The sequence below is a fragment of the Zalophus californianus genome, chromosome 5, assembly GCF_009762305.2.
Source record: "Zalophus californianus isolate mZalCal1 chromosome 5, mZalCal1.pri.v2, whole genome shotgun sequence".
NCBI classification, from domain to species: domain Eukaryota; kingdom Metazoa; phylum Chordata; class Mammalia; order Carnivora; family Otariidae; genus Zalophus; species Zalophus californianus.
The window spans coordinates 119331444-119475622 of record NC_045599.1 but is presented as its reverse complement, the minus strand read 5'-3'; the positions used below and the strand labels follow the sequence as shown (position 1 = coordinate 119475622).

The 144179-nt window shown below is 37.0% G+C and overlaps 1 protein-coding gene and 1 long non-coding RNA gene across 2 annotated transcripts; both read right to left on the bottom strand.

Annotated features, from left to right (window-relative positions):
- Positions 1–28680: 28680 nt before the first annotated feature.
- On the bottom strand, positions 28681–112124 carry FGF10 (fibroblast growth factor 10). The gene is made up of 3 exons (XM_027607113.2): positions 110710–112124; positions 35479–35582; positions 28681–31605 (listed from the first exon to the last, which is right to left on the bottom strand). Exons 1-3 carry the CDS (start codon positions 111062–111064, stop codon positions 31408–31410), a joined length of 657 nt encoding a protein of 218 aa, XP_027462914.1. The 5' UTR covers positions 111065–112124; the 3' UTR covers positions 28681–31407.
- A 13003-nt stretch (positions 112125–125127) lies between these two features.
- On the bottom strand, positions 125128–138097 carry LOC113929890. Its single transcript, XR_003522356.1, has 3 exons — positions 137966–138097; positions 130770–130851; positions 125128–125355 (listed from the first exon to the last, which is right to left on the bottom strand). It is a non-coding gene; the product is annotated as an uncharacterized LOC113929890 (long non-coding RNA).
- Between the last annotated feature and the right edge of the window lie 6082 nt (positions 138098–144179).

Below are 144179 nucleotides of genomic sequence, written 5' to 3'. Positions count from 1 at the left end.
TTTGGTGGCTAATTCTTTGTAAGCAAATTCTCATGTTTTTCCAGCCACAGTAGCCACACCATTCTTCAGAGAAGTACACTTTCTGTATTATGATATTAATAACTAGGAGTGAATCGTTACCACAAATGTGGAAAAGAGGGAAAAACTTAAACATATTTCTTTTATATGAATGATGCCATTGGAAAAAGAATTTTATAAAATCAGAGGCAAGACTTAGGACACATAAAAGGCATCTATTAGTTTTTACAAGCTTGTTTTGAACTCACAATTTAAGTTTGGGGGTCTAGTTAGCAGAGTGCATTTTTTAAAACCTGCAATCTGGTGATCTCCATTCAGATGAAACCAATAGAAATATATGTAAGTTCGTACAGGTTTTTACAGATGAATTTAAGTATTTGAACCATCTAGCAGATTTAAGGGAAAATATCACTTTGATATTATTTCTTTAGACTGAGGGCTCTGTATGGCCAAAGGGGATGCATCTAAACTCCCCGAAGCCTTGTAACAGTTATGGGAACATATTCCTGTTGAGTTCATTGCATCTTCAGTAAAACAGTATTTGAATCAGCTTGAGTGGTGCCTTAGATTTCCCATAACCCAACAGCAGTTCTGCATTTCTTAAAACACAGAATATGAGGTCACTGTATCAAATTATATGGTTTCATTGATAATGAGAAGAAATTTTAGGACTCTAAAAACATCTTACCTAAGCTTATCTAAGCTTAGATAATTATATATTTCTTTTACCTCATGCCAGAGGACACACCAGGGGATCAGAGAAGGAGGGGTAGCAAAGAGACAAATGGAAGAGGCAACACACTATGGGGTAATCAGTATGATGGAGTATAATGGGAGTTGAGGAGTGAGGTACAACTTGTAGTACAGAGTAGTCAGCACAATGAAGTATGGATCTCAGGAGCACAGTTCTTGTTTTGGGAAGATATTCTGTCTCTGAACACAGAATCCTCAGATTTAACATTAGATATTATAGGATCTAACTTGCAAGATCATGTAAAGTCATAGAATATTGCTTGATCCTAAACTTGGAACACAGCTGGTTCCCAATAATATCTGGCTTCTCTGCTTCCTACTATAGCATTTATTATTCAGTATGGGAATTATATTTTAAGCATAGTGGATTTTGAGGTCCTTGAGGAACGAACCATTTGTCATTCATATTTATACTAATCTCAGCACCTTATCACACCTGGTGATGATGGAATTCAAAAATATTCAGTGGAAATAATAGAATTTTTTTTTAATGATGAGGCCAAAACCTTTCCCCCCCCTTTTTTTTAAATTTTATTTATTTATTCATGAGAGACAGAGAGAGACAGGGAAGCAGAGGGAGAAGCAGGCTTCCCCACTGAGCAGGGAGCCTGATGCGGGACTCGATCCCAGGACCCTGGGATCATGACCTGAGCCCAAGGCAGATGCTTAACCATCTGAGCCACCCAGGTGCCCAGAAATAATAGAATTTTTGTGTACAGGAAGCTCATGAGGGGAAATATTTCAAAAATAAACATGTTAAAAGTTACCTAACTATTAGTGGTAGCACTACAATGGTAGTCGTGCTGGTAGAAGAAGAAATGGTTTTCAAATGTGGTGTAGGATTTGGAAGTCAGGGGAATGTGGTTCAGGAGAGTTCCTTATCTGTTTCTACAGATGTTCATTAGTTCCCAGTTAATGGCTCTGTAAGAGTTAAAGACGCACTTGATTCTTCAGATTCTGCTTGCTCCAAGGAGCCTCTCCAAGCACTCCAGGTCAAATAAACTCTCTCTTTTTTTTTTTCACATGCTGCCATCTTCACAGTCAAGGTGATGGTCAGTGACAGTCCAGATCACAGAGTTGGTTGTTGCTGTGTACCAGGCACTGTCTCAGGCCCTGAGGATAGAGCTGGGTAAGACAGCCAATGTCCTTATTGCCATGCCACGTGTATTCTAGTTGGGGTACCAACATTGGGGTGAGACCCGATTCACTTTTAAATTTCTGTTTCACATGTATAAATCTTGTCTCCATTTCTTTTGTTCCCAGCAAGACCACTAGTTCCATTAAAGTAGAAAATTGTCATATACTTCCCTCACAGCATTACCCTTGCTAGGAACAAATGTCTAAAAAGCAAACCAGACAGAAACTAGTGGCTGGGATGAGATGGCAGGTTCTCCATTTGCTGCTCTCAGTCCTACCACTCTTTGTGCCCCTTAAATCAATTTTGGGAAATAGAAGTGGATTATTTAAGCATATTCCTAAATAGAAATGGTTTGAGAACCTCTTAAAAGAGAAGTGGTTAATCATCAGACAAAAATACTTACTGTCAAATCCACAATAGGTGCTCACCTGACACTTGCCCCAAAATAGTGGGTTGTCTTAATTTTGGTCAAAGGTGGACTGTCTTGTATTCACCTCATATCACAGTGTGAGAGAGGTTACAAGAAAAATAACATTTTTGAATTCTAAATAGTGAATGGAATTGATTAGATGATATTCCAAACCTGTGGGTCCTAATTATTCTGCAAGCTATTGAGATGCACCTGAATTATGTTTTCCCATGGGATTCACAGGCCCAAGTTATGATGGGATGGCTTATAGCTGGATTTCTGAATTCATTTTATAGACTACTCATCTATGGTAAGAATGTTGTCCAGTACAAACATAAAAACACATATGCTAACCATCAAAGTTATTTGGTAACAAACTTGAAATAATAAAATTAGTAAAATTCTTTACAGAATTTGGAAAAAACACCAGCATTATAAAATAAAATCTTAAAAATCCAAGAAGTATTTAAAATTAATTAAATTACTTCAGTGGGAATTATTATAGAACATGCAGAAGATTAGATTTGGTCCAACTCATAGGATTTGCTTCCTTATGCAGGTGTGTGTGTGTAAATTGCTTTAATTGACACACAAAGGAAGATCACAGGGTGAAGTAACAAAACATGTTCTTTAACAAGATGTATTGACATGAGAAAGTACAAAGAATATTGTTTCTTCTTCAGTATCTATACTCATATTATCAAATATTAAATAAAATCAATAACTAATTCCATATCTAGCTTTAATTGGTAGTTTTCAGTAATTTGGAGTAAAATACAAAACATTCAAAAATTTGAAAAAAATGACTAGAATCAGACTTAAAAAGAACTGTTTCACAAAATTAAACATAAGGAAGATATCAAATGGGTTAGTGTTTTGGAAAGAGGACATAAGGATGGCCAGTTTGAAGAACCTTCAATGCAACACATAAACACATCACATTAAGTCCTCCAGGCAAGGGAGAGCTAGATCTCTAGTCTCTATTTCCTTATAATATCCCTTTACTCATGGGATAACGTACTGTGTTTTTAAAATACCCAAGTTATTCATTAGGGAAGGAACTCTGGAGAGTGAGGGTAAAGCTTGATGTTCTTGCAACAGAACTGAAATGCTAGTTCAATTCCTTGTATAGAATGACTACTGTCTTAGAGAAGGCAAACCCAATAATTCCTCAAAATAACAGGAAACGTTCCCTGCAAAAGGAAGCAGGCGATGAAGTACCCAGAGGTTTTCCAGCCTTCCTTATAGCCTAGGGGAAGAATTTGAATGTTGGGAGTAGGAGGATAGAATTTGAAACATTTCTGTCTCTCATGTGCAGAAAACTAATCTTTTATGTCTAGAGAAATGTATAGAGCATAAAGTTGAAAATGCTATATACATACCCTTCCAAAATAGTATGTTTCTATTATTAAACTTTACATACATAGATGAATAAAAATGTCTAAAACTTGGGAAATGGCGCACTCTTTCAAGGGGAAGCAAAAAGAAAATTGAAACAAAATGGGAAGTTCTAAGAAATAATCTTATATTCTGCATTTTATGGAGGGGAAGGGCTCACCAAGAAAGTTGCTTTGGCTTCAGGAAAATTCCTGATATGATCATACTTGGGTAAGTAAAAGTACTTAATTTTGTGTCTGCATAATACTATTGACTTGATTCTTTTATTTCTTTTCTGGAAATTATTTATTTTTTACTACCCTTATTGGAATGGTGAATTAAACATTTTCTTCTTTATTCAAACTATTAAGTGGAAAAACCCAAATGGGATTATCTCAAATAGTTAATATATATTTATGAAAATAGTCATCCTAAAAATATATATAAAATTTAAACTGGCAAAAATATAACTGTTCACAAATGTTAAAGGTGTAAAGAACAAACAAAGGAGTCTGTTGACTACACCATTCATTTTATATTATTTTATTTTTTTCTTTAAATTTTTTTAGTTATGTTAATCACCATATATTACATCATTAGTTTGTGATGTAGTGTTCCATGATTCATTGTTTGTGCATAACACCCAGTGCTCCACGCAGAATGTGCCCCCTTTAATACCCATTACCATGTTAACCCATCCCCCCAACCCCCTCCCCTCTAGAACCCTCAGTTTGTTTTTCAGGGTCCATCATCTCTCATGGTTCATCTCCCCCTCCGATTTCCCCCCCTTCATTCTTCCCCTCCTATCTTCTTCTTCTTTTTTTTTTTCTTAACATATATTGCATTATTTGTTTCAGAGGTACAGATCTGTGATTCAACAGTCTTGCACAATTCACAGCGCTCACCATAGCACATACCCTCCCCAATGTCTATCACCCAGCCATCCCATCCCTCCCACCACACCCCCACTCCAGCAACCCTCAGTTTATTTCCTGAGATTAAGAATTCCTCATATCAGTGATGTCATATGATACATATCTTTCTCTGATTGACTTATTTTACTCAGCATAACACCCTCCAGTTCCATCCACGTCATTGCAAATGGTAAGATCTCATTCCTTTTGATGGCTGCATAATATTCCATTGTATGTATATACCACATCTTCTTTATCCATTCATCTGTTGATGGACATCTTGGCTCTTTCCACAGTTTGGCTATTGTGGACGTTGCTGCTATAAACATTGGGGTGCACATACCCCTTTGGACCCCTACATTTGTATCTTTGGGGTAAATACCCAGTAGTGCAATTGCTGGATCAATTGGTAGCTCTATTTTAAACTTTTTGAGGAACCTCCCTACTGTTTTCCAGAGGGGTTGCACCAGCTTGCATTCCCACCAACGGTGTAGGAGGGTTCCCCTTTCTCCACATCCCCACCAACATCTGTTGTTTCCTGAATTGTTAATTTTAGCCATTCTGACTGGTGTGAGGTGGTATGTCATTGAGGTGTTGATTTGGATTTCCCTTATGCCAAGCGATGTTGAGCACTTTTTCATGTGTCTGTTGGCCATTTGGATGTCTTCTTTAGAAAATTGTCTGTTCATGTCTTCTGCCCATTTCTTGATTGGATTATTTGTTCTTTGGGCGTTGGGTTTGATAAGTTCTTTATAGATTTTGAATACTATCCTTTGTCTGATATGTCATTTGCAAATATCTTCTCTCATCCTGTCAGTTGTCTTTTGGTTTTGTGGACTGTTTCTTTTGCTGTGCAAAAGCTTTTTATCTTGATGAAATCCCAAGAGTTCATTTTTGCCCTGGCTTCCCTTGCCTTTGGCGATGTGTCTAGGAAGAAGTTGCTGCGGCTAAGGTCGAAGAAGTTGCTGCCTGTGTTATCCTTTAGGATTTTGATGGATTCCTGTCCATCCTGTCTTTCATCCATTTTGAGTCTATTTTTGTGTGTGGTGTAAGGAAATGGTCCAGTTTCGTTCTTCTGCATGTGGCTGTCCAATTTTCCCAACACCATTTGTTGAAGAGACCATCTTTTTTCCACTGGACATTCTTTCCTGCTTTGTCAAAGATGAGTTGACCATAGAGTTGAGGGTCCATTTCTGGGCTCTCTATTCTGTTCCACTGATCTATGTGTCTGTTTTTGTGCCAGTACCATACTGTCGTGATGATGAGAGCTTTGTAATAGAGCTTGAAGTCCGGAATTGTGATGCCGCCAGCTTTGCTTTTCTTTTTCAACATTCCTCTGGCTATTCGGGGTCTTTTCTGGTTCCATATGAATTTTAAGATTATTTGTTCCATTTCTTTGAAAAAAGTGGATGGTATTTTGATGGGGATTGCATTGAATGTGTAGATTGCTTTAGGTAGCATTGACATCTTCACAATATTTGTTCTTCCAGTCCATGAGCATGGAACGTTTTTCCATTTCTTTGTGTCTTCCTCAATTTCTTTCATGAGTATTTTATAGTTTTCTGAGTACAGATCCTTTGCCTCTTTGGTTAAATTTATTCCTAGGTATCTTATGGTTTTGGGTGCAATTGTAAATGGGATCAACTCCTTAATTTCTTTTTCTTCTGTCTTGTTGTTGGTGTATAGGAATGCCACTGATTTCTGTGTATTGATTTTATATCCTGCCACTTTACTGAATTCCTGTATGAGTTCTAGCAGTTTTGGGGTGGAGTCTTTTGGGTTTTCCACATAAAGTAACGTATCATCTGCAAACAGTGAGAGTTTGACTTCCTCTTTGCCAATTTGGATGCCTTTGATTTCTTTTTGTTGTCTGATTGCTGTGGCTAGAACTTCTAATACTATGTTGAATAGCAGTGGTGATAGTGGACATCCCTGCTGTGTTCCTGACCTTAGGGGGAAAGCTCTCAGTTTTTCCCCATTGAGAATGATATTCGCTGTAGGTTTTTCATAGACAGCTTTTATAATATTGAGGTATGTACCCTCTATCCCTATACTCTGAAGAGTTTTGATCAAGAAAGGATGCTGTACTTTGTCAAATGCTTCTCTGCATCTATTGAGAGCATCATATGATTCTTGTTCTTTCTTTTGTTAATGTATTGTATCACGTTGATTGATTTGCAGATGGTGAACCAACCTTGCAGCCCAGGGATAAATCCCACTTGGTCGTGGTGAATAATCCTTTTAATGTACTGTTGGATCCTATTGGCTAGTATTTTGGTGAGAATTTTTGCATCCATGTTCATCGAGGATATTGGTCTGTAATTCTCCTTTTTGATGGGGTCTTTGTATGGTTTGGGGATCAAGGTAATGGTGGCCTCATAAAACGAGTTTGGAAGTTTTCCTTCCATTTCTATTTTTTGGAACAGTTTCAGAAGAATAGGTATTCTTTAAATGTTTGGTAGAACTCCGCTGGGAAGCCATCTGGCCCTGGGCTTTTGTTTGTTGGGAGATTTTTGATGACTGCTTCAATTTCCTTAGTGGTTATAGGTCTGTTCAGGTTTTCTATTTCTTCCTGGTTCAGTTTTGGTAGTTGATACATCTCTAGGAATGCATCCATTTCTTCCAGGTTATCTAATTTGCTGGCATATAGTTGCTCATAATATGTTCTTATAATTGTTTTTATTTCCTTGGTGTTGGTTGTGATCTCTCCTCTTTCATACATGATTTTGTTGATTTGGGTCATTTCTCTTTTCTTTTTGATACGTCTGGCCAGGGGTTTATCAGTCTTATTAATACTTTCAAAGAACCAGCTCCTAGTTTCGTTGATCTGTTCTGTTCTTTTGGTTTCTATTTCATTGATTTCTGCTCTGATCTTTATTATTTCTCTTCTCCAGCTGGGTTTAGGCTTTATTTGCTGTTTTTTCTCCAGCTCCTTTAGGTGTAGGGTTAGGTTGTATATTTGAGAACTTTCTTGTTTCTTGAGAAAGGCTTGTATTGCTATATACTTTCCTCTTAGGACCGCCTTTGCTGCATCCCGAAGATTTTGAACACTTGTGTTTTCATTTTCATTTGTTTCCATGAATTTTTTTAAATTCTTCTTTAATTTCCTGATTGACCCATTCATTCTTTAATAGGATGCTCTTTAGCCTCCATGTATTTGAGTTCTTTCCGACTTTCCTCTTGTGATTGAGTTCTAGTTTGAAAGCATTGTGGTCTGAAAATATGCAGGGAATAATCCCAATCTTTTGGTACCGGTTGAGACCTGATTTGTGACCTAGGATGTGATCTATTCTGGAGAATGTTCCATGGGCACTAGAGAAGAATGTGTATTCCATTGCTTTGGGATGGAATGTTCTGAATACATCTGTGAAGTCCATTTGGTCTAGTGTGTAATTTAAAGTCTTTATTTGCTTGTTGATCTTTTGCTTAGATGATCTGTCCATTTCAGTCAGGGGGGTGTTAAAGTCCCCCCCATTATTGTATTGTTGTCAATGTGTTTCTTTGGTTTTGTTATTAATTGCCTTATATAATTGGCTGCTCCCACGTTAGGGACATAGATATTTACAATTGTTAGATCTTCTTGTTGGATAGACCCTTTAAGTAGGATATAGTATCCTTCCTCATCTCTTATTACAGTCTTTGTTTTAAAATCTAATTTGTCTGATATAAGGATTGCCACCCCAGCTTTCTTTTGGTGTCCATTAGCATGGTAAATGGTTTTTCACCCCCTCACTTTCAATCTGGGGGTGTCTTTGGGTCTAAAATTAGTCTCTTGCAGACAGCATATGGATGGGTCTTGTTTTTTAATCCAATCTGATAGCCTGTGTCTTTTGATTGGGGCATTGAGCCCATTTACATTCAGGGTAACTATTGAAAGATATGAATTTAGTGCCATTGTATTGCCTGTAAGGTGACCGTTACTGTATATTGTCTGTGTTCCTTTCTGATCTATGCTGCTTTTAGGCTCTCTCTTTGCTTTAGGACTCCTTTCAATATTTCTTGTAGGGCTGGTTTGGTGTTTGCAAATTCTTTTAGTTTTTGTTTGTCCTAGAAGCTTTTTATCTCTCTTTCTATTTTCAATGACAGCGTAGCTGGATATAGTATTCTTGGCTGCATATTTTTCTCATTTAGTGCTCTGAATATATCATGCCAGTCCTTTCTGGCCTGCCAGGTCTCTGTGGATAGGTCTGTTGCCAATCTAATGTTTCTACCATTGTAGGTTACATATCTCTTCTCCCGAGCTGCTTTCAGGATTTTCTCTTTGTTTCTGAGACTCGTAAGTTTTACTATTAGATGTCGGGGTGTTGACCTATTATTATTGATTTTGAGAGAGGTTCTCTGTGCCTCCTGGATTTTGATGCCTGTTTCCTTCCCCAGATTAGGGACGGTCTCTGCTATAATTTGCTCCAATATACCTTCTGCCCCTCTTTCTCTTTCTTCTTCTTCTGGAATCCCAATTATTCTAATGTTTCATCTTATGGTATCACTTATCTCTCAAATTCTGCCCTCATGAGCCAGGAGTTGTTTATCTCTTTTTCTCAGCTTCTTTATTTTCCATCATTTGATCTTCTATATCGCTGATTCTCTCTTCTTCATCATTTATCCTAGCAGTTAGTACCCCCATTTTTTATTGCACCTCCTTAATATCCTTTTGGATTTTGACTTGGTTAGATTTTAGTTCCTTTGTTTCTCCAGAAAGCGTTTCCCTAATAACTTCCATGTGTTTTTCAAGCCCAGCTATTATCTTTAAAATGATTCTCAACTCTACGTCCGACATCGTACTAATGTCCGTTTTGAGTAGGTCCCTGGCAGACGGTACTACCTCTTGTTCTTTTTGTTGAGGTGATTTTTTCCGTCTTGTCATTTTATCCAGAGGAGAATAGATGAATGAGAGAACAAAATGCTAACAGGGTAACAACGTCCCCAGAAAATATACTCTAAATAAATTGGAAAAGACCTGAAACCAGGGAAAAAGAAAGGGAAAGAAAGAAAAAAGAAAGAGGAAAAAAAAGAAAAAGAAAAAGATAAAAACAAAAAAAATAGAACAAAAAAAAAAACCACAATATGATCAAATATGATCAGGCTGTTGCATAGATCAGTGCCACACACTAGATTTTGGGTGTATTTTGGTCTGTTAGAAGAAAGCGCCTCCCCAAATTTTAAAGAAAGAAAGACATATATGTACAAAATAAGGCTTGATACAATGAAGGGATAGAATATAACTGTAAAGATGAAAATTATAAAAAATTTTATAAAAGGAATTGATAAGTTGTTTGAAAAAAGAAAGAGGATTTAAAAAAAAGAAAGAAAGAAAAAAAGGGAGAGAATGTGATCAGGCAGGAGACTAGAACAAAGCCATACACTATAGAGATTTAGGGTACATTTTGATCTGTTAGAAGAAACTGTATCTCATAATTTTAAAGAGGGGACAACTTATATACATATATATATATATGCCAAAAATAAGGGTAACTAATTTGAAGGGATAGAATATGCCTCTAAAAATGAAAAATAAAAATGTTTTTTAAAAAAGGGACTGCTAAGATGTTGGTTGAAAAAGGGAAAAAGAAAAATTAAAAAAAAACTTAAAAAAATTAACTTTGAAAGACTAAAGAATCATGGTAAAAAAGTCATGAATTCTATGTGTAGTATTCCCCTAGCGCTGGAGTTCTGCCCTTCTCATTTATCGGTAAACTTGGTCTTGGCTGGCTGGCTGTTCGTGCTGATCTTCTGGGGGCGGGGCCTGTTGCCGTGGTTCTCAAATGTCTTTGCCGGAGGCGGAATTGCCCCGCCTTTGCTGGTCCCGGCTAAGCAATCTGCTCGGGTTTGCTCTCAGGAGCTGTTGTTCCTCGCAAGCTCTCGGTACAGCTTTGGAGGACGAGAGTGAAAATGGCGGCCTCCCAATCTCCACCTGGAAGAGCCGAGAACTCGGGCCCCGCTCCTCAGTTCGCCCCCAGGGAAAAGCAGTCACTTCCCTCTCCCTGGTCTCCGGCCGCACTCCGCGCTCACCCGGCCTGTGACCGAGCGTTTCTATCTCTGGCTCCCGACCCCATGTGGAGTCTCCAAACCCAGCAGATCCCTGCGGTGCACTCCCGCGCCGCTCCTCCCCGGGAAGGAAGGGGAGTCTCCCCGGATCTGCCGCTTGTTGGGTCCCTGCTGGAGGAGCAGTGGCCTGACTGGGCTGCGGATCTCAGTTTTTGGCAACCCTGTGCTGAGAGCCCGTGCCTTGGCTCCGTCTCTGCAGCCGGCTTCGCTGCTCTGATACCCAGGAGCTCTGCTGCACTCAGGCACCCCCCGTTTTTCTGTGACCCTGAGGGTCCTGAGACCACACTGTCCGGCGAGGGTTCCAACCCCCTCTTAGCCACTGGAGCGACGTCCCTCAGCGGAGCCGACTTCTAAAAGTTCCGATTTTGTGCTCCGCGGCTCTATCACTTGCCAGAAGCAGTCGACGGAGGCCCCCTCCCCAGCCGTCTATCCTCCCGAATATCGCCTCGGATTCACTTCCCTGCACGTCCTACCTTCCAGTAAGTGGTCGCTTCTCTGTTCAGAGAGTTGTTGCTATTCTTTTCTTCGATCTCCTGTTGAGTTCGTAGGTGTTCAGAATGGTTTGATCCCTATTCAGCTGACCATTAATTTTATTTTAACATATGTCTTTAATAAGAAAAAATCCATTGGCTTCTTGACTCTGTGGATATTATTAAAACATATAAAGATTATCTGAAAATATTACCTTTTTTTATCTGCATTTTTTGTTTTTATTTTTTATTTTTTTAATTTTATTATGTTAATCACCATACATTACATCATTAGTTTTTGATGTAGTGTTCCATGATTCATTGTTTGCGTTTAACACCCAGTGCTCCATTCAATACATGCCCTCTTTTAATACTCATCACCAGGCTAACCCATCCTCCCCCCCAGAACCCTCAGTTTGTTTCTCAGTGTCCATAGTCTCTCATGGTTCATCTCCCCCTCTGATTTCCCCCTTCATTTTTCCCTTCCTACTATTTTTTTTAACATATAATATATTATTTGTTTCAAAATATTACTTTTAAATAAAAGCTTTCTACATGATTTTTATCTGTTCAAAGAATAATGAGGAAGAGTGATAAAGTGGAATATGATTGTGTGAAAAGGGGAAGGAGGAAATGATTGTAAGCATCTGCTATAATGGGTTAATGTCTATATGAGAAAAGATGATTTTTTGATATGTAGAGTCAAGAAATCATGGACCCAGAAACTGGTGGAGGAATTAATAACAGAACTGCATATTTAAAGACCTGGGGGCACAAACATCATGGCACATTCATAAACCTGAAATAAGTTCACCATGGCTGGAACCTATGTTTAATTTAACAAAACATTAGGGGTGCTTCTATAGTGGATGTAGAGCAGACAATTACAACTGATCTGTGGTCATGATTTTTAAATATTCCTGTGATCTGTAACTACAGAGCTGTTAAATAATGATTGGTAAATCTAATTTTAAATTGCCTATCAAACAATTCAAGAAATTTAAGAGCAAGCTAATGTTATGGGAGCATTACTCTAATTAGAAGCAAATAATCTTATAGATTCAGCTCAAATGATAAGAAAAATTGGAGTTAAATAAGAAACATACCATTCTACTTTGTTTCTAAAGAATCAGCTACAACCCTAAAAGATACATAGCAACACTTTCCAAACAACATGGGTTTGGTTTTCAAAATTCTTGGTACCTTCAGAAAAAAAGTATAATCTTGCTATAATACTATTCATGATATGATAGAATTCACATAATGCTATTTAATTATTCTTTATTCATTTATTTAAGAAACAGTTACTGAGGACATACCTTATGCCAAGAATGACCTACAAACCTATGAAATACTCATCTTTATTAACTAACTTTTACTTTCATGAGTATTAATGGTAACGGTGAGTTACCATTTCACACCACCAGGTCACTAAAATATTTTTTTAAAGTTTTAAAATACAATGTGTTGGTGAGGATATGTTGGAATGGGAACATTGTGCAAGTGTAAAGATTACCATTACTGTGAAAAACCATTTCATATTACCTGGTAAGGTAATAAATGCACACATACCATCAATCCTGCTCCTAGGGTAGGCATGTATACTAGACAATATGTTATAGCAGCAAAAACTACAAAACAAAATAAGCAAACAAAACCTAGATTCCTCAATACTAGAATAATTAATTACTGATACCTTTATAAAACTACAAAAATAGGGGCGCCTGGGTGGCTCAGATGGTTAAGCGTCTGCCTTTGGTTCAGGTCATGATCCCAGGGTTCTGGGATCGAGTTCTGCATCAGGCTTCCTGCTCAATGCAGAGCCTGCTTCTCCCTCTCCCGCTCCCACTGCTTGTGTTCCCTCTCTCGCTGTCTCTCTCTCTCTCTGTCAAATAAATAAATAAAATCTTTAAAAAATAGAATAAAATAAAACTACAAAAATAAATATGAATTAACTGTAGCCAGTTTTTCAATATGGATGAGTCTCAAACCCACATTTGGGAAAAATTTACAAAATACGTACAGTTTGGTTTCTTTCATATAAGGTTCAAAAGTAAGTTAAACTAAACAGTAAGTTGCTTAGGAGTACATCCATATGTGATAAAACTTTTAATGTAAAACGAGGCATTGATCATCCCAGCACTGTCTTCCCTTAGTACCCTTCTTCTCCCTTTGATGGTACTATTTATTTGGCTTTCTGCTTCTCTTTCTCTTTACCTAATATCACCTGTTTAAATCTTACCCTGTTTTGAATAGCCAAATTTGAATACCTTTTCTCCACAATCCAGAATTTACTGTCTTTTCTGTAATATATTACAATATTATCACATTATATTTTGTACAAGATTATTTATCTACTTGTCCATGATTCCCTTTATATTGCTACCATCTCAGAGATTGTAAGTCCTTAACTTTTTACAACCTCACAGCCTTTAGTAAAGCACCTAGAATATGTACAATTACACTTTTTTATGGAATTGTATATTTTGACTAAAATTCACTTCATTATAAAACCCTTAAGGCCCTATAATGAGGTTAAAGGAAGGAAGAACACTTTGCTCTGTATTCTCAAATTTTAAACCAACGATAAGGAAGAGGATTGTTTTAGGGGCAAAGCTATGAAAATGGAATTAGGAAAAATGGTTCACAGTGCATGTGTGTCTGTGCATGTGTGCACATGTGTGTGCACAGGCAAAAATACTTGAGTTTTTGAAGTAATAAGTGTATCTAATTTTCAGTATAAAACCATGTAACAATAGAAACATGTCCAAGCCTCTGTTTCCAAACTACTCTCACCACTCAATAAGTGTACTTTTTAACAAAGCTTTATTTTCAAACTCATTGATGAAATTTTACTTTGGAAAAATAGACTTTATATTTTACTTTGGAGAAATGGACTTTTTCTTTTCTTTTTTTTTTTAAGATTTTATTTATTTATTTGAGAGAGAGAATGAGAGAGAGCGAGCGAGCGAGCATGAGAGGGCGGAGGGTCAGAGGGAGAAGCAGACTCCCTGCTGAGCAGGGAGCCTGATGCGGGACTTGATCCCGGGACTCCAGGATCATGACCTGAGCCGAAGGCAGTCGCCTAACCAACTGAGCCACCCAGGCGCCCTGGACTTTTTATTTTCAACAACTGTATGCCATCTTTCCGTGTCAAGTTGGGTTGCACAGTTACTGTTTTGAACCTTGTGATAAAGCTAAAGCTTGGTCTAGGAAAAGAAGTACTTCTATTATTGTTTGCTTGTGCTTCTATGAGTAAGGTTATCTTTATTCTGAATATTTATGGAAATCTTTTAAAGTCTGTTGTCCAGCTCATCTTGTTAGGGCTAGTTGAATTACAACTGGCTAATATAACCTAATAAATCTGCTTAGTTGGCCACATGTAAAGTCCACTATATGCTAACATGCGGAAAGCAAACAAGTCTGGAGGGTCTCACTGTCTGCCTTGCTCTTTGCTCAAGGTATCTCACCTAGTGAGTGATCACAGCCAAAAGGACTCCAAGGTCAACAGTGTCCATGCATTTGTTGGATTTTATGAAAGTTTAGTTTTTGTTTACTTTTTCACTTAAAATATCTAACAGTTTTTCACGCATCACACAGATAATTTTGTACATTCCACTTTTGAGATCCTATGAATTAATCTACTGATTGTTAATGCAGCATGAAGAGATGAAGAATTCACAAACTTTTTCACAGTTGATGCATACATACAATTTTCCTCTCCACTATCCCAGGTTGAGGACCGTGGTATTAGATCACAGTGGTCATTTGCTTAGAAAGAAAAAGAAAATTCCAACTGAGTGTGAGTATAAATGTGAAGATACTTGGCCAACCAGACTTTGAGACCATCAAACAACAGTAACTCCCCCAAAGGGATTTTCTTTTCCTGTGTTTCTTCGTTTCTTCTTCTCCTACTTCTTAAATCATAGGCTTTAAAAAAAAACTATAAAATTATATTTAGGCTGTAATTCCAACACAGGAGAAGAAATAGCCATATGAAAAGAGGTGAGAGGGAAAACCTCAGAAAAATGAGTGATCAGTCATGGAATTGTGAATTTCATTTTTTTTAAATGAATTTTTGTCATTACTCTGAAGCCAGGCTTGAGAAATTTAGGGGTCACGTCAGTTGGTTTTGCATTTCTTGAGCATTTTCTGGAAGCCAGAAGCTGTGCTAGGAGCTTTGTATGCATTGTTTCAGATCTTTATAATAACCTTCCAGGGGAGAATTACAATCCCTATTTTATCATAAGTAAATTTCCTTTAAATTCAGCTAAATGACTAAGTCAAAATTTGAATGCAGGTTATGTCAGATCCAATACCCATATAGTCTCAACTACACTGAGATTGTTCAGGCCAGTTCTTTAATAAACCTGTGAAATAGTTTATGAAAAAATTTGTTGTTACTTTACCTTGGGCATGGAGGGGTTCAATAATGAGATGAGGCAAGACATGATAATGATTTTCATCATTGTACAGTGAATGTACTTTTATATTACTGGAAAGAATGGAAGGTAGTTCTTTCTCAAACTTGGTAAGTTTGGTTTTAGGCTGACCTGTATAACAACACATGTAAAATATTTTCTACAAGTGTTTATTTTTTATTTTCCTGTATCTTTGAAAACTGTTGTATATGTATGTATACACTATCACATATACTTATTGAATATGCAATTCTACATATGTGACAACAGATTTGTTGCATATTTCATGCTCAATTAAAAAGAAATCTTACAACTTTTCTATGTATTATGGAAAGATCGACATCTGTCCTCCATTTAATTAGGTCCATCCTGATTGTGTTAAATGTGTTCTGGCTCCTGTTAAGAAAATTATCTAAATATATATGAAGGAGGACCTTGTTAAAAATGAATTGTCAGCAAGACACCAGGGAGATTTAAACAAAGAAACTCCAAGTAAACTTAACAAAAAAAAAAAAATTATCTCAAACCTGAATGCTCAGACTGAATAATAACCCTTCCCCTTCATTTCTCATGACTGATCCATACAAAAATGCAAATGCAACTTGAAACCACTAGTTTTGGAGCTTCAAGAGTTTGGTTAATTTTTCCTTCCTGTTACTTTTCACTTTGGAACACCTTTTGGCTTCTGGGATCTGACTGGAGCCAGGAGGGGAAATGCCAAAATACTATGGGGAAAGGCTTGTTCTTGGGGTAATTTAGACCTGATTTGAGGAAGCCAACTCCTGCTATAAATTTTATGTTAAAAAAAGTTCTGTCTGTGAAATTTCTAGTGGGCTGAACAGATGCAAGAATTTCAGATAATAACATTTAGATAATAATGTAAAAGTAGAGAAGTGTCAGAATTCATGGAGAGCTTGAGTTTAAGCTTTGGATCCTGAAGCTTGGGTTCTCTTCTTTGCTTTGCTGTTAATTCTGTGATTTTTTTCCAAACTTTTTCTCTGAATTCCTACCTTAAAAATACGCAGGAGTAAGATCTCCCTGGGCCCCATCACTAGGGATATACAGGAATCCGAAGGGGTGAAAATTCCTTTTATCATTTATTTGTTAATTTGCCCAACGAATGTTTGCTTGCTAACTATATGCCAGGAGCTAGTCTAAGTTTTGGGGATATAACTGTAAACAAAAGGAATCTGTTCTTATGGACTTTAAATGCCAGTGGAGAATAAACACACAAATATACAATATGTTCGATTGTATTAAGTGCCATGCATAAAAGTGAATCCATGTACAAAAATATTTTATGTAGAATAGTTAGGAGTGGCCTTTCTGAAAAGTAACATTTAAGCAGAGACCTGATTGAAATGAGCGAGTTAGCCATATAGGTACCTTGCACAAAGAGTCCCACAAAGGAGGACCAGCAAGCACAAAGGTCCTGAAGTGCCCTCATGCCTGTGTATTTGAGAAGCAGTGAGAACAATGTGGTGGAGATGAGTGAGCGTGGAGGAAATGGTAAAAGGCATGTTCAGAGTTTGAGCAAGAAAGAAATTCTCAGTTACTGAGTCTAGATCACAAGGTGGCAAGTGAAAGAAATAGTAACCAGCACATTCATTGAAATAGTGGTTATTTCACCATTTAGATTTAGGAGTACACCTGGAAGGGCTCTGCTACTTGAGTTTAGAATATCAGACTGTTCCCTTCACAAATTTGTCAGAACAGTTGGCAGGGATGCAATTACAAAGGAGGAAACCTAAATGCACGAGAAGAGGTAGAAACCTGTTGAAACAAGAGGAGACAATTGATGAAAAATAAATTCCCCCTAATTAGGCTATGCATTTTTAGCAGTTCAGTCAAAATCCCAAAATGATCCTTCCTATTTCTCTTCTCCTTCCCTACCCCCTCTCTTGCTTTTCCTTGCTTCCAAAAGGTTACATGCTATATGATTTCATTATATCACATTCTTGAAATGACAAAACCACAGAAATAGAAAACAGATTAATGGTTGCCAGATGTTAAGGGCAGGGGGTGAGAAGGAAGTGGGTGTGGCTATAAACAACATTATAAGGGAGGCTTGTGGTAATGAGAATGTCTTATATGTTGACTCTCTTCATCCCACTATCCTGGTTGTGATATTGCATTACAGTTTTGCAAGATGTTACCATTGGGAGAAATTAGTTCAAAGATTCACAGGCTCTTGCTCTATTATTTTTTACAACTGCATGTGAAATCTTAAGTATCTCAAAATATAAGTTTAAGGGTTTCAAAAATAATGACCACCATGATCCTAAAGGACAGCTTGAGGCACCTGAACTCTGTCACTCACATCACAGTTCCCCCCACATCTTTCTACCACGGCAGTCATGGTGCCGTATCTGTATTTCTTAGTGTAGTAAAGCACATGTATCCCTTGGTGCAATAAAGCAACATTGTCAATAATTTAAATTCACTGGTACTCTCCTCAGCAATAAACTGTGATGTGGCCAGTTGAGAGCAGAAAAACTACTCAGATGAAACCTGTTTTCAGAGGAACAAGATGAGTTGATTTGAAAACTCACGTAAAATAAAAAGGGCCATGAAACATTTTGGAACATTTCTGATGAAGAAGGTGAGGAGATTGTTCTCCTTTTTTCCTCTATTATCCGTTTCACCAAATCTTCTCCAACACTTAGTGTAACCAGAATTTCCAATTTTTCCTAATTTGATGGATGTGAAGTGGTTTCTTTATTTTCATAGAAATTTGTAGGAGTTCTTGATATATTCTACATATTAATCTTTCTCAGGGTTATGTGCTGAAAATAACCATTCCCAATCTGAACTTTATTTTTTTTAAGACTTTATTTATTTATTTGAGATAGAGAGAGAGAAAGAGCACACATAAGCAGAGGGAGGGGCAGAGTGAGAAGTAGACTCCCTGCTGATCAGGGAGCCCAATTTGGGGCTCGATCTCAGGATCCCAAGAACATGACCTGAGCTGAAGGTAGACACTTAACGAACTGACCCACCCAGGCGCCCCCCACCCCATCTGAACTTTATATGAAATAGTTTTATACTGTAAGATCATGTCTTTCTTAACATTTTGTTAAAACTGGCCTGAAACTAACTGGCATTATAAACTCATCCCTAAAATTGTATGTTGCAGCTGTAGGAATAGATAAGATTTAACAGAGGAAACCAAGTAGTCAAAAAATAGACCCACACACATATTTGAATTTGGTTTATGAGTAAAATAACTGTATGTCCCAGTTTGCCTGGGACAATTTTTGCTTATGCTTGTTGTCTGAGCATTATTAGTTAGCAATTCCCCCTTTAATTTCGAAAACTTTTTGGTTTGGATGAAAAAATATATATGTATATATATATATATATATATATGTATATATATATATGACAAGGGTGGACCTGAAAATAAATAGGGATACCAATTGCTGTCCATATAAAATTTTATCCATATCCTACACTATAACAAATATAAATTTCACATGAATTGAAAATCTAAATATGAAAGAAATCTTCAAAACCTTTAGAAAAAATTATAAGAAAAGCTTTATAACATTAAGATGGGGAAGAATCTCTTGAAAATGACATGAAAACACGAACCATGTTAAAATGAAAAGTTTTTCTTCTAGAGAGCAACTTGACAATATGTGGGAAAGTTCAAAGGTGATAAAACCCTAGAGTCCATCTCTAATTACACACTGAAGAGGCCTTTTGACCTTGGACAGCAAGGGACGTGTATGAGATGTTTCACTGCATCAGTGGTTATAAAAATTTAGAAACAACCTTATATGTGCATTGGTTTGAGGATAGATGAATAAATGAATAATATTATTTTCATAAAATGGAATGCCATCCAGCAGTTAAAACAAATGTACCAAGTTAAAATTTGTATGAAATCACAGAAAAATCTGGGCCTTTTTCTCTCCAAATTGATGGAGTCACCTGTTTCTTGAGTTTTGCATACCAAGACTGCTGAAGACAAATGCAAATTTCATCAAAGATTATTTTTGTGAAAGTAGACAAAGAGGGACGCTATATACTTTTATATTTTAAGGCTTGCTAACAAACTCAGAATTAAAAAAAAAGAACACCCAATATATACTGTATTGTGTTTTAGCTGCCCAGGAATATCTTAGATATAATGAAGAGTGAGGTTTTTGAAAAAGTTTTTAAGGATACATTTTAGAATTTGAACACTTCCAAAGTTGTTATCCTGCCCTGTGTTAAACTCATACATATTAATACAAATATACTAGTTTATATAATCCTTGAGAACCTCCAGAAAAGAAACATTGCACATATAAGGTGAATTAAATATATTTTATGTTTTCTTGGGTAAAATTGTTATACCGTATGACTATCTCTAAGACTTGTTTTAATCTAAGTTTGTTTTTACATCCAATGCTTTGTGTTCCCTATATCCTATTTCTGACTTGGGTTATTGAAATATTTTCTCGAATCCATTAAACTAATAAATCCCTTAAACTAATATTTACCCTTGTCTCATGGAGGTTTAGGTATCTATCTCCATTGGACTTGAAGAATGTTTCTGCTTTTCATCTTTGGTTTCACTACTGGCCACCACTTTCCCACAGTGTTAAAACTGTATATCAAGAGGCTAGAGGGATATCATTCCTAAAACAAATCACTTGCTCCCTGAAACTTGCAATTTTATGTTAATGTTGAGGCCAGTCCAAGGACTGAGACTCAGGATCTGGACATAAATAGTATCCAAGGTGGAGGGCAGCACGTTCTTTGGTCTGCTCTAATTTTGTTTCTTCATCTCTGAGCTGAACATATGTCTCCTAAATCCCACTTCTTTTTGCTTTTTCTCATGCCTCACCAATGGCAAAGTAGTTAATGGGAGAGTGTTTAGGGCAGGGATGATGGTGAGAAGGATTTTAGTTGAATGATTAGGAACCTATTTCTGTTTGCTTCATATTTTAATGAGAACCTGGATTTTATTGTCCATACTATGAGTTGCCCTGTTTGAGACTTTTTTGAGTAATTTCTTTGAAAAAGTCTTTCACAGAAATAACCACATTTTATATTCTGTATTTCTTCAGAGGCATCCAGGGTGTGCTCATCAGAATATAAACTGGCAAATACCAGCATGCCACATAACAATGTGGAAGCCCGCTGACTTGTGAGAAGCATTGTACCTCATTTCTTTGACTGGCTTTTGCTATGTGGTAATTGTTAGGGAAACATCTGGTTACTGTCACATATTTGAGTATCCAATCTCATCGCGTGACATTTTGTTCTGTGACATTTAGTTCCCACTTAGGACTTGGAATTGAAAACCTAAAATTAAGTTCCATTTCCAACATAATAATAGGGAATTGTCCTGCATAATGATGTTTGAGGCTCTCTGTAATGGAATTTCAACATAGCACATTGGGGAAAAAATAATAGCAAATTGTTATCAGTGATTTTCCTTACCAAAATACAAATACTTAGAAACTGTTTGGAGGGGCTGATCTGGAACTTTTCTTAGTTTTGAAAATAGTATCCTTTGCTTTCTGGACTCATGGTAAACTGAAATGAACTCTCTTATAGTGAAGTTCATATACTTACACATCTCTCATTTTATCCTGACTTTTTTTTTTTTTCCTGTAAGGAACCATTAAGGAATATTCCTTTAAAAATGTCTGAGTATACTTTTCTAACCTTTCGGTTTTCCACAACAGAACTGTATCTATCATAGGTTGTCTGTGCTGGCTCTTTCATAAAATAAAAAAGGAAGGATTTTTAGACAATTGTCATTTTGCCTCTGCATGATTTTGGCACTTAGCTTAGTGCCCATGGGCCTCTAGTTCATATCCTGGAACTATATTGGCAAACCCATTCTTAATTGCTTATGCTGTTGGCACTGTCCCAGCTAGTCCTAAAAATTGCTGCTTTCCTCATCAGTTTGCTCCTAGGAAGTGTTGTATGTGTGTGTCCTTAGGTTTCTCCAGTGGACTTATTAAACTCACATGTTATTTAAGTTAAAAACAGAGGCAACCATCATTCAGAAGAAGGGCTAGTTGTTTTGCTACAGTTTTATCAAATAGTCCCTACCTTAAAAACAAACAAACTATACTTGACAGGAAGTCTTAGAACTAGTTCCAAAGGAAACAGACTCTGTGATGGAGATTTGCATGTAGGAAGTTTATGGGGGAGTGCTCTTAGAATGAACACCTGTGAGAGGTGAAGTAAACAGCTCTAGGCAAAGGGAAGAAAAGTTGATCTGAGATGAAGTCACAACAGATGTCTCAGCTGATCCCACAGGGATGACCCGTCAAATAAGGGATGACCCTTATTCCCAACTGAGCAAGGGGACAGGCTTTTATACTTGACATTGAGCTGTCTTTGGATGTTGGCTGCCACAGCAGGGCCCAGGGGAAGCAAGCAACTTGCTTTTAGCACCTAGGGAATGAGTGCTTAGGTCCTGAAAAGGGGATCTGGGCAGGTGTACCACCCATTAAGTATGCAGTATTCCAAAAGCTAACCAATTTGCTTGGAAACAAAGAGGATAGATAGGCATAGTTTCCCTCATTTCCCAATTTATTTGCAAAAGGATTAAACATGTAACAGAAAGCAGGTGGTTACACAGTGGAGATACGAAAAATATTTTGTGTGTTTTTTTGTACCCCCTATTCACTGTGGGTTGGATAGTTACCACTTTCACTTTCTAGGAGAGTGAGGCTTTGTATTAGTTGTGGAAGAAAAGCTGAAATACTGCTAAAACAGTGCTATACTAAAGCATCTATAATTTTACTGGAAACCCTTGTGCTCATGGTGTTTATTCTTCTGAGTGAATATTTTAAAATATCAATCCCTCTTCATTCTCAAACCAAACTTTCCATAGACGATGGCACCTCCATATCTGAAGTAAGAAAGCTATGTTCATGCTTATGTTCTTTTTTATTATCTGTGCCTCCTTCACTCTGATGCCTCAGAAAGCCCATTTTTTTTCAGGTGAGAATAATATATTTCAAAACCAGCTGGTCCAGAGCCCAGGAATCAACAGTGCTGAGAGAAGCATGATTTTAATATACCCTGATGATCTAGTCAATAGTCAGAAAAAGGTTTTCTGGAGAAGAACGAAATAATACATGAATTAAACCTGAAATCTGTGTAGTGACGTAATCTTCTTGAGTAAATATGGAGATTTTGAAAGCGACCCAGTCATTATTTTAGCACATTAGGAAATGTTTTATAAATATTAACAATTGACCAATGAGAGGGCAGAAATTCAACATGTATTGAGCACTTATTCCTTGCCAGTCATTATACAAAACAGTTAACAAATGTGAATATTCAATCCTTGCCAGTGTTCCAAATGTTAGGAATTATTATTCAAGTTTTTTGTTCATTCATTTTTATCTTAAATGGGATAACTTTTGTGAGTTCACAAAAGTGAACTGCCAGAGAGTGGAAGAGCTAGGATTAAAAATGATCTCTCTTGGGGCGCCTGGGTGGCTCAGTTAGTTAAGTATCTGCCTTCAGCTCAGGTCATGATCCCAGGGTCCTGGGATCGAGCCCCGCATCTGGCTCCCTGCTCAGCGGGGAGACTGCTTCTCCATCTCCCACTCCCCTGCTTGTGCTCATTCTCTCTCTGTCTCTCTCTGTCTGTCAAAATAAATAAATAAAAATCAATTTAAAAAAATGATCTCTCTCTGATTCAAAAGTGTATGCTATTCTTCTCAAAAAAACATCCATTAAGAGAGATGTGTCACTAAAGGAAACACCTTCATTATCCTTCGAAGTACATTGAAACAAAACAAAACATTGGGCTGTAAATGGTGTGGTCCTCATTTCTTTCTTTCTTTCTTGGCAAAGTGTCCATATAATGGAGGGAAAAGTGATTTTGGAATCAGGAGACCTGCATTCGTTACCTCACACTGAGCTCTGGTAAAGAAACTGAACTTCAGTCTTAATCAATTATAAAGTTAGGGTATGAAAGCAGAATGAGAGAGCTCAACCTTTCAGCTAATTTACTGCATTTGATACAAGAGACAAATCTTGAACAAGGTTTCCCGTGATGGGGCTACGTTGTATCCTGGAAACAAACTGTGATATTGTGAATGTTGAGTGCCCCTGTGGTTTTGTGCAGCACTGACTTAGCATTGGGTTATCCTGGAGTCATTTTTTTCCATAGCAGATGTCTGTTTTGATGCTGGCTTCTTGCTTATTTGATTGCTAGATGTACATAAGAAGATGGAAGTTCAGATGGTAAATGATCAAAGGAGGAGGAATAAACAAATTAGGAGAAACGGTTTGGCAAATGTGACTGTATTTACAGAAGATCCTTGTAGTTTTTTGGGTACATAACACAAACATTTCCTTGTTTTATACATTGTTGGTTCCGGATGGATTTATTAAGGTTTTTGGAGAAGGGGGAACCCTTATTAGCTACCCATTTTATGGTTGCATCACTGTAGGATCATAGGCACCAATTCAGTGATATATTTGGACTCAAAAGCTAATTGTGTAATTCTACTGGGAAAATTAAGACTGCAAAGATGGAAGCTAGGATTGTAAATCAGTGTGAGCACAGGTACCTATCTCTGGTGTAACCTGCTATGGATGGGGTGGAATAGAAAGTGACTTGCATCAAATCATGCCCTTGAAAGGAGGTGGGAACTGAGAACATTTGGTTTCTAAGATGAAGAATATTATTAATATAAATATGGTCTAATGTTCTCCAAAGTGGGCAATATTCATTAAATGTATAAATTTTAATATATTAGCCAATTCCATTATTTTATAGTCCTGTCTCTTTTATAGTCTAATTATAAATATTTCACATAAAATAATTGGGATGTTAATTCCTAAAATTGTCATAAGTTATCAGGAATTAATGGGGGCTACCATATGTAGATTTGTATTTGTATGTCCTAACTTGATTGTTTTTTGTTGTTCCTTTAGTAAACAAGGAAGGTCAAGATTTAAAAATAACAGAACTCCTGAAAGTATGTCTGTTCTTCACTAAGTTTTCTGGCTTACATCAGTTTCATCTAACTAGCATGTTGAGACTTTGGTCAAGTGTCGTTTCTGGAATCTTATCATATTTGGGGCCATTGAGCAAACTACAAAATTTAGGGGGAAAGTATGACATTGTGGGGATACTCCAAAAATCTATGGGTTAAGTAAAGATTTACTGAGCAAAACTGTACATTAAACTGTGCAGTGACATGGATTAGGAGTTGGTTAAGGTTGTTTGATATGAAGGTTGGTGTCAAACAGTTCTGTGTATTCACATGAAAGCATTCTGATTCCAGATGTGTCATACATCCTCCTAACTGTGAATTCTGTGGGTCTTACGTGTTACACACTCTGTACTAGTTTCCCAGGGCTATCATAATAAAGTATCACAAACTGGGTGGATTTAAGAATTTCAGAGTCTCACTGTACAGAAGGCTAGAAGTCTGAAATGAAGGTATTGGCAGGGTTGGTTCCTTCTGAGGGCTGTGAGTGAAGAGCTTTTGGTGGTTGGCCAGTGATCATTGGTGTTGCTTGGCTTGTAGATTCCTCACCCCAATCTCTGTCTTTGTGTTCATATGGTGTTCTCTCTGTGTGCATGTCTGTGTCCAAGTTTCTGATTTTTATCAGGACACAAGCCATGCTAGATTAGGGGTCCACTCTAGTTTGACTTGGTCTTAACTAATTACATCTGCAAATATTTCTAACCATAGAGAGAAATAGAAATGAAAAAAAATAAATAAAACCAGAAAGGTGAAAATAACAATTCCAGGCACCCAATACTAGAGGCCTCCAACAATCTCTACTAACATTACTATGGCATCTTTACTTGTTTGAAGCAGCTGAAGGCGGGTATGGGTCTAAATAAAGTCTCTTTTCTTGTGAGTTTAATAAGAAAATAGATTTCACATAGCTATTTAATATCACCTGGAGTTAAGAATGGGGATGTTGCAGTTGATATGTGGTGATTTGCCTATTTCTGAGGAGATTTTAGAGGACGGAATGCAGAACTTTCCAAGGGTAAGATGAAAAGGAAAATTGTCCAACCTGACTTTAAAAATAGTATTAAAAATACTATTAAATTTCATTTGTTTCCTGCATGAGTGTAAGCTTGCATCATAAAATGCATTTTATACTTAATATCAATTTATCAGGAAAACAAGTTATTGTTTGTAACTTATTCGCAATGTCATTTTTCAGTGTTTTTCTTTTGTTAGTTGGAAAGCTCCCTAAAAATCAGATTTTTTTCTTATATTGGTTTTACAGATATTGGCTTAAATACTATTAGTGTCTGAACGTATTGATCATGTCACTGAAAAAAATGGGTATGGAAAAGTCTGGTGGTTAAATACCAGATGTTAAAATATTTTTTGTTGTTGTTGTTGAATTGAATTGATAAGCGACCTCTAACCTGAAAACCATAAAAAACAGTCTTTTTTTAAATTTATAATACCTATGAAACACTGATTTTAATTTACTGCTCCTTGAAAGACCTGGGAATATTTGCATTGTCAGCTGCTTAAATTGAGCACAGAAATGATAACTAATTTAGAAAATTGTAAGATTATTTAGTCATTTACAATGTGTATAAGGTAATTAAAAACAAACTTTAGGAGGGTTAAGACCTCACTGTAGTTGGTTATTCTACAGCTGGGGTCACTGCCTAAGTTGTACGAAGGCATATGTTCAATTTACAGTTGTAATGAGGAACATGGGATGTTTTGATTCTTCATTTGCTGTGCTCATCTCTAGAGGATGCAATTGCCTATATTAAAAAATGAACATAGGCTCTTTTGTGGAGGATAATAAAAATGTGTAAGATAATACATGCCACATGCATATATGGTTGACATATGGCTGTTGTCTTTGGGTATAGAATTGTTGCCCTTAGCTGATACCGTGCAGCAGCCACATGGAAATATTCATTATTAGCCACTTAGGAATGAGACCAATTCCTTTGATCTCATTAGTTTGATCATGATTATTCCATTTTAACTAATACATGGCGTTTGTAAAGGTGTTTTCAGTAGATTATTCACTTGCAAGGGCATTTTGTGTTTTATTCTAATCAGCGAAAGAGAAATGCATGTTACAAAGTTTTCTTTTGTCTCATTGTGAATGTATACAAGACATAGTAAAAGACATAAAGCGGGTTTTTTTCTTTTTCTTTCTTTTTTATTCTACATTTAAAAAAATGAATGGCATTTGAGTTGCAGATTTTGTCTACATGTTGATATACTTGAAAATACTGGTACACACTTTTGAGGTAAAGAAATACTTTTGACGTCGTTATGGTATAGGTTGATATTTAGCAGTATTACCTTTTGATTTAGTGAAAACTTGCATTCATCTCGATTATTATTCCATAAAGTTTGCAGAATTATAGTGATCCTGGCTACATTCAGAGCCCTTCTCTTGGCTTTAAAACAAAACAAAACACAACAAAACAAAACAAATACAATCTTTCCCTTATAAAAAATACATAAAAGAAAAACATCTTGAGATGTCTCTGACTTGAACAAATTAGCTGAAGGCTAATTAGAATTAGCGAAAAATGTAAGAGTAGACGATATGTGTTTTGAAAAAGGGTGTATGTTTAAGTCAGTGGTCTTATTTATTTTTATTTATTTTTTATTATTATGTTATGTTAATCACCATACATGACATCATTAGTTTTTGATGTAGTGTTCCATGATTCATGGTTTGCGTATAACACCCAGTGCTCCATGCAGCGGTCTCATTTAAATAGATGTAACTAAGAACCATATTTGTTTTTGATCTGTCCAGCACTGCCCTTCCTTGGTACACTGTTCTTCATTTCTTCAAGTGTGTGGGCTGTCAAAATCTGTACCTTGTAGCTCTGTGGTCATGTGACTGAAACCTGGCCAATCCCAATATCCTTATGGCTTGTCAGCCTGTTTGCTCTAGAGGTTGGGATGCTATCCACTCCTGGCCAATAACAGTCACACCTAGGATGTTTCCATCTGGGGATCTTGAGAAAAAGAGGTTTTGGGTTTTTAGAGTTGTAAAGATGTAAATTGGTGGCAAGCAGGGGCCTAGCAAATAAAGCCAGTCGGGTTAAGAAGAAATGAGTGCTGGGAGGAGGCAGAGTTTAGTTGCTTCATGTCCCAGTTCTGGTGGAATTCAGACCTGCCCATTTCTTTCCAGTATCCTTAAAAGATACTCCCCTTTTTTTCTTAACTGCTTTGCTTAAGTTGCAAAAGTCCTGTTGAGTGAAATATATAAGAATTCTTAATCAACATGGTATTTGCATTAAGTGGGTTACTTCTTTTTTTTTTTAAGATTTTATTTATTTTTTGACAGAGAGAGAGAGAGGGAACACAAGCAGGGGGAGTGGGAGAGGAAGAAGCAGGCTTCCCGCGGAGCAGGGAGCCCGATGCGGGGCTCAATGCAAGGCTCGATCCCAAGACCCTGGGATCATGACCCGAGCCGAAGGCAGGGTCAGCTTAACAACTGAGCCACCCAGGCAACCCTTAAATGGGTTACTTCTAATGCACCACGTATTGTAAGTATTTCTTGGTTTCCTAAGATATGTTTATTTAAACAAAGTTTGGACCAGCTAGAGCCTTCACTGATAAGGAAAAGGTAAATTTTATTTTTGCTGAATAATCATAAATCCTGAATTAACAACATCCAAATTATTGGAATTTTGCAGCGTTAATACTGATCAATTTGGATAGTGTCCAAAACCTTGCTTGGGCCCTGGACCCAGCTTGCATAACTATATACTTTTCTCTCTCTAATTCTCAAATCAAATTCATTGGCCTACTCTCTCCTCTTGAAATCAGAGTTTGCAGCCTCCTGGCTTTCCTCCAAAAGTCTTTCATTGTTTCACAAGCCATCCTTGTTTTCAATTCATCTTTCTTTATCCACTGTGTAAACTAGGTGGACCTGAAAACTTAGGAAAAATCTAAAGCATTTGGTTGTTATTAGAGTAAGGGTAGCTGACTCACACATGTAAAACATTAAAGAAAACTTACAAATGTTTGAGTGATTTTTTTTTCTTTTGTTGTTGTTTGGGACTGTGGAGTATTTAACCACATCCTGCCATGCATAGAGCACTTGAGCTTCTTTTTTTTTATTACCAGGTGTAGTTATGTATAGGCTAATAAAACAAACAAGGACAATATTTTTATTTTCTTTTCCCAGCATTTTTATTGATTTATTTAAATGTAACATACTATACACTGTTCAGCCTTTTGGGAGGTAGGAGGAGGGAGGGATTCTATATCTTTATGAGGAGTCTCCTCAGAACCAACACTCAGATGGACACACATTTGTGGCTGACACACCTTTACATCATGGCCAGGGGCCACACTTCCCGCAGAGGTTGAGCTCCCAAAATCATCATGATTTTTTTTTTTTTTTAACATACAATATTCAGGGCTGGAAGTGCCTTTTCTTCAGTAGCACAATCCAGCTGCAAAGGGGACCAGAATTCTATTTCAATATCAAGCAAGATGCCGTTTTTAAATGCAGGAGAATCTCCTTTCTCCTTACCAGACTGTTTTTGTCCTTATCTGTGTGTGTGTGTGTGTGTGTGTGTGTGTGCGGTGTTGGGGTGTGGGTGGGGGTGAGGGAGATGTTTTCTATTTTTGGCTTCTGCAAGCTTTGATATATTTTGCTAGAAGCTGTTTTAGTGTTTGGAGTCCGATAATGATGCCTGTTTACACATAGTCTCCTTGGTAATCTAAATGGCTATGTGAAATACGAATCCAGTTTGTGCCCTGTTTGCTGTTCATGCAGTCATCTAATCCTATATTTGTCTCACCAACATTTAATTTTGGTTTTGGGTGGTCTGTGTTCGTGTGTCAGGTGCAATTATTATTTTAAAATAAAAGAACAAAGATAATCTAGTTCTGATAGCAATACATTACATTATAGGTCTCAGACTCAGTTACCAATTACATTTTCACATGCAGATTCCAACCACAAAAATTAAACACTTTTAGAATCTGATTTGTTAAGAAGCAAGTTGGAAGCCAAGTGCCATCAAATGCAACTTTAGCCATAAGCCAAAACTCTCTGCCTCAAATGTGTATCTTTTGAAATCCCAACTTTTTTAAGGAATGAAAAAAAAAATAAGATCTTTTATGGGATAACTTTATGGGAAAGTTTCTTAATAAACCTAATTCTTAAATAACAGATTAACTGGAAGTGCTGGTTAAGCATTGACACAATTAAGTTATAAAAGAGGATCACAAAACACCAGCCTTTGTTAAACTTTAGTAAAAAGACACATTTAGTGACTCTTTCCCTTGTACCAAAATACTGTGTCCGAACAATAAAAATAAACAGACCTTTTTGAAATAAGAAATATGAAGATAAAACTGCAGCATCAATATAATCTTATAGTTATCACTTAAAGTATTTAAAACAAATAGTATTTTTCTACACTTTTTAAAAAAAAATCACTACAGACACTGCAAATAAGGCTTATGTATTTATTTACTGGAATACAATGTGATGATGACTGGTATACTCTTATGTATTGTTTTCTATACCTGCTCTAACAAAATGAATTTTGATATGGTTACATGATGGAATCTTCCAAAGCTCTTTAAATCAACAGAAAATAAGTTTTATTTGGTTTTGTAAAGACTAGATCATACAGCTCGAACAGGTTTCAGTATATGGTTACACATATACGAGGATATATTTGCTCAGTTTAAGCCCCTGGGAGAGTTACACTTCAAATTCCTTGATAATTCCTTTGGGGGAAATGCACTCTGTGGGACTTATAAAGGGTTCTTACATATGCAGACAGCCTCTTCATCACTTACTACTGTGACACACGGCAAAAAATCGTTGGTAAATAATGAGGCTGGGCTACTAAAATTTAACAATTTTCCTTCTTTTAGTATATTCTTAGAGCCCCATTGGTGTTTGAAAGAGAAGAATTTGGCCTTCTGGTCTATTTTTTTATGAAAGGAAGCCTTAGGAGTGATCGATGTTTTTAAACGATGGCAGATATCTCTCATCAAGCCATGCCACAACACTGTCATATTTATTGTGGATGGTTCTTATTGCAGGAGTGATATTAAGTTAACTCATAGCACATGGGGCTCTCACCCTGCTTCCCTATCTCCTCTCCTATTCTTGAAGTGTTTGCCAAGTTTTAAAAACACTTTGTCATGAACATGCATGTGGTGTGCTGAAGAAAAAGAAAAGGTAAATCAGAGGGCAGCTGCTGAGGATACTCTTTAAAACCCCAAAAGATATTTAACATCCTATTAAATAAATAACTTAGAACGAAATAGAAAGGGATGAAGGCAGAATGCACAAGCATACCGTACTATTTGTTTTGTTAGAACAGTTTAACACTAACATGTTTACATTTTTAAATTCTTATCCAACTCTTCCATGATGCCACGCCCAAAGCGCCTTTGGTTGTGCATATGATGTGACCCAAGTGCTTTCCAGTAAATGCTTGCGTGTCTTACTGCTCATTGAATCATTAGGCTTGCATGAGCAATGAAAGTCTTTGATATGAGTTCGTATTCCATAAATAACTTTCCTGAAGATCCAACAGATTGTTCCATGTCCTTTAAGTTCTAGCTCAGAGGTTAAAAAACAAGAACAGAAACAAAAACTTCTCCAAAAACCCGGCCACAATGTTGTTTGCTTAGGAATAACTTCCATCCCATGTAACTCTGCCTATATCTTGATTATAAGGCATGACACAGAACTAATTAAAAGAACATCATATGTCAGCAGTGAGTACAAAACCTTCAAAGACTTCTTTTCGTTCAAGCAAGCAGACATCTGACATCTGCGGTGTGTCTCTGCCTTTTGAGCTACTGTCTTCATGAAGAATACCAACTAGTCCTGGCAAAAGAACCTTTGGTTCTCCTGCATCCACAAACCTTGCCTTCCTCTATGAGTGTACCACCATTGGAAGAAAATGAGCTGAGGTGTTTTTTCTTCGTGTTTTCTGTCCTCTCCGGGGAGCTCCTTTTCCATTCAATGCCACGTACATTTGCCTCCCATTGTGTTGCCAGTTGAAGGATGCGTACGTATTGTATCCATTTTCCTCTATCCTCTCCTTCAGCTTACAGTCATTGTTAAATTCTTTCTGCAAGGGGAAAATAAGATCTTTTATTCTGGTGATGATGATACTTACTTCCATTTGACACACACCATCCAGAGAATTTCAGTTCAAGAGTTTTGTTTGCTGTTGCGATTTGTACATAAGTTGTGCACAAAATGCACAATAGTGTCAACAATAGAAGAGTAGAACTCACAACCACAAAACAGGTTCTGTGTTTGAAGGCTCATGATTCACTTTAATTGATCATCATAACCACATGTTAGGGCCCTTTTAAAAAGCTGGTGTGTTTTGAATATCACATGGCTTAAGTGCCTAGAATGATTGTCAAGAAGCAAAGATTCCACTATCAGTATTTGTGATGAGTCAATGATAAAGAATAATGTTATAATCCTTTTTTTTTTTTTTTTCAGAGTAATGACCAGGGGTCTCATGGGGAAAATAGAATTACAGAAAAAACTTGGGCTTACCAAGTTTGCAAACTTTACCTATAAATCTATAATAAATACACCCACATTGGTAAGAAAGCAGATCTTATAACAAAATCATAATCGTTGTAGATAACCAAGAGGCCAGGGAGGGGTGGGGGGGGATGTTTTCCTTTTTTACAAATACTAGATTTCTCTATTTTGGTAGATAATATACAATTTTCCATAACTTGGAATTTTAATAGATTTACTCTGAGGTCTAGAAATGATTGAAAACTAGGACATGGAATGCCTTGCTTTGTGAATTACCATATCAAAGAAATTACAAACATGGTGACTATCACTGCCTTTAGTGTATAAACCTGAGACTTTGATCCTGGGAAATTCCACTCTATAGCCATAGTCCTTTGGCTTTGTTTCAAGTGGCCATGTGTTTTAAGGGGATTTTTGGGACAAGAATTGATGTTTCCTTCATTCCATAAATCCACTTTCTCTGGAGTTACTGATGGAGAGTAACCACTAACTCAAAACTCTGGCTTTAGAAATGTCCCTCCAGGGGCGCCTGGGTGGCTCAGTCCTTAAGCATCTGCCTTCGGCTCAGGTCATGATCTCAGGGTCCTGGGATCGAGCCCCGCATCGGGCTCCCTGCTCCGCGGGAAGCCCGCTTCTCCCTCTCCCACTCCCCCTGCTTGTGTTCCCTCTCTCGCTGTGTCTCTCTCTGTCAAATAAATAAAATCTTAAAAAAAAAAAAAGAAATGTCCCTCTTCTCTTATATCCACACTAAAGCAGATAAGAAGCTAAGGAATACAGGATTTTGTTCTTCTGGTTCTATGTTTTCCAATCCAAACCAAGAGTATTGTAGGGATCTTTTAGTTGGCCTCTCCCGGGCAGTTTTTCTCACCTTGGGATTTAAAAATTTTTTTTTTACTAAATTCTCAATTCCTGAATGTGTGTATATTTAAGTATTTGGGTTTCTGTGAACTAGATCATCATTTCGAACATTATCAGAACCATCACAAACATAGTTTGTCTAAAACTATATGGCTTCAAACAGAGATGATTTTTTTATGTGAATAATCATATTCATTCTAATAAAGGGGGTGCAGTTTAGAGACTGTGGGAGGATTGGGGTTATTTGAGATGATTTTATATTTGCAACAGAGCTGTGTATAGAAAAGTAGCAGCAGATACTTATTTTTCCTCTCCAAAATAAATTTATAGAGTAATGTCTCTTTTTAAAAAAAAAAAATTTGTTTATTTGAGAGAGAGACAGAACACATGTGCGGAAGTCTCAAGCAGACTCCCGTTGAGTGCGGAGCCTGATGCCAGGCTCGAACTCATTACCCTGAGATTATGACCTGGCTTGAAACCAGGAGTCATTTGCTCAATTGACTGAACCACCCATGTGCCCCTAAAACAATGTCTTCAAGTGAGGTATACCTGAAGCAGATTCCTAATCTCAGGTGTTTTTTTAGTATTTATACCTTAACTCAAATGTATCAGAATCTCTGGAGGAGGGACCTAGGAATCTATGGGTTTACAGCATTTAGGCGAGTCATACTTATGAAGGTCAAAAAAAAAAAAGAAAAGAAAAGGTCTTGGGGCTATGCTCTGGATGGATCTGAGTGCTGAGGGTATAGTGTGGGATAAGGCAGCCCCTGTCCAATTTAAGCTCACAATTTATTGGGGGAAGACAGTCAACAATAAACACATGAGAGAATTTCTGATAAATCTCATTGCAGATAACTAAAAGGGGGTGCTATGATAGAAAGCAATGGGCATCTACTTTAGATACAGAAATGATGAAACCGTGAAACTATTCATACGTCTTAGAGTTTAGTAAGAAGCATAGGCACAGTATGCAAGTTGTCTTGGGATAGAAGAAAAAGGTTATTAAATATTTTTATGACACTGTTCATTTAAGAATTCTCCATTTCTCTGACATCACCTTTTTAAAGAGATATACTTTATCAATTAAAAGTTATTTCAATCTTTTATTGCAATTAAAATTGTTTACCTTTTTTTCTCTCAATTTAAATTCATGTTGATCTGACTTTACTTTAAAGCTTTAGTTTTGACTAAGTGTATTAGTATCTCTGCAAAGAATATAAACCTGGTCCTCTTACCCAGTGATTCTGATAATAGTAGATTAAGGAGGGATTCAAGCATGTTCATTCAAGAAAATAATTTAAAAATGCCTCAAAAGTGATTATGCTGTGAACCCCTGAATGGTACCACTTTTTAAAATGACCCATCATTGGGGCACCTGGGTGGCTCAGTCGTTAAGCGTCTGCCTTCCGCTCAGCACATGATCCCAGGGTCCTGGGATCAAGCCCCATGTCGGGCTCCCTGCTCGGCGGGAAGCCTGCTTCTCCCTCTCCCTCTCCCCCTGCTTGTGTTCCCTCTCTCGCTGTCTCTCTCTCTCTGTCAAATAAATAAAATCTTTAAAAAATAATAATAATAAAATGGCCCATTTCTCTTCTGGGCTTATGAGCAGAGCTGCACATAATGGAAAATTTTAAAATTCCTTTAAGCACCTCCCTCCCCCTGCCATGCAAAAGGCAGTTACCCCGGACAAAGGGACTAGCCCACAGTGTGCGTGCCCAACTCCCCAGTTATGAGTGGACCTGATACAAATGAAATACAAGACTATTCTATAATCAGACCAGTGGTTCTTAAGTTGGGTTATCAAAGTGTTGCATCAGGAACACCTGCAACCGTGTTAGAAATGCAAATTCTTAGATCTTATCACAGCTTTAATGTATCAAAAAATCTTTCCCAGTGATTGTGATCAAGTTTGGGAGCTGCCAGCTCTGGGCAGGCAGTGCAAATTGTCCTTATGCTAATCAACAAAATAGGTTATTTACACATTTTGAAGTGATATTCCTTAATCCTTGCTATGAAACTCAGAGATGTATGTACCCAAAGCATTGGCTGGATACCAGCTGCATCAATGAACTAATGACTGTTGTCTAGGTAAATAAAATTATGGAGTTGATTGAAGGCACACACAAATGGTGAATTTTTTAATCTGCCTCCCCATCTCATATTTTAACAGAATACAAAATACCAAGCCCCTGTTTTATCTTGCACTCTAAAACACACACAGTGTATGGTTTCCTACGCAATTTAAGATCTTTGTTTTCAATGATTCTTCTCCAAGTTGTCTGCAGCACCCGTGCCAATCTGACCAGATGCTTCCGTGAGAGTCTGACCCGTTAACAGTTCAGAGCACTGACTGATGAAAGCCAGCAACAGCCTGTGTGGTAGACTGATGGGTGAACAACAGAGGAAATTACACAGTTGCAAGAGCTGCTTTGCCAGCTCTTGAAACTCTGGTGACCAGCCCACCGTGGCTCTATTTACTAGCAATAGAATGATAACAAAGCTCTTCAGTGTCTGAGGGAAACAGTCCAAAACCTTGGTAATGATTTACTGCAGCAGACTTGGAAAACTAAAGCAGAATACTTACTGAGCCATAGAGTTTCCCCTTCTTGTTCATGGCTAAATAATAGTTGCTGTTAATGGCTTTGACGGCAACAACTCCGATTTCCACTGAAGTTATCTCTAGGATACCTAAAACATACAATAATAAAAAAAAAAAGCTAAATTTAAAGGGTCACATATATTTAGGTGAAAGAAAGAGAAAATCAGAACTATTGAGTTTTAATTTCTGATCATTCTAAAATTAGTAGATTTTTAAAAACTGGGGGCATCTGGGTGGCTCAGTCAGTTAAGCAAATGGCTCTTGGTTTCAGCTCATGTCATGATCTCAGGGTGGTGAGATTGAGACCCGTGTCAGGCTCTCCACTCAGCGGGGAGTCTGTTTGAGATTCTCTTTCTCCTTCTCCCTCTGCCCCTTCCCCACCCACTCTCTCTCTCTGTCTCTCAAATAAATCAATCTTTAAAAAAAATTAAAATTAAAAAAATTAAAAATTGGAAAAAAAATCTCTTTCGATGTGCCTAAAAACCCAGCAACTATATTGAAACAAGTAGTAAGTCTTTAAAAGAATTCCCTTATATTTTACTCTGAGCATATAAAGAAAAATATTGTTTTAATTAAAATGCTTCCTTTGCTAACTCTGCATTTTCAACCCCATAAATATTGAAACAACTCTATCTTAGCCTAGATTTCACAAAAACTTATCAGAGCACACATCTGTACTATGGTATTAAATTAAATCCATAGCATATGTCAATAATATGTCAGATTTGCCTCAATCTGTAAAAACAGTGGTAAACTATTTCTCCTTTGTAGGACACTTAGATAAACTAAATCTCTTGGCTACATTTAACTGATAAATTCAGTTTTGGAAAATGTGTTGACATTCTGTGTTAAAGAAAGTCTAATCCCAACATCCGCATTATCTTTAAAATAGCAAAATCACTACTCTGGGTTGGGAGAATATCCAGTATCCATCAGTATTTTTAAAAGCTTTTTTTTTTTTTCCCTAGAAAGAATGGATAACTGAGGGAATTTGTAACTGATAGACAAGAGAACTTTTTCCCTAATACACATGTTTTGTTGGTGCATCTAAAGGTAATTTTTTTTGAAAGGTCTGTAGGTAACTATAGGGAAAGCATTCGATATTTTACCTTGCCTTCGAGGTACAAACAAATACATCCATTTATTGGCATATTTAAAAATACTTTCTTGTATTTTATTTCTTTAATTCTTACAACAGTCCTCTAAGAAGGTATTGCTATTCTTAATTACAGATGAAAAACAGAGGATATGAGATTATATAACTCACACATAAGATGCTAAAGTGACAGAGACCAGTTATGATGGATCCAACACCTAAGCTTCTGGCTTTCAGATTGTTGTGCTCTCCAACTCTATTTACCTCTCTGTCATATCTCCCCACCCTTTCCCATTCTCCCAAGGGAATCCTGTTGGAAAACCATATGACAAAATGACTCATCAGGATAATAGTCTTTAATAGGCATGCCACAGAGGAAAATGACTAAGTATCAGGGAAGGGATTCTAATGTACTGTCTGTCACAAGCAGAAGATACAGAGCAAGGCAGGAGGTTGAAATCTTGGGCAAAATATTTAGGCCGGTATTTACTTTGCCTAAGAAACAAGCACTGTCCATAAATTGCAAGTTGTTCCCTATGTATGCTTTTATAACCAAATATTGTTAGAATGAAAAGATTGAAGGATGATTTTAGCAAAGAATAAAGCAGGATTTTTGAAGGTGACAAAAAGAAAAACATGATACAAATGTTACTAAATCCTTGACCAACCATTTCTGAGAGTGCATTGCACATGGTATATTTAGCTTGGAAACCCCTGGATTTTTCTGCTTTGCCCAAAACAGGAACTCAATATTCAAAGAATTCAATCGATTAACCATTTTCCCACTCTGCAACCAGTTAAGACTAGTGTGAAAAAGTTCACTATGCTTCAAAATAGAAAGTGGGAAGACCTAGATGACAAGATTTTTTCAAATTCTGAAAAGAATTTTTTGTGTATGTCAGTAAAGTATAATCTGATAATTTTGTGGTAATGAACAATGACTGTCTTTATTATAAACATCTGTTAATGTGAAAGTAACTTTCTGAGGGGCTCAAGTGTAGCGGACTTGTCCATTTTTTTTTTTTTTTTTATGAAGAACCTCTTCAGTGTTCTTTGTTCTTTGGTAAGGATGATTAAGTTTGCTTATAAAAGTATTTTTTGAAAAAGAAAAGCAGAATTTTACTTGATGGTTGTTGGACTAATAACTTAGCATTCTGTATTTGTATATTTTGATGCAAAATTAAATGCCAATTGAAGGATGACCTCCTAGGGGAAAGTAAGTGAAAGGCATACAGATTTCTCTGTATTTCTTGCAATTTTTGTGAATCTACAATTATCTCAAAAGTTATAAAGTACTGTTTTGTTATTTCAAGAAACTAACACCTGAAAATTATATCATTAATGAAAGGGAACATAAATTATATTTCTTATTCATGTAAATCAGATATTTTCTAAATTTGAAGACATATTCTTGTGGTGAAATTATATTACTTACATTAAGTTTTAACCACATCAGTTTTGATGTCTCTTAAAAGATGAATATGCCAGGTGGTATTCTAAATCTATTTAAGAGCTTTTGGACAGTTTAATTTAAGACCTATGGGGAGAAGGGTACTCTTTTAGGAAATGGGAACATAAAGCCAAGTAAGTTATGGCTTTCCGTGAGCAAAATCTATGCTGTATTGGAAGTAAAGACAAATATGCAGAGAATTACAATAAAACATATTAAGTGATAGTAAGAGCTAAGATAGAAGACAAAAGACGCAAAAATAAAAGTAGTCCATATTGGCTGGGGCTCCAAGGCAGACTTACTATTTGGAGATGAGACTTGAATTGGGTTTTGAAGGTTGAATAAGCATCCAGGGGAAAGGTGGGAACACATGAACAAAAGCATGAAGGTGAATCAGTGTGGTGTTTTCAGAAAATCATGTTTGACTTACCAACTAGAGAAGAAGAAACAAGGCAGGAAGTCATGAGAAGAGAGGTTAGGGAGTTAAGTAAGACTCAGGGTATCAACCATCTTGTGTGGACTCTAAGAATTTTGGCAAATAGGAAGTATTTTATCTAAAACTATGTAACTTTAAAAAACATGTTAGAAAGATCCAATATTTGGCAAATTTATTTAAGTAAATAATAGCAATCTGTAAAGTTTATTTTGAATTATATTCGAAATCCTATATAATAAAGGTTGATTATTGACATTACAAGTGATTACAACATAAATCAGCTCCTGTCAATGGGCACATTCTACCTAAGAATGCATCATCACCATAGTAATGGGGAGGATTTTGCAAACTGATGAAATCCAAATGGAAATAACCTAGAAGTCACAATTTTCATGTAAATCATCTTTTCTTTTAACTTGCCAAGGCATGAGTTATGTTTTGATGAATCACTGAGTAGTTAATCTGAGAAGGGCCATTCACAAGTTTCTTTCCCAGTTTATGCTTCTCATCCTTCTCCAGAAGAGAAGCATATGACCCATTTTCTCCCTAGCAATCACCCTGGACCAAGAATACTTCTCTTTTTGGGCCATTAGAATAAACAAACTATTGGCCAGCATGATAACTTTCTCCTTAAACATTTTTTCATGACACAACAGGAAAAAGTAAAAGGCAAGTAAAACTTTAATAAAATGGATATAGACAGAGGGAGAGCTAGATGTAAAAAACAAATGCAAAATCCCATTATCCTCTCCTAAATAAATAAAACATGAATATATAAGAAATCCTAGATATTCTTTGAGTAAATTCAATAATGTATTAAGCACAAATGTGTAGGATTTGTGTTAGCTCTTACTATGGAGGATGCAAAAACAGACAAGACACAGTCCTACAAGGAGCTTTAAAACTGGGTAGAATAAGGACACATATAATTAAAATACTTACAATACAAAGAAAATATTCTAAGAGGTACATGAGAGAGAAAATACATTGTCTTGGTTTTAAATAGTAAAGTTGTTGTCCTGAAGATGGTTGATGTTTGAGGTGAACCTGTCAGGGGTAGGATTTTAGTAGGTGAGTATTTGCAAAGTTGAGAGGAATAGTCTATGCAGAGAAAAATGAAGGGGTAAAGAAAGGCATGGGGGAGAGAAAAGGATTCGGTGTGTATTTGAGGTATGGTTGGCTCTCCGCACCAATTGTACTTTGTGGGGACCACTCAGTAAAAGTGTAGATTGTACTTCATTGAGTAGCAGTGGTGCTGTCCTGGGCGAGGAATGTACTTTTCAAAAACTTTGTTGTGAACTTTGGAAGCAGCTCTGTAAATGTCAGAGCCTCATGAATTCAGAATCAGTCATGTCTATTATTTTGCTCTAAATATTTTACTCAAAATGATAATGCTATATAGTCTGATAGTTTTAGTTAATGTGCTGAAACATATTATGGTTAGTATAATGTAATACACAAATCCTAACTTCTCTAAACTAAATCTCTTTCTCATGAGTTGTTGTCAAGTGTCCCACTTTTATATTATATTATAGTATGTTATATTATATTATATTATATTATATCTTAATATAAAAAAGCCTATGGAACTCCCCAGAGTTGTTATCACATTTACACTATACACCTTAGAGATTATGTGGCCATACTCTACAGTGTGGTGTTAAATGGCTCCAAGTGTGGTCTTGAGAATCACCATAGATCATACCTCTTTCAGTGTGTATCTTTCTCAAAGAGCCATAACAATTGCAGTGATCTTCTTTTTATTGGAACAGGACATACATACATAATTCATAATATGTGCTCCATATATTTTTATTGAATGAATTATTTTATTGAATGAATCAATGAATGATCAGTCCAGCAACTGGCTGAGTAAAAGAAAACTCAGTATTCATTAAATACAGAATTTTTTTTAAGATTTTTATTTTACTTATTTGAGAGAGAGAGAGAGCACAAGCAGGCAGAGGAGCAGAGGGAGAAGGAGAAGCAGACTCCCCGCTGAGCAGGGAGCCTGACATGGGGCTCGATCCCAGGACCCCGGGATCATGACCTGAGCCGAAGGCAGTAGCTCAACCAACTGAGCCACCCAGGTGGCCCCAGAATTTTTTTCTTTTGATATAGTATGGTCAAATTTGTAAAACCTAGAGATAATAACTCTACATCCAAATAAAATGAAAGTGAAAGTAAAAGGAAATGCCCAAATGAGCATACTTTAAAGGAAAAGTCAGTGAATTACAAAATATAAATATTTATTATCTAAAGGCAATTATTACAAATCTGAAACTCCTTTAAATTTTCTAAATAATATATGTATGTCTCTTCAACTATTCATTATTAAAATTGTGAGAAAAGAAGTCTCAAACATGGATCAGAAAGGCTATCTAGAGTGTGAGGTCTCAAGGCAACATTCTTGGTTAAGGAAAGCACCATTTGGGGTAGAGTTGAATTTAAAGACAGTAATAGCACAAAAATCAAGAATGACACAGAGTGACTGTTAGGTATCATATACTTTAATATTCATATCTGAGTTTCACAAAATGTATCAGGTAAGCCTTATGTTCTACACATGTTGAAATTGGGCCTTGGAGAAATTAAATAAATTGGTGAGTAGATATTCACCTAGGGTATGGTAGATTTGGTATTTGGATCCAAGGCCCATTCTCTTTCCACTAAATCAGGCTTTGTTGAATAAAGTTGAATATAGCAAAATGGTAAAGACCATTTTACCTATTTTGAATACGTCTCCATATTACATATTATAGCAAACACTTGATTTTTAGATTTCAAAAGTACGTTAGAGAAGCATACTGATTAGTCAACACAAAGTGATTAATTTCCATATAGATCGATTTTCTAGGTAACTAAAGTTTTACTGTTCCTTGGACATTATTTATTTAAAAAATAATTTGTCACCTTCATCTCCAAGTTCATTCACTTCCTTGTTCATGTATGGAGATTACTGATAAGAATGTAATGTTTTTCTTGATGACTAATGGACATCAACATTATCTCTAATGACTTTCTCTACTATGAAAGTAGAATGCTCTAAAGAGCTTCTAAGTACTTCCATTAAAATAAGCTGATGAGTTAATATGAAATCTGATTAGGATTGAGTCAAAATTATGGGCAAGGCTTGGCGGTGTTTTTTTCTGAGTACAGGATATGAGGTTTTGTGTAGAAATCCTAGTATCTCTTTGATAGGTTCTCCATTACATTAGAGAGTGACGTTCTACACAAATGTGGTGCAAAATTCTGGGGAAACAAAAAATATTTAGGTTTAGGTCTAGAACAAGCTACATTAGTTTTATTTTTTATATCTATGATAAAATGTAATAATTTTCCTGTTGTAAAAATTGTGATAATTTGCAAATGATCTAATAGGGTATAATTTTGCTTCATATTAAATACTGGTATGGAAAAAGTTACACAGCAATTATTATTTCGGTTGGTAATCCACTGATACCCTTGAATTTTTTGAAAACATGATTCCACTCATGATTTTTGACAGTGAAATACTACTTTACATCTAGGAAATCCAATAGATTCTAGGTTTATAAGATCATGTCCAGAAAAAATACATAGTTTTCAATATCTAAATAATTTCCATTATAATAATTAAGAATATTTCATTCTCAAATAATGTTTTCATTTCTCTTTAATGTGTAACAGAGTTAAATTAATTGAAACCTCAACACATTATGTGAACTGCTGAACCCTCACAAAGCACAAAGGATCTTCCTGAACACTATGCCAAGAGTCTTGACCAAACTTAAGCTTGTCTTCCACCTGCACTAGGCTGTGTCCCTAAAGGTGACCTCAGGTCCCATGCTGAGTCTTAAAGAAAATGCAGTCCTGTCCAATTGCAAGTTATACATTGTCCCAACCCACTTTCCCAAACCATTTTCAGTAATTCCCTACCTACTCCCTTCTGTAAATTTCACTTCCACAGTCTCTCCTCTCTCTCTCTCTCTCTTTTTTTTATCACCTTTTCCACTTTCCTGTAATCCCTCTTTGTTCTCCCTTAAAAACCTTCATCACCTTTGTCTTAGTTGGAGTTGAGCTCAATTAATATTGTAGTTTCTCTCCCTTACTGCAGTAGTTTGTTTTATCACCTTTAACAAGCATCTGGTGCTGTTTGTTTGCTGGACAATTACATAAGCTCAAAAAATTTCACAGAGACTATGAAATAGAAAACTGCCACCAAATTCATAGGTAGCATGTGCCCAGCAAAATAGTCCATGAGTGGTGAATGCAAAAAGGAAGAAGAGAATGGGTTTTTGAAGACTGACTGGGAAAGGAGAGCACATAGCTGAGGGGTAACAAAACTACGTTAGTATCTCTTAGCTTAAACAGACCTGTTCGGGATTGCATATTTGTTTGACCTTCAACAATTTCAAAAAGTGCATCTATGGGCGCCTGGGTGGCTCAGACGTTAAGCGTCTGCCTTCAGCTCGGGTCGTGATCCCGAGGTCCTGGAATCGATGCCCCGCATCGGGCTCCCCGCTCCGTGGGAGGCCTGCTTCTCCCTCTCCCACTCCCCCTGCTTGTGTTCCCTCTCTCGCTGTCTCTGTCAGATAAATAAAATCTTTAAAAAAAAAAAAGTGCATCTAGACTTTAAGTTAACTATCTTGAAAGAATGTCAAAATGTATCTAATTGCTATATATTGAGAGTGACTGGACAGCAACATTTGTGATACTAATTTTATTTTTTGTATTATCTACTTATTTTCTCATTTCATTTCTCTCCACCCTGCCCCCCACCATCTGTCTGTCTCTCAGTCATGCCCATGTGCACGTGCACACACATACACACAAGGCGGCTAATAACTTCACAGACACATATGCACACACAAATTTTTAAAGGGAACATCAAAGTCATATTTTATGTGACAAAATTAATGAAAGGGCTTAGGTGTAAATGAGAAGGAAATAGCTCTAAAAGAGCAGAAGAACTTGGCTTAACACGTCAGCTCTGTTACTTAACCAGCTATATGACCTTGAATAGGTCATTTATAATTCCTGAGTTTTGGTTTCCTCATTTGCAAATTGGGGCTAATTGCCTACAGCTCATAGGATTGCATAGAATCTTGAGCAGTGGGTATTCAATAGGTATTTACTGTCTGCTGAATCAGGATGGTGGGGAGTTAGCCAGTTTTTCATGCCAGTGGTTCTTAAACTTGAGCCTGAATCACAATCATCTGGAAGGTTTATTTAAACACAGATTGCTGAGATTTTTGATTTAGTAGATCTGGGGTGGGGCCAGAGAATTTGAATTTCTAGGCATTTCCCAGGAAATGCTGATTCTGCTTGTCCAAGGACCACACAATGTTCTATACACTATGATTCAGAGACAGAGAAGACCTTTGATATGAAAAAGCATTGACAGAAAAATGTGCAGAGAGGCAGAACCACAAACAGGAATAGACACAAACAATGGTAGCAGCTTAACATTAATGAAAAAATTTTAAAGAATGTGGAAAGAAGTGCTAGGTTTTTCTTTTGTGTATTTTTGATAGGTGTGGGACTCAACGTCTGCCTAACTATAATTATGTGGATTTGGAATTTGTGTACAAATACATCTCATTTTTGTCTATAGGCAGGCAGGTTTTTTTTTTTTTAAAGATTTGCAATATCATAATCTTTATTTTCTTTCCCTCACTAAGAGTGTGGAAATGTTGGTTGAAACTTAAGTGCCTTCAGTTACTCCCTTAAGTATTTTACACACATTCTCATAGGGCTAATAGTGTCAACACTCTAAAAGAATTAAGGGACAATGTGGCCCCTTTGAAGTTACACTGATGACCGAGAAATTGCTACAATAAGTAGGGATTCACTTCATCCCATATTCTCCACCCAGAGTTAAAGGCATATACTTGTTCTAGAATGATCTCACCCCCTTTAAAAAGAGGACACCAGAATGGGCTAATCATTAATCTAGTCTGGCCTACCTTGTACTATTTTAGGCTCCAGATGCCCTCTCAGCATAATGCAACAGAGCGATTTAGTTTCTCCATCATCCACAGTTCTTTCAGATACCCTTGACATTCATTTAGAATTGCAGACAGAAACAGGACCTAAATTAGCAGAAAATTCTTACCATCTCTCTATAAAAAGATAGGTATTTTTCTCAATTTGCTAAAGAGCAGTGACCTTTTACATTTTCAACTGGTGCTTCAAGGATAAATGCAGTCATTAGCTTGGCCTTGTTGAGGAATATAGTGGCAAATTCTAAAACATTTCTAAGTTTATGGCTGTATTTAATTGACCAGTATTGTAATTTGACCATTGTCAGTGACCTACCATGAAAAATATTAGAAGCTAACAACACAATTTTAGGGACAAGAGTCTCAGTTGTAAATTAATTGTTAAAATGTGTTCAAGATTAATTTTCTACTGCATTTTTAATTGCAAATGAGATATGATGCTGGAGTCTTCCATGTTGTTCATTAGTCAACAAATATTTGCAGATGGTCATTTAATGTGTCTCTTCATGGAACTGTGCTAGATGAATAGATTTAGTAAACATGACAATTACTTTCTGTTTTTTTCCCTCTCCAGAGAGGTTTTGTCCAGTTAACTTTATTGAATTATTTCAGGAAATAACTAGTTATCAACATTTTAATAGTGCCATGTTTTCAAACATTACCTTCTGTGTTCTTAGGATATATTCACAGTGAGACATTAATTAGATGAGATCGGCCGCGTTCAGGGTGGCATGGCCATAGACAAGACATGGCTTAAATGTTTGTAAGAATGAGAGTTTATTTGGCATTTTTGAGAATTGTCCACAGTAAGTGTTGATATAAATTTAACTTGCAAAGCGAGAAAAGATTATATGGCTGAATTTGCATGAAGTAAAGATTTAGAAAAGCTTGTGTGCCCCTAGAAATGGGAATCATACCCCTACTCCCAACCACCAGCAATCTGAAAACAAACAAACTGGAATGCTTACATGTTTGAGTCATTTGCTGTGACCCAGGATAACTGACACTGGATCCCATTTTACAATGTGTTAAATGGTACGAAATAGCATAAAACAGAAGAGTTTAGAGAAGGAGGCTGAAGATACCCTCAGAAAAGCCCAGGACAATTAATTTCAATGGTAAGAAGGCCATGGGTAAGGCTGAGAGTGTTACTGAAAATATTTCTTCCTGAAAAGTAAACTTATTTCTGTACCAGAAAATATATTTGTATATAAAGTCATAAAGCTATTTATAGTTTTGCCTTTTTTCCTCTCTCTCTCTCTCTCTCTCTTTTTAGTAAAACCAATTCTTCAGGAAAAATTTTAGAAAATTAGAAATGCTACTTTCTTGCCAGGGCATCCCAGCTACACCCAACTTTGGCCCTGTCTTATGCCTCCTGCATTTCACATTTGGGGAAAAAGCCTGACAAGAGTCCTTATGTGGCTTGTGTATTTTCACTTGAGCCTTAGAGAGAAGGAAAGTCTGCCATTCTCTATAGGAAGGGTGTTAAATACTAACCGTGTAAAAGTAAAGGACAATCACAGCAATGTTTTTGCTGTTGGAAAAATCTATGGAGAATACAAAATAGTACTAGAAATGTGTTATGTTCTAGTAATAGTCCACCAACTTTCTAAATTAGATCTACTCTGATAAGGAGGTGTTGGCAGGAATGTCAGTTGTAATACTTCCTCATCCCCCACCAAAAAACCCCTAAGTCATTATAGATTATTTTAAGAGGTGTTCTATATTCAATCAAAACTTCTGACCAGTCTAATTTAATGCACAGACTTCAAAGTCTCAGAATCAACTAAAATTACCAAATAAGGAAACCTGGTGTCATTTTTTTTTTTTTTTTTTTTAGTGATAAAAGTTTAGATCATTTAAGGCTTAAGAAAAATTTAGGTTCTAGTAAATTGTAGAATCAGAGAAGAGCTTGGCAAAATCTAACAATTGTCCGGTTCATCTCTGATTCTCTTCTCTAGGAGATGATAGTAGGAGATCCAGGGGGCATCGAGGAACTTACCAAGCACCTCTAGAAGATTACTTAGGACTGAAATAGTCCATGTTCTTTCTACTATACCATGAGGCTCCTATAAACATTTACAAACTGTTGGCAGCCAGGCAAAAATTTTATATCTACTTAATGTTTTATAGACTAATTTATCTTGTTCATTACCCAGAAATAATTCATTCTAGTTGAGCTTGACCACTGCATTTTATTTATAAAGGAAGAAAAACTTAAAAGCCAACAGAAAGGGTTAGAGAAATTACTTCGTGGCATATTTCACTAAATGATCACCATGTCAGTATGATTCTTACCCTGAAGACATTCCTATAAAATGTCTACCACATTTACTAAAGTTTTTTTGAATTTCTTTAATGTAATTACATATAATATAGACTATCTTTTCTCCTTAATTTAATGAAAAGAATAAACTGGGTCAGAACCCATTTTGATCTTGGGTTTCTGGCAAGAAACAGTCTTACTTGATGCATTGAAGTATTCACAAATTAGCAAGCATGAACAGCCCTAAGTAGTTTAAAATACTTAATGTAGAACAAGTTTTAGGAATCAAACTCAGGCTCACTTTGAACACATATATCGTAAATTTTCTAAGCTTTCAACATGGTATGAAATAATTTATAATTAACTTCTTAACTCTTTCAAAGATACTTTCCATTGTTACTTAAATAGTGGGTAATTATAATACTTGATAAGAAATATAAATAGTACTATTAGTATATATATATTTTTATTTAACTGTGTGGAAAGACAATTCATCTGTTTATATATACTGGCCAAAGCAAAACATTTACTGTATATGAAACTATATATTTCTGTGACTCATGATATTGGCAGTGAGGAATTCTGGCTTCTGCTGAAAAGGGGGCTTAATCAAGATGGGAAGCTAATAGCCCTCTGGACTGAAGATTGCCCCTTTTTGGTCCTACACCAAGGTTGAAGTGATTCTATATACCCAAAGTCCATGGAACTGCCCTGCCATTACCACAACACACAGCTGGCAAAGGAAACAGATCTCTTAGGCTGGAAATAGAAGACAAAATCACATAGTCATTTCGGATCACAGAGTAAAGGATATAGTCAGTATTTTGCAGAGCATATTGGAAGGAATACTTTCATAGAAATTAATGTAAAGGGTTTTCTTGGTACTTAAAATTGGTATTTGGAGAAAGCATAAAAACAAAGATTAAAACTCCATGTAAAAGTCTGACATTCTAGAATAGCCAACATTGGAAAAGCAACATGGGAGAAGAGGAGATGTTCTAAGAACAGATACTGTTACCTTAACTACATGTGGGATGGCGGAGGGTGCGGGGGAGAATATTATTCCTTCCTTAGTGAGATGCAACTAAGGATTGATATTAGAACCCAACACATATCCTTTATTGCTCTTTGTCATTACACATGAGAAATGGAATGCTATGTATGATTTTTAAACTCTTATTGAATATTTTTGTTGTTTTCATTATATCTTGAGTTAATAGCTATCTATAAAGAAAATAGTAGACAAGAAGAATTCTATTTGGCACATTATATCTGTTTCCCCGTGGTGGATGATGACCAAGAGTTATCTCAATGTCACATCTTATTTAAAAACCAGCGTGACTTGGTTTTTAAGTCACGGAGTCTGCTTGGGATTCTCTTTCCCTCTACCCCTCCCACTCGTGCTGTCTCTCGCCCTCTCTCTCAAATAAATAAATAAATCTTTTAAGAAAAATAAAATAGTATGCTCTTGAGAAAGTGCACATAACTTTTAAGAGAAAACATGATGTATGTGATCCAAGTTTGAAAATAAAAGCTGATGGCTTATAAGGGAAGATTATATGTAGGTGGTGGTCCCAAGTAATCAACAGGAACACTTTGGAGAACTTAAAAAAAATTCTGAGAGGCAATTAAGTGGAGAAATATATATGTATATTTTAAACAAGTGTTATTTTATACTCATCTTCATGCAAGTCTTAGTAAATTTTTCTGAATAAAACATGCTGAAAGTTTAGCATTTAAGAGTAGAAGATAGGTTACAACTACTATGTACTTGAGTTCTTAAATATATATTATTTCTGGGATCCAGATTATAGAAAAAAATAAAGAGAAAACCAAACCCTAAAAGTTAACAGAGGAGAAACACTGAGAGAAATAAAATAATTGCTGGACTGACTTGATCAAACCAGGTGAACTGCAAACGTTTCACTTTACTCAATTCAGATTTTAACCCAAATTGTTAAAACCTTTAAAAATCTGGGGAAAAAAATAATATTCAAAGAAAAGTTATCTTAAACTTCTTTGTAGCATACCCCGGTTATGCCGGATAAAACCCCACAATATTATGTTTTGAAGAAATGTTTCCATTTATGTTTATCAAAATCTGAAAACATTCCCCAGAAGACTCAATTAATATTATTTAATTCATATAATCAATTTCAAGAAAGAATTTGAATTGACTTGCTCAATTCAGACTAGTTTATACAGTATTGTCAAATAATTATTAAATTCAATTGAAATAAGATAATTTATAATAATTTATGGTGATTAAATTTTGGTGCATAGGGTGCCTGGGTGGCTCAGTCAGTTAAGTGTCTGCCTTCAGCTCAGGTCATGATCCCAGGGTCCTGGGATCGAACCCCACATCAGGCTCCCTACTTGGCGGGAAGCCTGCTTCTCCCTCTCCCACTGCCCCCTGCTTGTGTTCCCTCTCTCGCTGTGTCTGTCTCTGTCTCATAAATAAATAAATTATTTAAAAAAATAAAAAATAAATAAAATTTTGGTGCATAGATATCATATAGGGAAAAATGGAAGCTAGAAATTTGAAAATAATTTGTCAAATTGCCATTAAAATGGAAAAATACAATTCTAGGTAAAATGGTTGGCTTTTTAGCAAGTCAGGTTAGTAAATTAATTGAAACATCTATAAAAAACAAGTAACATTCAGTAGTTTCACACTATTCGATTTCTATTGCAAATGTTTCCTCCTCTCCTAATTCTAGATGACCAAAAGAAAACTCTGATTGTAATATAATTTAATTTAGTACAAACACTGAAATATTTCAGTGTAGATTATTCTTGGGTAAGATTCAAAGTAAACCCGGTTTGTTTTCATATAAGAAGCTTTACAAATGATGTCCAAAGAGATTTCAAATCTAGTGTCATAATTTAATTTTTGAAGGAGATATATTTAAAGTCTCCATATTTTACCAAAACAGACCCAGGAATTCAGGACCCATAATACAGTATACATTTCTTAGTCAGTATATTAAATAGATAGATGAATAGAAATATGCACATCTGTCTTATATAAACAAACCAGTTAAAATACAATAGTAAACACTAAAAAAAAAAACACAATTAAATAAATAAGAATAGACATGCCCTGAAAAAGCTCACAAAGCTTGAGGAAACTATGGCAGCATGGAAATGGGGCTCAGGAATGGAACTCTATTAAGCAGTTTTTATTTATGGATAGATTACAGCTACTCTGTAGCTGAACTTAATTCTTGATGCCTTGATAAAAGAACTAGGCTTATTTTCTTAGGGAGAAATGTTCAGTATGCAGATTTCAGATTCTTTCAAAACTCTGATTTTAGATCATCTGGCAGAAGTGAGAACTATGGTGAAGAACGAGGAAAGTGAATTTGCCTAGAGGTAAAAAGAGTCTCCATTTGCCCTGAGTTTATTGAAAGCATGACTCTTCTGTTTCTCCCTATGGACCACATCTGTACTACCAGCACCTTGCCCACAGCAGATGCCCAGTATATAATCATGGAACGAATTAATTAATTTATCTGAATAAATTCATGTGCAAAGTACCTGTTTCAACTGTGGCAAACTTATTTTCCTCTGGAAAGAGAAAAGGAAGGAAAGCTATTGGCAGGTATTCCTTAATTTGAGGGTGTCAGTGCAACCCTGGGTACTCAGGTAGAATCCGAAGCCAATTCATTTTCACCTTCCAGGGCAGACAGGAGTGTAGAGTGTCCCTCCTCCACTGCCCCAATTTGTCTTCCATTCTCAGCATGGTCTCTGACCCAGAGACTGATCCCTCACATTTATCTTGTGTATATATATTCAACTCAAAGTAATGAGTCATTACCTCGAGGGACTGATTACCAAATATAACCCTATGAAAATATTTAAGAAATATTCCATGTTTTCTGTGTAAAGCCACCTACCAAGCATAAAAAGAGCCGCTGTGACTTGCATGGTCTAGGAAGAGAAAGAATAAAATGAAGTCCCAAGCCTAAGTACACAATTATCTGGCACAACAAAAGGACCACTTTATTGCCTTTCCTTACATAGGTGCACAGTCATAAGAACCTATTTGAAAAGCTTAAACAAAAAAAAGTCCCATAACTATAAAGTCTAGTATCTCAGTCCACACCCTGGATGTCCTTTGCCTCAGAAACTTGGTCGAGGATGTTAAGGTAATGAGGTCTGCTGCAAATGTCCAAATATAAACAGTTAACTTGTTGACTCTAAAACCCTGATGGGTGTTTTCACCTTGAGTGCTTAACAGCTTTCTGACAGGGTGGGAGATCCTATCTTTATTCCTCTAGCCTACAAACAGCCTTCTCGTCCCTCTTTGCTTTCTCAGTCAACACTTTAAGTTCAGAGAGGATGACAGAGTCTTGTCTTTATGTCGAGACTTAAAAGCTCCTAGCAGAGTACAATCATTTCACGCCCTTCATCTTTCATCATCATCAACTCCTCTTTTTATTGTTTCTCTAACCTGCCATTCAACAAAAACAGCCACTAATAATTATGTTTGTGGTACCAGGCTCTGTGATCTAGTTGCACAGACTTGTGCCACATGTCTTGTCCAGTTACACAAACTTGATTTCCAAAAAGAGAGCTTCGGAGACATTTGCTTAGCTGTCTTCCCACTCACAAACTTCAAGGGATGTGCACATGATTCCGTTAAATACCTGTACCTGACGATTGTGTTCATATTTTATATTCTCTCATCTTCATTCAATTCTTCCAAAAATACTGGCATCCCTGTAGAGTGAGGAGTGTACTACTTATTGGAATCTGATAGTTTCCTTTTTTCAATTGCCCTTGCTAACTAGCTACAATGGAAAGTCAGAGGTATTTTTGACTTTTAAATTGAAGCAAAGTATTGACAGTTTTTTGGGACAAATCTATTAGAAGCAGGAAAAATATATAGTTATAAATATATAGTTATTTTCTTTGCAAGATACTTTCTCAGACAGATTCTGTATATTTCCCCTAATTCTGACCATAGCCTGACAATCTCACCTATGTTAATAAATACTTTTAAAAAAGTTTAAGGAGAAGAAAAACAATTAAGGAAAATTATTTCAAATAGATTCGTATCCAGAGTAACTTACTGATATATTTGAATAATTGATAATTGCAGATGAAGATTTTGCTCTGACTTTTGGCAAATAAGTATATCTCATTGATTTCTTTTGAATTTACCAAGTCTAGTTTTTATTACGTTTGTTGAAGCAGAGCTCTTCCTAATTGGTTGGCGTATTTTGATGATAGATAGGCTTTTAACCTGACATCACTGTCTTCTTCATCAACACCTCCAACCTCAACCAGCGCCCATATTCACATGGTAACCTAAGTGAAAAATATCACAAAATGAGCATACACTCAATATCAGAAACATTTGTTTTGACATCTATGGCTCAGACCTTCTAAGTAGTCCTGGCAAAATCACCATCTAGTCTCCAACACAAAACAGCTGTTTTAGGTGGCAAAATCTTGTCAAGCTAAGGAACCCTTCAGAATGGATAACTGGCAAGATCTTGTTCCAATTCATCTTTAGTCTCTACTGAATCTGGGCAAACAACTGTGAGTTTGTGCCAAATTCCTCTTCCTGAAATAGGCAGCCTGGCTTCCCACGGAGACATACAGTTTTCAGAGCCTTAGTGTCCCCAGGGTATCTGCTAGTACAAAGCTGGCCTAGGATAAGCCACATTAATAGCAGTTTCCTCTTGTCATTCTTAAGCTGTCCTTTTATATTTATGAGCTCATCTGCAGGAGTTAAATGTTTTGCATATATTTTTACTACTTCAATAGCTGCCACTTACTCAAAAACTGCAAGTTCTTTAATCCTTTAGTACATAGCTTTTCAACATTTCCAAAAGTATTGGATTTTCAAAAGAACGTTGACTAAAAAGGCATTATAAACAAGGTGCAAGGAGACAGTGGTAGTTGGTACTTCACTTTCTTGACATATGGATTATGTTACAACTGAGCAGGTCCTCAGCTTTTATCTCTGGGAGCTGTGAAGTTGACTGCTTATAAAGTCTCATTGTCTAATTAATCCTTACTTAAAATTCATCTAAGCAGGTCTAACATGAATAGGAAGTTGGTTTCTGTTAGTTGTTCCACCTTTCACCCTACCCCACATCTGGGAAATATTCAGCTAAGATCAGGTCCAAGCCTTTTGGCATTAACTACCTCTAACCATTAAGATATCACCAGCAATTTGCCTCTGCTTCAGAAAATTAAAAGCATATTTGAGATATAAACATGAGTATGCCACTAATATTACTGACAATAATTGAGAGCTCTTCTTTTATTATAATAGGGAAAAAAAGGAAGAATATACTCAGATGAAATAGATAGCGTAAGTCCAAATGCATATGCATTTTTCTGTGAATGCTAAACATAAAGTTTATTAAATGCTACTGTTTTTCTTTATGGTTGTTATACTGTTGTTATGGTAGGGAAAACACAGACCCTATATAAATAGTATATAACCTGATCTATCAGGAAAATATCAAAATAATTCAAATTGCTTATAGTTTAGGGATTTTTAGCTCTTGATTAGTTGTTGATTAGACATTGCCATTTTTTGCTAAGATTATTGTCTATTTAGTTTAAAATAGGAAAAACCCTACTTGGATCTTTTATTCAAACTTATTCGATCCTAGTGTATATTTTGCACACATATTCTGATCATTAAAAATGATCTTGTGGGTAACACTATAAATAGTTATGACTGGTAAAATTATTACTGTTGGTTATGACATCATTTACACAGGATAGCTAAAGGTAAAAAGAGACATGGGTGAATGGGAAGTGGCTCTGAAAAACTTATTTGAGAGCTGGATTTACTTTTTTTTTGTCAAATAGAAATTAAACAAGATTAGATCTTTCCTTAAAAATGTATGCACTTGAAACAGTCCACAAAACCAAAAGACAACCGACAGAATGGGAGAAAATATTTGCAAATGACATATCAGATAAAGGGCTAGTATCCAAAATTTATAAAGAACTTATCAAACTCAACACCCAAAGAACAAATAATCCAATCAAGAAATGGGCAGAAGACATGAACAGACATTTCTCCAAAGAAGACATCCAAATGGCCAACAGGCACATGAAAAAGTGCTCAACATCGCTTGGCATCAGGGAAATCCAAATCAAAACCTCAATGAGATACCACCTCACACCCGTCAGAATGGCTAAAATTAACAAGTCAGGGAACGACAGATGTTGGCGGGGATGTGGAGAAAGGGGAACCCTCCTACACTGTTGGTGGGAATGCAAGCTGGTGCAACCCCTCTGGAAAACAGTATGGAGGTTCCTCAAACAGTTGAAATTAGAGCTACCGTTCGATCCAGCAATTGCACTACTGGGTATTTACCACAAAGATACAAATGTAGGGACCCGAAGGGGTACGTGTACCCCAATGTTTATAGCAGCAATGTCCACCATAGCCAAACTGTGGAAAGAGCCAAGATGCCCATCGACAGATGAATGGATAAAGAAGATGTGGTATATATACACAATGGAATATTATGCAGCCATCAAAAGGAATGAGATCTTGCCATTTGCAACGACGTGGATGGAACTGGAGGGTGTTATGCTGAGTGAAATAAGTCAATCAGAGAAAGACATGTATCACATGACCTCACTGATATGAGGAATTCTTAATCTCAGGAAAGAAACTGAGTGTTACTGGAGTGGTTGGGGGTGGGAGGGATGGGGTGGCTGGGTGATAGACATTGGGGAGGGTATGTGCTACGGTGAGCGCTGTGAATTGTGCAAGACTGTTGAATCACAGATCTGTACTTCTGAAACAAATAACGCAACATATTTTAAGAAAAAAGAAAAAGAAGATAACAGGAGAGGAAGAAAAGGGGAGTATGTCAGAGGGGGAAACGAACCATGAGAGATGATGGACTCTGAAAAACAAACTGAGGGGTCTAGAGGGGAGGGGGGTGGGGGGATGGGTTAGCCTGGTGATGGGTATTGAGGAGGGCACGTTCTGCATGGAGCACTGGGTGTTATGAACAAACAATGAATCATGGAACACTGCACCAAAAACTAATGATGTAATATATGGTGATTAACATAACAATAAAAAATTAAAAAAAAAATGTATGCACTTATCTTGGAGCTTCTTTCTTGCTCGTGTGACCCCACCAAGACTTTGTTTCACCACATTTTTTTTAATCTTAGATTTTTGCCCAGTAACTGAGACTCTAAGGAACTGCTTGCATTATATCCATCAACATCCAAAGGCTTATGTCTACTAACTTTACGTGATTTTAGTTTTTATTAAATAATTGCATTGATAAGAGAAAAAGGAAGAGGAAAGTAATAATGTAGCTTTGTGCCTTTAATTAGAGACTCGGAAATTTTTCTCATGCAATTTCCGTGTTTGGTTCAATGTTTTCTAAAAAAGCACTGACATTTAAAACATTCCTTAAAAGGTCATTTTGAAGACATGTGAGCAAGTTGTACCGAGGGTGTTGTATGTGCAATTAGGGTTCCTTTCTCTGTAAAGCCTTGCCAGTATCTTAGATGAATGAGGATCTACCAGCTCAGTTTTCATCACCTTCTGTATCTTTGGGTCTGACACAATGTTGTTGATCCCATTTTGCATGCAAAAAAACCAGATGGGGCTGAGAATTAGAAACAGTTACCAGCCGAGCTATTATAACACACATAACCAAAGACCACCAGGAGAAGCAATCATGCTAGCATCATGCTAAAAGGAATGTGAAAGAGTACCATGACTATTACGGTTACTCAATACTTAGTGACTGGTTGATATTTACATGTGGACACTTTGGGACTAGACCTGGAGACATCTAGGTTTTGTTTCTGGTGTGCTGTTGAATGTAAATAACTGAAGAAAAAAAATACAAATGCTTTCCTTTATGTCTTCCCTCTTGAGAAACAACAACTAACAGTGTCAAACCCACCATGTGGGTAAAGCACAAGTATGAACTCCATTTTGCCACAGAATACTACAGAGATATGCTTAGAGTTTTGTTAAAAACTTTTTACTCTTGGTAGAAAGTCTATTGATGGTAGTTCCAGCTTTGGCTTGGCAGATCGTGAGCTCTGTGAATTTGGAGGAGCCAGTTAACCCCTCAGAGTCTCCTTCCTCATCTGTAAAATAAGGAGTTTGCCCCCGAGGTGATTATCAAAGCCTTTTCCAGCTTTACAATTCTATGATCTATGAACAAGAGCCAAAAATACAATTTAGGATTTGGCACCTGATTTTCTACTACGCTGGTGCCATGGAACTGCTTCTTTCATTAATCTCACATGTTGAATTTCTCTGCGTAACCCGGTTTGACTTTGTGTTTTTTTCCTTTAAAGGAACTAAGTATACTATCCCTTTGGCAATTGCAGGTGATTCTTAAAAGAACTTTAATCGTACCTGGGAAATAAACGTAGCGCTTAGTGGTACACATGTCTTACTGCCCTCTAGTGGGTGAAACCATATCTTCCCTAGCTCACCCCAGAATAGGTTAAGAAAGCGCTTCTCAAACTAATCACGTGATGGGGGTGCAAGGGAGTGTCTCAGCTTCTGCATTACAAATCTCCAGGTGATTTTATTGCTGCTGGTCTTACTTAGGACCATACTTTGACTAGCAAGAGTTTAAATGATGAGTGTTCTTTGGCACATAATTGGTTCAAGTAAGGAAGGAAACCCATTCAGTGTGTGCTGAGAAGTAAGTTTGTAGTTAGTAAAAGATGAAAAGGAAGGAGAAGACAGGGGTAGGAGAGAGAAGGATTGGAGGGTGAGAAGCAGGAGGAGAGGGAAATGAATCCACCAGATTTGAGAGGGCTCATTTGGCAAAGCCACATTGCTCTTTATCACTGGAAAGTTTCTAAATCTAGGCTTCATATGACAGTATATACATTGTGACTTAGGGTCCCGCTAATATTTTATTACATTTCAGTAAATTTTAATGAAAAGATAGTTAGGCCTACCAAAAAATTAGAATTAATTGAACCTAATTTGGAAGACAATTCTACAATTATGTAAAAACTCATTAAAATCAGTCTAGACAGAAGATATTCCCCATATTTGTGTAATTTATTACAGAAGGAAGCTGTGTTGATGGAACAATGAGTACATATGTCCAGATGCACTGAACTCTTGCAGAGTGGGATTGCTTTCCAGACAGAAGAGTAGAAATTTAGCAGCAAAAAATTATATCTACATCCAAAGCATTTGTACTTGACTCTGTGCTAAGCACACTGTGGTCCTCACCTTGATGTCCCCACTATATACATATGGAAGCTGAAATTGAAAAAGATCCGAGTCAAGGTCCAAACTCAATGAGGCATCAGATGTGGGCTCTTAGCTGCTAGGTTATGTTGCATTTCACTGGTTTTCAAAATGTTCACTCCAGTTGACTAACAGATGAAGCGAGTCCTTTCCCTCCGTGTGATTTGATTTCCATATCCTCAACAGCTGCCTCTGTAGGGCATTGGGAGGAGATGTTGCTAAGGCTGCCAGTCTGAATGATAAATGCTGTGTGTCTGGATCCCACTATCTCTGCATTTGTATTTTAAGTGTGGGGAGTTGACTGTGGGAAGAGAGAGGAGCTGGCAGGAGGGGAGAAGCCAGAGCCTGACCCTCTCATCTGTTTTTAGATCTGACTTCCTATTCCTTCATTGGAGCTTTCATTCTCTTCCGCTAACTCTTCTGGGCCTCACTTTCTTTTCAGAAGCAAATGGTCACATGGTACAAAAAGGTGATTATCATTTCTTTTGCTCCTACAGCTAAGAAGGGGGGCACCACTTCTTACACTAATGGTGTTACTCCAAATTTATCTTCCTAGCATTCTGCTTCCAGTAAGCCTCATTGTCTTAAAACTTAGTGATGCCCCATTTCATGTTTCTGAATGAGGATATAAGTGCCGTCTCATTTGGTCTATAACTTTGGGCTCTCTGTCTTCTCGCATTTTGCAGTATCATCCCTGCACTCTAGAATGAGAATCTTTCTGAAAAATACTGCTTCTTCTAGCCCTTTCTCAAGCGTGTTTTGAATATGCCTAGGAATCGTCTGCAAAGATTTCTTGAAACCCAATACCAACATAAGTTTTCTTCCGATTCACTGAAAAGAAATGCTTGCCACATTATCATCCCAACGACGAAGGGGAATATAGTCACTTCACACAAAAACTACACTCAGAAATGCCTTCGATGCTTACCAATAGAAGTGCCTTTAGAGATTATATTGAAGAATGTCAGTAATTTGGATTGGACAGACTGGATGTATACAACAGTTAAATGAATTACCTTGTTTTATATAGTGGTCAGCCAGGTTTTTCCAACCCTAGCCTAATGTTCTTTCTACTAGCTCTAGAAAAATGATGCTGTGCAAAGTAGCTTCTACCCAAGATGGTAATAACAGGAGAACAAGAAAGCTGATGCCTGATATTGTTCAATCAGCTGGCAAATAAATATTCTGGTCATAAACCAACCTCAGGAAGGCTCAGTGGAAATTAATTATAAACACTGAGAGGAAATAACTGAGAATAAGAAAATTTCTATAACAGAGAAATTTTCTCTCTTCCTACTCATTCTCACTTGAGTGTTTTCCCCTAATAATGTTATAGGATTTTTAAAGATCTAATATTCTATGTAGTCTAATCTCTTTCACATAGTGCCAGACTCAGAATTTAACTTGAACATAAGGAAGGGTGAATAACAGCAAGAGGATCAGTTAAAGATCAAAGATCAGAATAACTTGTCTTTTTCTAACCACCAGTTAGAAGGACTTACGCGTACAGGTGGGAATAAGTGGATCACCACAAAACAATGATCAGTAGTCGCTCACCAAGGGACACTCATGCATCCTCATGAGAAGAAATGACCTACTCCACTTTCCCTCAAACAAGCACTGTTAGATTGGGAAAGTCTCCAGATCTCAAAATCTTCAGTTTTGACTGTATCCTTAGTCCTGTTCACAGCTAGTATTGTACTAAGTATATATCTTGGTATATAATAAAAAACTTTCATACTAAGTATACCTTATCAAAAGAAAATTTAAACTAAAGTCTTCTTGGGAGTTCTCCTGGGAGGAAGCATTCAGATTTTGTGATCCCAAAGCTACATGCCAAATAAAACTTTTGGCATGCTAAATTTATTTGTTGATTTATAACTTGAGCATCATTAATGGAAATTGATGTTCTATTTATTTTGTATTAATTTATTGTTTAATACATGGAAGCTAATCATGGAAAACAAATCCTTCATACAAATTCACATAGTAGTTAAGCTATATGCTTAGACGTTGCCTATGTATCAAGCTTTAATTTACTGTTTTCCACCCTGTTGACTATACATGTTGGAAAAGTACAGATTGTGAAAATGGAAAAAATAATTCTGTAAACACACTATAGAATGTGCTATATTACATATGTAGAGCCACTTTAATAACTCATAATTTATTTATATTTTTAATATTAAAAATATCAGAATATAATTAGTGAATGTTAATAATGATAATGACCTCAACACTAGAGGTGACCTTCAAATATCCTTAGAACCTATGTTCTTTATCACCTGACTCAAAGTGAGAAAAGAATCTATCTGAGATAAGATAGAATACCATCTTTATCACCACTACTATTGTGAACAATTTCTCCAATCCTAACAATGGATCTAGGATCTAGTGGTTGTAATTGTGAGTTATTTAATTTTCTAAACCAGGTAAGCCCATGCTATATTAATGATCCTATTTTATTTTGGAAAAGAAAAAGCATACCACTGACCCTGAGATATGATAAAGATAACACAAAGAGAAAGCTACCATTGCATCTTAAAAAAATACTAATTAATCAGATTCAATAATACACTATAGGAAGATGCCATTATAATTAAATGAGATTTATCCAGAAATTCAAACATAGTTTAATATTGGGTAACTACACCCTCTAATACAACTAGTATTTAACATTAACCAAGGGGTTCCCTGGCTGGCTCAGTCGGTAGAGTGTGCGACTCTTGGTCTTGGGGTTGTGGATCCAAGCCCCATGTTGGGTGTGGAGAATACTTAAAGTTAAAACAATAAATGAAAAAAATAAAAAAAAATAGCCAAGAAGTTCAGGTCAATGAAATACAACATTGAATAGAAATTAGAAGGATAAGTATTGAAAAGAGGAAGCCATACTATCATTACCTTTGGGTAATAGGATTACCTAACTACAACACCAAAATAATCTGAAAACCTTAATAGTTCTTTAAGTTGGTTCAATATGAGATATTTAAAATTACTAGTTCTTCTATATGCCAACCACTATTTGAAAATAATCCCTTTATAAATCATAAGAAATAAAAAATAAGAAACAATCATGAGCAAAATATGCAGAATTTATAGGAATAAAGTTATAAAATATTGAGAGATACAAAAAGATGAATATAAAGAGTTACGAATATTATAAACATTTCAGTTTTTCATTTATTATGTACTTGATATGATTTCGATGTTTTAACTTGGTAAAGGGGTCTTATATCTCATTGGGAAAAATGAATAGTTAAGAATAGCAAAATTTTACCTTTAAAAATATGTAATTTTGAGGAAAACATTTTCTATCAGGTAATAAAATGCGTTATACAGATATAATAATTTCAACAATGTGACAGTGGCACAAAGGTTAATGGATAGGTTGACAGCTGGGACACTAGTTATCCTACATATAAACATTTCCATCAAGCAGAGAGAGTGTGGACTTCTACTGGAAATATGACATGACCTTTTATCCCTTCTCAATTTACTCATGAAAATATCATTTCTATGCCAACTTTTCAAATTGTTAATCCTTGTTCTGCCCTCAACTGTTTGCATACATTAGAGGAACTGCAAGGACTTCTCAGGTTGAATATCTTTGAATTTATGGCTACAAAATATCTTTAAAAATCGTAGCAGTATCAAAAATTTTGAGGGATATGGGATCCATTCTTATAAGTAGGATTTGTAAAACTATAGTTAAATTAAACTTATCAGAAAGCCAAAACTATGGGCTTGAAAATAGAATATTAGTAAAAAGCAGATTTCTTTTTTAGTATTGCTCCATTTGTTACAAAAATATAATAAAGAATATTACCATGTAACAGTGTCCTTCATTATGGTTTCATCAGGCAGATGATTTGTAATTTTTAAGAGCATTAGTTTTTTATACTTGTGAATCCTGAATCTTGTAACATACTAAACTTGTTTATTCTCACTAGCTGCTTGAAAACCTGAGGGACACTATTTACAGTCCATTCCTTGCATAATAATGTTTGAAAGTAAAAAATTTGTGTTAACTCATTCTTGACTCCATCTACAATTTCTTTTTTTTTTTTTTAAAGATTTTATTTATTCATGTGAGACACAGAGAGAGAGAGAGTACATGAGCAGGGCGAGAGGCAGAGGGAGAGGGAGAAGCAGGCTCCCCGTTGAGCCAGGAGCCTGATGTGGGGCTCGATCCCAGGACCCTGGGACCACGACCTGAGCTGAAGGCAGACGCTCAACCATTTGAGCCACCCAGGTGCTCCCTCCATCTACAATTTCAACTATTATTTTCTCTTTGCTTCATTTAACCTATATTTTACCCTTTATCTTTACATGCTTTTGAAATAAATTGGAATTGGACTTAGTGTGAAAAAATAATAAATAATTAGTATGTCAAACACAGTTTATGATTCAGATAGCATGAAAAACGGAAGATTCATTGTAGGATGCTGGGCAATTACCTAAATATTTAGGTAATGGGGAGGGATTGGATCCTGTCCTCAAATTGATGTTACACTCTGAGTTAATGAAAGCATTAACTTTGAAAAACAATACCATCATGTAATCAGATGTAAAAATATAGAGAAATAGCTGGTCCTGGGGCATGGGAAAACATAAAACACAAGGACATAGTCTCAAAGTGAAAATGATAGATTTAAATATAAAAAATTAATGATTCTGTATATTATTTATACATAATAAACAAAAACATTTAAAAAGAGAACATTTCTGCTACAAATTTGACAAGGAAACTAACCCCAGTCCATTAAGAGCTTGCATAAATCAATGAAAAAGGAGAACTAAAATTCTACAGAAAATTAGGCAAATGACATAAAAAATACAACTCAAAAGAAAAATTCTGGTTTTAGGCATACAAAATATTTAGCCCCTTAATTAGTAAAAGTAATTCAAATTAAAACAAGATAAAATTTTTTGCTTATCAAGTTAGCTAAGATAAAAAGAACCAATGATAGCCAATGTTGGTATGGGTTTGGTAAACTGGTGATAGGTGTGTAAATTGGGACATTTTAAAGCAATTAAGCAATTCACTGGAATAATCTTAAAACTGTTAAACCCCTTAACCAAATAATTTCGCTTTTAGAAATCTGTACAAAGAAGACAAAAACAGATATATGTATTAAAAAGTACACCGAAATCATTATATGTAATAACAACAATGGAAAACAATCCAAATGTCCAACTAAACATAAGTGTTAAATATATTATTATTCTATCATATTATTGTTATATTTCCATTGGCAATCACAGAAAATATGTTAGAAAAATGTTAGAAATAATGTCATTTAGTGATAGGAGTATTTGCTAGTAATGTAAGCTCTAAATATGATACCGTATGATTGCAATTCTCTAAAAGCTACTATTCAGCACATGTCTTATATATTACTTATAATTATCAGAAAGGAAGGTAGTCTAAAATAACTGATTATTTCTGAGTGCTAGCCTTATTGGTGATTTTCTTTTTCGTTTTTAATCTTCTGTATTTTCCACAGCCAGTACTTTGAACATATTTTTTTTTCTGACTGCAAAATTGTCAGAAAAGATGACTTGATAATCAAAGTGGAGAGATACTAAAAGACATAGAAATTATGAAGCTCTGCGTAGACCTCCTAGAGTTCCTGAAGTGATGGGACCTCCTGTTCACCATTGAGAGGCGATAAATGCCATATATCCATGGAAGATGGGGGGCAGATACCATTCAGATTTACAAAAGCCCCTGTCCAGCATGTTTGGCTTCCTAAGCTTGGATGTGTTGAGAAAAGATCAGCAGAGCTTTCCCCTTGCCCTCTCTTATTGCAGAACAAGTTCAAAGAAACATTTATCATGAAGAGGCTAAATTGTAACAAAAGCCTCTCCTAGTTTTGAATTACAATTTAAAGTTTATCTGTAACTTTATTCATCAGAAATGCCCCAGCAGCTGAGTTACTCTAATAATTCTCATTAGTTTTTTGTGATTTCAAGCATCAAAGACAAATAATAGAGAAATTTTATTGTTTTTTTCAGTGAGGAATGTTATAAGGTAGAAAATTTAGAATAGCAAACTATATTTAGATTGAGATTATCTAACCAGCTACTTAATAATGATTTGAAAGGGTGTGTTACGAATGTCAATTAGAGTGGGGATAGAAGTTCATGTAAAGCCAAATCAATGAATCCAATTTTCTGTTCATTTAGCACCAAGTATATTTAATTTTAAAAAGCCCCTTTTATCATTTTCCTTTCTATAAGTGATCAGAGCAAACAATAAATATGATTTAAAGACGGTATTTTTTGAAAACTTCTAAAATATTGAATCTGTCTCAAGACAGAGATTAAAATCCAAGCACAAAGAACATTTAACAATTTTGTTTACTTATTTGCATCTGAAGTCTGTACATCTTAGGTTCTAAGTGTTGCAATGTGATGATCAGAATAGTTAGATCATTTTAGAATTCAGTAATACAAGCAAGTATAAATTAACCCACCCCTCAAAAATGTTACTCATACTGTAATCTAATTGGTGTTTAACTTTTAAATGTAGAAATGATATTTCTGTTCTTACAGTATGTTAAAGAAATGTGGGGTTGAGGAAAATAGAAAAAAAAAACACAAAATGAAAATAGAAGTTTAGTATAAGGCATCTTGTAAGAGAAATTATCTTTCTTTATATGAATGGGCTATGTTCCGTTCCTAGCAAGAGAATTTTTCATGTTGTGTATTTGCTAATTATCTGAAATGCAGTGATAACCTCCTATCAACACACTACATGTGAAACAGAGACCAGTTACGCCCATGCTGAGAAATTTCCACTTATTTATTCTTTTCCCATATTGAGATTCTTTGAACAGTGTCCTCTTATCTTAAAGTTTTCCTCTTGCCATTTGACTCCTATCTTTAACATTTTGCTTTCTGCTCTTTGCTCTTAAGCTTCTCACCTTCTCACTTTTGACTGAATTCTCCCCCTTCTTCAGGCTTTTTATTATCTTGAACAAAGGACTACCAGCCACTTCAGGCCATCTGCCCCCATTCTTTTTATGCTCCTATCAACACCCATCTCTTGCCTCTGAAAGCTTAGGTCTCCATTCTTACGTTCCTCTTTAAAGTAAGTGCAACCTTGTTCATTTCCCTTAACTTTACATTTGTTTCTTCACTTTTAGATTAATAGGACAGAAAATGGTAAGAAATTGGAATTTTTGGAAGAGCAGGAATGAAGAATTTTAGAATATAGTCATGATATTTTCCCACTTACCAATTGCCACTACTGCCAAAATGACCATGAACTTTTCCACTTCATATGCATTTACTACTTTAGATAGTTAAGGAGGAGTGGAAATAAAGAAGAGAGCAAATATATAAAAAAGAATAGTAAAAATGAAGCTGAAGTAGTGGGTGGAGGGAAAAAGCAAGAGCATGCATCAACACAGAATTTGGAAGGTGACATGAAAGTGGCCCAAAGAACAGGAATACCATTCCTTGGGCTTGCTTCTTTCCCAATCCCTTCAAGGATTGCCTAAGAGCTATAAACTTGAGTGAGAGTCGTAAGCCTTTGAAATCTACCTTTGTTCCCATAGAGTGCCTTTTTTTTTTCAGCTTCTTGATACTTTCCTTTAACTCTTTAAAAAACATCCAACACTGACCTAATAACAGATATTACAAGACATAATAAAAGTTTAAAAGTTTGAGAACATGCGTATGCAGGCTTTAAGACACAGTTAATCCCAGAACACAGTTAATTATTTCTGTATAATGATGGCATTAGGTATTGTCTTTTGCCAGTGTGATAGTTTAACTTTTCATTATTCTAAGGATATTAACATAAATGATTGCTAGCCCATATCTCTCACTTTATGACTGAAAAGTGTTAGCAAAATTAAATTCTCAAAGAGCATGCCTTTTGAGAATTTAGGCTCCAGTGGGATAGCTGTTTTTGATACACAGCTAAGTTCTCTTTCTAAGATTTAGAATCTACCACACTGGGTAAATTAAAAAAAAAAAACAGGAGAAAAGAGAATTAGGATTTTATATATTCTCCTCTCCCCAAAAGAAAAAGAAAAAGGTGAAGTCAGAGGTAGAATCAGCCCAGGAAGAAAAGAATCCATTTCCCTGCAAATATCCTAGAAATTAACATGAGAAGTACTCTAAATTAGGATGGATTTATGTGATGATCTGATATATATCACTGTCTATCTAATAAGAGAAAAATTTATTCTAATCAGTTCTTTCTTTGTTTCTATTTTTCACCATCTCTGGGGTCTGTCTGATGTCTAGGTTCCAGAGTGAAAGTGTGCACATGAGTTGTTGGCGAAATAAATGGCAATAAATGTGTATTGATCTAATAAATATGATAGTGTAAGGTTTTATTTTTTATGTTAAAAATAGTTTATTTATTTATTTGAGAGAGAGAAGGAGAGAACGGTTGAGAGAGCACAAGCAGGGGGAGCACAGGAGAGGGAAGGGAAGAAGCAGCCTCCCCACAGAGCAGGAGCAGGGAGCCCCAAGTGGCCTGATCCCAGAGTCCTGGGATCATGACCTGAGCCCAAGGCAGCCGCTTCACTGACTGAGCCACCCAGGTGCCCAATAGTGTAAGGTTTTATAATGGAATTTGCTTCTTTCCTATTTATATTATGCAGAATCATTGAGCATGTCTTCTTGGAATTTGATGTATATAATAAATAGTGGGCTAAATAAAAATTGGTTAGATTTATCTTTTAAGGAATTCTTAGAAGGGAACAAGAATTTAAAGTAAAACTCTCACTCAGTTCTACCTCATTAGGTCATGGATCTGATTTATTGATTACAGTGAAAGACCAACATAATCTGGTTCCTTATTTTACATATTCAGGTAGATAGATGATAGAGAGGAATGGAGAGGGAAGAAGAGAAAGAGAAAGAGAGATAGAGGGAGGGAGGGAAGACATAAAATGACAAGACATTGGGCAAAACAATAAAAACTCTATAATGTCTACATTACAGACCACCTCATGATAAGGGGATTGTCTTAGAAGATATCTCACATCATCATTTGAAGACCTAAGTCAATCAGAGAACTCTCAGGGTTGCTCAGCACTGCTGTTGTAGGACCCAGTTGTAAGAACAGAAACATGACTGCAGTTGATCGGAAGTGATGGGGAAAAATTACAGGACAGTGGATTGACCGTAGAATTTAAAATCAGACAGATATGAAGCTAGTTCTACCTTTTATTATTTTAGGTGATACTGAACAACCCTACTTCATAAGGTTCGTATAAGGAATAAATTATTTGATACATGGGAAACATTTAACAAATAATGGCTATTTTTATTTCTGTATTCTAACCCAGTAGGCTTTGCAGAAATACCATTTGGTGACTATAGAGGCAGAGGTGGGAGGGCAGCCCTGTCTTTTCTAACATAAGCTTTAAAAACTACGTATGTATCCCTTAATAACTCCATTGTTCCTTTGATATGTGTAATGTTAATCCTATTTGGAAGCTAGTAGATGTGTATTTTCAGTCTGTACCACCTATTGCTATTTATTCTTTAGTTGTCTCCTCTATAAAATTATATTCTTTTAGTTTTAAATTTGATCTTCATAAGCATCACAGACAAATCAATGACTGCTTGTCAAGTACCATATGCATCATTTACTAGAACTAGCAGTCACACTTTAGCATCTAGACCTTGCTCTTAGTTCAGCCACAAAAATTCACTGAACACTGTGTTAGGCACATCCTGTCAAGGGACAAAACAATTTGTGAAAAGTTAATAAATGTTCAACACAGTGGTCACAAATCCATCTGTAAATATATAGGTCATAGTGCAAACAATAACTTCAATAGAAGTTCAAGGGAATGAGGATTTTGGATTAGGAAAATGACAGAAGGTTTTATGAAGAAAGCAGAATCCATTATTCAAAATATTTACTGACTGCCAGCTCTAGGTCAAGCAATCTAGTAAAACACAGGTGGGGGGGTAGCTAATGGACCCTTAGAATAAAGGAAATGAAAATTCTTTGTACATTGCCCACATTAAAGTTCCTCTACATTTTAAAACAATCAGTTACACACTTGGAGAGATTTCAATAATTTAGGCTGAAGAGTGTTTCTCCTTGGAGTTCAGGGTTGTCTGCAAATTTAAGGGTGTCACTTTTTACTCTGGAAGAGTAAAAAGATCCTGCATACGGACAGTTCAGGGAAAAGCTCTGATTTAGGAACAGGAGAGCTGGACAGATGTGAGTCCAGGTATAGGGACCAAGAGGAGAAGCCGAGAAGACAAGATCTGTGTTGGAAATCTGGGCAGAGAGTGAACTAAGGGACATCTGTGGAGGACAATGGGAAGGGCACAACACAGTGAGGTGTCTGCTTCTTTCCCAGCCCAAGTACTTGAATGCAGTCCATCCTCACAGTCCAGTTTTGGGGTTACATAAACTTTATCCCTGAGTGGGGATACATTCAAGTAGATGACTGTACCACGTTCCATTAAAGACAAACTGTTAGCAAAACAGCATTTGGAGCAATTGTACTTTTCACTAAGTTGCTATAAAACCATTCGAAAATTTTAGAAAGATTCAATGAATGTTTTTGCTCCCTAAATGTAAGTCAGACACAGTAAAAATGCCAGATTAAAGTGGAGTTGTAATTGGGCAATAATTTTTCTTTTTACCAAAGTAGGGTTTTCCTAATTTTTTTTTCCAACTCCCTGACCCACTTCTGCTTCCAGGAATAAATATATTTTGTATTTCCAATACCTAGTATTGAGAGAATACAAGCTTTCCTTCAAGATGATTTTCTGTGAAACATTTGCTAATAATAACAGTTTCAGCATTGTTCTGTTTTTGGTATGTACTGGGTCAGTGGTTTCTAGGGGTCAGTAAAGGGAAGGAAGTGTTTGGACTTTCAAAGGATCTCATTTGAAAAATAACTTTTTGAATTTGGATAAAAGCACTTGTATACTCCTAGCAACTTCCCTGAGTCAGGCTACAGTAGTAATTAAAATTACTTGCTGGCTTCCTTCTTTTCATATTGTATGGGGACCTTCAATCTGTGGGCTTGGGTGCCTTGAGGATTTCAGTTATTGTGATCAGTGGTCACATTACACATGGCCTATAACCTGCATATGCATCATTTCCCAAGCAGCTGAATATTTTGTAGTGATAAAATTATCAAATGTATTTTAAAGCATTCATACTAGCTTTTATCATTATATAATTATAATGATTCCATGTAGGAGTCTACAAAACATCTTAACCTTAAAAATGGTCTTCAAGTACCAAAAGATTGGGAATTACTGACAGTATTTTGTTTGTTTTACTGAAAAATAATGAATGATAGAATGAAAAAACAAGAAGATTCGATTTGAAGATTCATTGGGGAAAAACAAGTAAAATAAAACTGAACTAAGATTGTATTTCCCAAGACATCAAATTTCAACCATAATTTTTATTCTTCTGTGTATAAGAATATTAATACATTAAAATTCCCATTATTATTGAAATTATGTTCATATTAGCTCAAGCAAATGACCATTACTATAATCAGTTTCAACCCAAATGCAGGATTATTCTCTGCATTATGTTTGGGTATCTCTCATCTTAAAAACAACCTACCTCCCCCCCCTAGATTTCAAGTATATTTAAAATTTTTATTAAGTTTTAATTCCAGTGTAGTTAACATAAAATGTTAAGTTGGTTTCAGATGTACAACATAGTGATTCAACAATTCTACACATTGCTCAGTGCTCATCATGATAAGTGTATTCTTTAATCCCCATACATCTTTACCCCATCCCTCTACCCACCTCCCCTCTGGTAACCATCAGTTTGCCCTCTATAGTTAAGAGAGTTTTCCTTTGTTTGTTTGTTTTGTTTCTTAAATTCCACATATGAGTGAAATCATATGGTTTTTGTCTTTCTCTAACTTATTTCTCTTAGCATTATACTCTCTAGCTCCATCTATGTTGTTGCAAATGGCAAGATTTCAATATTTTTTATGGCTAAATAATATTCCATTGTAAATGTATCCCACTCCTTCTTTATCCATTCATCTATCGATGGACACTTGGGCTGCTTCCATAATTTGGCTATTGTAAATAATGTTGCAATAAACATAAGGGTGCATATATCCTTTCAAATTAATGTTTTTGTATTCTGTGGGTAAATACCCAGTAGTGTGATTACTGGATCATATGGTAATTCTATTTTTAACTTTTTGAGGAACCTCCATACTGTTGTCCACAGGTACAGTGGCTGCACCAGTTTGCATTCCTACCAACAGTGCATGAGGGCTCATTTTTCTCCACATCCTTGCCAATACATTTTCTTTCTTATCTTTTTGATTTTAGTCATTCTGACAGATGTGAGAAAAACAACCTACATTTGACCTCTGGTTTTTCCCAAGTTTCTCTCCATATTTTTCCTCCCTGCCTCAGCAAAACATAAGTTGTCTATATGTTTCACTTTTTATTCTCTTCCTCAACTCAAATAGGACTGGGCTTCCACTTGACACCTTTTCATTAGAGGCACCAACAATTCCCATGTTGCCAAGTTCCAGTGTTCTCTTCTCATCTATGTCTTTCGTCAGTGGCATTTGAAGTAGCTGTTCTTCCATACTTCTGGAAACAGTTTTCTCCTTTGTCTTCTGAGATATCACACTCTCTGGATTTTGCTCCTATTCTTTTGGGCACTCTTTGTAATACAGTCATTCTTGTAATTTTTCCTTTTGATCTACTCAATAAGGAGATACCGTGTTGACTTTGGAGTAAAACCCAGGTGCAATAAATGTTTGAAGAAAAAATGGATAAATGGATGAATCCATCCCCTCTACTGCTTGCTGAAGTTAGGCCTGTGTCATAATATGTCTGGTTTATCCTCCTTGGACTACTTCTGCCTCACTTAAATGTCTCCTTCATGTCACCATCTAAGAGATCATTTTGGGTTACATATGTGTTCAAGTCACACACTACTGCTTAAAACACGTTGGTGTATGGCCTGAGAATCCCTTAATGGTATGGTGACTTCTGCCTCGCTGGCCTTCCTTACCTCCTATCTTACACTCAAGTGATACTGAAGTACTTGCAGTGTTCACACATCTCAGGCTGGTTAAACGATACGTCCCTTCCATGTTTGATAAACCTTTATGTATCCTTCAGAAACCTGGAGTTATGCTCTATATGATGATTCCCCCATGGCAAATCTTCCTTCTCTTGCTGAGAATCACTCCTTTTTTGGTATACCTTTTATATCTTACTCATACTTTGATTGCTCTATGAGTATATGGTACTTGGTTTCAGGGACTGTGACTTACTTTGTAACCTTATCACAGAGCAGAAGTTCTAGATGTAGCATATAGTAAGTGCTCCATCAATAATTGTTAGTTAAACTCATGCCTTTATAGCAGGATTCCATTGTACTGATGGATGGAACCCAATGTCTCTGGTTCAAGACTTTTATTGTTCCTATGGAAGAACGATTTTTTTCTTCCATTTTTCTTCTATAGAACAATTACTTTTAGTGTCTAGTAATATGATCTTATTTTTGTTGGGGCCGTATTTTTATTAAATTTAGAACATAAATACAGGAGTCTTCCATATAGCCATTCTGCAGTATGTCATTTTTCTTAGGGCTGTCGCAATGTGGTATAAAATGTAAATAGAACCTGTCTGAGTGAAAATATTTCACAAATATGAGGATAGTTAATAGATCCCAAGGATTATGCCTGCCTTCTGGCTGAACCAAGATGAAGTAGTTACCAAGGCGCTGCTAGGCCCGCAGAATTTCTTTAAGGAAATGTCTTAGCTATTCTAAAGAGTTGTTTAGTTGTTTAATAACTTGCGAGCAGCAAGTTATTAAAAGTGTAATTTTCTTTTATGAAACCAATAGTAGGATGGCAATAGTAGGATGAAATATAGGTATTAAAGCTAATGTTAATAAAACTTGCTAATGGAATAGTCCTATCATAATGGAAGCAGAGCTAGGGATGGAAACAGGGTCCTGTCTTGACCTGCTCAGCTGCTGTAACCAAATACCACACCTGGTGGCTTATAAACAGAAATTTGTTGCTCATGGTTCTGGAGATTGGAAGTCTGAGATTAGGGTGCTGGAATGGAGGTGAGAGCCCTTTTCTGGGTTACAGACTTCTTGTGTTCTCACATGGTGGAAGAGAGCTCTGTCAATATCTTTTATTAGAGCACTACTCCCATTCCTGAGGGCTCCACCTTCATGATCTGATCACCTCCCAGAAAGTCCCACCTGCTAATACCATCAGCTTTGGAATTTAAGATTTCAGCATATGAATCTTGACAGGACACAAACATTCAGACTATAGCAGGTACTAAACATGGGATTTGGGTTTTACAATCGCTCTGACACTATGCATATTAGGGTTTGCCCTGTCCTCTGAGATATAAAGAAAATTCATATTTAACTGGAAGTCCTGTAATTTATCTGGCAACCTTGCTTGGGGAGGATGCTGGGAAGTGGTGAGTTTTGCTTCTTTCCATCACCTCTCGCTCTAAATTCTTGCTTGTACTAAACCCTCAATCTTATGTGTCAATTTCAATCTCACGTTCCATGAATCTTCTCTTCCTGATGCTCTACGCTGACTGCATTGTGAAACTGGGCTCCTTTTCTGTAATGTTTTCCCTTACACTCATTCAAGTCATCAGTATGTAGTGGGCTTCCCTTGACATTTGCAACTAGGGAGGGGATACAGGTCATAGCAATGTAAATAATTTAAGATTAAAAAAAGATGTGCTTATTTTCCAGGATACTTCAGTCCCACTCTGCCCTCCTCCTGCTTTCCACTGTGAGCAAATTTCTCACTATCCCCTTATCTCAGTAATCTTTTGCCTCCTCTGTTTCACCTCCTTTTCATTTCTTCAAGCTTCTGCTTCTCTTGCTACTTACCCCAGCAGCCAGATTTCTATTGAGTTCACATGCAAAGTAATTTAGCTAGCTCATCTTTTTTAACATTGTTTATAGACCATGTCTTCATGGCCTTAATTTTTTAAAATGGCAGTTCTTCCCTAAGAAAAATCATACGTGTGTGAGTGTGTGCTTATATGTATCTGTATCTCACTACCTTTGGTGAGGTCCTGTTATTTCCCTTGCTGAAATGTAGCCTCTATTTTGGAATCAAGTTAGACTTTGTCTAGGTGGATGTGTCATACATATCATTTTGATTCATACTTGGTTTTGAAAATAGTTTGGTATTCTAATTTTGCTCTCATTAAATATCTTTAGAAAGCATTAGAAAGCTATTTGGGAATATGGGTCAGTAACTTTAAAATTTGAGTACTCTGACCTCAAAGGTTGGCTTCTAGGAGATCATTTGAAGACAGTGAGTTGAGTCTCTGAGAGCATAGGGTTTGGAATCTTTTTTTTTTTAAGATTTTATTTATCTATTTGACAGAGAGAGACACAGCAAGAAAGGGAACACAAGCAGGGGGAGTGGGAGAGGGAGAAGCAGGCTTCCCACTGAGCAAGGAGCCTGATGCAGGGCTCGATCCCAGGACGCTGGGATCATGACCTGAGCCGAAGGCAGACGTTTAACTGACTGAGCCACCCAGGCACCCCAGGGTTTGGAATCTTACAAGCAATTCTAGCTTTGCCATCTATCAGCTGTGGGCAAACTAAGTCTCATTTGTTTATCTGAAAGATTGGAATAAAAAGAATATTAAAATAATATGATTGTTTTGAGTATTTTAAGTAATGACATATATGTATTTCCTAAGTATGTATAATAAATATATACTATATGTAAGTGGTTAAGTAAATTATGATATAGCTACAAGTCAGAATCTTACAGGAGTCTCAAGCTACTATTTATAAATATTTTTAACAATATGAAAAAGTATCCATGAGAAAAATAAAACTATAACCAAGATAAAATGTACTGCGTGCAGCATGATATCCACTAGGAATAGCCCCATAATATAGAACTATGTAATCATAGATACAGAGAAAAGAATAAAAAGAAATTGACCATAGAACAGCAGTCACAGCTGGGTAGTGAAATTTTGAATAATTGTTATTTTAATACCTCTTTATCTTGCATATTTCTAACAATGGACATACAGTACTATTAGCAATGAGAAAATTTATGGGCACATAAGCATATGGATAACATATACACATAAGTAAAGCATAAGTGAGTGTATATTATATATACTCTTAAATTATAAATCATATAATTCAAGAAATATATTCAGTTTAAAATGTTCAGTAAGAGTTTTTTTAAATGAAGAATACTTTTATTATATTCATGGTTCATGGTTTCATTCAAGGAAAAAAATGAGCATCTGGCTTTAGCAAAGAGCTTATAAAACCACTATAGTCATTCTTGGTTTTGATTCATGCTTTAGATGGCAGTGCAGTTATTTTTTCAGAGGACTATTGATTTTTAGTAACTTCCATGTTGAGAAAATTGTTTATATTTGCATCATTACGTAGCTTAGAAAGTAATACCCAATGAAAACTTGTATGTATTCTATTGCAGCTAAGAATTTAGAAAGTACTTAAAATAGGTAAATATCCATTGGTTAAAATTAATCTTCTCAGGTCAGGTCAGATTGCTTTCTCTGGCATTGTTAAATTGATAAACACAAGCCAATTCAGTTTAGCCCATGTTAAAATTTAAATTCTCTTGGGTTTTAAATACTCTTATTTTCTCTCTTTTGAGAGAAGATAATAATCCATGATATGAGTTTCTTATTTATCTTTCTCAAAATACACTAATCAGCTGCACGAGGCATGCTTTCAAGACATGACAATGTCTTCCAATTTTGTTACATAAAGAAGTGCTTTATCATTCAACAATAGATAAATGAACAGTTAGATACTAGATAAAATGAGTCAGTGATTCATTCTCTTATTATTTATGCTTCGGGGCTGCGGTTGATAAAAGACAGGTCATGTTCTCTGATTTATCTTATTTAATATAATCTACTTTGTTTTTAAAGTTACGTGGTTTTCCAAATATTTAACAACAGAAAAATCTCTGAGGATTTGAGAATTACAAGTAACACTTGAGTCAGATGATCACAAACACTGTGTTTGCTTAATTAAAGAGAAACATGCTACAATGTATGTTTTCCTTCTGAAAACCCTAAGTAGGTGTTTTTCAGGGCAGCTTATTATTGAAATCACCGTTTTGCTTTCTTTCTTTGAGAGAAAAAGAGAGTGCAGTGCATGAGTTGGAGGGGCAGAGGGAGAGGGGGAGAGGGAGAAAGAGTATCAGACTCTGCACTGAGCATGGAGCTTGATGTGGGACTCGATCTCATGACCCTGAGATCATGCCCTGAGCCAAAACCAGGAGTCAGTCACTTAACCCACTATGCCACCCAGACGCTCCTGGAATGACCTTCTTAAGGAAAGAAGACTTCCAGGTCACCACTGACTAACTTGTATGCTAACATTTCCACTATGATAATAATGCTACTTTGTTATTACTAATAGTTTGTTATTTGGAGGTACTGGACTGAACCATGTAAATCGCAATTTCTATAGATAAGTTTTAGAGGAATGTAGTTAAAAGTACATGATTCATCCTAATAATCTGTGCTAAAAGATGCACAATGGGCATGTTCCTTTCATCAAATTAAATACACACTCACATACAGACACACAATCTAGAGTTAAATATTTATTGATTTATGACTTACTTACTATTTTGTACTCTAAGTTGTGAATTTTCCAACAACTGAGAACTGTGTTTGATTTGACTTCAGTGGTAAAATTTAGAAGCCAGTGGGTATTTGTAGAATCAATCAATCATTATATTATTAGTGATTCCATCTCAGGCTAAGAAAGGCCAAAAATAATCAGAATCATATTCCATGAAAGAGGAGCACATTTGGAGATACAGTGACATGTGAGTGGGTGACTGTCATTCAGCACTGGTCATAGCATTAGGGCTGATGAACAAACACAACACCATGCCACTGACCTAGTTAATGGGGTGAGGGCTATGGCCCTGAGGGACTTTTCTGAAGCTTCTGATGCGCAAATACAGGGTGTATTGAAATCCATTGCCAGAACTCAAGGGTTCAGTAAAGAAACTGCCTGTATACAATGCAAAAGCTGCCACAGAGGGAACTCATGCCTGACCTTCCATATCTCCAAAAGGCAACACTAATGCAGAGTTGGCATGACCCTTATCTGGGCCCGGGTGTGAGCAGGCCCTTACATTTGGGGAATAAAATATCAACTGTGCATTTCAGAAGCTTTGCCTGACTCCTTCCCATCTCCTGTCAGAACTTTGAGATAACTGATTTTTGAGATTGGCAGTCGAAACCCCAAGATTATCAAAGTATTTTAAGATGCACACCTGTGTTAATTTAGATCACCAAGAGTACATGATTTAGATATTACTCTGGGAAAATTCTAGGTTCTGTAATTATGGGGACCTGGGGAAAGTTGATCTCTCTATGGCTCTTTTTCCTCATCAGTAAAATACAAATATTAAGGTAGCTAACAAGCGATTTTCTGAGGTTTAAATGAGTTGATGTATAGTGTGTGCTCAATAAATGCTAACAGAAGTTGTTTTATTACTATTAAAAATAAACTTTCAAGCTTCTTCCTATTATATCCTAGGTTTGTCATAAGAATGGATAAGATACTTAGAAAACACAATTTGGAATTAAAAAAAAGTTCCCTTAATATGACATAGTACCATGTGTAGGTAGAATTAAATCACATAGGTTCGGTGTGCTCACCTTTCCTGTAGAGTTAATACTGTTCATTTCACAGAGATCTTGTAATATTTATGAATTAAATCGTGTAGGTACCTAAAACAGTGTCTGGTCAATACACTCTTCTTAGTTAATATTAGTTTCCATTTCTGGAAGTCATTCTTTCTTTAGTATCCACCAAAGAATCCAATGCCAAGGATATATTTTTGACTTTCCAGATGATCTCACTGTTGTTGTTGTTGTTTTACTTTTTTTATTGTTGTTGAGAACTATTTCATTGTTCTATTCTTCTCTTTACATTCAATAAGCTTAGAGCTAAATGTTACACTTAATAGCAACCTCTAGCATAGTTTCTAGTAAAACTGTTGCAACAAAAACCCTTATTATGTAATTCCTATTCTTATTTCCTTATTTTAGTGGTGGTGGTTTGCATTTGTATTTTTTTAATTGCCTCAAATCCTTTGGTAATTGGGTAGAAATAATAAAGAAAAGAAATCCTGAGGGTACTTTCCAAATGTCACAAGAGCTTCTCAGATACCTTCTAAATAGGAAGATTCTGTTAGTAAAATTGGATGTATCTGGAAAATTGTTCTTCAGCAAAAGAAGCTGGGAAGTAAGGAAATTTGTGGGGGCTTTACGGTCTCTTCCTATTAGCTTTAAGAGTAAGCTAACTGTCTACTAAGTCATCATTAGGGAGAGAAAACTCAGCCATTTACCATAAAAAAACAGCTCTTATTTTCCTTGTTAGAAAGCAGCTATGCTTGAAAGAGTACTTCTAGTTTATCCAGCTAGCTCATATATTTCCATCTCTGAAGTGAAATGAATTGTAACAAATGCATCTATTTCATAAGTAATTTGAAGATGTTCTCCTCTATTTTTGTCTCTTGCACTGGTACTAATACAACTAAGTAATAAAGCAAAGCACAGAGTAAGGTGGTGAATAAGACATTGTAACTCTGGGTTTCTTCTTGGTTTAGGTGAATTAGAGTATGTTAGATCTACCTTTACCTTTTGAATGTTAGAAAGTCATACCCCCCACCGCTTTTTTTAGAAGAATACAAACATACTTCTTAACAAAGAATATATAAGTTTCTTAAATTACAGCTCTCATGACATTTAAATTTCCTTTTTAAGTTAAGCTCTTAAATGGAAATTAGAGAGTGGGTGACATGTTCAACGTCGATGTTCTCAGTTGTTACTGAAATGTTTTTGTCTAGCATATATGTTGCCTTAGTATTGTAATTGATGACATTTCTCATATTCATTAAGAGGAAGGTATATTTTTAATTAGAAGTGCTTATTAAACATATAATATGTACTGCATTGTATTTAAGGTAGTATGTCTTCCCTGACTCTTCAGCTACCTCATGTTAAAGGACAATTACAGGGGCACCTGGGTGGCTCAGTTGTTAGGCGTCTGCCTTCGGCTCGGGTCATGATCCCAGGGTCCTGGGATTGAGCCCCGCATCGGGCTCCCTGCTCCGCGGGAGGCCTGCTTCTCCCTCTCCCACTCCCCCTGCTTGTGTTCCTTCTCGCACTGTGTCTCTCTCTGTCAAATAAATAAATAAAATCTTAAAAAAAAAGGGGGCAATTACATTGGCTTTAAGTCAGATAACCACTTTACTCTTACATCTAATTGCTCATGAAGAACGTGAGAGCCCTCAAGTTTTGTTCATTGTCATGGTAAAACTTTTTGAACATCCCCTAACATACATATCTAAACTTCTTATCCTGTCGAGAAGGTGTCCAGATGGACCCTAGTCCTCATATAAATGTTAAAATCTCTGAAAGTGGTAGGATGTTCGGTGGTAGTACCAGGGGACGTATGGGAATTTGTTCCATTAGAAAAGTTAATGCAGTTGGTGTTTTAATATCAAATCTGTGATAGATAAAACCCAGGGCTACTGGGTCAGCTACTGCCTGCCCTGAGTCACACTATCTCTTCTCCAAAACACATGTCACATATTAACAATCCGATAATTAGTGCACATTCCTGCCTGCTCCTTAAAACCTCACTCCCAGATGCGGCTTTGGTTGGATCTTGGTTTTATTAGGTTTTATGATTCACTGCCGTTGTAATACCAGATCCCTTTTCCTTCATTAGGCTTTCTCTCTGGCTAGGCGGTGTTGATGTAAACTCAGATCTTAAAAAGGCAGTGGCTTTAACCTCTTTACATTTACCCAGTCTCTAAACTATATATCCATACACTGCCGAACTACGGTTGCAATGGCATGAACAGGAAAACAGGGTTGACAAGATCGCTTAGTTCACTTGTATTTAGCATTGGGAAAATGGGGTAGGGAAGAAGAAAACTGATATGGAAAGTGTAGTCATTGGCTCCTGGATTCTTCAGGATCTGCCAAAACATTCTAATGTATGCAGCCCCAATCTAGTACCGCAAATGATCTTCTAAAGGGAGTATTTATAGAAAAGTCAAAGTGTATTCCCTATCTACATGGAATAAGTCTTTGTTGTGGACATGTTAAAAGACTGAACAGAAAGAGAAAACAGCTTACAAGGCTCTGATATGAATAGTCTTGAGTAGCACAAGGAAGCTTGCTGAGGACCCAAAAGTGTGAATGTATCCTGCTATGTATGTACAATCTACACTAAAATGGTATCCTTTACTAAGAAAGTAGATAATTAATTAGCATCTCAGGTTTCTGCGCTTCTGAGTGAAGATGACTAATTGTTAGTTTACAAAGGTACCATAAAAACAAGGAGATTCCAATGGCCCATGTTTTTCTGGAATACTTGAGCAACACTCAAAAAGCAGTAAGTAGAACACAGCATAGAAGACTTCTTATGTATGACTCCGCATGGCTATTTTAAGAGCAGGGTGCATTTATTTTAAAGCATCATGATTCAGTTTTCCTAATCTGCATTTTATAAGTAGAATAAATTGAGATGAATTATCCTGAGTGGTACATTGGGTCAAATATTCAAAGCACATCAGTGCTTTTCCCAAGAGGCCTGATCCACTAATGCCTTAACAAGGGAATGCTGATCATACAACTCTCAGTGTCAGGAAAGGGTGGGAGGTGAAGTTGTTACAGTCTCCCCTAGGAAATTAATGATGGGAATCTAAGGATGTAATTTCAGTTCCATTCCTAAACTTTTACCAACTCCATTCCAGCTCAGAGTCCATAGGTCAGCCAAGAGGGACAATAAAGAATATTCTTTGCCAACTTTGTCTTAACAAATTTGAGAATCAAAATCAATTAGAAAGATGACCATTAGCAATTCAGTTGATATTGGCCAACTTCTCCCACTGAAAAAGAGTGGTTCCCATGGGCAATATCTAGATAAGGGATCTCACCCCGTATTATCAACAAAAAATTGGGTATGTTTCAGTTTATCAGAAAATCAACTCTCTCTGTTCCCTTTGGGGAAGAGAATTAGACCCAAATTCAACTTAGATTTAAGTTTAAAATAACTAATTTTATTAGCTGATCTACCTAACACTTTATTACACAATGCATTCAATGTTGTAAACATGATTTTTGGCAATCTTTTACTTTAGCTCAGGAACTGAGTTGGAAAACACTGGACAACATTTGGAGAATGACAATCTCATCTTGTCTTCTTTGGAGAGTAATAATGTAAACAAAACGAGCTCTTTACTGGCAGCCAAATGTAGTGGAGTTAGCGTCTGTTCCTCTTCTAATATCAATGTCCCGGGGACATTTCCTAAACGTGTTTCTGGAGGCCAAAATCCTCCATGTCGTTTTTCAGTATAAGGATCTTATACAGCATTGTCAACTCTTTCTTAGTCAGATTCTTCTCCTGACAAATATTTCTCAAGAAAATAATGAATTTATCCGCTATTTTTAAAAGCAGTTCTAAAGTTCTCTGATGCTTTAATGGAGGGAGTGTCCATGAAAATGTGTCCAGGATGGTTTTAGTTGTTAGGAAGGGCAAGGGAGCCTTATCAAACTGATAGAATATTACTCAACTGCTACTCTGAAGAACCAAGAATGAGGTGAGAGAGAAAAGAATTATACACTTCAAACTAACCGGGTGACCTTATAACCCTTTCCCTGCAATATACTTTGCTTTCAAAAATCTAATGTTTCACTTCTTCCTGCTCCAACTGCCAAAACTTTTAGAAGGATTGTTACAAAGAAAAAATATGTGTGTGTGTGTGTGTGTGTGTGTGTGTGTGTGTGTGTGTGTGTGTGTAGGTGAGGGATGCCATTTAGATCACTAACACTACTTGTAATTTCCTAAGGTTTGGTGAAAAACAAACACTCTAAAGCAATTTGGAAACATGATGAGTTATTTTGGCTTGACAACAACAAAACTCTAGGGTTGGAGTAATTAGTTGTTAGACCTGAAAGGGGCCATGGAAGTAATCTCCTTCAACCTCCTCATGTTACAGCTGAGGAAACCTGAACCCAAAAAGATCAAGCAATTGCGCAGCCACACAGTTCACTAGTACTGGGATACAAAATTTAGATATCTTGTAATCTGTGTGTGTTTCTTTTCCCGTTAGTTTCCAGATTTAAAAATTTATATGTAAGTGGCTACCAATGAACTTAATGTAAGAGAAATGGATGGAATTGATCATTTCCAGTTGAAATTTGAACACTTACCAGCTGACACAACATATCAAGTCATTTAACCATCGAATAGTCCTATAAGTGAGATTCTATTGGTATCCTATTTGAGAAATAACAGGTATCTGAGATTTAGTTAACGTGTCTGAGGTCACATGCTAAGTGGTGAAGCCATGATTCAAACAGAATGGATCCAGTATTTGATCTTAGCCACTGTGCTCTTGGGCCTTTCTTTGTAAGGTGCTTAAGCAGTGTAATGACAAAGATGCCAACTGAGGGCAAAATTCTCTTCCTTTCTCCACATCTTGGTGAATATAGGGTTCTCTTTATGAGTCCAGTACCTTTTTACTTACAAGGTCTTCAGGACCTACAAGCTTCCTGACCTTTTCTACTATGGAGGTCACCCAGAAGACCTGTAGGAATCCTACATTTCCCTCTGTCTTCACCAGAATGTGCCATATGCACCAGATGATAAGATGATGAAGCAGAGCCCGTGTGAGGAAATGTGGACATGGTATACTCCAAAGGCTGAGTGACGGCAAAGTCAGGAGACTTGATGGAAGACAAAAGCATTTCCAGGCCAGCCTAGACTATTGGGCCCCCACCCTGTGTTTCTGCCCTTTTGTTGTTGCTGTTTAAAAACTGAAAGAGTGTCACAGATAAGAGGATTGTGACCCACTGAGAATTAGGAGACTTCTACATGGTAGAAGTTCCAATAGATAAGACACAACATACCCAGGGGAGGAGACCTTTAACCTACGCTGTTGGCTAACTTCTTTATAAAAGTTCTGCAGGTTAGGAAGGCTCCCAGTAGTACTCCAGCACAGATTGTGAAATTCTGGGTCAACACTGGGATGCTTTTCCTGTGGTGCACTGGATTGCAGTGCTGGGGTACGTGATCTTAAAGTATGAACTCTTCTTTGAGACTGAGAGTGTAGAGTCAATATTTTGATCCTCTGCGCTCTTCGTTATTTGGCTTAATAAGTAGAGATTTGAATAAACATACATTAAGCAAACAGAGGGCTATTTGAGTCAAAATCTCTAAAAACCAAAAGGACATTATAGAACACAGACAGCTAGCTGCTTTCTTGCTCTGCTAATAAAGGACTCCCTCCAGATTGTTTATGTAGTGTGCACGGACTGTCAACTGATGTGGATTGTACAGGAAAGTTTCAGACATAATTAACCTCAGTAGCCTTGTAATGCAGTTTCACCTATAATCCACAGCTCAGCCTGTACCCCTGAAGAATCTCACAGCTAGCTCACCCCAGGATTGCAACATTTCATGAAGATCTGTGATTAAAGCCAGACATATAGACAGTAAGAAACCATGTGGTGCATATTATCTCCACACATCAGTTTTAATGGTACATGCTCTACCCATGAGAACACCAAAAGCTAGTACATTGTATCTTAAATTGATATATCTATTTTAAAAGCCAAGAAAAAATGGAAATTATATTATTAGTAGGATTCGTTTCCCAAAATAGAAAATTTCAGAATGCGATTCACCAAGAAAGACTTGGTGGTACATTTTTTCTTTCTGTGTGATGCAATGTACACAGGCCCAAGCCTCCAAACCTCAGTATGTACAAAGGCTCAGGCCTTTCAGCTGATCATACAACTGATTATACACCAATAAGAACCCCCTAGCAAGATTCAAAGTCTTGTAAAGGTGGGGGAACCATCTTGTACTTCTTTTGAACTGTCCAGAGTGCATTGCAGAGTGCTTAGATTTAGTTTTGTGCTAGTGAAGTCTTCAGGGTTTTTTTCCTGCTCTTAGGTATGCTCTGAACTGGCACATTTTTACATCATGGATTTTGTAAAGAAAACTTATATTGACACACATTGAATGGATGTATGACAAAAATCAGATGCATATTCAAAGACACTGACATGACATTTTGGATCTCCTAGGGAAAGTAATCCTTAATTATCCTACCTGGCATTTGTTATTATCTGTTTTCAGAGAAATCACAAAACCTTCCACTTTACTGGGGAGAAGAAAAGTCTGGATTAGAAATACCTTCTTTGGGCCAACTGTGCAGACTGCATCAGAGGGAGGGTGTTGTTGATTGGACATTTCAGTAGGGACCTAATACAACAGCACATGTAAATCATTTGCATATGGCAAATCCTCTTTAATGGCTGATTACCTTGTCCCTTAGTTAAGGTAGCTGGTGCTGGCTAGGTAATTGTGGTCTAATCCAACTGGACTGCAAAACCTTATTCCAATTTAAAAATATGGGATCTATATTTAGCCTTGTGATTGTTTAGAAAATACTACTTCCCTGGAATAAATTATCTTTTTGGAGTACCTGTATCCTTTTATGGACCCTTAGAGTTGGCCTTAAAATCACCCCAAATCTTCACAGTCTTAGAAACCACAAAAAGGCTTGGTATTGACCAGTGTTCATTCAACGCTTTGGCTCATAATGACATATCATGATCTCATGGGATGACACTTGCCAAGACACGTTTGGAGGATTTGGAAGTCCAAATGTTACAACTCATTATTCCACTATAAAATGACGTTATCTTAACCACATAAGACTCACCTTTAATTAAAACAGACTTCATTGTTTAAAATATACTTTATCAAGAAAAGTAGTTTTGAAGGGTAAGACATTTAATGTATTAATTGGACTTTCCTACTGGGATTGACATTTAAGATTCTGATGGCTTTTGATATGTCAGTATAACTTTTCCTGACAATATCTTACATTCTTTTCCCTATGGCAGCCATTCATTCTGCCACAAGCATCTGGTCCTAGATCCCTAAGCATACTATACTAGTCATAGTTTTATTTTAAGCCTTGGCCACCATCTTGAATTCCTTGCAATCTCAGCCACTTTTCTAGATTGCATTCTTCCTTAAAAGAGTATCTCTCAAGTGTTTACACCCACAGCTTCTTCTTGCCTGCCTCTATATTGACTCTACGTACCATTCCATTTGTATTCAATAATTAGGAAATTTTATACATTCTTATAACTATACTACCAACCTTGTCTCCTAAATTAGATTGTAAGACTCTTAAGCTTGGGGCCTGGAATCTTATGTCACTTTGTATTAAGCCTGTAGGTACTTAATGTTTGCAGCACATGATGACAATCATTATCACTACCACTACAAGTAGCAAGACACCTCTAGCAACCTCATTGCCAATTGATTGTCAAAGAATATTAAGGACATAACTTTATCTAGAAAATATTCTGTCTTAATGATATTTCAAGATTTGGATCTTCTAAGGAGGCTTGATGCTGATGAAAACATGGGTGAATTCCTAATTTTCCAAACTGAAACTTCTTTTTCTGAATGAAATGTCTTCCTAGTTATCTCATTGACCCAATATAGAGTACACACCAAAGTGCCCTGAAATGTCTATATTAAAAGGTATTGCACTTACAAGCAGTAATAAAAAAATTTTAAATGGAAAGAGTTGCCTTGCAGAGGCAACTGTATCAAGATTATTCTTCAGTGTTGAAATCTTGACTGGAATGATGACAATCAGAGTTTGCTAGTTCAGCTAAAAACGGCTTCTGCTGTCCCACAGAAGCTCTCTGGGCCTTCTTAGTTTGTAGTTTATTGCTTTCTGAGTTCAAAAATTTTTTAAGTTGGAGGAATAACAGCTGAGATTTTTCAGACACTCATGAGAGACTTCTATTTTAATGCTGAGGCATTTGAAGGCCACTCAAGGGGTCCACCCATCCCACTCCTTCCCAGGGGCAGTGTCATAGATTTGAGAATTCTGACAGTCTCCAAGAACTACTGGGTGCATGGAGATGACCCATAGTGTTAATTAGGAGAGCAGAGCTTGGTGCATCACTCTGAAAACCCATTGGAGAGTAAGAGTTCCACTCCAGATGACTGATCATCAAGTAAGAATTTGGAAGGGGTCAGAGCATCTGGAATTATCTCTCCAGATAATAGCTCTGTTTAGGAGCTGAGCCAGGGAGGAGAGAGAAGTCTGTCTTGCATAGTCTGGCAAAACTTAGAAATATTGGGCTTCTACAGATTCTTTTTGCCTTACAAACTCATTATTATGTTGCACTTAATAAATCTGCATTTGATATTTTCCATAAGTTTACTTGAATTTTCACTGATTTCAGTTTGTCTGCTCAGCAGTTTTGTAGTTTCCATCTCCTGAGCACCTCGATGTTATTTTTCACTCACTTATATCTGCATTTGCAAAAAGTCTTCCTCTCAAATACACACACCCAAAACTATCTCCAACCGCTGTCTCAGTTGCTCCCTTTACCAGAAAGACGATCTATGTTTATTTTGTCCAAACAAATTCTGTGCCTTTATGTCTTCTGCGGCCATTTCTAAAAGTCTTCTGAGGAGACCATACTCTCTAAAAAATCTTACTCAGCCAGATAACACACATAGAAGAGGGACGGTGTTCCATAATGATTGGATCTAAGCAAACCTAACTTGGCATCAGGGCTTTGCTATTTACTGTCCTCATCAACTTCAATAAATTATCTTTTTATTCTTCTGAAAAAAAAAAAAAAACAAAACCATCCGTTCCATACTATTTTGATAGAATTAGCAACACATATGTAAAGCTCCTATAACCCAGCGTATAGCATAGCAACTATTCTAATATTTCCTCATATTTGACAATATTAACACTCAGTGCAGCTGGTCCTATATCCATTTTGTCATACTCTCTCTCCCATGTAGAGATATCTTAGAGTAAAAATGTATGCTATGTGCTAGAGAATAAATGCATTATATTCCTCTTAGCCTTTTATGTGCTACTCTCCCTCTATTCACAATGTCCCCAACCTCTTGGACATAGTCTGTATATCCTATCTTCTCTGCTGAAGAGATTTTTCCCTGGAGAAACATGAATTGCCATCACACATCTCTGTGTGTTCACTCAGACCAAGGCAGGCTTAACTCTTTTTTTTTTGTGCCTTCACTACTCTGTTCTTTTGTTCTTAGTGTATAGTATAATTATGTCTATGTCTGTCTCTGGTTTTAGACTGTGAGCTCCATGTAGAAGATAGCAATGACTAATTTTGTTGTCCCCAAAATATTTCACAGGGTCTAGAACATAGTAGGTACTCAGTATTTGTTAAATAATGAATATACTCCTGAGTGAGTATGCTCTGTAACTTGTCTGGTATTCCACAACAATATCAATTTTCCTGCAGTTCAGTTTGGGGAGAAACAAGAGAAAAAGATAATTTACCTAAAAATGACATGTTAATTAAATAATTTGTTTCACTTGCATCAGATCTCTCAATGCCCATCATTTAATGCACTATTACTATAGTTTTCAGCTTGTAATAGAAAAGATATGGCTCTTTTTTTTTTTTTGGAAAAGATATGGCTCTTTAAGTAAAAATTTGCATTGGAATAACTATTGAATCTCAGTTAAACATAATTCTCTTTTAATAGCTAATTGTGAATGTTACCAGGAAACTTAGATAAATAGTAGTAATGAAATAAATATTTAAGCTTTCATAAGAAAGAAAATTATTAGGGAACCAGCAAGATTCAGCCATTAGGTATTCTTGGAATCAATAGCAATTAAAAAATCTATAGATTGTGGGCGCCTGGGTGGCCCAGATGGTTAAGCGTCTGCCTTCAGCTCAGGTCATGATCCCAGGGTCCTGGGATCGAGTCCCGCATCGGGCTCCCTGCTCCTTGGGAGCCTGCTTCTCCCTCTGCTTCTCCCTCTCTCTCTCCCTCTGTCTCTCATGAATAAATAAATAAAATCTTTAAAAAATAATCTATAGATTTTAAGGTTTAAAGACATTTCAAGTAAAGCTTGACAGCCATAAATTTTCCATGAGACTCTGAACCAAGCAAATTGCAGAGTATGAGGTTTGACATGAATTATCTTAGACACCCAAGAAGCACCAAAGAAGTTATGCTTGTTGAAAAGTGAAAATAAATTGTGAAGGATTTGTCCACTTTAAATATGACTTTCCAGTAAGGTCACTGACAATATCTTTCTTCACTGATTAATGAGGCCCTCTTTACAACATGAAGAAAGTAATTTTTAGCAACTTGGTATATGTTCTGTGTCATTAGGAAATTTATTAAATTAGAAAGTAGAATATCACTGTTTACATATCTACTTGCAATCACTCATAATTTTGCATACACTTTTGGTCTATGGGAAATCTTATTCATTCTTTTTGTTCTCAATAGTTATTTTCTTGGTTTCCCCATAATTTTTCTCTCCAACTCTTTCATGTACCCCCGACTACACAAATAAGATAGCCCTGAATCACATGGTAACGAGGCAACAACTTGACTGGTAATAAACATGATCTCTTTATATTTGAATTGCATTGTAAAATTCGCTATATATTTCAGAAGCTCTCAGCTTCAGAGAATACTATTAAAATAAAGAATATTTCAAAAACACAACAAAATAAATAAAAAATAAAGAAGACTTCAGGGCTCAGATCTTGGCTATAGACCAGGGTTTAGGTGGCTGAGAGAGTTCCAAGCTTATTTAAGGTACATTTTCTTCTTTTGCAATTTAAACTTTTAAGAGGAAAAAAAAAGAACATTTATTACTGTGACTCTTTCTAAAGGAAAGATGGAAAATTACCTTATGACGGGAAACTAAGGCCTTAGAAGGATAAAGGGAAGGTAATAGATTCTATCCTCTGTGAGTGAATAGACACCCTTATGATCAAAAAGGTGACAACTCAGCAATCCCAGAAATATTAACAGGAAAATACACATCTTACATTTAGGAAATTTCAGGATTCCTAATAGGAATTGAATACTGTTATTCTCCAGATATGATCTGGTTGTTAATCTCTCAGCCCATGGCCTGTGACAACGACAATTTTTTGTTGTTATAACTGGGGCAGGAGTATTACTGGCATCTAGTGGAGAGAGAGACCATGGGCACTGCTAACCCATCCTACAACGCACAGGACAGCCTCCCACAATGCATTATCCGACCCAAAATGTCAATAGTGCTGTGGCTAAGAAAGCCTGATCTAGGAGAAATAGAATAGTAAAGCAGAAAGATTCTTACTTAGAAATCAGAGGAAGAGAATTCTAGTTTAAGTGCAATATGATTAGTTTTTTTCATACATGTAATGAAGATATTATCACCTACCCTGCCTAATTAAAAGAGCTGTTGTGAAAATCTAATAAGATCATCTGTGTGAAGTGTCCTCTAAGCCAAATAGAGTATCCAAATGAATTCAACTATTATGTGAATCCTTTTGATTTAAGGAAGTCAAGGTAGAAATATGGCAGTATAATCTCTGTGGATGGTTTTCTATAGATGGTTTTTATGTGGAAAAAATAAAGTTGCAGAATACAAAATCAACATAAGCAGTTGTGTTTCTACACACTAACAACCAATTATTTGAAAAAGAAATAAAGGGAACAATCCCATTAACAACAGCATCAAAACCAATAAAATACTTAAGAATACATTTCACCAAGGAAATGAATGATTTGTACAATGAAAACTGCAAAGGCATTAACAAAAGAATTGAAAAAGGTGGAAATAAAGGGAAAATGTAAGGATTTTAATTAGGTTACTTAGACTTAGTTATTTCTCAGGAGAAACCAAGACAAAATGAACTAAGATGAAAGAATCAGAGGCTTAAGTTAAAAATTTTCATATACATATCCAGATAGTATATTCAAAACTAGAATTAACTATTAGTGAGAGCTGTAGATTCTCCATTTATGATGAAATTTAAATATCAGTGTGGGCGTGAGATATCTAAAATGATAAAGTGTGTGGTTTGTGGAGAGAGAGGGGAGGTGACCTAAATGACCTCTGAAAGCTCCTTCCCTTCCTGCAACCTCCACTCAGACTTTATGCCCCAAGATTAGCGTCAGCAGGCTCTGGCAGGTTGTCTTGTGGGATTCCAGACATTGCCACATTGGGAGCCCTTCAATTAATTGTCTTCTTTTGGTCTCTTCACGCCCTTTTACTGGTGGTCAGTTTGGGTCTCAGATAATTTGCCAAAGAAAAAGCTTCCTTTTCATTATTGTCTTCCTTTTTTCCCATAAATCCTGATTCTGTAATGCTTTTTTAAAAAATACATTTGGAAGGAAACTCAAAACCTTCTTCTTGCACCTCCCCCTTCTTGCTCCATAAAATTTCTACTCCACTGAGCCATGACTAACATGTACAGTATGCTTGCAATGAAAATTGTTTTTCCCTTTAAATGTCCTAACTCCAGATTTTCACTCTTATGACTTTAAGCTTGATTAGGATATATGTTAAAAGTAAAGGTCTGTTTTCATCCCAGTCCCAGATCCCTTCCTTTGTCACTAAGGTACTTGATAGAAAAATCTCACCTTACCTTGTGTTGCAGTTAGTTTCAGCATGGAGAGCCACCAATAGATAATGCTATTAAAAGAGGAAAATACCCAACGTTGGAAGGGGGAAGCTAACTACAGGCATAATTAGCCAAAAGAGTGAGGGTTGTGTGGATTTGGGCAAAAAGAGTCAGAGAATATTTGGCTCTTCTTTCAAAGTATAAAAAAAAAAACACATAAAAATGAGAAATGTTGAAAAATAACATAGCTTGGGCATGATTGACCACAGTTGGACAATTTCTGGGTGCATAGAATTAAGAGAAATTCTTTCCCTCCCTTCTATCAACATTATACCAATCACCTATGGTTTGGTACTTTTGTAAACAGCTCTTCCATCATTTGGATCGTATTTCCAGATTTTAGCCAATCCACTGTAAAAGTTCATTCTCACACCTCTGTGTCAATTATTTCCTATTTTGTACTATTTTATTTTTTTCTCCCTCCCACTAATGGAAGCCAACTAGAATAATGAGGGCAAAAGGTTATATATACATCTGGTCCCTCCATTTAGCATCCTGGTTTATCTTTTAAGCTTTGTGGAGAACAATGGTGAAAGGTGGGCAGGGGTACCTTCTTGTATGTATTTTCAATGTGAAAAAAAAAAGCATTTAATATTTTGTACATATGTGACATCTGAAATAACTCAGACATGGCAACATTAAGGAAATCATTGCTTCTTAGTTTCATGTTTAATTGTCGGAGCCAGGAAAGAAGGAGGTGAAGAAAGAAGGCAGGACTTGCATGCGCTGACACTCTGAGGGACCGGGCTGGAGCAGGCATGGCTTTCATTAGATTTAAGTGAATTAGTCTGTTTCCTTTAAACAGGAGAGATTAACAAGCCACCAAGGGCCTGCTGTGGGATTCTGACACTTTTAGTGGCTTGTGACATATGATTTGTGAATATCAATTCGCCTTCAAAAGCAGAAAGCACATCTACCATTTGCATGAGGTATGCCAAAAGCTGAGTCTAGGTTAGTTTGGTTGAAATTCATTAGGAAAGACGTTTGCTAAGATAGGGGAATAAATCTTTTATTTGATTCAATATTTGGATCTTTTTAAGTTCTCCTTTGGATTTTAAAATGGCTACATGTAGATGGAGGGGTTTAATAGGAATGACTTTCTTTAGTAAAGAGAATACCTCAAGTCTTGAACTTGGAAACTATGGGGACATTAAATAAAAAGGGAAAAGTAAGCTCTTAAAATTTTGCTTTCTTAGTGAAAGAATATATCTTTGGGCATTTTGGCTTCAAGATAAATATTTCCCAAACTGCATGAAAACAAAATATTTTCTCCTCATCGGCGATTATGTCAAAAGTATCATCTCTGATAGTAAGTAAATGACATACAGAATTTAGGGCTGAAAGAACTGATAGAAAAATAAATTCATACTACAAAACTTTATTTTTAAAAACATTTCCAGTTTATGATTATTTAAAAAGTATACTACTGGAAAAGTACATATATATAAGTTTTTTGCCCCGTTTCTATGTCAAGACAAAAGTGATCAGGAGCCAGCCTTTTGAAGCTGCAGGTGCGAATCGGTAGCAAGAAGAGATCTTCTCGGTCGTTAGTATCGTTAGTAGGCAAAGTCGAGTCGAGAAAGCATAGAATGCTGCATAAAGCTCCCCTAGCTATAAAACTTAATTTCCTAGTGTCCCATACTGGCAGTTTGCCTCTGCTTGACTACCGGATTTCCAATCAGACCAGTCGTATGTTGTATCCTATGGAACGGTGCAGTAGCGTACTGATTAGGTGCATGTGCACTGGGACCACTCTACCTGGGTTCAAGTCCTAGCTGCACGTCTTATCAACTGTTAAGACTGCAGTGAAATTACTCAGTCTCCCAGCACCTTTAGATTTCTCCATCTGCAAGTTCAGATGACACTACTAGTATCCACACCCTAGGGTTGTTTGAAGATGAAATGAGTACCCATGTGAAGTATTTAGGAATAACTAAGCATTCTATGCCATTAAGCTGTTATTCTTTTATCCCATTCTAAGAACAGAACTGAAACAGTGTCTACAACTCTGGAGCTAGGTATCAATAGTTAAGACTGTCCCCCCCAGTTTACATCAGTCATTCAATGTTGCCTAATCAAATCGTTGTTATACTGTTTTTTCAATAAAACTGTACCTGTGTGTTCAGTGATTTTGTTGATAATCCAAAATGATAAAACAATCAGTGGGACATGAAGAACCCCTATGTTGATTAAAACTGAATGGCCCCCAAACATTTTCAGTGATCAACATAGGAAAAGAAGGATTTTCCGTGCAATTAATCTAAGAGATTGTAGGGGTATCACTGAATGTTTATTCTGTTTAAGGTAAAATAAGAATGAATTTAAGAATACAACTTTTTCTAAGTTATTTTTCTTTTTCTAGTATCTTTCTAGTTTTACTGTATGACAAAGTGTTACTATTACTAATTGAAAACTTTAATTCAATTAAAGTGTCGGTCACCGAATAAGGCCATGGGATGGTGGGAAGGTCCAGAACAGGATGCTTTTATTCTATAATCCTTGTCATCAAAAGGGAAAATAGTATGACAATTTATGAATGACATTTTTCTGGTGAATAAAATCAGCAGGGTTCAATTTGAGATTTTTAAAAAATTTTTTATTGTTATGTTAATCACCATATATTACATCATTAGTTTTTGATGTAGTGTTCCATGATTCATTGTTTGTTCATAACACCCAGTGCTCCATGCAGAATGTGCCCTCCTCAATACCCATCACCAGGCTAACCCATCCCCCCACCCCCCTCCCCTCTAGAACCCTCAGTTTGTTTTTCAGAGTCCATCGTCTCTCATGGTTCGTCTCCCCCTCCGATTTCCCCCCCTTCATTCTTCCTCTCCTGCTATCTTCTTCTTTTTCTTTTTTCTTAAAATATGTTGCGTTATTTGTTTCAGAGGTACAGATCTGTGATTCAATAGTCTTGCACAATTCACAGCGCTCACCGTAGCACATACCCTCCCCAATGTCTATCACCCAGCCGCCCCATCCCTCCCACCCCCCACCACTCCAGCAACCCTCAGTTTGTTCCTGAGATTAAGAATTCCTCATATCAGTGAGATTTTTTTAAAAGTCAAAAAAATTTGATGCCTTCTTTGGAGCACAAGACATTAGGGCAAAAACACCTTTGGCCAAGTACCTCATAGAGCACAGCAGGATATAAAAATAATTTAAAACCCCATGAAGTCTTTTTGGATTGTGAAAAACCCAACCACGCTACTTGAGGTTGGTCAGTACAGTAATCATCTCAGATTAATACATTATGGCCAGGGTCAGCGATTATGTATAGCTCAACTCAGATGAACATATTCTGGCTGATCTTATTAAATGACTTTGAAGCTTTCAGTACAAAGAAAAAAATATATAAGAAGAAATAAACTCGGGAAAAAAGATGCATCAGAGAGGGTGCTAATTGTTGATGTTTTAATTAATGTTTCCAGATTCATATTCCCTGTGACTTTGCAGAAGACATTCTGTAAGTTATTTGGGCTGTAAATCTGGTCCAAGATATCTTTTGTAGGAATAAAGAAATGTCATTGAACCAGAAGGGAACTGATCATTTGCATACTCATGGAACACTCAAGGTGGACGTATCACACAGCCTTTTCTGTAGTGCCTGCCAGTCCAAATCACCTGAACAAAAGGCTCATAAACGGGAACTGATGCTCAAATGATTCCCACAACTGAAAGAAAGCAAGTGTCACAACAGAGAGGCATTCCTCTCAATAATGCCTAAGCCATTAAAGAGCTGCTGGAGTTTGGAAGATCATTTCTGGGAAACTCTAGAATCTCATCAGTATTCTTTCTTCATGATTCTAGCTTTAGAAGCTGTGCGGCAAACTCAAGTGATCACTTGGAGGTTTCTGTTCCTGAGAACACTCTTGGAATTAGGGGTGCTTATACAAAGATTCCTGTGGCTTCACAATAACAACAACAATAACAAAACAAGTGGGGAGGAGCCCTGAATGGCTAAAAGTCTGTTTACACAATTGTCATTTGGTGTAGCATCCCCAGCTCTTGCTCATAAATAGCAGTGGCAGGGTGCTCTGACACAGGGAGAAGCTTCACACAGGTGTCATGTCGTCTCTCCCCTCACCCCAGATTTAGCACATGCAATTTGTGCCTTTGCACAGTGAGCTGAAAACTGACCTCATCTCAGATTTATCAATAACTTCCACCAACCAAAGAGTATTTACACTTCAGCATATGTTTTAACTCACTTTTAGAATTACTTCCTCTTTATAGAATATACTGGCACTTTCCCCACTCCCAGATTATGAGCAAAAATGGAAAATATGCAAACACGCAGTATGTGTATGAAATCCATTCTGCCAGGTTTTTTTTAGATTATTCCAAGCTCAAGACACCTTTGGCTTTTTATCTCCTCACCTCCATACCTGACTTAGTATCATCCTTAATTTGGTTGTTTCTTAGAGGTTTGTTGGCATTAAGAATCACTTGAAGTGTCTATTGAAGTTCAGATTCCTGTGTGTGTACCTCTTACCAGTCTCCTCTACCCCCTTTCAGTCCTTCTGGAATAGGGCTCTTACTGTTCGCATTTTGAGCCAGCACCCTCGTTCATTCTGATCATGCGGTCCAGAGGCCCAACTCTGAGAAATACTTAACATTGCCTATTATTACTAGCTATTTCAAATCTGGCCTCTCTTGCTCTTTTTTCTCCAAATGTCCTTTCTCTGTACTTATTAGAAGGAATCTTATTTTTTTTAAGAGAAATAGGTAGGGCCTGCCTCTCAAACCAGAGTGCACAACCGGCATTCTATTGCTAAGCATGTTTCAGAAGACTCCTGTAGACTTGTATGGACCTATGCCATTTGCTCGGTCTCAGAGACTACAAGTAAAAATCTTTGAATGCCACCAGGGATGGTAAGATTGATCGTCACCACTAACATGCTTATTGTGCTCAAGATCATTGTGGATCGGATCTTTTATCCAGTTCCCTTGCATGAGAGCCCTACACCTAATTGCACCCACCTTTCCCAATATCACCACCATTCCCTCTCTTCTCAAATTACTATAGCCCCAACACTCGGTTAACCATGAGTGTGAAGGAGAAAAAGTGGTGAGTTCCATCACACTCCAACTTAGGAGATGTCACCATCAGCCTCAGCTTAGAGAAAAGCCCCATTACCCTAAGATATGACAAAAAAACATGTATCTACTGTCTGCAACTTCATAGCCCCTATTGCTGTGAGAGAAACTAATTTTCTATAAGAGGAAATGCCAGTTTTAGAATCATGCTTTTTTCCAGGCTTTAAAAATTTAAGTGATATAAACAGTCATGACAATAAATTTTAGGAGAGTTGCACCATTATGGAAACATTTTTTTTTAAGATTTCATTTATTTATTTGAGAGAGAGAGAATGAGAGATAGAGAGCACAAGAGGGAAGAGGGTCAGAGGGAGAAGCAGACTCCCTGCTGAGCAGGGAGCCCGATATGGGACTCGATCCCGGGACTCCAGGATCATGACCTGAGCCGAAGGCAGTCGCTTAACCAACTAAGCCATCCAGGCGCCCTATGGAAACATTTTTGTGATGTGAAAAGCTTAAACTAGGATGTTTTGTGAATTTTATCCACAGCGACAGAGGATAGAGGATACAGGGTATAGTTTCAAAGAGAGCAAATGTGACTTCAATACACTGAGACATTGAAATACTTCGGAAAGTACCACTTGCTTACATTTTAATTATATTAATCATCCATTTATTAAATAGATCTGCTATCACCTTTAACTCTAAAAGGGCCTCTTTAATTTGGAAAAGTTCCCATGGGCTTAGCATGTACCTTCAGAGTGTGGCTCTTGGACCAATGAGGAGGAAGAGAACTGATACTCTTTAATCCACACTAAATTTATAACCCAGTGGAAAATCAGACCACAGTTCTGCATCAAACAATCAAAGCCCTTCCTCTGCCCTGGTAGTGCCCAGCAATCAAGGTACTATGTGCAAATAAACTATATTTCTTAAGCAACGTTTTACAGATATATGGTCATTTAAACTCATTTTCAGATTCAACTAAAATTTGAGGTTCTTTTATAAGCTTGATAGTTGGTTAGATATTTTTACAGAAATTATTTTAATCTTCAGTGATCAGATGAAGAATCTAGACATCTATCTCAGTCACACAATTAAGAGGTAGAGAAAGTGTTTGCCCTTACATCTGAATTCATGCTTAGTACTTTCCATGATAAGATCCTCTTTTTGTCAAATTATCCTTAATTTGGGCCACATAAAATGGTCATAGGTGACTGTATTAGTTTCTTGGGGCTGCTATAACAAATTACCACAAAGTTGGTGGCTTAAAGCAATAGAAATTTATTTTCTAACAGTTCTGGGGACCAGAAGTCCAGTATCAGTTTCACTGGGCTGAAATAAAAATGTTGGCAGGGTCACATTCCTTCTGAAGGCTCTCTAGGGGAGAAACCATTCATTGCCTCTTCCAGGTTCTTGAGCCACATTGCTTGGCTCGTGGCCCTTCCTTCATCTTCAAAGCCAATAGTATAGCATCTTCAAATCTTCTCTCTGCTTCCATTGTCAAATCACCCTCTGCGCTCTGTATGTCCAGTCTCCCTCTGCCTATATTTTATAAAGACATTTGTGATGGTATTTAGGGCCTGCTTGTATAATTTAGGATAATGTCCTCACCTCAAAAATCATTGATTTAATCACAGCTGCACAAACACTATATATAATAACATCCAGAGGTTCCAGGGGTTAGGACCCAAAATCTTTGGATGACCATTGTTCAGCATACTATACCACCTGCTGGACCCACGAAAGTCACAGCCATCTCTTATGTAAACTATACTCACCCTATCCCAACATCCCCCAAAGTTTACACACAGCATAAACTCCAGTCCAAAATTTCATTTAAATATCATCAGTTAAGAAATCCCAGGTCTCATCGTCTACATAATCTAAATCAGGTGTGGGTAAGACTCTGCCTATGCTCCATCCTGGGGCAAAACTCCTCTATATCTCTGAATCTGTAAAACTAGAAAATAAAGTATCTCTTCCCAAAATACAGTGGTGGGCGAGGCATAGTATAGCAGTTATAGATGTTTCTGCTATAAAAAAACGGGAACGTGGAAGGAAGAAAAGTGCCACCATTCTCAACCAATTTCAAAATCTAGCAGGGCAAATTCCTGTAGATTTCAGCACCCTAGAATAGTCCTCCATAGCTTGTGGGTCTTGCCTCTGGACCTATGGTTAGGGTCTCTGCCTCTACCTCTGTGGTTCTGCCTTCTGTGCCTAAGGCTCTGCCCTCATGGTGATCCTTCCTTTTTTTTTTTTTTTTTTTTTAAAGCTAGCATGTGTTTGTAACTGAATAGTTTTATCAGCCTGTTTCCTGCCTGTACAATTGTGGGAATCTGACAGCTTTCCTTCATTTTATCCAACTCTGTCTCTTTTAGTCCAAGCCAGCAGTGTTTCTGCTGATACAACATTCTCAAAACTTTGTGGGTCTCCTGTGTATGTCATAGGCATCCATGTCAGTAGTTGGAAAGTCCTCCTCCGATCTTCCTTTTATAATCTCTGTTCCTAGCTTCCATTGAGATGGCTGAGGGAACCTATCAGTTATGTGCCTAATTTCTCCAACACTAGATTAAGGCTGTCCAGCCACACCCCAGGCCTTTTTTGTAGAGCACACTTCCTAGGTGTACCTCCTAATTTAGCAATCTTTTGCCACCTGGATAGGCTGAGGATTTCCCAAATCATCAAGTGCTGCTTCTGGTTTGCTTAACAGTTCTTTCTTCACTCTATCTCTTTCCTCTCACATTTTATTAAAAGCAGCAAGAAATCAGGCTGTACCTTCAACACATTTCTTGGAATTCCCCGCAGTTACATTTGCAAGTTCACCTCATACAAGTTCTGCTTCCCGCATGACTATAATACACAGTGCAGCTAAGCGTCTGCCACTATATGACAAGGTCTGTCTTTCCTCCAATTTCCAATAACACGCCCCCTATTTCCTCCAGCTGTCATCAGAATCACTTTTCATATTCATATTTCTACCAATATTCTGTTTATGAAGAGATATGTATTCTCTAAGATAATGTAGACTTTCTCTACTGTGCTCTTTACATTCTTCTGAGCCCTTACCAGAGCGCTTTTAATGCCTGTATTTCTGCAGAAGTCTGTTTAAGACAATCTAGGCTTTCTCTGTTATGTGTCTCAGAATTCTTCCCGCCTATATCCATGATCCAATTGCAAAGTCACTTTCCACACTTTTCGGTATTTGTTATAGCAGCACACCACTCTGAGGTATCAAAATCTGTATTAGTTTTCTTTGACTGCTGTAACAAATTACTACAAAGTTGGTGTCTTAAGGCAATAGTAATTGATTCTTTCACAGCCTGGAGGCCAGAAGCCCAATATCCATTTGACTGCGCTCAGATGAAGGTATCAGAATGGCCAAGCTCTTTCCATGGGCTCTGCGGGAGTCTCTCTCTCCTCTTCCAGCTTCTACAGCAACATTCCTTGGGCTCACATTTCCTTCCAAAACCAAAGCATCGCATCTTTAAGTCTCTCTTTTTTTCTGTTTCCATCACTGAACTGCCTTCTGTGTGTGTCTAATCTCCCTTTTTCTGTCTTTTATAATAAGAACAAGTGACAGCATGTAAGGCCCATCTGGATAATGTAGGATCATCTCTTCATCTACAAACCCTTAACTCAATCACACCTGCAAATATTTTACCATAAAAAGTAGCATTCACAGGTTCTGGGGATTAGGACTTAATATCTTTGGGTGGCTATTATTCAGCATATCATAGTTGTTATCTCCTGATATCTGTATGCTTGCAGAATCTGGTCCTTAATCTAGGCAATGAGGGTACTGAATAAAAATATTTTAATAATAATTTAGTTCAATGCACTCATTCTGTAGATTAGGTGTCTGAGGTCAAGTTAAAGTAAATGGCATGCCTGAGACTGCACAGCAAATGTTTTGACACGACCAAGACTATGAACCATATGCTTTTACTCCCACTCTTTGCAGTACAGTCTTCTTCTCTAAATGAATTACCAAGAATTTCTCATTTCTTAATTCTTAAAATTATTCCAGTATCCAACTATAACTCTGAAACAAAAAGTATCTCACAGCCAGCATCAATTTTAAAAGAGAATAAAGTCACCATTTATATCCACTGATCATAGTCAATAGTAACTTTAGGAAAACTGGAGTAATGTGGGAAAGAATCCATTTCAAGGGTTATATAATATATCCATTCAGAAATTTGTATGAATTTAAGTACTTAACATTCAGTTAGGTAATGACGGGCCTAACATTTTCTGAGTTCTCAGAACTGTAGAACTTAGAACCTAATATAATCTTAAAAGATAATTTACTTCAACCACATTTTTTCGGGTAGGCAGTGTATTAATCATGCTTTCCAGACCAAGTGACTGAAACAAATCTAAGTGATTTGGATCGAGGATATGCAGTTAAAAACAACAATTTTTACTTAGTAAATATATAGGAAGGACCCATTACATGCCAGACTCTGTATGGAGGGCTCACATGTGAAGGTCAATGTGATATGTATGGTCCTTACCCTCAACAGGTTTTCTGTGTATGAGGAAACTAGATGGGTAAACTAATCAAGTGTGAGAGTGCATTAAAAAACTAGAGACAAAGTGCTTGGGGAGTGTTCCGGAAGGCCTCCTAGAGATGATATCTAACAGGATTTTGACAGGAAGGAGTGCTAGGGACAAGGAGAGAAATATAACTCCAGCTAGACCTCATTGTGTGAGTGAGGTCTGGACATGAGGGGACAAGGCATGTTCTGGAACTAACATCTACTCAGTATGACTATCATGGGGAGTATAGTAAGAAATGGGGTGGGGAATCAGTATGGAACAAGTCCTGAGGGCCTTACAGGACATGTTAAGGAATGTAGATCTTGTTCTAAGGACATTGTGAAGAAATTCAAGTATTTAATAGGGGACTGGCTTGTGTAGGTTTGTGACTTACACAGAGGCAAACTGGCTAAGGGTGATTTTGTAATGTGAGCCTTCGAGAGTGAATAGGGTGCCATTAATATGCCAGTGCGAGAGGCACATACCGAGACTGTCCCAGCACACCAAGGCAGAAGGTCACCCTTGCTGAGCCTAGCCTAGGTTTGAATCCTGACCCACTTATGCTAACTATCTCACTTGAGCCTGGCACCATAACTTTTAGACTCAGTTTTCTCCTCTAAATATAGTACAGGAGTAACAATGACTATTTTATCCGTTTTATAGAATTTTTCTGAGAATCAACTCATGAACACATAAAAATGCCTTATAAACTATAAAATGAAGTAAAGTAGTATGATAATCAATTCTCTGTCTAATCTTATATCAGGCCATGACTTAACGACCCTTTCAGAAAATGAGATAATTAAAAACAACACAGTAGTCATAGCATAAAAGGGTAATGAGAGCTAACATTTTGAGCTCTTAAAATGTGCCAAGCCCTGTATTGAGAATTTCACATTTATAGTCTCATCCTGCCAACAGTGATGAGGTGGGTGATGTTATTATCTTCATTTAATAGTTGCAAAGATCACAACCCAGTTATTTGTCCAAAGTCACAAAGCTACCGAGCTTTAGAACCCTGATTCTATAACCGGAAGTTGGTCTCCAAAGCTCATGGTCTTCATCTTGGGGGGCAGCTGCATATTTGCTGTCTGTGTCTTACTCCTTGTTTGTTTTAAAAATATTTAAGTATATTCTTTTGCAAGAAAAGGAGCTGTATCTACTTTGTTTCTTTTCCTAATCACCTAAACCAGGTGAGTCTGAGCTAATTTAGAACAAGAATGACAAGAAGAAATACACAATGGGAGCAAGTACTAGTGAGGGTTCAGTAGTTGTCTTTGGGAATCTGCTGAGAAATGACAAAACCCTTCCCAGCGCTATGCATATTTTAAAAACTTCTGCAGTAGGGACTATTTTAAATTTTTAGGTAATGATGAGTGCTAAAGAAGATGCCATTTGCGGTAGATCAGAAGAACTATTTCATGTCCCTAGTATAAAATCAGTTTTGGGTTTTGGTTTGTTTGGCTGATCAAGCTAGAATTTCAATGTTTAGGTTATGACTATTATACTATAATTTATATAGCCATGTAAAATATTTCTTTGCCTTCTCTGTTTTTCCTTTACTTCAAAAAGTAAAACAAATGAAGTCTAATTTTAAATGAAAACTCTGTTAATGCACTATTTTAGCAGAAAAGTGAAGTCCTCAAATACAAGGATATTTATATTACCCCCCCAACACACATGACAACACTTTCTAGTGTATTTTACTTTGTGTTTGAAAAGGTAGCCCCAGCCTGTAAACTCTGCTCCACCCCCTTTGCCTACCTGTTATTGCCTGGAGACTTCATGTAAGGTTCTGTGCCCACATGCTTCTGTGCCCTCTTTTAGGACATTCTTGCTCATCTCTATTGGTGTATAGCTGGAGTCATCCTCAGTGTGATCATGCCCATGTCATTCATGCATCCCGTGCGTTGCTGTTCACTTCGTTTCTGCCCTGCTTTTTTGGTGGTTAGTATAAATGTCTTATATTATCTTCCAACCCCTTGTGAAGATTTCTTGTCTCTATCTCTAGATTGTAAACCCTTTGAGGCTATGGGCCAAAAAGGTCACAGTCATGGGATGAGAAACAAGAACCTTAACTACAGAATTTCCTGAGAGCTGAGCATCTGTGATAATCCTGGTTCAAAACCATATCATAACTTGAAGCATAGTTTGTCTTGAAATATTTCACCTAGAGTCACTTTTCTCTTTTTGCCTTTTCTGCAGTAATCTGCCTTCCTCCAGTCTGTACAGTTACCTGTTCGGTCCCTCTTTCTTTTCCTTTGTTTTTTTACAATATGTCCTTGAACACATTTTTTATCTTCTTTATTTTCAACTCTTCTCTCTCTCCTCAAATCATCTTCAGTTTTCCAATATCTGCTACTAGTCTATTAAACCAGACCTTTACTCTTTCCCCCCACACTTTAGAGCATTACGGATGCTACTATTGCAAATCTTAAATAATTTCAGATGTTCTAATATTTTCTTTTTCTAAAAATGCCAGGTGTATTCCTCATTCCTGCCTCTTTCCAATATTTTTACTTCCCACTTCAGCAAATAATCTGCTAGTTGTTTTCCTGATCCTTTCCCTTAAAACAAAGGGAAGCATCATCCTTACATTTTCTTTATATAATACCCGTTTGCTGAGGCCTTATTAAGTACCAGGCACCATTAAGCTATTCATGCATTAAGTCTGACTTCTGCAAACGTCTCACCAAACCCCAGGTTCAGTGTGCTGATTCTGTACTTCTTGGAGGCATCACTCCCCATACTCTTCCCATCTCCCACCTCCCACCTTCAAATGCCTCTTTTTTAAAAAAATTTTTATTGTTATGTTAATCACCATACATTACATCATTAGTTTTTGATGTAGTGTTCCATGATTCATTGTTTGTGTATAACACCAGTGCTCCACGCAGAACGTGCCCTCTTTAATACCCATCACCAGGCTAACCCATCCCCCCACCCCCTTCCCCTCTAGAACCCTCAGTTTGTTTCTCAGGGTCCATCGTCTCTCATGGTTCGTCTCCCCCTCCGATTTCCCCTCCTTCATTCTTCCCCTCCTGCTAGCTTCTTCTTCTTTTTTTTTCTGAACATATATATGATCTGTACCTCTGAAACAAGTGCCTCTTAGCCGTGAGGTTTAGAATAGTTCCCAGTTGTTTCCTTTTAGAGGACACTGTTTTCTTTTAGAGGACACTACTTGTTTCTTCCATAGCATTTACCCCAGTTTTTCATCACATCTTTGTTTACTTGGTTTTTCTTTTCTTTCTTTCTTTCTTCCTTTTTTTTTTTTTTTTTGGTCACTGTCTTTAGAGTGAAGCTCTGTGAGAGCAAAACCAGCACCGTTTTTCAGTACTGTATGTACATGTCACACAGTATCTGACACAAAGCAGGCACTCAATTTCTGCTGAATGAATGAATAATCTCATTTAATCATTACCATATAGGAAAGAGGAAGGTATTGTTAATGTTGTTGTTTTACTGATAACAACTTGCCCGAGTCATACACTATTGTCCGGCAGTTCAAAGCCTCACTACACCCACTTCTGTGTCTTCAAAGCGCATTTTCAATCCAGGGCCATACTTGTAATCACTTTTAATCAAAGCCCACACTTTTAATCCCTCTTTCCTACTGCCTCTCTAGCAGGAACTCTGGACTTGGCCTTCCTTACTTTGATACCATGGCTGCGATTATTTCTGTAGGATTCCTTTTAGATCACAGGTTCTCATTTCAGTTAATTTAACATGCAGTCAAATGCCAGGGCTTGGGTTATATTTCCCTCACACCTTTCTTGTCATGTCAGCCCTTTTGCAGCGCTACTCATTAGCCTGATCTCTTTCCTGGGAGTTCAAAACCCTTGTCTCCATCACTCTAGCAAAGCATGTCGTCCTCCTTCCACAGTCTGTGTCTAAATGCTCTCTGGCTTCTTCTGCTTTTCTTCTGGCTTCGAACATTCTAATTATATGTCCTTTACCATCTCTCTTGCTTCAGCTTGAGAGCACTTCTGTAGTTTTCTTTATCAGGTTTTTATTCCATAATTTGATCAACATGCTTAGCACTTTTTTTTTCATATTTGTGGAATCATACCCTTCTACGGAGATGTTCCAAAAAATGCCCTAGATCTGGTTTACTACATTGGTAATTACTGTTATTAATAACATTGTAAATATAGCTCACTTTAGATGAGAAATAGTTTGTAAATTAATATCATGTGTCACCATTTTCCCCATGTTACAAAATATTCATTTTTCTTTTAATAATTCTATCAATAAATCAAAGCAATTTAGGCTTTGGAAATGTATCTACATAATTTGAAACAATTGTGTTTTTTTAATTTGAAATCAATTGTAAATTGACTTTTAATTATTATGGTAACAGAGCAATCTAACTTATTTAGTCAGATTCTGCATATAATAAAAATAAATTTAATTCAGCAATCAGTACAAAAAGACTCTTCCTTGAAAGAAATATGAACATACATGTATCTATTAATTCAAATTCTAACTCCTGTAGGCGTCTTAATATTTTTCCAACAAAGATATGTGCATTTCTATATTTGGTCAGTCTGGAATATATATATATATATATATATATATATATATATATATATATGCATGTGTATTTTCCATTTTTCCCCTTTGATAGCCATTATTAATGAGAAAATCGGTTTTATTTTTAAAAGCTACATTTGACAGGGATGTACAGAGAAGCTTTGTAATTTAAGGGAAATCACAGAAGTTGGAAATAGTAAAGACCTTTATGGTTAGCATTCATCTTCTTTGAGATAAATGATGACTAAAATAGAAGAGGAATAGTTATTTGATTCCCTAAATCATCTTCACTTTCTCTTATAGGAGTCCAGACAAAGAGAAAAAAGTAAGGAAATTGACAAAGTAGCTAGTAAGTGTTACATGTACTAAAACAAGTTAAAAGAAAGGTAAAATGAACCTGCAAAGAGAGTTATTGGAAACTGAATATTTAATCTGGGCAAAAATACAAGATGATGATTTAGTAACCAGACAGCATTTATTTGCAGAAGGTATTTATCTGTGGTTTGCCTATTTCACTAAAGAAAAAGCTATAAGAAAAACCACCTGAGTGCTGGGATAAGGGAGAATTCACTGGAAATTCAAAATGAGAAGAGACTCCTGATGGAGTATGTGGAATTTACATTGCTAAAGACTTTCATGCATAGAATATAAGCTATCTGTCTTGGATGTTGCGCATCCAAAAAGGTTGAGACTGCTGGCTCCAAATATGCAATGATAATGGATGACTTTCCCTGGCCTAAATGGTATGGAAAGGGTTTGGAAACCAGGGAAAATGTGGGGGGGGGGGGTGGGGGGGACAAGAAAAAGAGGAGGAAAATAATGAAGGACTGAAAAAGTATCATGGATTCACACTGCCTCAGAGGCAGGGCTATCACAGATGTCTAATAGTTCCGGTGTATAGATGCCTCAAGACAGAACTATTAGAATTTGGTGAGCCTTAAATTGTAGAGACTCTATGAATAGGTCAGGTTATCCTCAAACAGGGGCAATGCATCAAAAAAGGTTAAGGATGAACTAACACGTATGTTTTTCAGTAAAGCATGTTAACACCCGGTGCTTGAAAGAAAATAATGATTATAGGAAAATGCCTTTTAAAAAAGGTTCTCAACTTTGCAGTTAACCATTGCTACTTGGAATTAAGTTGCAGTTAACCCACACCATTCATAATTAAGTGATAGTTGTGGTGCAATTATAGGGTTATATTTAGTTGACAGTTACCTGAATTTGGGGATATACTGACTTAATCAATACTTTGCCTCTTCTATTCTGGTTAATTAAATGGTTCATTAATCGCTCAGTGTCATCATTCACTGTAGGAAGCATGCCAAACATTTGAAAATTCCTCGTTAATGATAACACACATACTGACAGATTAGCTATAGGTAAATGTGGACAGATTTAGGCTGAAGAATTATTAGGTGAACTATAAAATAAGGCAATGCTTTACTGCCAGCACTATGAATCTTTCAAATGGTAATTGGATGCACGTGTTAGCAGCAGTAAACAGTCACTGTCCAGTTGTCCACCTTACATGGGAATCTACTCTGAGTGTCTTCTTTGATTTATTGTTCCAATTAGAACACAGTGTTCAAAGAAAGAACACAACTGACCTGATTTAAAGGCAAGGGAGCCTTTAAGGCCATTATTTGGTGGATGACCTGGCTCCCTTTGAGATATCTTGAAACTTTCTATTTGTGTCAACTCTGTACTGAGTAAATATTTGGTTTTAAACTGATTCTATAAAGCATCGACATTTTGTATTCATTAATTCTTGATCAGAGTGTCACTGATGACTTCCCAAGATGCAGGTATATTTTCTCTCACTAACTTTAAAGGCCTATTTCTAGGTTGTCACTTGTCATCCTGACTGAATGGCACAAGTAAAGGTAAAAGGCACTTAAAAAAAAAAAGAAAGAGTGCCAGTCATGAAAAGTAAGTATTTTTGATTGGCAAAACCAAGTAACAATACCACTAGTCAAATGGTAAATGTAAATGGTCTTAAATCATTGCAGTATACCATGAAAAATGAAGATTTTTCTGCATAAAGGACTTGAGACAAAATGAGGTTCATTATCTTCTAGATATCCTAGACTGTGATAAAGCTGTATTAAAATTACATAAACATAAATCTTATGTCCCATATTACTGGAAAATTAAAAGAGAACTTTAATTTCTGGGAGGGAAATGCTAATATTTTACTTACTTACATTAAGCAAGTATCAACTGTTAATGCTAACAAATGCTGGAACAGTAATACTAAAAACGTCATCTGAATTACTCCTCATTACAAAGTTCACAGAATTAATGTTAAGATAGATTAAAATCACTTTGAACTAATACACATGTATTACTCTTCCTTCTGAAGCATAATAAAGAAATCTCATTTGTACTACAATTTTGGATAAGCATCCAGACATTTAAGGCTTAGGAAAGATGTAGATATTCACAGGCAGCTCATAAATGTGAGGAACATTAGCTCCATTTCAAATGAGCTGTCAACTTTTTTCCAACATTTTGGCTTGTAGAAAGTCAGACATTTGGATAATAAATGGAGTTTGCCTCTGCACATTAAGGTAACTGTGCAGGAATTTAAAGTGCTCATTCATATTCTACTATAAGTTCATTAAACACTAAAAAAAATGAACTGGAATAAACCTTTTTGCTCTAAACCAGACAGTAAAAATATAGAAGAAAATATGCATGTAATGGAGTTTCCTTCATTCTAAAAGACACAGTTTCTCTTTTAAATTCTGTGCTTAAACATCATTTTGAAAACACCTGTTTTTAAAGAGTGATCCGTACCTTTGCCTAATAGATTCCTAAAATACCCAAGACCTACCTAAAGGTTGGCATTTCTGAATTCTCATATTCTAATGTTGGCATGTGATTTCTGCCAACTGTTTTCTTGGGTTTCTTCTAGTAGATTATAAATCAGGTTTATGAAAAGGAAACTCTGTGCATTTTTTAATGGATTTATGATAAAGCCATCAAAGTGGAGGGTCCATATGGTAGGAATGCGGTAAAGGTAACAGGACAGTGTCATGTAAACATTAAATACAGTGCCTTCTGCCTTCATAAATCTTCAATGTGCATGATTAAGTGCTGCCAGTTATAAATTATGCAACCAAACTCTAGAAATGACTACAACTTAAATTAAGACACCAGAGGAAACCGTAAGTTGTATATAGGTTTTCTTTCCAAAAATCCATTGTATATTTATTAGGAGACGATATTCAAGGCCCTATTTTCCTCAATAATTACTTTCTCACATTATTTAACTTCCTACAGTAAGTCCTAGTCCTGATTTAAAAGTAATAATGCAAACCTTTAATCCTAGACAATAATTTGTCATTTATATGTGGTGAAGTAACTTTCTGATTTGCAGACTCATTTTAAAACTTTCTTTATATATATATATATGTATATATATATATATATATGGCTTGTATATATATGTATACACACACAGACATATATGTAGCTTGAAGTCTCTATGATTTTGTCCTTTTTAGAGTCATATATCAGAAGTTTCTGCAAAAGCCTAATTTCACACTGTTATTTACAATCAAATTATTTTATTACATGTGGGAACAATTAAACATTTTGCCTTCAGCAGTAAACAATTACTATATACAATGACATTCATGGGTTTTTCTTAAATGGTCATGTATTTCTAATGCCCTGTTAAAGAGGTGAGATCCATGTACATGCATCCTGTGTTTCCATAAGCAAATATATTCCCAAAGAAAATATCGAAAGAGATATTTCACTTAGAGAATGCACTGACCTCGTCTGATACCATGTAACCACCTGCAGTGAGGATACCTTGAACATGTTTCATTTCTGTTCCTCTCTCAATTTACTACTGTTCCAGTTTGAACCTGAAGAACTGTTGGTGTTCATTAGCAAGAAGTGATTAAGATTTTGGATAATTTGTTTTTTAGAGTTTTGAGGTGTCTAATTCAAATATATTGGCATCAATGTTGCCAGTAGTGGAGGTAAAAGAAATAATGTAACCAAATAGATTTGGTCTTGACCTGACTCTGCCAATTTCCAGTTGAATGACCTTGGGTAATTTCCTTTTTTCAGTTTACTTTGAAAAAAATGTGGATAGTTATATCTAAATTATAGGACCATTATGTGTTAAATGATCTACATATTGAAGAAATAGGTACATGCCATGCAGTACATACTTATTTCTATATTGTTTCCTGAACTTCTTTCCCGCAAAGACTCATAAGCACTGTGGCTTTCCATTTTGAGAATAGCCATTCTTGGATCTCTCAAGTTTAGGGATACATTTTCTTTTTATTAACTCCCGTTTTCTACAAGTGACAACCATGAGAGAAGCCCACAGTCCACCCACATCCAGAAATAAGCCTACCAGTCCCAGTTGCAAGGGTACCTAACAGATGCATCCAGCCTTTCTAGGGGGCCAGAACTGGAGCTGAATAGTAATGTTTCAAGGGCAAAGCTCTAGATATAAATAATGATAAAACAAACTTAAATGAGCCTAAGCATATCTAATGACAGATACACTACAGCTATTCTAAATTATTCAAGCTTTCTCAGACTTCTAGCAGAAGAACCATAATTCATCTCTGCTCCCTTTATTCTATTTTCATATAATGGCATAGAAGCAAACCCAAAACTAACCCCTTCCACTAAAAAAAAAAAAAAAAAAGTTATAATCACCCAAATTGAGAAGAGTTTCTTTAGCACATACAACATTTTTAGAACCATCCAATTTCTGGGAACCAGCTTTGGAGGTAGAAGTTAAAAATGATTTTGCAATGCTTATGGGTGATTTCCTTACTTCCCTTTTGTTAGTATTTTGCTGGCAAAAAGCCAATAAAACAGTTGTTTAATTACCCAGGACATCCCAAACATGTAACCTCTTAGATAATCTGTTACTGTATTTTAGCAGCAATAATACCAGGGTCAAAAGTAACAAAAAAAATTAAGCTTCAAATAAGTAGACCTCAAAAGAACAGCTTTGTATATTGAGAATAATTAATAACTTGTTTAGGAAAATGTTACTGAAAAGTGGTTTTTGGACAAGGAACTGACACTCTTCAGAAACCCTAATATTTAACAGGCTACCATTTGGTGGGCTGGCTGGCTGGTTACCCTGTAGGCATGGCAAAAGTTTGCTCACATGTAATTATGCAACATTTAGACAATATCTTAATGATACCATGTAGTTCAGCTGAATCAGTCCAGCTGGAAATTGTAGCAGTGTTCTGATTAGCCAGCCACATGTGAAATTAAGGCTTTTTCAACCTCTACTTTTCACTTGCTGTCTTGATACAGATGTTCTTGGAAAGCCTAAATTATTTATGGTTTGACATTATTTAACAGAGTAAGCCCCACCCCCTTTCATTTTCAACCATTGATTATGATTGCATTACTATATAAGATATGATATTTTAACAAGGGCTACTGTTACACTTTATCATATGGAAGAGATAATATTGTATTTTGGACAGTTAGAATGGAAATTTTCCACACTAGTTTTTATGCAATAAAAATTGTACACTCTTGTTTTGCAGGTAATTCTTACTGTAAAAATATAATTCAATTTATATCCCTGGCAATCATTTTATTAAATAAGCACACATGATTATTATTTTAGAAAATATTAATTTCAGTTGCATAAATAAACTAGTATAGATTGGTCCTTATGTCATAAAGACACTTAAAATATACCAATAGCAAAAGGGGAGTAAGTCAGAGGGGGAGACGAACCATGAGAGACGATGGACTCTGAAAAACAAACTGAGGGTTCTAGAGGGGAGGAGGGTAGGGGGATGGGTTAGCCTGGTGATGGGTATTAAAGAGGGCACATTCTGCATGGAGCACTGGGTGTTATGCACAAACAATGAATCATGGAACACTACATCAAAAACTAATGATGTAATGTATGGTGATTAACATAACAATAAAAAATTATTAAAAAATGTCAAAAAACTAATGATGTAATATATGGTGATTAACATAACAATAAAAAATTTTAAAAAATATACCAATAGCAAAATCAAGTTAGTGTCTAAAAAAAAAAAAAAAAACAGAATTTTGCCCAAGGTTAACACTTCGAAAATATATTTATCTCCATGAACTAAAAATACAAAGAAGAGTTTCAGTCAATGGGCATTTTTTTTAACTCCCAGCTCACTCTTCAGCAAGTGTTTAGCTTACTTCTTCCCCATAATTCTACCTGGATGACAGCACAACTATTTTGTTTTAGAAGTGAATAAAGGTATTAAATTTTAATCAACAACTCTACCATCTAAATGCAGTATCTAATGAATTCAGGTAACAAACGACTTTCAAACAAAAAAATCATAAATGACATTATTTCAGCTGCTTTCTATGAATCAGAATGGAAAAAAAAGGTAATGGACTATTTAACATCTCTATATTAAAGTCTAGATGGAATACTTTAAAATACTTTCACAAGTATTTTTATTACTTATAAACATATCGCTAATTTTAGTAAATGGAAGCAGCAGCTGAAGAGGAACAGAAGTTAATGTTGAATATATGTGGATCCCCAAATAAGAAATCTAAGTCTTGATTCCTGTAAATTTTTATTTAAAAAGAAAATGCTAAATTCTGATTAACTGTCTTTCCCCTTAGTACCAGATAGTTTTCTGGGTCAACGTATCTTGGAATGTCTGACGCACATATTTAAGTTAGTTGGCAAGAAATTTCCAAACAACTGACACATAAAGGTCCCTTTAAAAGGTAAATTGGAAGGACCATTGAGATAATGCTAAATGGTCATTAAAGATGTTTAAACGTCATTGTCTACTGTCTTCAGTGTGCCATTACATAGCCTTGGGATCCTTTCAAATAGCAATCAATAGAGGGTGAATAAGTCTCACCACTTGAAAGTAACTAGGAAAGGAAGCCAACAGAGTAATCTGGCTTTGCTGGACTGATTCAAGAAGAGACACAATATCCACCCTTCCTCTTCTAGTTCTCCCTCCCCCTACCCAGCCCACACCCCTGCAAGAAAGAAAGAAGAGAAAGAGCTAAAGAAGGAAAGAGAGAGAGAAAGGAAAATGGATGGGGCAGAGGGCATAATTTATCCTGAGCAGAAAACCTCATCCAATGGGACAAACTATAGCCATGGAAACAGACTTCATGACTTTTACTTTGAAAATAAAAGAATGACAATGAAATTTGTGTGAGGTCTGTGTGAATCCAGTCCCAGATGTTTACAGTGCTGTAGTAGTATGGCTCTGCAATATGAGAGCTTTCAGAAGAAACGAGTACAACAGGACACCACAAAGCAGCGCATATGCCATTGACAATGCAGACATGAGCATCATGTTACCAAGAGAGAAGGCAGGCAGAAGACAAATAGCAGCGGTGGTGCCTGAAAAGCTAACTTCATGGACTGCAATCACTCAAACCAACATGAGGGGCCAAAAAAAAAAAAAAAAAAAAAAAAAAAAAAATCAAAACCAGAAAAATGTTTGCACTCCCGTCTAGATAGGTAATAGGGTAAAGAGATGGGGGTGGGGAGCCAGCGGAATTGACTTTTCTTTCTTAAATAAAGCTCCCATAAAGCCCCTATAATTGACAGCGGATAATTATTTTCAGCTTGAGAAAACTGTCCCAAAACTCTTAATAAGATTGCCAGCGAAAAGAAACCAAATGTGTTTACTCGAGCCAGTTCCAGAAGGGAGGGAAAGGGGACCTTGAGATGAGGTGCGGAAGGGCTATGGAGACAGAGGGGGGCATCTAGGCGCAGCAACAACTCTCCAGCGCCCTGCGTGGTCCCGGGAATGACAAGCCGGAGAAGGAGAGACGGGGCAGATGGGGTGGCAAGGAATGGGGGGTGTGGAGGGAGCTGCGTCAAGGGGAGGGGGGGCGGCAGCACAATGTATGGGGGGAGTGATTTAGTGTGAAAGTATTCCACTTAATCATTTTACAGGGGTTGGGGACGTAAATATTTAGCTGGCCACATCTGGAACAGATTTTCCCCCCCTTGTGGGGTGGGGGGTGGATAATTGGAAGGAGGGGAGCGCGCATTTGTTACTTACTGTACGGGCAGTTCTCCTTCTTGGTACCGCTGACCTTCCCGTTCTTCTCGATCTTGAGAAAGTACTTGGTAAAAGAGAAGAGCTTTCTCCAGCGGACATCTCCTTGGAGGTGATTGTAGCTCCGCACGTGCCTCCCCGCACTAGCAGGAGAGGAGGAGGAGGAAGAGGACGCGGAGGACCAGGACGAGGAGGAGGAGGCAGAGGAGTTGGTGGCCTCTGGTGACACCATGCCCTGACCGAGGGCTGGGCAGGTGACAGGGATGGAAGACACCAAGAACAGCAACAGGAAGCAGCAGCCGCTGCCAGGCAGGTGGGGAAAGGCTGAGGCACAATGTGTCAGTATCCATTTCCACATTGTACTGAAACTCTCGGCACTGGAGATTGTCTCATCAGAAGGAACATACTGGAAGGGTAAGACCTGGTGCGAGGCAAGGAGACAGCTGGAGGTGGCGGCCGCTGGTTAGCTCCCTCGGGGCGCAGATCTGGCCAGAAGTGAATGCACCAACATCCATAACTCCTTGGAAGGGCCGGCTGCCTCTCCTGGCTCCTTTCTCGGGCCCGCCGCCGAGCGCCTCTCGAGTCTCCCGGTGAATGGTGGACGTGGGTGGCCGCAATGGCAGGAGCTGGTGGTGGCGGTGGTGGTGGTGCTGGTGGCGGTGGCGGCGGCGGTGGTGGTGACCAGCGGTCTTCACTCCTCTAGGAGTTACTTTGTTCTCTTCTTCACCCCTTTCTTCACCATGGTAGATGCAAAAAAAGGTCTGAAAAACAGATGACAGCACGGTGAACAAAACCCACGGAGGTTGGGGTGGGAGGCTGGGGGCGATGTCTGCGCCTCTCTGGGCTTGGCACCTTCTGGTCCCTCTCCGCAGAGCCCCAGCCCGCTAGCCAGTTCTAAAAGCGCGTCCCTTTGCAGTTGTCAGAACTGGAGGCAAGCTGCCGGTCGCCGATGTTTCCTTCCCCGTCTTGCTTTCTCTTTTTGGTGGTGCCTGTTGATTTGAAGCCTCCAGAAAGTCACTTCTTGTTTGGGGGAGATGGCGGCTGGTGTTTTGTTTGGTCCTCTTTCCCTCCCCCCCCCACCCCCTTCCTTTGGAAAGCCCGCTTGTAAACAGGTTGAAGCCTGGAGTCTAAATGTCAGTGATTCTAAGCCAGAGGTGGGCTCTGCCTCTGCTGGTCAGACCTCATTTGCAGGGGTGGAGAAGCGGGGGGAGGGGGTCAAACGGCGGTGGGACATCTGAAACCCTCGGCTGCTGGGAACGCCAGGGAGCGGGAGGGGGAGGGGGCCAAGAGGGGGGGGGGAGAGTAGGGGAGCAAGGAGGGGAGAGCGCGATGCCTCCGCGCGGAGCCGGGGGCTGCCGGGTCCCTTCCCTGTGGCCCCGCGGCCGCAGGCAGCCTCCGCCCCGCGCCTCCAGCTCCGGCGAATTGCTGCAAAGTGGCGGTGGTGCGCTGGCCACCAGCGCGAGCTGGCTCCTCGGGCTTTCCCAAGTTTGCTGTCTCCAGCCTGAACCAGTCCCCTCTGGGGAGCCCCCTTCTCACTTGTTTTCCAGCGTAGGATTTTTTTTTTTTTTTTCTCCCTTCTTTTGGCAGTGAAGTTCTTCAGAGCCACCTGGAGCTTGGTGCTTGGCTGACTGTTTTTAACCCCCCTCTGGCTCCCAGAAGGAGGGGAGGGCTGGGGGAGAAAGCAGAAGATGCTGTGGATAAACCCTCTAAAGCAGCAGATTATAAACTGGTCGGAGTGAGCACAGAAAAGGGAGACATAATTAGCTTCTTTTCCTCCTCTTCTGCCAGCTTCCAAGGAGGTCTCTGCTTTAATGAATCACTGATTTCTCGCTTCCGTTGCCGAAGTAAAAAGTTCACACTTTGGCCCTCTCTGCCTTTTAAGCTCAGGGAGATTTATCGTCACCCTTAAAAGTCGCCTCTCTCTTGGCGCAAATGAAATGGGGGACCGAAAAGACCAATTTCTAATTGCTAGCATGAGTCCTTTAGTGAATCACGCGTGCACTTCAAAGCGAACGCACTTTATTGAGATTGCGAAGATTTACCCATAGGATTTGGACGAATGTTCTGCTGTTTTCTATGCGATTTCCTTTGCACTTTGCCATAAAAGGGGCGTCTTCTTTTTTCTATCTTTACATTTAGTGTTAAGAGGGCTCGGTTTTACGATACAGCTGCACTACCAGTTCTCCCTCTTTCTCACACTCACCACGTCGCAACACCCTCATTGCTAGGGACGCTCACAACCCAGATATAGACAGAACCAACTCCCTGGCTAGGAAACCTTGCCAGGGATTAAGAGGCACGAGAGGCAAGTAACTGTGATAATCGGTTCCGATCCGAGTTAAGAGATAGTTCCTAGAGGATCACTACGAGAACTACTCTGTACTAGGGAAGGCTTGACTGGGAGGAGTAACGGAAGAGGTAATGGTGTAAAATATTTACCTTCGGTAAGGCGGTTAGACATTCGTGTTATGTTGAAGCATATGAAATTGCCACTATTTTATATTTCTTGACCTTCCCAAGTGGCAATTTCATATGGTTCACCAAACTTAATAGTTAGACTGCTATTCTAAGATGGAGAATCACTTCAAGGTGAACTTGGGAGTTTGACCTCTGTAACTGTAACTCCAAGGGAGCTAATCAGAAGAACTGGTGTATATACAACAAGCCAGAATCCCTGTAATGTGCATTTGACCTCAGTCTTCATTGTGAACAGGAGAAAATACAGAGAAATAAAAAAATCTAGCTTTAGAGATGGGCATTAGGAATGATTGCCCAATTATGTTGTTTAGTGACCTGAAAAAAATGACTTTGCATGCATGCGCTTTTATTTTCCTACGCATTCAGAGCCTTTGAAATAGAACCATGTAATGCTAGAATCAGGATTTTAATTGCATTTGTTTATAACCAATTGCAATGCTTACTGAAAAGATTTTGACAATGTGGTGAATAGCACAGTAGGCTTTTTAATTTAATAGAATCAGTTTTGATTTCTGTAGCCATTAATTGGAAAGTTAAAGAACATACGTCATTCGTATGCTCAAAGTTTTGTTCTTTTCTTAAAGCATGGATGTTTAAAAATGAAATCACTGTGCTAATTTAATTTTCTAGTTCACAGTTTTATACCTGAGCTAACAAATGCCTGAGAGAAAGTATAATGTTTCTAAGGGACTTGAGTTTCAGCCCAATTGTTCAGTAGAATCCAAATGTTTGAATTGACAACTAATTAAAACTGCATGTTTTTTTAATGTTTGATGAAACCATACAGTAAAGATTCTGCTGTGAAAAGTTACAAAATATAGGAAGTTATAATTTTGAGGTTTCTCTACACTGGGCATCAACACTATTGATGCCAGCTTGAGATCCTTTTAATTTTTTTTAAAACTCACAATAGACATCCCCTCCTACACTGAAGCTCGTCTCCCCTCTACCCCCCTCACCCCCACACCTACCGACTTTCTGCTCCAGCAGAGAAGGCGATTCAGATCTTTGTGAGAAGTTTTGTGTTCTTATTCTGTTTGAAATGGGAAAAACAAAACAAAACAAAACACTTAATCAAACTTCCATATTAAAATCTGGTTGCAGCAGGTGCAGTGTTTAAAACTAGAGTCCTTTTGCCGTTCTTCTGTACAGCGTGATGACAGGAAGGGCATTTACAAAACAGCCCGAAGGAAAAGCTGACATAGCTTTTTAGATTATATCTCATTCTTCTTTTTCTTTTCTGTACAGCCTTTCTTTTATAGCACAGTTGAATCCCTAAATACTCTGCTGCTTTGCATTGTTAGGTCACCTCTTAGGTTAGCCCGAGAAAGCCTGAGAAAAGTTCCACAGGAAAGATGCACTATTTAACGGAATTCAATCTCTCCCAATAGATTTGAATCACTAACATAAATGTATGAATGTAGATTATATCTCTGTAATGAGGCCTGAATCATTCTCAGTTACTTCAAAGGACTGAAATTCTACCTTCCTTTTTTAGCAGCAATAATCAGGTCTTAATGGGTTCCTTTATTAATTGTTTCTCTGCAACGATTGAAAAGGACAGGACAAGCTTCAGATTGGAGTGGTAACTGCTAATTCTAAAAGGCTGTTTTTCTTTCTTTCCAACCTCTGGAAGGCATGCTTTATTTCTGTGTCCTAAACATATCGAGTAATATTAGGCTAGCTCTTTATTGGAGGAAATAGATGTGGCCTTTTGTTTAATGTGATGTCTTAAGAAGCTACTGAGGCTTTTAAAAGCAAGTCCGTGGCAGCAGCCTCTGAAGAATCCTAAACTGTGACTGTTTGACCTCAGAGAAGCCGTTTGCCTATGTACTTCCAGATCCTTCAGTAGCTCTTCTGTTTGAGCGGTTTACATTTTAAGTATGTATTTCCTGGATTCTTTATGTTGCTTGGCACTATCTGTGGTTCAATTACAAGATGTGTGTTCTATAATGTGTGATGTAATTGGCAGTGTCAGTAAGCTGCTTCAAATAATAATACATCAGGTCAAAAGTCAGCCAGGCTGCTCTACAAAGTAGACATGTGCAGGCCTCATTTTTGAAGTCTGCAGAGATAGTCCTCATGACAGTGTGTTCCAGCCCATGTTCCCTTTCAGATACGGGAGATGCCAGTTGTTCTTTTGTTTTTTTTGTTTTGTTTTGTTTTTTTGTGTGGTTTTTTTTTTTAAGATTTTATGTATTCAGTGGAGAGAGAGAGCATGCACACAACTGGGGGGAGGAGGAGCAGAGGGAGAGGGAGAAGGAGGGTCCCGGCTGAGCCAGGAGCCTGATGCAGGACTCCATCCCAGGACCCTGGGATCATGACCTGAGCCGAAGGCAGACGCTTCACCGACTGAACCACCCAGGCGCCCCCGGGGAAGATGTCAGTTTTAAGGCATTGTTGGGGCTTCTGGTCTTCCCAGGATGTGGCTAGAGATGATGCTTATGGTCAGTGACATTTGGGCCAAATCAAATAGTGATATCTTATTTTTTTAAGAGGGGGTTTCAGTTGAAAGGAAAAGGAGTCTTAAACCGCAGAGAGCAATGCAGTACTTGAAAGCCGGGGGGACTTTAGCAATAGTTGAATCCAACTTGATCACTTTATAGCTGAACGAACTGATGCCCAAGTCACTCGGTGGTAGAAGAGAGTTTAGAACTCAGGTGCTGAGTCCTAATTTTAACAACCATAGGCTGCTGTCCTAATTTTGTTGGTTAACACCTGCCTTGTCTGTTTTCTCTTTTCCCCCTCTGGGCTCCTCTTCTCCTTATCACTGACCACTCATCACTCTAATGTCTGAGATGCCAGGGTGGAAATGATAAGGGGTTAGGAGGCTTTACTTATGCAAAACCAATGTATCTTTGCTGCAATAGATTAGCCAGAGAAAAGTAATAAAATAGCTTGGTGTTGAATTATTGGGTACCAGTTGATTTGCTGAATAAATATTGATGTATATATTTGGCAAAGGGGACTATGTTATCAAAACTTGTGAAATGAACACAATTAGAAAGCGATGCATGCCACATGTTTTCAGAATAATCAAGGATTTTTTTTTTCTATATAATCTGAATTTGTAAGTTCTACTCCAGGAAATTCATGGCTTCTTCTAAAAAAGTAGATTTATAATTTGATGCTGCTTTCTCTATTCCAAGATTAAATTTCCGTAAAGCAGTGTGATATTTCAAAGCATAGGTATTGGCTTAAATAATTTTTTTTCCAAAGCTTGAAACTAAACTAAATTTTCTATTCCCAAGCTTTCAAACAAACTTAATGATCTATTGTTGAGAATGAAAAATGGCCAAGGTAGTGACAAAGATCTTTTGAAGGAAAAAAAAAAAAAAACTATATAAGAATGTTTAAATTATACAATAAATCACAAAAATTCTTGGAAACTCAGCTCTGCCTATTGGCACCAAACACACCAAACATATTTCCGCAAAGCTGCTATTTGTCTCCTCCCCGCTGATGGTAAACAGAACCTTCCCTTGACAAAGCTGTGAAGTATGAAGAGTTCTGTTTGTTTTCTGTGTTTCCAGCTGTCCCTTTGTAGAACTGTGCCTCCTTCCACTTCAAGTCCTCTAGGTTTCCTAGTCCTGTATCCTTGATCAGAATTTTAAGCACTCTGATACCAGTCCTTTATGTTTGTGATTCAGTTGGCAGGTTATCATGTTTTCTTTAAAGTTGCAATGTCTTACAACAGATATTTATAGTAAATGTCTTTCTTCATCCATTCACTTAACTGTGAATTTAACTAATGTTTATGGATACCTATTATGTGTGTGTTGTGGGATTTTACAAATAAATAAGACAGAGCAACATCCCTTGTGAAAAGAATGAATGAATGAATGAATGAGTGAGTGAATGAATGAATGAATGATTTTAAGTACTTTATTATTAATGATGAAGAAAATAAAATTATTTTAGGACTCAGAAAGCAAATGGCGAGATTTGGGAGGAGAAAAAAGAGCCCCTGAAATTTTTTTTCTGGTTGTCCTACTGTCTACAAGAAGAGCTGAAGGAAACTGACTTCTATTTTCTGGCTTCACACAGGATCAGGACTCAATCTTTTTCTGTTACGTGTCCCTGACATAATCCCTCACAGTTTCTTCTGCAGACTGGGCATTTGGGCTGCATCCTTTCTGCCACCTCAACCTGACTTGCTCTCCTTACCTTCTGCTCTCAGAAGATGGATGCAAATTTTATGCTTTCCAGCTTATTTTAATTACTTCCCAGTAAGAGTTCCCTAATCTATATACTGTTCAGTGTGCCTCCTGTTGAAACATACGTATTACCAAGTATAATTTGACCTATAAACCCATTCTCCCTACTTGACAAATTTTGCCTCTGTTAAATAGACTTCAACAAAGAAGATTAATTATCCAATAATTACTATTAGAAATATTATTGTGTTGGGAGAATGCAGTAATCATGGTGCTGGATTTTTCTTGGATTGGTCCCCAGATCCATTTCCTACCCTTTTCTGCTCAGCTCTGTGCTGACACCTGTGCATCACCAGTGTCCCTTGGACAATGACTTGCTGTCGGTTTTGTTGGTGGGAGATTGGGATCTGCAGAAGATCAGAGCCCAGGAGAGAGAGAACTCTGGGTATTTCTTCCTCTCCTCCTCCTCTTTGATTGACCATAACTTTTCTGGCAGTGGCCATGTTCTTCCAGATCCGCTTTTGAGTCCCTGCTATGTTATTCCCTCCCCTTGCCCTTTAAGCTCAAGGAGCGGTAACAGTTACTGTCTATTGCTGGTCTACCATCATTTTTCCTTGCTTGTTTATTTCCCTGACCTATACCTCTATAACTGGTAACTTTTTGTTCAAGTCTTTTCATCTGAATCAATTGGGATAAATTCTGTGTCATAGTCAGGACAGTGACTAGAATGCACACCTTCTGCAGTGAGTGACCAGTGTGTAGTAATATGTTTTGTTTGTGTACAAGGTAACAGAGAAGTGTAATTTAATACAAAGTACATTGTGGAACTTCTAGTGCTTGTTTGTTATGCTATATTCTTTGAATTATACAAAAGATAATGACACATGGCATTTGTCCTCAAGAAAGAGATAATTTAGTATTGAGTTTTGATTGATTATTGCAGAGATTTTTTTTAATTTAGTGAATTAAAAATTCCAAAGGTCCAAAATCAAAGAGTAAAACATTTTGGTTGCTAAATGTTCAATAAAATACTTTCACACAAATAACTTTAGAAAATGAATTCAGTAAAGTAGAAATAATGTTCATAAATAACATGCATTTGTGGAAAGCTGTAGTAAAAGCTCCATATTAAAATTACCTTTCTTCTTTTCAATTTACTATGAAAAATGTAAATGTTTCCTAATCTTTAAAGTCATCAATTTTTTTGTGAGTGAATTTGTTACATTGAACTTTACTTATAGTTTAGTTAGAAAGGAAGGAGGGAGATAAAGAGTATCATTTTCTAGCCTACTTTAGTTCTTCTCTAAAGACAATTCTTTAAAACTGGAGATGCAGCTAGCCTTGAATTGTTCAGTTAGGTGTAAAAGCTGGGTACAGTAATAAACTCCCGAGACAAACTATATATACAGATAATTTTGTGGATTGATCACTGTCCAGATAATTCCATAAATTTCACAGACAAATAACTTCTTACAGAAATGAATATAACCCAGGATTTATAGAGCTCAGATCAAGCCTTTGTCTTTTATTCTCTCCCATTACCAGCCTTAACAATGATAAAATTGTGAACCTTTATAGCTGCAAAAGACTTTAACTTCCTCAGTCCTGCTGCCCTTCCTTCACAGGTTGCGGGGGTGTCGGGGTGAAAGAGGAGGAACAGAAGCCTGAGGAGCAGGAGGAACAGGGGGAGGGGGAGGGGGAGGAGGAGGGGGGAGGAGGGGGAGGAGGGAGAGAAGGAGGAGGCAGTGACCTGGGAAGATGAAGCAAGCTGCCCAGGATGGCAGGGCTAGTAGTGATGAGCTACCACGCCCGCACTAAACTAGCAAATGGCAGGAACGCTTCACATACTTAGAAGATGTCATACACCTGCAGGAACAACAGTGGCCCCTGCTGAAGCTGTGGACAGGGAGGGAGAACATTTCATCATTTCCAGGGCATTTAGCATGTTGTTTGGAAAATTCTGAGTTTATTCCAACTTGAAGAAGAGCATGTCCTTGTGGCTGAGAACCTACTAGAGCATCCCTAAATTAGGAGAGCATTTCGCTAAGTTGCTTGAATCCTAGCTAAGAGATAAAGAGACTGCCCTCAGGATAAGAGTTAAAAAATACGTCATTTTAAAATGTATTTTCTGCTCAAGTGTCTATAATGGCTTCTTGTCTCTACTGTTCTGGCTTTCACATTCCTGGTTCAGGTGTCAGTGGGGTTTGGATATTTGGGTTTGATATATTTAAATTTTGTGGGCAGAGGGAGAAAGGACTTAGAAAATTTTTTTGGCTAACTTGTGAGAAATAATGTTTTGCCTTTAACCAAAGTCATGCTCATTTGGATTAGGGTATAGTGGATTAGGGTATATTCTTCCTACTCTATAGCACTAGATAGCAATGTTTTCTGGATTTATTTTTGTAGCCAGTGTTGTTTTTACTGTTTCACCTATATTTTCTGTGATTAAAAATAGGGAAGTGTATACGAGAAGTCATTTAATCTTTTATTTTCTGCAATTAGAAACCTAACTGTGAGAATTTACCTTACCCATTTCTTAAACACACACACACACACACACACACACACACACACACACACACACCTTCAAGTACCTCTTGTTAGACATCTAGTCTTTTTTTGAATTTTGAAAAACAAAGCCTGTCAGATTATTTGGAATTGATTGAAAAATAATTTTTTTAAACTCCAAAGCATCAATTAGGAAGATGGCCAAGAGCTAAAATGACCCGTTTTCATTCTTTTCTTCCCCCCCCCTTAGTTTTATTGAGAAATAATTAACATACCTCACTGTATAAGTTTAAGGTATGCAGTATGATGGTTTGATCTACATATGTGGTAGAATGCTCACCACACTAGGGTTAGTTAACATCCATCATCTCATATAGATACGAAAAGAAGAAAAAATAAATTTCTCCTTGTGAGAGAACTCCTAGGATCTCTTTTCTTTTTTTTTTAGATTTATTTATTTATTTTTTGAGAGAGTGAGAATGAGAGAGAGAGAGAGAGAGAGAGAGAGACAGAGAGTACATGAGAAGGGGGAGGGTTAGAGGGAGAAGCAGGCTCCTCGCTGAGCAGGGAGCCCGATGCGGGACTCGATCCCAGGACTCCAGGATCATGACCTGAGCCGAAGGCAGTCGCTTAACCAACTGAGCCACCCAGGCACCCGGATCTCTTTCATCACAACTTTCCTGTATTATCATATACCAGGGGAACTGTAGTCATCATGTTGTTCATTACATCTCTAGCAACTATTTATAGCAGGATATTTGTACCTTTGGACTACCTTCCTCCAAAGATATAAACAGCTTTTGCATTAGTTCGATATTTACTTATAACAGATTAATGTTATTTATATGAATTGGTGCTGGGTTCTCTCTGTGTTAGAGGTCAGCTTCTAGATTGACAGAAATAACCCCAGGAAAAGAATTGCTTAGTACAACAGGGAGGGTAGCCCATTGTAATTGGAAGGCAACTTTGAATCCTTGATTTATCAAAGAAACTTCAGTGCTACGAGAATAGACATGTGAGTTCTTTGTCATTGACAATTAAGAAAGGGAAGCAGAGAGGAGTATTGACCTTAGACATAGGTGTTGAAGTCCAAGAAGGTGAAGTAACCTGCTCAAATGACAAAGCCAGGACTCATCTTCAGCCAGTATCCTGCGAATAGAAAAGTGCTGGGTACCCAGGTGGAGTACTTTGAACTTCAGAAATGTCAGTGTCAAAATTTGGGGATATCTGTGTTGGAAGGATCTAAGGAGTAAGGACAGTGGTTCTTTTTACATTGATGTTTTTGTATTTTTCTCTTTCAGGTGCCTGATTTTATTCTTCCAGAAATTTCTGGGTTCTGAATATATAGCAAAAGCCTGTCCTCTGCTTCTTTATTCCTTTCCTAAATGCAGACACTTGCTCTGCACAAACGCCACTTCCCTTTGATTAGTGATACAACCACAGTAACAGTAAGGAGAGCCTTTCCCCTGACTTGGAGGTTCAGCTCTATGTGTCAAGTTATTCTTCCCCTACTTTCACTTGGGGCAGAGACCTGACTCCTGAGCTAGCTTTGTGCAAAGATACAATGTTTTTGGCTATTTTGCATAGAAACCTAGGCCTGGATGGCTGCACACAGGTTCTACATAATGAGTGGAGAAAAAACTTTTTTGAGCTACTTGAGGACATTCCCAGTGAGCATCTGGAAGATTCCTTCCATGCGGATTCTTAACGCCAGATCCCAGTCTGTGCACTTAAGTCCTGGAGGATGATGCCAATCAGTTTTTAGAGAACAAAGGGGGTTTCGATGTGAAAAAAAATCCCTATTTACTCGTTGCTTAAGAGTTAGAATTTGGGGGAACAAACTCTGTGCCATTTTCAACTCTTTTTTTGTGTGTTTTGAATTTGTCAGTTGAATTTCTACTAATGCATTTTTAAATTGGATAAAATTTTAAAGTAGAACAAACACAGTAAACCTAAGGACAGGATCGCCCATTCTCAAAGTCCAAAATAAAATTGTCCATGAGGTTAAAAAAATTATAACTAAGAAAAGCCAGGGGGAAAATGTGACTAGTTTATCTTTTGGTAAATAAGCAAGGGAAATGAAATACAGACAGCAAGGAAGCCACATATTTGGTAAAGATAGAAACCTCAGATTTTTTTTTTTTAAATAAAGCAACTTCCACATTTAGCAATATAAAGTATAATTAGTTTTGGTACTTAGGAACATTTTATTGATAAACATGACCCTTTTAGGCCTACTGAAAAATACACAAGGCTGTATCCACGTGACAGCAGACAAATGTTTCAGGAAGGCATTAACTGTGTAAAATTTTGAGAGCCATTTTCATTTACATAATTTTTTTGTCTTAAAAATATTTGCTTCTGTCATTTGGAGAGAATCTATTTTTTTTTCCTCCTTCCTATTTGACTCGTCTTTATTACCAAGTGAATTTTTCCAAGCCGCCCCACTAAGTGACTCTTAGGGGAAATTAGAAATCTGTGGTTGGCATTATGTTGGTGGAGGATAAAGAGAAAGCTATGCATCCCTCAACTCCCATCAGGAAAGGGCAGGAGCCGAGTAAATTATTACAGTTGAGAAGGGAGGAGATTAAGGTGAGCTATTCTGTCCCAGAGGCTGTTCCTGACAGGGACCCAGTGGCGGGAGGGTGGGAGGGCGGGTGGTACAGATGGAGGGGCTTCCAGCTAGATCCTTGTCTTTCATCAAAACAGCTGTTAAGACTGAGAGCCGGAGCCCAGGAACTTTCCTCTTTGGTGGAGAGAAGTGGGTGAGGCACTGTGCTCAATTCTAAGAGTGTGTGCAGTTCCTGTGGAAGGGGCTGAAGATTAGACAAGAATGGGACAGATGGAAGTGGTTGCCGCCCCTGCTACACAGTTTGCAAGAGACACCTTTTTAAGATCCATTACATAAATCATCACTATTTTCTGATAATGTTTTATTTTCAGCACTACTCTGTGGATACTATTAAAGCTAATAAAAAGTAACATGCTTTTGTTTGGGAGGGAGGTAATTTTTAACCAGTAGATTTTTAATGATTTTCCATTTAAAAAGGCCTTAAAATTTATAGGAAGAGAGGGTAATGTGTTTTAAATTGAGCAATATTTTGAAGTTCAAATCAGTTTTTGCCTTAGCAGATGTGTATGCTGCGTGCTATTGAATGTTTTTCTGGGTTTATTTTCTGACAAAGGTGTATTTCCTGGAGCTGTTTCTTATAGGAAAATATACAATTTCTTAGCCTTTACTTTCACAACTTTCATACTGTTGTCCAGATACAAATAAGATGTGGAATGACAAATGCTTGATAACCTGTGTTTTAATTAGCTCCACTAATAATATCATCTACAGTGTTCACATGGGGAGGAAAGAACAATTCAGAATATTTGTCAGGCTCACATAGTGTGTAATTATTACATTTTCAGGTGAAAAAAGAGGGAAGTGCATGAGACCTGAAAGTTAGGATATCTAGATTATATTTCTGATTCTGACACAAACAGTTGTGAGGCCTAGGACTAATATTTAGGAAAAGGCATAAATAGCTTTTGGCTTTAAAATTCTCTAACATAGGGCACCTGGGTGACTCAGTCGGTTAAGCATCTGCCTTCGGCTTAGGTCATGACTTCAGTGTCCTGGAATTGAGTCCCACATCGGGCTCCCTGCTCAACGGGGAGTCTGCTTCTCCCTCTCACTATGCCCTGTGTGCTCTCTCTCTCAAATAAATAAATAAAATCTTTTTAAAAAATTCTCTAACATATGAGACCCAGAATAACAAAGGTTGCTATTTTATCAGTACCGCACCATGGCAATAGAAAAATGGATGATACTTAACATTGAAAGTGGGATCTTGTCACTCAAGTTATTTTCCAGAATCATGGTATAATGGAACAGAAATGCCCATCTAATACGAAGCTCTCTTTTCATTTTTTCCTATAGCTGCACATGAGACAACTATGGTCCATGAAGGAAAAATTACTTGCCCAACATTATCCAGCTAATTAGTGACAGAACCTTTAGAAGCTGTGCACCCCAACTTACCATTATTATTCTTGCTATATCCATCTTTGGCAGCAAAAACAATGTAAAATGGGTTTTTTTTTATTCTTTAGAAAGTTAGTAATAGAGTGAGAAATATAGTGAGTAAATGCAAATGTAAATTAAGAGGAACTCTAAATAGATGTTTAAAAAATCTTATGTAACTTAACTGTAAAAAGACTGATAAAAATCAAGGTACTTTAGGATGGGAAGGGGTTAGAAGTCAAGTCCCTGATATTTGATTCAAGATAAGAAATCGAGAGTAACTATAGGCATCCCTGATGAGTCTGCTGTATTTGATTATTTATATTTTTAATATTTTAGAGTCCGCAAAGACACTGGAATGCTCAGCAGTTGAAGTTCTGGGTCAGTAGGAAATTTTGAAAAGAAATTGTCAAAAAATTGCATGAATGGGCAGAACAATGATATAATCTTTTATCAGGTGGTTTCTAGGAATTTATCCCAAGGATATAATCCTTGGCCTTCCCTTTCATCTGTGTGGAAAGATGACTTAATTTTTAATATCAGTCTTACTCTTGAACTAACTAGACTTCATCCCTAACTATTTTGGTCATGTCTTCACTAGGGTAAGAAGATTGCTTTCATTATTACCAGGCATTTGTTGTTTTTAATTTTCTTTCTTTCTTTCTTTTTCTTTCTTTCTTTCTTTCTTTCTTTCTTTTTCTTTCTTTCTTTCTTTCTTTCTTTCTTTCTTTCTTTCTTTCTTTCTTTCTTTCTTTCTTTCTTTCTTTCTTTCTTTCTTTCTTTCTTTCTTTCTTTCTTTCTTTCTTTCTTTCTTTCTTTTGAGAAAACTTACCAGAGGCTCATTTTTAGAAAATCTTTATCTAATGATATCCCTTTAACCATATATTTTCTCAATATGATTATATATCACTCCATATACTTCCCCAGCTATAATGTTCTCCTTTTCCCTTGTATATCCATGCTTAGAGTGTTCATGCCTTAAATTCTTAACCAACACTGATCTCACTCTCATTTAAGTGGCTATGCAGTTAGATGAAAATAAATCAATTTTTACTTTATAAATTTTCCAATACTATTTTCATAAAATTACCTAGTAATTAATTTTAGCAGTACCACATTGCACAATTCTGGGGCCTATCATTCCTGTGTTAGTCTATGTGAAAAATTGTCTCCTGGTAGTTTGCAATGGAGAGGTTTATGTAGCAGACTCTATTGGCTGCCTATCCAAGAACTATTACCAGCTTTTCACTTTATGACCGTCTCTAATTTATTTGGTGAACCCACCTTCCTCCTCAAGGCCATATAACTCATTGAACCAAACACGATATACCATTATCTTTGTTGGTGATCAGATTTAGGACAGGCATATGACATAGTTCTGTCATAGGGGAAGGCTTCTGGCAATCTTACTGATAAACAAGGAGATGCCTCTTTTCTTCAGCCAGCTCTTGTCATAGGTAAATGCGGTCTCTGGAACTGCAGCAGAGTTTCTATCTATGAAGGGAAGAGCAAACAACAGTGAGCACCATGTGGGATGACTGAAACTCTGATGGAAAACCACAAGCTTTTTGGTCTGAAACACTAAAATACAGAATGATGATCTTGACCAATGGAAAGTGAGAGGCAATTCTGGAAAGTGGAGGGCCAGAGAATGGGAGCTCCAAATTCTCTGTATAAGCTCAACATAATTATCTGGCTAAGCCCTATAACTCACATATGTGGAATAGACCCTAGCTAAAGATAAAGTAACTGAGCTGGGATTTGAGCTGTTAAAGAATTTGCATCCAACTTGAATCCAATTAAAGTAATGAGTCAGGAATATAACAGAATCCTCAGCATATCATTCATAATATCCAGTACATAACCCAAATTAACTCAAGTGATTTCTAGGAATTTATCCCAAGGAAATAATCCTTGGCCTTCCCTTTCATCTGTGTGGATAATGACTTAATTTTTAGTATCAGTCTTACTCTTGAACCAACTAGACTTCATCCCTAACTATTTTGGTCATGTCTCCTTTAGTACACTTCCTTAAACAGAGAAAATTGCTTTCATTATTACCAGAAGAATCAGGAAAATGTGACCCTTTCTCAGGAGAAAGGACAATCATCAGATCCCAATGCTAGGGTGACCCAAATGTTGAAATTAGCATAGGAAGACTAAAGAGTTGTACTCAACGAGGTAAATTAAGATAAAGGAAAATATATTCACGATGATTAAAAAGGTGGGAAATCAAAGCAGAGAGATTAAAAAAAAAAACGTATGTACCTTTACAAATTTGTAGTAAACAATTGGAAAATAAAGTATAAAAAATTTCATTGGCAATCATGTCACAATGCATATAGTACTTAAGGGTAAATTAAACAGAGGATATATGAGATCTCCACACTGAAAATAACAAAACATTCTTGAGAGGAATAAAGAAAACCTACATAGACAAAGACCTCATCAAAAAGGAGAATTACAGACCAATATCCTTGATGAACATGGATGCAAAAATTCTCACCAAAATACTAGCCAATAGGATCCAACAGTACATTAAAAGGATTATTCACCACGACCAAGTGGGATTTATCCCTGGGCTGCAAGGTTGGTTCAACATCTGCAAATCAATCAGTGTGATACAATACATTAATAAAAAAAAGAACAAGAACCATATGATCCTCTCAATAGATGCAGAAAAAGCATTTGACAAAGTACAGCATCCTTTCTTGATCAAAATTGTTCAGAGAATAGGGATAGAGGGTACATACCTCAATATCATAAAAGCCATCTATGAAAAACCCATGGCAAATATCATTCTTAATGGGGGAAAAACTGAGAGCTTTCCCCCTAAGGTCAGGAACATGGCAGGGATGTCCACTATCACCACTGCTATTCAACATAGTATTAGAAGTCTTAGCCACAGCAATCAGACAACAGAAAGAAATCAAAGGCATCCAAATCAGCAAAGAAGTCAAACTCTCACTCTTTTGAGATGATATGATACTTCATGTGGAAAACCCAAAAGACTCCACCCCAAAACTGCTAGAACTCATACAGGAATTCAGTAAAGTAGCAGGATATAAAATCAATGCACAGAAATCAGTGGCATTCCTATACACCAACAACAAGACAGAAGAGAGACAAATTAAGGAGTCGATCCCATTTACAATTGCACTCAAAACCATAAGATACCTAGGAACAAATCTAACCAAAGAGGCAAAGGATCTGTACGCAGAAAACTATAAAATACTCATGAAAGAAATTGAGGAAGACACAAAGAAATGGAAAAACGTTCCATGCTCATGGATTGGAAGAACAAATATTGTGAAGATGTCAATGCTACCTAGAGCAATCTACACATTCAATGTAATCCCCATCAAAATACCATCCACTTTTTCAAAGAAATGGAACAAATAATCCTAAAATTTGTATGTACCCAGAAAAGACTCCGAATAGCCAGAGGAAAGCTGACAAAGAAAAACAAAGCTGGTGGCATCACAATTCCAGACTTCATGCTCTATTACAAAGCTGTAATCATCAAGACAGTATGGTCCTGGCACAAAAACAGACACATAGATCAATGGAACAGAATAGAGAGCCCAGAAATGGACTCTCAACTCTATGGTCAACAAATCTTCGACAAAGCAGGAAAGAATGTCCAATGGCAAAAAAACAGTCTCTTCAACAAATGGTGTTGGGAAAATTGGACAACCACATGCAGAAGAATGAAACTGGACCATTTCCTTACACCACACACAAAAATAGACTCAAAATGGTTGAAAGACCTAAATGTGAGAAAAGAGTCCATCAAAATCCTTGAAAAGAACACAGGCAGCAACCTCTTCGACCTCAGCCTTAGCAACTTCTTCCTAGAAACATTGCCAAAGGCAAGGGAAGCAAGGGCAAAAATGAACTATTGAGACTTCATCAAGATAAAAAGCTTTTGCACAGCAAAGGAAACAGTCAACAAAACCAAAAGACAACTGACAGAATAGAAGGATATTTGCAAATGAAATATCAGATAAAGGGCTAGTATCCAAAATCTATAAAGAATGTATCAAACTCAACACCCAGAGAACAAATAATCCAATCAAGAAATGGGCAGAAGACATGAACAGACATTTCTGCAAAGAAGACATCCAAATGGCCAACAGACACATGAAAAAGTGCTCAATGTCGCTCGGCATCAGGGAAATCCAAATCAAAACCTCAATGAGATACCACCTCACACCCGTCAGAATGGCTAAAATTAACAAGTCAGGAAACGACAGATGTTGGTGGGGATGCAGAGAAAGGGGAACCCTCCTACACCGTTGGTGGGAATGCAAGCTGGTGCAGCCACTCTGAAAAACAGTAGGGAGGTTCTTCAAAAAGTTGAAAATAGAGCTACTGTACAACCCAGCAATTGCACTACTGGGTATTTACCCCAAAGATACAAATGTAGTGATCTGAAGGGGTATGTGCACCCTGATGTTTATAGCAGCAATGTCCACAACAGCCAAACTATGGAAAGAGCCAAGATGTCCATCGATAGAGGAATGGATAAAGAATATGTGGTATATATATATATATATATATACACAATGGAATATTATGCAGCCATCAAAAGGAATGAAATCTTGCCATTTGCAATGATGTGGATAGAACTGGAGAGTGTTATGCTGAGCAAAATAAGTCAATCAGAGAAAGATGTATCATGTGACCTCACTGATATGAGGAATTCTTAATCTCAGGAAACAAACTGAGGGTTGCTGGAGTGGTGGGGGGTGGGAGGGATGGGGTGGCTGGGTGATAGACATTGGGGAAGGTATGTGCTATGGTGAGCACTGTGAATTGTGCAAGACTGTTGAATCACAGATCTGTACCTCTGAAACAAATAATAAATTATATGTAAAAAAAGAAGAAGAAGAAGAAGAAGAAGAAGATAGCAGGAGAGGAAGAATGAATGGGGGGAATCAGAGGGGGAGATGAACCATGGGAGATGATGGACTCTGAAAAACAAACTGAGGGTTCTAGAGAGGAGGGGGTGGGGGGATGGGTTAGCCTGGTGACGGGTATAAGAGGGCACGTTCTGCATGGAGCACTGGGTGTTATATGCAAATAATGAATCATGGAACACTACATCAAAAACTAATGATGTAATGTATAGTGATTAACATGACATAATAATAATAAAGAAAGAAAGAAAGAAAGAAAGAATAAAAACAGAACAATTAAAAAAGAAGAAGACCTACATAAATAGATATACCTTGTTCATAAATTGAAAGACTCAGTATTTTTAAGATGTTAATTCTCTCAAAATTTGTAGATTCAATGCAATCCTAATCATAGTCTTAGCAGATTTAATTTGTAAAAATCTAAAATGTATATAGCAATCTAAAAATCTAAAATATTTAAAGCACTCTTCAAGAAGAATAGAAGATTTAAAGACTTACTGTAATTCTGCATCATCAAGACAGCTTGGGACAAACCAAAAAAAAAAAAAAAGTGACAATGGAATAGAAGAGAAATCTCAGAAGCAGATCCATACTTGTATGGTGATTTGATTTTCAACAAAGTTACTTAAGCAATCCAGTGGTAAAGGAAAATATTTTCAACAAATGATGTTGTAATAACTGGGTATCCAGATTAAAAATTAAAAAAAAAAAACTTAATTGAGAATAAGGATTTCCAGGCCAGCATTTAAGCAGCTTAGAAATCATAACAACTGTCCTAACAACAAAAAGCTGGAAAAACTGAAAAATCAGCAACTCTTCTTAGATCTTTTTTTTAAAGATTTAGTTTTAGAGAGAGAGTGTGCAAGTGGGGGAGGGGCAGAGGGAGAGAAGCAGATTCCCCACTGAGCACAGAGCCCCTCATGACCCTGAGATCATGACCTGAGCCGAAATCAAGGGTTGGACATTTAACCAGCTGAGCCACCCAGGCACCCCTCTTAGATCTTTTAGAGAAATGAGATCATAGATCAAACCACTGACCCAAATATTAGAGAGACAGACAGGCAGATACAAGGAAACAGAACTTGTTAGAGCAGAAATCCATGAGCAGATCTCTCCATAGGAGCCAGTGCCAGGAAAGGGAAATATGAGCTGTAATTGACAAATTACTGGAAGCTCAGTGTGGACAACTCTGAGAGTTAAAAACTATGGGGATGCAGTCATAGGAGGGCTCCTAAACTTCTGTGGATTTTGCTTCTAGGAACTCTACCAGGTCCTCACAGTGAATATTGGAGAAAAATCTTCTCCATCTTCCACAAGGGGAAGGAATAGGAACCATGTTTAAATATGCCAGAGCATTCCGTTCTTCTTCATAAAGTCTTTTCTCAGGAAAAATTATTTTACGGGAATGTAACCTTCTGAGTTTTATCAGAACCTAATTTAACTAGGGGAAAGGAAATATCCAAGTTCAGCAGGCCCTAGCTTTCAATATAGAGGAAGGGAAATACCAAATCTAGCCCCCATCTAGCCATACTGTTCCACCTAAGTGCAGGACAGTATACTGAGAAGTAATGGTGAAGTTCATAGTCCAGGGGTATAGATTCACCAAAAGGCAGACATAATCATAGGACTACAAAATGCTTCTCTTCCCTACAGCTTACCATTGAGTTATTAAAGGCCTATTTACCACAGTCCCTTTTACCAAGTATATCATGTCGACCTTTCAACACAAAATTACAAGGCATGTTAAAAGGCAAAACACATTGTTTGAAGAGACGGAACAAGCATCAAAACCAGAGTCAGATAAGGCAAAATCTGTGCTTATCAGAGACAGAATTTTAAAAAACTGTATTAATATGCTAAGAAATTTTATGACATGATAGATAATATGCAAGGACAGGTAATATAAGTAGAGAGATGGAAATTCTAACAAAATAAAAAATAAATGCTAGGGAACAACAACAATGAAACTGTAATGGAAATGAATACCTTTGATGGACTCATCAGTAGGCTGGACATGGCTGAGAAAAGAATCACGGAGCTTGAGGATGGGCCAATAGAAACTCTAAACCTAAAAAGCAAAGAGAAAAAAATGAAACAGAAAAAACAGAAAAAAAAGAATCTAAGTACAGCAGGATAGCTATAGAAGGTATAATGTATGCACATAGGGAATACCAGGAGGGGAAAACGAGAAAAAGGAACAGAAGCAATAATTAATTCCCCCCAATTAATGTCAGAAGCCAAATCACAGACTCACGAGCCTCAAAGTATACTAAGGCATATTATATTTAAACTTTAGAAAAATCAAAGATTAAGAAAATTCGTTTTGGAAGAAGCCAGAGGAAAAAATACCTATAGAGGAAAAAAGTAAAAATTACATCTGACCTCTCAGAAACTATATAAGCAAGAAGAGAATGGAGTGAAATATTTTAAAATGTTGAGAGAAAAAAACCTGCCAACATAAAACTATACACCCTGAAAAATTACCCTTCAAAAGTGAAGAAGAAAGAGACTTTTTCACACAAAAACTGAGAAAATTGGTTGTCAGTAGGTCTGTCTTGTAAGAAATGTTAAGGGAAACTCTTCAGAGAAAAGGTAACTGATGTACGTAAAAAACTCTGAACTATGTTAAAAAAAAAGGAATAGCATCAGAGAATGAGTAAATGAAGGTAAATTTTTTATTTTTCTTATTCTTAATTGATATAACAGATAACAGTTCAAAATAATAGCTCCTCTGTATTTGATTATATGTATGCTAACATGTGCTATTTATAGGAGAAATGAATGACAGCAATGATACAAAGTATAAGAGGGAGGAATTAGGACTATTTTGTTATTAGAAGATATTTGCACTACCTGGGAAGTGGTATGATGTTATTTGAAAGTGGACTTAGATTAGTTGTAATGTATATTGTGGACTATAGGACAACACTAAAAAAAGTAAATAAAATATGATTGCTATCCTAACAAGAGAAAATGGAATCATATAAAATACTCAAAGCCACAAAATATCTGAAAAAAGTATGGAAGATAAAAATAAGAACAAAGAACAGAGCAACAAATAAAAACAGTAATAAATATCATTCATATTAATCCTACTGTATCAGTAAGATCTTACATGTGAATGGTTTGAATGTACCAACTGAAATACATATGGTCAGAGTGGGTCAAAAAACAATACCCAACAATATGTTGTCTATAAGACAGCCACTTTAAATATTAAAATTCATATAGATTAAAAGTAAATTAATGGAGGAAGTTCTACCATGGTAACACTAATCAAAAGAAAGCTGGAGTAGCTATATTAATTTTTGACGGAGCAGACTTCAGAGCAAGGACAGTTATCAGGAATAAAGTTGGACATTACATAATGATAAAAGGATCAGTACTCCAGAAAAATATAATAATTCTGAATGTGTGTGTACCTAATAATAGAACATCAAACTACTTGAGGCAAAAACTGATAGAACTACAAGGAGAAATAGATGAATTCACTATTATATTTGGAAGATTTTAAAAACACTCTATCAGAAATGGCAGGTCCAGACAGGAGATCAGTAAGGACATAGTTGAACTCAACAGCACCATCATTCAACTAGATATAACTGACATCTAAAAACTATTTCATTCCAACAACAGCAGAGTAAATATTTTTCTCAAGTTCACATGGAATATTCATCAAAAAAAATCACATTCTGGGTGATAAAACACACCTTAACAAATTTAAAAGAGTAGAAATCATGCAACATCTGCTTCCAGGCTAAAGTGAAATTAAACTAGAAGTCAGTAACAAAAAAAAAAAAAAATAGCTGTAAAAAATATCTGTAAAAATACCCAAACATGGGACGTCTGGGTGGCTCAGTCGTTAAGCGTCTGCCTTCTGCTCAGGTCATGATCTCAGGGTCCTGGGACCAAGCCCCACATCGGGCTCCCTGCTCAGCGGGGAGTCTGCTTCTCCCTCTCCCTCTGTCTGCTGCTCCCTCCGCTTGTGCTCTCTCTCTCTCTCTGTCAAATGAATAAATAAAATCTTAAAAATCTCCAAATACTTGGAGATTAAACAACACACTTCTAAATAAAATACGGTTCAAAAAAGAAATATCAAGAGAAATTTAAAAATATTTTGAATTAATTGAAAATACAACTTACCAAATTGGGATGTAGTGAAAGAGTGCTTAGAGGAAAATTTATAGCATGAATGCATATATTACAAAGAAGAAAGACCTAAAATTAATCTAAGATCTAAGCTTCACTTTAGGAAGTTAAAAAAAGAGAGCAGATTAAATTTAAAGAAGAAAAATAATAAATATACTGCAAAAATCAATGAAATTGAAAATGGGAAATCAATAGAGAAAATGAATAAAATCAGAGCTAGTTCTTTGAAAAGATCAATGAAATTGATATGCCTCTAGTCACACTAACTAAAAACTGAGAACAAACACAAATTATTGATATCAGAAATAGGAGTCATCACTACAGATGATGGATAATAAAAGGATGATAAAGGAATACTATGAATAACTCTCTGCCCCCCAAATCTGGTAACCTAGATGAAATGGATCAATCTCTTGAAAGACATAATCTGCCAGAACCCACAGAGGAATAATCAGACAATCTGAATACACCTATATCTATTAAATAAGTTGAGCCAATAATTAATAACTTCCCAAAACAGAAAACAGCAGGCCCAAGTGGATTCACTGGCAAATTCTACCAAACATTAAAGCAATAAACAGAGGGAATACTCCCTAACTCATTTTATGAGGCCAGCAAACACTAATACCAAACTAGACAAAGATACTACAAGAAAAGAATATTTGCCATGAACATTGATTCAAATGTATTTAACAAAATATTAGCAAATCAAATCCAACAATGTATAAACATAATTATATACCATGAGCAAGTGAGATTTATCCCAGGTATGCAAGCTAATTGAACATTCAAAAATCAATTCATATAATCCATCACATTAACAGACTATACAAAAAAAATCATATGGTCATATAGGTAGATGCAGAAAAAGCACTTCACAAAATCCAACATCTATTCATGGTAAAAACTCTCATCAAACTAGGAATAGAAGGGAAACTTCTAAAACTTGATGACATCTACAAAACACTTTCAGCTAACATCATACTTAATGGTGAGAAACTCAAAGCTTTCCCATTAGGGCCAGGAACAAGGCAAAGAAGTCTTTTACCTACTGCTTTTCAACATTGTACTATCAGTCCTAGCTAACACAATAACCTAAGAAAAGAAGATATATACAGAATAAGAAGAAAGAATCCTCTTAGCAGACGACATAATTGTCTATGTAGAAAAAAGAAAATTTTTAAAGATTTTATTTATTTGAGAGAGAGAGAGATAGCAAGAGAGAATATGAGCACAGAGAGAGGGTGGGGAGAGGGAAAAGCAGACTCCCCACTGAGCAGGAAGCCCAATGCGGGACTCGATCCCAGGACTCTGGGAACCTGACCTGAACTGAAGGCAGATGCTTAACGACTGAGCCACCCAGGAGCCCCAAGAAAATATTTTCAAAAGACACATCTGATTAAGGACCATTATCCAAAATATACAAAAAACTTTTAAAACTCAACAATAAGAAAATGAATAATCGAATTTAAAAATGGGCAAATGACTTTGACACCTCACTAAAGAAGATATACAGAGGGCAAATGAGTATATGAAAAGTGGATCAATATCATGTCACTAGAAAGTTCGAAATTAGAACAAAAAAGATACTACTACACACCTTATTAGAATTGCCAAAATCCAGGATACTGACAGCACTAAATACTGGCTAGGATGTGGAACAACAGAAACTCTTATTCATTGCTGGTGGGAGTGCAAAATGGTATAGCCACTTTAGAAGACATGCAGTTTCTTAAAAATACTAAACATATGCTTACCATGTGATCCAGCAGTCATATCTCTTGGTATTTACTCAAATGAATTTAAAAACTTACGTTCACACAAAAACCCACACACAGATGTTTATAGCAGCTTTATTCATAACTGCCAAAACTGTGGAGCAATTGAGACATACTTCATTAGTGAATGAGTGAATAAACTGTAATATATCCAGAGAATGGAATATTATTCAGCACTAAAACTAAATGAGCTATATCAAGCCATGAAAGACATGGAGGAAACTTAAATGCATGTTACTAAGTGAATGAAGCCAATCCAAAATGGATTCATATGTCGTGTATGATTCCAACTATATGACATTCTAGAAAAGGCAACTATGGAGACAGTAAAAATAATTAGTGGTCACCAGTCTTGAGTGGGAGGGAGAAATGAATAGGCAGAGCACAGAGGATTTTTGTCACAGTGAAACTAATGTGCAAAACCATAATAGTGGAAACATGTCATTATACATTTGTCAAACCACAAGTGAATCCTAATGTAAACTATGAACTCTGGCTGATAACAATGTGTCAGTTATAACAAATATACCACTCTGGTGCAGGATGTTGATAGTGGGGGTAGGTTATGCATGTATGGGGACAGGCAGGCTCTATATGGGAATTACTGAAGAATGCAGTCTCATGCATTCAGTCTTTTGATCCCAACTCTGCTATAAAACAATGAGCCTTGGGCCTGCAACACTAACTTACCAACAGATGAAGAACTGCACAGCCTGTGCAGGATTTACTACCTTGCCTGAAAATGCCTTTTCCTGTTTCAGGAGCAATGAGTATTCCTTTGTTCTGCTTCAGCATGGAAGTCACTGGCCCTCAGGTATTCCCCCAGCTTCAAGTATTGCAGACTCCACAAGGGAGTGCTTTTACCATGGCTAGAGAAGGATATAATTGAGCAAATTGTCCTCTCCCCTGACTGCAGGGAGAGACCTGTTTGCCATGGGTCACACCAAATATTGAAGCTGATTTTGCTCGGTCTCTTCTCTATGTAAGTAAAGTATTATTTCATCCAGTTCTTGACTGTTTGTGTTTTCCTTGGTGACTCTGATACTAAGATCCAGTGGACAGAAATATTGGTAGTCCTGCCCTGAGATTGGTAACTGCTAATGCACAGTACACTGATTGACAAGAGCTTTCTGTACTTTCTGCTCAGTTTTGCTGTGAACGTCAAATTGCTCTAAAAATAAAATGTATTAATTAATAAAAAGAAGTAGCTTAACTCCTACCTCACTATACACAAAAATTAATTCAAGATGTGTTATTAACCAAAATGCAAAAGCTTAAATCATCAAACTTTCATGGGAAAAATAAAACATAGGAAAATTTCCTTACCACGTGTGTGTAAGCAAAATTTCTAAGGTTACAGAAAGCAGTAACTATAAAAATTGATAAATTATACTTTATCAAAAGTTAAAACTTAAGCTTGTCAAAATACAAAATTAAGGAAATGAATAGGCAAACCACAGATGGGGAGAGAATATACACAAAGCATACATCTGACAAAGAAGTGGTATCTAGGATATAGAAGGCAAGCCTATAACTCAATAACTCAAGATAACAACCCAATTAAAAGTGGGCAAAACATTTGACTAGACATTTTATAAAACAGGATTTATGAAAGGACAGTAAGCAAATGAAAAAGCATTCAATATCATCAGGCATCAGTGAGATACAAATTAAACCTGATTTCTGCAATTTACTGTGAAATGTATAAAAAAATAAGATGGCTGTATGGCTGGATGGAATGAGGAAAGAGAAGGAAACATAATACCATGAATACAGTAAAATGTTACTGGTCAAATGTAGGTGATGCGTATTAGATATCTGTTGCCAAAATCCCTTCTACTTTTTAAACATTTTTCATAATCTTGGAAAATATAAAGACAAAAATGCAATGATGAGAATTGAACGTGATTTGCATTAACTTACAAAGTATCCAAAGTAATCTAGGATATGTAAATTATAGATTTTATTTAAATATGATAAACGCTATAGAAGAAAGCAGGGGACAATATAGGAATTGAGACATAGGAGGTGATTAAAAATTTCAAATAGGGTTGTTAGAGAATCTTCACTGATATGTCTTAAGAATGATTCTGACTCCTGTGTTGAGAATAGATTGTAAGGGAACAAAGGTAGAAACAGACCATTTTGGCAGGTAGGGCCATGATCCAGGAAAGAATGGTAGCTTAGATCAAAGATTATGACGGTAAAGATAGTGAGAATTGGTTTTATCCTAACATACATGAAAAGTAAAAGGAAAAATTGAGTTAGTGTGGGAGAGAAAAAGAGGGAGCATTGCTAGTGTAACAATGTCCTTGAGTAGGCAAGGAGGGAATGAGATAGTATATGGAGAGAGACATTGGATTTAGAGAGGAGAAGGGATGGATCATTTGTGACAGGAGGGAGGACATGGTATATGATGCAGATCCTGGCCAGTGGGAAATGTATTTGAGGCAGTCTGTGAAGATTCTTCTCCGATTGCTTCCATTTTCTCAGTGAAATTATCAACTGAATTTCTCTTTACCTTTTAAAATTAGAAACCTATATACTCTTTGACCCAGCAATCTCACTTTTTAGTATCAATCCTATAGAAATAAAACACTGGCATATAAGGACACAGGTATACAAGTTTTTAGTTTAGCATTATTTACAGTGACATAGAAAAGAATCATCTTTAATGTTCATCATTTAGAGGAAAATAATTTAATACATTTTTTTGTTATCCATACTGAATATTTTTTCTTCTTTGAAAATGAATTGTATATATATGTGTATGTATTTACCTGAAAGGATGGCTGTGTAATATTTTTAAGTGGGCAAGGAAAAAGTATTGTGTATGCAGTTACCATTTTTAATAAAAACCTTATATGGCCATATGTTTTCATAAATATGGGTAAAGATGTTAAAATAACTAACGATTTTAACATTGGTGACTTGAGGGAATACAATTTTTCTCCCCTTTTTATATCCTTGTGTTGCTTCAGATATGGATAAGAAATACTGCTCTTTCTTCTAAAAGAATATTTAATCATGTTATGTAAAAATATTATTCATGGAATAAAGTTCACATACATAAACTGAAATCGTCTGTAACAGCACCACAATTATCAGTCTTCTGCCCAGATTCCTCCCAAATGACTTTTACTCCTCACGGAGTCCCAACCCTAGGTGTGTTGCACTTCGGTTTCCAACAGCCTATACCTGTGACTATTCAAAAGAAGACGACTTTTGCTTGCCTGTGAAGGAAGCTAGAAGTACCTGGTGTTGATGTCTGCTCAGGGTGACTCCTAGCTAATGCTGGTCTGGTACAACACAGGGGTGTGGAAGGCAGCGCTCCTCCTCTGCGACAGAATAACTCTGAGGTACAGCCTACACTCCAGAGATCCCTGGTGGAATCAGGTTGCTACTATGCTGTAGAGGCAGGGGATTTTGCTGAAATTGCATTCTTGTTTGGCTTTTCCCCTCCCTGTGTCTTCTTTCTCCCACTCCTTACTGGCTTTTCCCGGGAGCGCTTGCTTCATAAATCACTTGCACATGAATTCTTGTAACTGGGTCTATTTCAGGGAAACCCAATTTAAGAAAGTTACACTCAAAAAATACTGCTATTAAATTCTCTCCCTGTCATAATCAAACCTTTACTCTTTAGGCCTCTGCTTTGTTAGGTGACAACTAATTAAACTGTTTCAAAAGAGGATACATGACTTAGTGTTTTGCTAGGGTTCCCAGATTTTATGTAAGTCTACTCTTAGTAATTGATTATTTTTCACCAATGACTTTAGTGGTTACATTTCAAAAGTCTCTTTGAAAATTGAGTCAATAAAGAATATGTTCAGGAAAAGCCAAGATCTATGGGCTCTTTTCAAATCAAGTTACATTTGTTACCATTTATTTCACATTCCTAGAAGACTTTTCTGGTAGAATCAATTTTTTAAAGTCAATTTTCTCACTGTCTGCTCTGTCCTATTTAAATATACTGGTGTGTTCCACTTTGTACCCCACCTAAAAGAAGGATGGCCCAAATCATTAGATCCCGGTCATTACCTCCCAGTTCCCATTTCTGACCCATTGTTTCTTGGTGTAGCCTTGCCTGGATTCTTGGCTGCCTTGGCTTTGACTCTCAGGCTTCTTTGGTTTGGCAGCACATTTGGGCACATTTCTGCAAATTGACCCTTGGCATCTCTTCTTGGAACACAAGTGGTATTTGGATTCTGGCGCCATGTACCACAGATATAGGCAAGAGCTTTGCTACCTTCTGAGGAGGCCCCTCAAATCCCAGCCAGCTGGGCCAGGCCTGTCCAGGCTTCCCTCAGAGAGGAGTATTGGAGAGTTGCCTCTTACTGATTTTCCCAAATGACATTGCTTAACCAGTTTTCTGAAGACTGAATTTCATGAACGTGGATTCTTGCCTATGGTTACAATTCTAAAATATATTTTCCTTATTTTCAGCCTTAGTTTTGGCTATTTCCTAAATTTATCTTGAAAATGCCTATCATCTATTTGCATTTGTCCTAATTTTCTGATCTTAAGAGAAGATCATCAGTGAAATCATAGTGTAAAGCCTCCAGGTATTATTTTTGAACTGTAAGCTAGACTTAAAAAAATTTTTTTAAGGATTTTATGTTTATTTAATTATCAGAGAGAGAGAGAGCACAAGCAGGGGGAGTGGCAGGCAGAGGGAGAAGCAGGCTCCCCGCGGAGCAAGGAGCCGGATGCGGGACTCGATCCCAGAATCCTGGGATCATGACTTGAGCCGATAGCAGACACTTAACTGACTGAGCCAGCCAGGCGTCCCTAGACTTTTAAATTTTTAGTGAAATAGGTTTTGTAGTAAATTCTATGAAAATTACCAAGAGAATAACAAATAACGCCTACCATAAGGTAGTTTATAGTCTATGTAAAGAATATTATGTCTGGTTTATAAACTGGACCTTTGGAAGCCACTTGCAAAAGGTAGCAGAACCTTCTTCATATGTCTACATCCCTGAATGAATGAGTGAGTGAATGAATAAATTCTTATCGGTCTTTGCTCAAATTTTACATCTCATCTAGAATTCTTTCTTTAGTCCCCATTCCTATATAAATTCCTACCAATGTTGAGGCTCATCTTGAATTCCTAACAAAGATCCCAGAAGGATTAGATTTGAGGTATAAGAGATGACTGGTGGATAGTATTAAACAACATGATTGTCAGAACATATATTTGCTCCCAGTGATTTTCTTTTGAGGGTTGATGAGTTTCTTGGAAGTGGAAAACTATATTTTGTCCAAAATATTAAACCTACAGATGTAACTTATGGTTCAGTAGAAAGTTCCAAAGCCAAGGTACAAGGAGGACCTTAAACCCTTGCAGAAGTTCTTAGGTTTAGCCACATGGACTAAAGATATTAGTGAATCCTAGGTCTGAGTATGGTGTGGTTCCCAGTCCTGAAACCAGTTCCAAACTATCCTAGAAGCATGTGCACATCCTAGGGACATAAAGTGCTCTCTGTGTGGACTAAAAAGCTGTCTACTATATTCTGAAACATTGGGCTGTGCCAGGCATAGCCTATTGTCCTTCAGAAGTTTATGAATTGTTATTGGAAAGTGATTTCCCATGTTGGTTCCACATTTCCCAGCTATTCTTGTCACTATGTATTATTACCATGATTGAGCTCTATCCCATGGAGTGATAGAAAGTGGTAGTGTTACTTCCCAGACTGGCTTATAAAATCCCACATGGTGCTCCTCCATGCTCCCTTTTCCTTCTGCTACCTAAAATGGAGACCTCTCCCAGGGAACTTTGGAAGCCACTTGCAGAAGATGGCAGAACCTTCATACATCTAGGTCCCCAAATGACTATATGGGCAATGGCTGCCCCACCAACCTGTTCTCCCACCTAGTACCATCACATGATCAAGAAACGTACATTTATTGTTTTGAGCCTTTTACAGTTTTGAATCTACTTGGTATAATTGTGAGTCAACTCTTAGTGGTACAGATGCCCAACCCATCCAGCTATGGAACCCTATCCTCTTCTAATATAGTGGGGGATGGAACGTTGCAAAGGCTACTGACATATTGCAGTACTGTTAGGGCTGAAAGCATTAATGTTGCTGATGAAAAGATAAGAAAAAGCACCTTAATGGATTCAGAAGCTTATATGAGGTAACCAGACCAGCAGTGACTGTTAAAGGTAGAGCGTGGAGTAGCAGAGTGGGGAGCTACGGTTTAGCTGATGCTGGAGTGCATAGAAGACCCTTGTTGCTGAAGTGGGGGAGAGGGTCAAGGGATTTGAGTTCCTGAATAAGCATACGAGAAGTTGGAAATGACAATATTTGAGTACTAATATTAATGTGATCTGAGATGCGCCATAGGTTGGTGAGGCATATATGCATTTTATTATGCTGTCCTGTAATCAGGCACAAAGCAGACATTCAACAGATGTGTGACTCAATAGATGTCTGACAGCTGTGTTGATAACTGAAAACATTTATTGAAAGTGCTCTAGTTAAGTATATCAGCACTCTGCAATAGAATCTATGCTCTTAGCTAATTCTAGGCATTCAGATTACTATTACTTACAGATAAAGTGTCAAGTACTTGAAGTACTCATTCAATCACTCAGGTATTCAGAAATATTTACAGAGCATCTCTTCTGCCTATGGACAATGCTAGGCACAGGTGATAACGCAAATGAGACCTCCAGCTCTGCCTGGGGCTTATTTGCCAGTAGGGAAAATAGCATAAAAATTAGTAAGTGAGATCATAGGTGTTGAAATTAGAATTATGAGGGAAATAGAAAGGGCCCTTGAATAGAGAAAATCAGGGAATGTGAAAGTGAGAAGTCAGACATGAGAAGAGTGTTGTTAGTCAAAGGAAAGAATAAGCATAAAAACAAGGTGGCAGAAAAAAGTTTGGGAAATTCAAGGAGTTTAGAAAAAGCTCATGTGCCTAGAACATGGTATATAAACAGCGGTGTTGCTTGATATAAGATTGCCAGTGTTGATAGGGGCCAGATCAAACGTTTTGTGGGTCATGGTGAGGATACTGATTTTTTTGTTGTGTGTGTGTTATTGAATATATTTGACATATAGCATTGTGTAAATTCAAGTTATACAATGTGTTAATTTGATATATTTCTATATTGTAGTATGTTTGCCACTGAAATGATAATTAGTGCCTCTATGACATTACATAATTATTCTTTTTAGTTTAGGGAATAATTAAGTTCTAGTTTCTTAGCTAGTTTGATGATTATAATGAATATAATATTATCTATATTAATTATGCTGTACATTAGGTATCTATGGCTTATTTACTCATTGTAAGTTTAGGATATTGAGTTTTTTTTAAAGATTTTATTTATTCATGAGAGACAGAGGGAAAGAGAGAGAGAGAGAGAGAAGCAGAGGGAGAAGCAGGCTCCCAAGGAGCAGGGAGCCCGATGCGGGACTCGATCCCAGGACCCTGGGATCATGACCTGAGCCGAAGGCAGACGCTTAACCATCTGAGCCACCGAGGCGCCCTGGGATATGTTTATTCTAAAGATAATGAAAATAAAGTGAGAGTTTTAAACATAGTAGTGAAAGAGATCTGAGAGGAAGTGACATAACCAATTAGGAGGCTATAGCCATAAACCAAATGAAAAGTGATGGTGGCCTGGGGTGGTGATGGCAGAGATGTAGAGAAGAGGGCGGGTTAGAAGAATATTTTAGAGGCAGACACAACAGGTTTTACTGTGCTGATAGAAGGGAAGGGAAGGGGGAGGTCTAGGGTTACTCTGAATTTCTTGTGCAACTGGGTGGATATGGGATGATTGGGGATGGGTCAGGTGTAGGACAGAAAATCAAATGGCCTTTAACATGTATTCTCTGAAGTGTCTCTTTTTGATAAAGCAGATATAAGTAGCCAAGAGAACACAATGATGTTATCATCACCCCTGTGCTGGCTTATCCAGAGAATATATAGCTTTATGAAAGCTGCTAGTGTGTATTAAACAGCTCCATTTAAGTTTGCTCTTATATTTAACTCAAGAGAAAAGATAAATGTCTCAGCTCTTAATTATGGTCCTTTATCTTGATTACTAGTTGTTCCCAATATATTTCTGTGTAACCAACGGTCACAAAACTGAGAAACTTAAAATAATTGCTCTTTTATTATATCATGTGGATTCTGTGAGTGAGGAATTCAGGCAGAACTCAGCTCTTTTGCTCCATAGTCACTTCATAATGTTCAGCCAGTAGGCTGGTCTGTAGAGTCTAAGATGACTTCATTCATTTGTTTGGCACTCTGGCAGTGATAGCTAGGACTGCTGGCCTCAGTGGGGACTGTCTGCATTAATGTCTTTGTGCGGCCTCTCCAGCGTGGCAATTTCAGACAAGCACAATAGACTTCTTATAGGAAGGCTGGCATCTCCCTGAGTGATCATCCCAAGAAAACCTGGCAGACGTTGCAAGGCCTTTTATGACCTTGTCTGAAGTTACATAGCGTCGTTCTATTTGCTCAAGCAAGACACAAGGCTTCCCAGATTCAAGGAAAGAGGGCATAGATTTTACCTTTGGATAGGAGGAGTTTCAAAAGAAATTGTAACCATTTTTTAAAACTGCCACATTAGTATAAACAAACTTCCAAATCTTAGACCTTCTAGCACTGTAGTTCTTTAAGTTGTTTGTAACTTCTGAGCCCCTTTAAAAAAGTGAGTCCATCATTTTCAGGTGAATGTTAATTCAGTAAATGGAAAAATGAAAAGGAAAAGAAAAAAAGTAAGTTATTTAATGCCAGAGACCTTGGATTGAGAGGATTCTCTCAATACAACATCTCTTAAAGGAAGCAAAATATCAAGAAAGGGGCATAGGTCTAGAAATAAAGGAAACTGTGGTTTCTTTCTTCCGTTCTTTCTTCCGTTCTTCTTTGGCTGATAAGAACACATAGGTAACCAAGAAGGTGAATTTGTGAGTAAGAGAATGCAATTCTGTTTTATAAAAAGCAAGTAGTTCCATCCTTCTTTTGTGCTGTAGTTAGTAAAGTGTAACGGTTAATTTTATATGTCAACCTACCTAGTCATGGTAGCCAGGTCAACTACTATTCTAAATGTTGCTGTCAAAATATTTCTTTTAGATGAGATTAACATTTAATTGAGTAGACTTTGAGTAAAGCTGATTACCCTCCATAATGTGGGTGGGCTTCATCCAACCAGTTGAAGGCTTATGAAAAATAAGGCAGAGGTCCCTGATGAAGAGGAAACTCTGTTTCCAGTCTGTCTTCAAACTAGAGCCACAACTTTCCCCTGGGTCTCCAGCCTGCTAGTCTACCTTGCAGATTTTGGACTTGCCAGTCTCTACAATCTTGTAAACCAATTCCTTAAAAACTTTTCTTCTCTCTCTCTCGCTTCTTCCTTCTCCACAGGTGAGTGACTTCTAGTTTGCAGCTTCAAGGGACAAGCATTAATAGTTTAGTGCATGGCATCAATTTGAATTGAGCATTTGTACTATTT

Bases quoted from the DNA above. Each gene is read 5' to 3' on its own strand.
- FGF10 (XM_027607113.2), bottom strand. From the start codon at position 111,064: ATGTGGAAATGGATACTGACACATTGTGCCTCAGCCTTTCCCCACCTG. The intron at 35,583-110,709 runs GTAAGTAACAAA...TGTATGTTTTAG, and splicing joins GAAGGAGAACTGCCCGTACA to GTATCCTAGAGATAACTTCA. The intron at 31,606-35,478 runs GTAAGTATTCTG...TTCCCCTTGCAG, and splicing joins AGGGGAAACTCTATGGCTCA to AAAGAATTTAACAATGACTG.